The 144,179-nt window shown below is 39.9% G+C and overlaps 1 protein-coding gene and 1 long non-coding RNA gene across 10 annotated transcripts; both read right to left on the bottom strand.

Moving 5' to 3' along the window:
• Positions 1-28,087: 28,087 nt before the first annotated feature.
• Positions 28,088-133,103, bottom strand: KCNC2 (potassium voltage-gated channel subfamily C member 2). Of its 9 annotated transcripts, XM_061454779.1 has the most exons (7): positions 132,672-133,103; positions 131,253-131,976; positions 37,617-38,547; positions 37,158-37,289; positions 35,064-35,231; positions 30,280-31,200; positions 29,160-29,213 (listed from the first exon to the last, which is right to left on the bottom strand). In XM_061454779.1, exons 2-6 carry the CDS (start codon positions 131,886-131,888, stop codon positions 31,064-31,066), a joined length of 2,004 nt encoding a protein of 667 aa, XP_061310763.1. In that variant the 5' UTR covers positions 131,889-131,976; positions 132,672-133,103; the 3' UTR covers positions 29,160-29,213; positions 30,280-31,063. The 9 variants fall into 9 exon arrangements, with proteins under 9 accessions (XP_061310759.1, XP_061310758.1, XP_061310762.1 ...); XM_061454775.1 differs by lacking the exon at positions 37,158-37,289 and having other exon boundaries at positions 28,088-29,213; positions 30,280-30,374; XM_061454770.1 differs by lacking the exon at positions 37,158-37,289.
• Positions 133,104-133,892: 789 nt separating this feature from the next.
• Positions 133,893-138,316, bottom strand: LOC133270014 (uncharacterized). The gene is made up of 3 exons (XR_009743647.1): positions 138,224-138,316; positions 135,090-135,192; positions 133,893-134,487 (listed from the first exon to the last, which is right to left on the bottom strand). It is a non-coding gene; the product is annotated as an uncharacterized LOC133270014 (long non-coding RNA).
• Positions 138,317-144,179: the final 5,863 nt, after the last annotated feature.

Below are 144,179 nucleotides of genomic sequence, written 5' to 3'. Positions count from 1 at the left end.
TGGTTTTGCCATTTTTCCTTTTCAACACTGGAAAGTGGTTTACTCCTTCAAAAAATGCCAGAGAATTAATCTGTGCCATTCTGCAAGGGCGGCCTGCAGTCAATTTCCATTCATTGGTTAATGCAAGTTCTGTCACATACTGGCAAATGCACATTTCCAGCTTGTCATACAAATGAGCCAAGGGTGAAAAGGAAATAGTGGGGAAAATATAGTTCCATAACAGAAAATGATGATGCATGACCTGAAGAGATCAAAAAATATAGACCGAAATTGAAAAATCCTTTCAAAGTACTTGCAATTAACTGAACTTAATTGCTGCATTTGAACAGCAGACATAACCCTCATGTTAATAATTTTTACTTTCAGTCACCATCAGAAAGGGCATTTTAGCTTGTTGTTTTCATCAAATGGATAAATGGTACTGGTTAACCCTTTACATTTTGTTTTATGATATTCATATCAAAATAACAACTGCATTAGTCTATTATTTGCTACCTATTCCTCTGCTTAAACACTGATAAACCCAGAACACTATATGAATTCAAGGTGCTTCAGAATGAGGGAAAAAAAAACATTTGTTCGCAGTTTCACCAGTCCATATGTCATTCAGAAAAAAAATCACATTTAAATAAACTGGGTTAGCCCTGTACTTGAAAACTGAAGTCTGGTTTTCTACACCATTCCCAAGACCTACCTGTCAAGATGCCCTGCCCCAATGAGTCTTTTCTCTAATGGTAGTACTGCCAGCACAGTGTTTTGAGTTAAAGGAGTAAGAAAGGATTTTATAGGATATTTATAAGAAAGAGTCTTTGATTATGAACATAGGAAAAGCTTTAAATTAAATACCATGGATCAACACTTAATGAATATGTATACTACATTTAAAAACAGATTCAGTGATAGCTTTTGGAGCCCCTCCTCTATAGACTACTGCTGTGGTTGTTACTCATCTTGTTTCTGACAGATGAGGCCTATCAGAAACCTCTTGTGTTGTTAGAAATCATTTTGATGATGGCAATGAAGATAAATAACTTAGTGGAGGTCACTCTGGTTGGCTGTTATGGTTCCAAATGAGAGGAAAAAAAAGGTGGAAGCTGAACCTTTGAGCAATGACACTTGCGATTTGAAAAAATACAGAACATGAGACAAAGTGCTGAAATCACTGTTAGAGAAAGAAGAAATTATCTAGAAATGTTCTTCCACAATCTCAAGTTTGTAGATCTCTTTGAAATAAAGAGAAATTTTACCAAAACATTTCAGAAGCATCTTCAATAAAAGACCAGGCTTCTAGCAGTTAAATATTTGCAGATCACCTTGGAGATTAATGAACTTCAGGAAAAATGCATACATCCTGCTGAGTTTTCCTGTTTGGCATATACAAGATGTGAGAAAATGCTGCATTTCAGGAATCTATACTTAAAATTCTATCTTGCAAAGAAATACATAGCTCACAATATAAAAAACTCTGACATGTCATGAATTACTATTTATTAACGAATGGATGGGATCTGATCAATGGATTATGAACATCTGGCTGAGTTAACCAGAGGGCTTAGACTTACCTTCACACAGCAATAGACAACGATTTAAGATGTTATCACTCCTCTCTGCCGCATGCTTTATTCCAGCAGAACAGTAGGCAGTAGAAAAGATATATGATAATTCCTTTAGCAAAGTCAAACACCTCAGAGGACAGCTTAGGCCACCAGACTTTGGACTGAAATAATTGGCAAGTGTTTGCATGGCCACAGACTGCACTGCAGGCACACTAAGTGCCATTAGATGGACAGAAACAAGCAGCTTCAGGGTGCAAGTGTCAGAAGGCACCTCTTTCCTTTGCTGTGTTGATGCTGTCATAAGCCCAAAGAGAATCATGAAAGCATGCACAGAAATAAAAGCAGGATACCTGAATTTGCATGAGGCTTGCTTATCCTCTTGTTGACCTGCTCATCACTAGTTTAAGGGTACAGAAAACAACATTCAAAAGACAGCGCATTTTTGAGAATAGTGTGGTTATATATACTTCTCCAGCTAATGGGATTCCTATTCAGTGTTATATACTGTATCATCACATCTACATGGTGGTAAATAAGTCTGTAGCTCTGAATAATGGTAAAGGAAGCAGTGGAAATTCTAGCATCTGAACCTATGCTGAGCATTTCACTGCTTCAAGCTGCACTTCAGTGTTGGACAACAAAACTGCTCCTGCCACCACAAAAGCATCTTTCTCTTCATGTTTCAAACAATCATTGACAGTAAGATTTGGAAAAAATTATTAGAATACATTTAATACCTCATTAGGTATCTATATTTCATTTCCAGTCAGCTTGATAAGACTGATGTCCCAGTGCAGCAGGACAAGAGATATTTTGCTCCAGTAAGATCTCTGCAGGAGCTGAAAATAAGACACCAAAAAGTGTGAAGAGCTCATCAATACAGATAGATTGACACCCATGATAGGATTAAACAGTCACATACAGTGGGCATGAGAAACTCTTTGCCAATATCTGCACGTCTTTACTGCCATAAACAGTCAGTGGCTGACTGTTTTGAACTGTTTCCCATGAATGTAATTGACTGTAATGATGGCTGATAAGGTTGGACATGTAACTGTCACTATCTAAAAGTCAAGCATGTGGTCTAAGGTATGCATTTCTGCTCTCTAAATTCAACAAAGTGACATCTGAAATGAGGTCATCCCATTTACCTTAGACTATCTTAGGGATGCCATAAATTGCTCACAGGAGCTGCATATCTCTCTCCACTCCTTCTAAGGAAAGTCCTGGTAAGTGTGCTAGACATTATATTTTCCCCTTTATTCTTCTAGTATTATTTAAGTGATAATTATAGATGTTTTACTTGCTCATTTTTGACTGTTCAAGCTTGGCAATTTTCTTTGGGGTTATCTGGTTTTGAAAGGAACATATTTATGAAGGCCTTTATTTTGGAAATTTACAGTTAAATTCTGGTGAAATTGAATATAATTGTGTCCTTCAATAATGGGAAACAAATTCTCTAACAGATAGCAATGAATTGTAACCTAAGAGGCTGCTGAAAATACAAGGACTGAAAAATGGCTGTAATTAGTTGAACTTCATTGCTGTGTGAACACTATTATTACCTATGTACTACTATTATTTTGATTTTAGAATAAGGCTAAATAATAAGATGAGGCAACAGGTGAAAGGAATGCTTGGCTATAACTATCAGCTCAACAGTGAGATGAAAAGTAATACAAAAATTAGGGGTATAAAGTTCAAAACAAGAATCACAAACTCTCTCATATTCTGTCATACAGAAGAACAGTTATGCAACACTCATGTTTCAAGAACCGTAACTCAGCCATGAGAAACCTGCCCAAGTCTGACAGAGGTTTAAAATCATAGAATCATAGAATTATTAGGGTTGGAAAGGACCTTAAGATCATCTAGTTCCAACCCCCCTAACATTGGCAGGAACACCTCACTCTAAAACATGTCACTCAAGGCTCTGTCCAACCTGGCCTTGAACACTGCCAGGGATGGAGCATTCACAACCTCCCTGGGTAACCCATTCCAGTGCCTCACCACCCTAACAGGAAAGAATTTCCTCCTTATATCCAATCTAAACTTCCCCTGTTTAAGTTTCAGTCCATTATCCCTTGTCCTATCACTACAGTCCCTAATGAAGAGTCCCTCCCCAGCATCCCTATAGGCCCCCTTCAGATACTGGAAGGCTGCTATGAGGTCTCCGCTCAGCCTTCTCTTCCCCAGGCTGAACAGCCCCAACTTCTTCAGCCTGTCTTCATACGGGAGGTGCTCCAGTCCCCTGATCATCCTCGTGGCCCTCCTCTGGACTTGTTCCAACAGTTCCATGTCCTTTTTATGTTGAGGACACCAGAACTGCACACAATACTCCAGGTGAGGTCTCACAAGAGCAGAGTAGAGGGGCAGGATCACCCCTTTTGTCCTGCTGGTCACGCTCCTTTTGATGCAGCCCAGGATACGGTTGGCTTTCTGGGCGGCAAGCACACACTGAAGCCGGCTCATGTTCATTTTCTCATAGACCAACACCCCCAAGTCCTTCTCCGCAGGGCTGCTCTGAATCTCTTCTCTGCCCAACCTGTAGCTGTGCCTGGGATTGTTCCGACCCAGGTGTAGGACCTTGCACTTGGCATGGTTAAACTTCATGAGCTTGGCATCAGCCCACCTCACAAGCATGTCGAGGTCCCTCTGGATGGCATTCCTTCCCTCCAGCGTATCAACCGAACCACACAGCTTGGTGTCATCGGCAAATTTGCTGAGGGCGCACTCAATCCCACTGTCCGTGTCAGCGACGAAGATGTTGAACAAGACCGGTCCCAACACCGATCCCTGAGGGACACCACTCGTTACTGGTCTCCAGCTGGACATTGAGCCATTGACCACAACTCTTTGTGCGTGGCCATCCAGCCAGTTCTTTATCCACCGAGTGGTCCATCCATCAAATTGATGTCTCTCCAATTTAGAGACAAGGATGTCATGTGGGACAGTGTCGAACGCTTTACACAAGTCCAGGTAGATGACATCAACTGCTCTACCCCTGTCCCTCAGTTCTGTAGCCCCATCATAGAAGGCCACCAAATTGTCAGGCAGGATTTCCCCTTAGTGAAGCCATGCTGGCTGTCACCAAGCACCTTGTTGTTTTTCATGTGCCTTAGCATGCCTTCCAGGAGAATCTGCTCCAAGATTTTGCCAGGCACAGAGGTGAGACTGACTAGTCTGTAATTCCCCGGGTCATCCATTTTCCCCTTCTTGAAAATGGGGGTTATATTTCCCTTTTTCCAGTCATCGGGAACTTCACCTGACTGCCACAATTTCTCAAATATGATGGCCAGCGGCTTCGCAACTTCATTCACCAACTCCTTCAGGACCAACGGATGGATTTCATCAGGACCCATGGGCTTGTGCACCTGCAGATTTTTAAGATGGTCTCAAACCAGATCCTCTCCTACAGTGGGCACAAGGTCTTCATTCTCATGGTCCCTGCATCTGCCTTCCAAGACTTGGGTGGTTTGGTCAGAGCCTTTGCCAGTGAAGAGTGAGGCAAAGAAGTCTTTAAGAACCCCAGCCTTCTCCAAATCCTGTGTAGCCAGTTCTCCCGAGAGCTTCCTGAGGGGGCCTACATTCTCCCTAGTCTGTTTTTTATTTGCTATGTACCTGTAGAATCCCTTCCTGTTATCTTTAATACCTCTAGCTAAGTTTAATTCTAACTGGGCCTTAGCTTTCCTAACCTGGTCCCTAGCTTCCCGGACAACATCCCTCTATTCTTCCCAGGCCACCTGTCCTTGCTTCCACTTATTATAAGCCTCTTTTTTCAATTGAATTTTCTTCAGCAGTTCCTTATCCATCCAGGCAGATCTCCTGCCCCCCCTGCTGCACTTCCTTCTAGTTGGGATGCAACTCTCCTGAGCTTGTAGCAGGTGATCCTTGAATATCAACCAAGAGTCTTGGGCCCCCCTGCCCTCTAGGGCTGTATCCCATGGAACCTTACTAAGCAGGTCCCTGAAGAGACCAAAGTCTGCTCTTTTGAAGTCCAGGGCAGTGAGCTTGCTGCACGCTCTTCTCACTGTCCTGAGAACCTCAAATTCAACCATCTCATGATCGCTGCAACCAAGGCTGCCCTGGAGCATCACATTTCCAACGAGCCCTTCCCTGTTGGTGAGCACGAGGTCAAGCACAGCACCTCTCCTTGTCGGCTCCGCTATTACGTGCAGAAGAAAGTTGTCTTCTACACAATAGAGGGACCTCCTGGATTGCTTGTGCCGGGCCGCACCGTCCTTCCAACAGATGTCAGGGTGGTTGAAGTCACTTATGAGAACAAGGGCCTGCGAGTGTGAGGCTTTTCCTATCTGTCTATGGAGTGCTTCATCTGCAAAAATGCAGCAGCATCATTCACAGCATGATTTGAAATTTGGTAAACCGCAGCAGCAACCTGTCATATTCCTTCTTGTGACAGATATTTTTGCTGGGAATTCATAAGCATGGTGAATGCTTGAAGAGTAACGAAGGGGAAGATTTACTTTGTACCCACACCAATGTAGACTCAGTACATTCTCAAAACCAGTGTACTTTCCCTGGTTTTCAAGTATAAATTATACAAGAAACACCCCCAACTCCTTTCTATGGTCTGAGACTTCTCCAACAGCACTTTCTATGTGTGCCAAGAAACCAGTAGTTTCTGCCAGCTACAAAATATAACTTGCTGAGTTTTTTAGAAGTTAAAAGTAATTCATTTTACAAAGTCTAGTTTTGTCTTTTTTGGTTTATAGTTATGATTCCATACTGAAAAATACACCTTTGAAAAGCTCAGCTAATTTGTTTTCAGCCAGATACCATAATTCTTCTTTTGAAACCTGCTGACTTGTTGGGAGTTTCCAATGAAATAAATAATGTGTGATACTCCTTCATAACATAAAATTTTAACTTGGACTGTTTATCATTACAGTCTGTCTTCTGCCTAATGGCACCCAGATGAGTGAGGGCTCCCCATCTAGACACGAAAAAAATGAGTTTTTCCCGTGACTTTACTTTGTTAAGTGGTCCCAATAGTCTTGCTGTGAAATTAGGAACTATAGATCTAGTAAGAAGCTCAATTTTATGCCCAAATTCTTCCACTTGTAAAAAAATTCTAATAACATCAGTTTATGGTTTCCTAAATCAAATGGCTACAGAAGTTATGCTATTATCTAAGGTGTCCCTATGCTGACAACTGGAAGATAGTGAAGCTGAGGACTCCTGGCAGTGCTCTCACAATGTAGCAGCTCACCAATGTTTTGCAGGTTTTTTGTAATTTTGCATTTGACCCAGCAATAACTATATGGTATTAGCTCATTTCAACCCCTCCCTCCCCCCCTTCCCCCAGAATTTTACATAAGTTTTTCTCATGACACCTTAAAGCAATTTACAAAGGAGACCAGAATCAATACCTCTATTTTTACATATATAGCAAATCAAGGCATAAGTTAGCTGGGCTTTGCAACTGAGCAGCCTAGGGTTGACCCAGCATTCCAAAGCATTCAAATCTGGTTAGCCAAACGCAAAAAACAGAGTTAGCAATGTTACAAATTACCTCCCCTTGGCTAGAAGGCTACACCTCTCACCTGAGACACCATATCTGCCTACAGCCCATTGTCATGCCTGATAAAACAGCTTAACTAGCTGGTACTGAGGATGGCTGGGGCTGGGAGAGTCATAACTTCCAGCTGAGGAGGCAGAAGCTTGATTAAAAGAAGTAACTCCATGACTTGGGGCATCTTGGTCTTCCTATGCCCCAGATGTCCGTGGTTTCAGCATGCACCCAGAGTACTGTCTGCCCCACACGCTCTGCCCTGGCATGGATAACACAGTGCACCTCCAGCTCCCTGGCTTTTAAGGGTTTTGTTGGGGTATTTTTTTGTATTAATACTGCAAGTCTGATGCATATTTTAGGTTACGGGCAGCCTCCTGTGTAAAGACAAATCCCTTCCCTTTCCTAGCCAGGTTTTTCTGGAAATATCCAGAAAAATATAGGCATATACATGCAGGTGTCTACATGTAAGTTGGGTGCCTTAGCTCCCAATATAACCGGTAAGAAAAGTCAGTGGAGCCCAGGCTGCCAACTACCTTTTCACAAGGATTTCTCTCTTTCAACTTAGCTTCCTGGTGCCATCTGAGATGCCCTTGGCTATCTTCCTTGCCTCCAGCAGACATTGCAGGCAACCTGAGGTCCTGTGACATATCTGACAGCCCCATGGAAAATAACATCTAAATTATGCCCTTTGTTTCCTTTGGAGAGAACTGAATCGTTCTCTAGGCTCCACTAACTGCTGACTCCCTCAATCAACTAGCACGGGAGTTCTTGCAGCCCGGTTATATGGAAATGTCACGTGAAGCCCAGCTTTATTCTGCCTTGTCTGACTCTCACTGCTGTTATCTTTACTGAGCTGCTTACTTGGACTTTGTTTAATTTATTCTGCTGCTCTGCCGCTTAATGGTCAACTATGGCTGCTTTATTTTGAAAGAAATTTCAAGCCCCTTAGAAATATTTCTTCCAAAGATTAGTAGGACTTTTAGAACCTATTAGAGGCTGTGCCAGTAGCTTGCTAAGACTTCACTTACAAAGTCCCTACGGTTTCTTCTCAGATAAAGGCTCTCTCTCCTGGTCTCTTGGTTCAAGAGGTCGACATCTTCTGCTGAGCTATAAACATCTGCTTTCCAAGCCTAATGCTTTTAACTCCCACCTTTCTTTTTCAAATGAAATGATAAAAATCTTCATAGTGTCTGTAGGAAGTTGGTTTTTTTTCTGTTTCATATTCAGAAAGTTAATGTGGCTCCCTTCCATCCCCTGCTTCTGGGTCTGAATGCTGTTGCCTACACCATTGCCTAGGTCTTTCTTAGAAACACTGAAGGAAATGCAGCACGGGACCCATATCACCACTTTTGCTCATCCTGACATGCAGGCTTAGCACCATGGCAGAGTACTGAACACAGGAGTTGGAACTGTTTAAGGGACTGTCTGGGTGATGGTGGAGTTCCCATTTCCCTTGAGTTTTGCTCCTCTCTGCTCTAAATTTAGGAAAGTAGAAAGGCACTGAACTCTGGGCAAGCATCCCAGTCATTTCTGAGAGTCCAAATTCACTAACATGGTCCAGGCAGGAGGCATGAAGGAAATGTACTGCCAGCATGAAGGCAGAAGGGATACTCAAGGCTAAACACAATTCCTTGGCTGGGGGAACCCAGGTACTCTTTCATCAGAAACGTCTGTGTGTGGAAAGAAAACAGCCAGAGTTTGGTTTCAGCACTAAAATGCCCCGCAAAGGTTCTCTTGTCTCTCTGTAGAGAGAAAGAACCTCTACTATACCTTCCATGGGGAAAACATACACCTTTACCTCTGGAAGAGGCAACACTGCTGCCCAGAGCCCCTAAGGCCACTTAAATTGCTCCTGAGCTGAAGTACAGGTTCTGGGAAGAAGCAAAGAGATTTTGTACTCAGGAGATTTTAAAGTTAGCTAAGAAGCTAGCAGCCCTTGCCCTCCAGCATAAGCAACTCTCCCTTTCCCTCTTAAGTACCAGATGTCCCCTGCTACAAATCCTGCTATTTCCAGGGGACAGAACATATCACATTAAAATTGCCTCTGTCATTCTGTAACAGGAAAGGAGTTGTATAGAGAGTTTTGGACAGAGGGAGATCTGAAGGGTCAGAAGGGATCAGGGCACATGCTGTTGTGACTACAACTCTGGTTTACCTCTCCCTGCCTTCTCATGGAGGAGGAAAGGATTTTCATAGAATCATGGAACCATAGAACGGTTAGAGCTGGAAAGGACCTTAAGATCATTAAGTTCCAACCCCCCTAACATGGGCAGGGATGCTTCACACTAAACCATGTCCCTCAAAGCTCCGTCCAACCTAACCTTGAACACCGCCAAGGATGGAGCATTCACAACCTCTCTGGGCAACCCATTCCAGTGCCTCACCACCCTAACAAGAAAGAATTTCCTCCTTATATCCAATCTAAACTTCCCCTGTTTAAGTTTCAGTCCATTATCCCTTGTTCTATCACTACAGTCCCTGATGAAGAGTCTCTCCTCAGCATCCTTATAAGCCCCCTTCAGATACTGGAAGGCTGCTATGAGGTCTCCACGCAGCCTTCTCTTCTCCAGGCTGAACAGCCCCAAATTTCTCAGCCTATCTTCATATGTGAGGTGCTCCAGTCCTCTGTTCATCCTCGTGGCCCTCCTCTGGACTTGTTCCAACAGTTCCATGTCCTTTTTATGTTGATGACACCAGCACTGCACACAATACTCCAGGTGAGGTCTCACAAGAGCAGAGTAGAGGGGCAGGGTCACCTCCTTCGACCTGCTGGTCACGCTCCTTTTGATGCAGCCCAGGATATGGTTGGCTTTCTGGGCTGAGTGCACACTGAAGCTGGCCCATTTATTTTCTCACTGACCAACACCCCCAAGTCCTTCTCCGCAGGGCTGCTCTGAATCTCTGCCCAACCTGTAGCTGTGCCTGGGATTGCTCCAACCCAGGTGCAGGACCTTGCACTTCACATTGTTGAACTTCATGAGGCTGACACTGGTCCACCTCTCAAGTGTGTCAGAAATCCCTCTGGTTACAACTTGCACTCTCATTCTTAAGCTCATAAATGAGTATTCAGAAAGCTTCCACTATTTCATGTATTTTTTATAGGATTAGTATGTTAGGTTTCTGGGAACAATGTCACTTCAGTTTAAGTCTTTCATTTCAGCATCAATAGATTTTCCTTTAAAGCTTTCGGACATATGCCCTGTGATTTTTGGACCTGTAGCCCGCAGCATATTTTTTATTCTTACCTCACCCAACATATGGGTAAGATCTGATTCTGCGGCTGAAGTTGGGAATGCAGAGTTTAACAGGAGGTTGAGTTTCCTGTGATATACCCTGTGTTATCCCTGTCATTGTTCATAATTATTGCTCAACACAATTTATGAGAGAAATGACAGTAATATACATTTTCTCTTAAACTATTATCATTCAGCTATGGCACTAAAATTCAGCTGCCCTCAAGAAATATCTCAATAGGAGCCTCCATATATAATACATGTGTTCTATTTATTATTAAAGCGCTTCAATCTGAATCGCAAATTCAACATGATGTCTGAATTTTTTCATATTCATTCTATTCTGTGTCAGCTTTTATAACATGTTCATCACCACAGCATCTGAGCAAAAGAACCATAGTGCATTAAGTAACAGACTTAAAGATCAGTCATACACTGTTTAGCTTCTCAGCTTTGCCCTAGGGGTGGACGTCTGGACCATGTGGAACATTCAGTTTTGGTAGGGATTTTAATTAGTTTGGTCTGATGCAGGTTTTCTTTTAACATATTTGCATTTGAGCCAGCCTAAGCAATGATTCTTACCATCATGTTAGTGATCATCTTCAGTTCCTGCACAACTAGGTTCATGGTCTCAGCTCAGTTATGAAGAAAGGCCCACAAGAGACAAGCCTTACCTCTGTGATAGAGAAAGCACCAGTGGTCACTTGGCAGTTATCATAAGCTTTGGCCTTGATGCCAGCATGTCAAGGTGTTTTGTAGATATGCTAAGCCTGGGTTCAAAATAAAGATTAAAGCCTAGCAATAAGCTATAAATCCTATGACCCAACCTCATCTGAATGCTGAGCTGCAGCCATGGTACCATGGTGCCTGGCTGTAGTGCAGAACTGATGGAGCAGCAAGTCAACCACGTGCTGCTCACATGTTAGCATTTAGCCTAAAGTTACCCAACGGCCATGAGATACCGGGGCAAACCCATCGGTGAGGGATTCTGCAGTGACGACACAGTGTCTCAAATCTAAACACTCTACAGACAACCCGAGGAGAGATGCAGGGTGTCATCAACATCTTGCCTGCATCCCTTATTCAGACAACAGAGCAGCATCTCATGGTGTTATGTTTTAAGCCCAGCCAGCAACAAGAACCACACAGCCACTCGCTCACTTCCCCCTTTTCCTCCCCCAGGTCCTGAAGGGATGGGGAGGAGAATAGAAAGAATATAACTCCTGTGGGTTGAGATAAGAGCAGTCCAGTAACTAAGGTATAACACAAACCACTACTGCTACCATTAATAACACTAATGATAAGGAAAATATCTCGGCTCACCACTCATTGACCGAGCAGTGATCTCCCCCTTCCAGGTAACTGTCCCCCAGTTTTTATAGTGGGCATGATGTGCTGTGGTATGGAATACCTCTTTGGCTAGTTTGGGTCAGGTGTCCTGTCTCTGCTTCCTCCTGGCTTCCCCTCCTCCCTGGCAGAGCATGAGACTCACAAAGTCCTTGGTCAGAATAAACATTACCGAGCAACAACTAAAAACATCGGTGTTATCAATGCTGTTCCCAGGCTGAAAGTCAAAAACACAGCACTGCACCAGCTACTAAGGAGAAAAATGACTGCTACTGCTGAACCCAGGACACATGGGAACACTACAACTGCTAGACTGCACCAGTTCCCAAATGTCTTTCATCTGAGGAGCTAGCATCATGTGGTTTTGGCTGCGAAGTTAAGCTTTCTCACCAGGAAAAACTGTTGCTAAAGCTCCTTTGGTCCCTTCCCAGCACTACCCATTTGCTTCCATGGAGAGGAGTTTTTGTAACACCATTACCACCTGGTGAGGGTAACAACTGCACCACTGGGCATGCAAAGCCAGTGGGAATGTTAAGCTCAGTTCCACATGCTGATCAATGGGATTTCAACAAGCCTCTTTGGGAAGCTGAGAAACAGAGGGAAATGAAACCAGAAGCAACTCAAGTGCCACACACTGTCATTTCCCTTTGCAGAAATCTAAGGAGATACAGGGAAGTGTAGATTTTAGAAGTGGTTAGCTCTTTCCAGGGGCACAGGGTATATTGCCGTTGATGTAAATATTCCATTTATGAATGTCATCCTGTTATCCAGTTCCTGTATATTGTTCAAAAGGCACCCCTCAGTATACTTCCTCAGGCACGCAGTGAAATACTAAAAATCCCACAAGTCATGATTTGCTACAAAAGCACAGACTGCTATACACCAGCTGGAAGAAGTCCATAAGTACATCAAAGCATTCCTTTTGAAGTTCTTTGAGAACATGAATGGCAAGCTAGTAATGCAATGATACTGCTGAACAACTTCGCAGCCAACCATGGCAAATGTGAGATTGCTTCACTTAAAGGGAACAATCTAGCCAAATTATCTTTCAAACCTCTGAAAAGAAAAAAAAACCTTTCATGTGAGTAAGCATTTCAGAAGAATACGACTGAGTCAAATAATCATCATTCTGACATTCATAAAACTCACTTTAAGAAATACCTCAGCGCATATTAGAATATTAATGCAGCTATAAGAACTGGGGCACAGGCTGAGCCTAACATCTCCCAGAAAATAAGACGCAAACCTGGGAAGATAATTCAAGTACTCTGACATGCAGTCTTCCTGCGCATCCGGCCACATCTCCCCTTCTAAGGATCTTTGTTGCCATCTACACAGTATACCCCTGGGTGTCGCAGAGCATCCTGCAAGCCTCAGAAACCAAAGACAGGAGAGAACAGTAGTTTGTATCTTAACAGCCTGATCCTGCAAACAAGGTGCATGTATCACTTTCTGCATAGGTGAGCCCACCAACGGGCAGGCAGGTTGTATCTGCCTGCAGGACAGACACCTCCCATGACCAAGTCCTGGTCTGTACTAACTATGCCAAGATCTCAGCTGAGGCAAGTCATCACAAACAGATAGGAAGTCAAACTGAGAAGAGAGAAAAGGAGAAAATAATATCAGGAAGATGATAATATATTTACCACAGTGGACTGATATACATTAAAGCAGGTCTTGGTCAACAGATACTTGACAAATGATGGAAAAGAAAATAAATTTTAAGGGACTGTATTCCACAAACAGGGTTTAATTCATAAGTGTGCTCTGTACAAGGTAGAGAAAGCACAGCAGCAGCTCTTAGCTGCCACAGAAATTAAGTTTATAAGAAAAGAAATGGATCAGTGATCACAGCAGCAAGCCTGAGAGCCTGTGAGTTTCCCTTATGCCTGTCTGCGCATTACACGCTTTCCATGCCTGTGAATCCCCTGTGCCAGCCAGCCAGTCAGTCCCCAAAATAGGCCAGACTGCTGATCACTTCTTTTCTCCAAGCTGAATTTCTGCTCATGAAAGCCACCTGTCACTCAGGTATTCCTATTAAACCTGTAGTTCAGGGTGATCTGAGTGTTCTAAAAAATTCACCAATGCTCCATTTGTGTGAAATGGCTCTACGATATTCTAAGGAATTATATTGTAGTTTATAAATATTTGATTAATGTGGTTGCTAAAATATTACCTGTTCAGCTTTTCTCTATGCTACTATATCAAAGGCTAAATATCGAAGTATATGGAGGTTGCAAGGCCCTGCTTTAGGGAGTGAAATGTGGGGAGGAGGAAGCTCTGGGAAAGCTGCAGGGAAGGGGGCTCAAGGATGTGAGTGACCTACTTCCACCTGCACAGAGACATCTTCTTGTCCTCAAGATCTTACAACTGTGCCTCCATCCCCAAGTCTGAGCACATGAAGCCATCATTGCATAACTGGGGAAGGGCTGCAACCTCCTGGCTGCTGATCCACCCAAGACAGGGAAAACAGCTGGCATGCCCAAGGCAACTGTGCAGGCAGCTGTGAGGATTTCTTGCTGGTGCTGGAGAATTAGACCCCTTTGGGGTTAGCACCACTAAGCAGTGTCTTGGAGGCTCTGGGTGTTGGATGTAAGCACTGATGGTGGAGAAAGAAAGTCAGGTGAGTACCCGAGTCCTTCCATACACTGAGCTAAAGATGAGACCAGAAAAAGGTGTATAATATAACATCCCAGAGCAGTACATTATATAATCCCTAGATAAAGGTATGAGATTTCTCAAGGAAAAATCTCAGACAAAACAGAACATACAATTACGTTAATGAATAACCCAAAGATGTGCAGTCTCCAGAGTCAGAGCCATTAAATATTTAATGTTATTTCCACGTTAATTTATGCGTGGCTTTTTTTTTTCCCTGCTGCCTAATTATTAGTGAGAAGAAACGAGAGTCGCCCTTGAAAGAGAGATTTGGTTTGAAGCTGCCAGAATTTTCCTGAACTGATTAAAGTTTCCAGCAGATTTTGTGAATGATCAGAAGGAGCTAAGTCACCTTATTGAAGTTCCATCTCCTGAACAGGCTAATCAAACCACGCCGACTGATTTTATTAGGTGGTGTGAGTGCCAGATAGACCCTTTAACTCCATGTATTTTGCAGATGTACTCTAAGATCTCCATAGAGAACTGGTCAACTTTCACAACACTGTGGATAAAACTGGAGATCAGCATCCTCCTGAGTACTTAAACATACAGATAATAAATGCCTTTGCTGATCAAATTAAAAATGCTGAGACACTTTCTAGGAGATCAGTATTACCAGGAAATGACCAAAGCATTGTTGCTTCCACAGGGTAGGACCAATTCCTGCATCCTCAGATGGGTATGAGTGGAAAGCCTGAGAGGGGTCAGTGGTCACAGATACCCATACTTCAAGTGCACCAAACAAGGACCAATACAAGACTGTACTGAGCCAGAGCTCAGACAAAAGGTGAGTGCAGCCAAGGACGAGTCCTGGAAGAAGGAAATAAAAGCAACTAGCATCCCCGTTAAATGCTACCTTGGGGTTGTTCTCATTCCCTTGCATCAGTGAAAGGCAGAAATCACAGTAGTGGAGTTTGGTTTGGTTTTCTTTTTAAGAAACTGAATGGTGCATCATTCCTACATGCTTACAGAAAAATGTATTTGTAAGGTCGTGTGTGGGTCATTCAGGGGTCGAAAAATTTCAGAGGGGAACCAGAGACATTTTAGGTTGACCTCAGATCAACTGTGGCATTATGAAAAGTCTAAAGGTTTGTCACATGTGCCAAAATACAAGACAAGTGAAATAGCCCATGTTCATGGTACAGAAAAGGGAAAAACTTGCTGCCTGGAGCAAAGTAAGGATTGGTTTCTTTAATCTGGCGAGAAAAAAAATACTTCTTTTTCAGATGTGTTTTTGAAAGCTAGCAGAATCTCCTTTCTAGATCTGAATGTATACTGCCAAATATTTTACATGAGTCACCGCTTAGTTTTTAATTAGATTCATACCCGTAAGAATTTTTTGGATTTGCTTTAAACAAGCATTTCTGCCAGTGACTCTTACTGGCACCTCAGTTTAATTTAAGTGAAATCCATCCTTTGTGCAGACTGTGATATGAATTGAATGCACAATTTCAATCATCACAATGAGAGCAAGCAAGTTTTAAGATAGCGAATATTTACTGCCCTGGCCTTTGAAGCAAAATGCAAAGTTGTGGATGGACATGACTGTAGAAAAATTAACTTTTAATTCACACATAGTAATGTTTCTTCCAGAAATGCTAGTCCCCTGAATGATGTGTTATGATCAATCACAGATAATCACAGACAGATGAGGCACGGATCACTCACAGACCCCATGAACTCCACACTCACAGTAAGCCACATTCAAGTCTGTTTTCTTGTGTTAGATAGTATTCACAAATGCCATCAATATGAACATTTTTATGAGCTGGAGCAACCTTACAAGAAGAGAAGGATAAGAATTTGGTCCCAAATGTATTCCTAAGATTTCATCCATAAACTTTAAATACATTAAAAGATTTAATTATTATTTAACTAATTAATTAAATTTATCATATTTCCATTCCAGGAAATAATTTCTCACACCTGTTTATATCTTCAAAAGCAGTAAGAAAGACTAAACTCTCAAACTGAAATTTTAGTCCTGAATTATTCCTTTCAGAGTTTTTCATTTTCAGAGGTGGACAAGTAATCCAGATTCCTTTCATAGTTACATTTCTAGGACATTAATCTTTTCAGGGGCAGACTTCAGATGAGTGGCTTACAGTAAAACTTTGAGACTCAGCATGTTATTTTTCTCTTGCATCTTTCTTGGGTATTTTTTCCTGCACTGCACAAAGATATTTTCATATTTCAAAGATGGCACACTGTATATTAGCCAACGGCTTGTGGTGTCTGCACATGACAGCATTCACTAATGCTTTTTCTTGCAATTCTATTTTTCTTAATCTTTAGCTCCAATCTTCTATCATAAGTAACAGATATTTACCTCATCTTGCATTAGTGCTCTTCATATCTTTGCAGTTTCAAAAGAAAATTTCACTGGGCCACTCTGGTTGGAAAATGGAAAAGTAGCTGCCATTTTGACGCCATTTTGAGGAAAAGGACAAAAATTAGTTGGAGGCCAACTTGCAGACTCATAAAGTTCAACAAGGCCAAGTTCGACAAGGTCCTGCACCTGTGCTAGGGCAATCCCAAGCACAAACACAGGCTGAACGCAGAATGGATTGAGAGCAGCCCAGAGAAGAAGGACTTGGGGTGCTGGTTGACAAGAAGCTCAACATGACTCAGTAATGTGCACTTGCAGACCAGAAAGCCAACTGTGTCCTAGGCTGCATCAAAAGGAGTGTGACCAGCAGGTCGATGGAGGGGATTCTCTCCCTCTTCTCTGCTCTCACAAGACCACACCTGCAGTACTACATTCAGCTCTGAGGTCCTCAACAGAAGAGGGACATGCATCTGTTGGAACAAAATTTAGATCAGATATTAGGAAAAAGTTCTTCACTATGGGGAGGCACTGGCACTGGCACTGGCACAGGTTGCCCAGAGAAGCTGTGGCTGCCCCATCCCTGGCAGTGGTCAAGGCCAGGCTGGACAGGGCTTGGAACAATCTGATCTAGTGTGAAGCGTCCCTGACCATGGCAGGGGGTTTGGAACCAGATGTCTTGAAGGTCCTTTCCAACCCAAACCATTGCATTATGGTGATTCATAATGTCCTGACTAGGGAGCAGCCCTGCATAAAGCTGATTTGGATTCTTTGTTCTGCTCTGCCAAGCACACCCCTCATCTTTCATCCCTCTTTGTCACTGTGTGGTGGGCAAACAGCTTGTGTTTTTGTAGTACTCATTCCACTTTCATTAGTTAATTTCTTTAGTTTGAAACTATGCTCCTAGTCCTACACGGCAGGAAGAAATGTGTTCCTGAAAAAAAGATTGGACATGATGTGAATAGAAGAACATATGAAACATTCAGTATTTATGTCAATTAGGAGCAGTGTTTATACTAGTTAGGGTTGTTTGAATATTTTAATGACTACTGGGGCCTTTTTATGCAAAAAAAACACTTCTGTGTGTCACACATTTACAGCGGAAGATCTCATTTCTCTATAGCAGTTACTTGCTGAGATTCAGCCTGTGCAGAGAGTGAGCACGACAAGCAGGAGCATGTTAACCTCTATGTGGTTAAAATGGAACCAATGTATGGGGCACTGTGCTGTTCCTCTTCAGGGCAGTGCGTATGTCCCAACACATGAATCAAGGCTACCATGTCAAAAAGAGCTTGCCCAGAAGCTAAAGCAGATTCTGCACATGTTTAGTGATACTAATGACAGCTGGACACGGTCTTAATGGAAAAGTCTAATACATATGGCATCTGAAAATAACTTTGTCAAAATGGAAGTACAATTAAGACTTTTTATGCAATGTACTACTTTCAGCTTGTCATCATAGCTTGTTTAAAATAATTCATGTTAATACCAGCTTCTAATGGCTTTCACTAAGTGTTTGATGCATGAGGGAGGAAAGCAAAAAGGTTAAGAACCCTTAACTCTGGACACCACCCACACAACATGATTGCTGCCATAGCTTTCTTCATTATTGCCTGGTAATACATTATGTTATCATTTCTTTACATGCTAGCAGTTAAAAATTAGTGTTAGGAAAAATCTGTATCTCTCCAGTGTATCGAAGTCTCTGTACTAAACAAGAGAAAGACATATATTTTGATAGTATCAAATATTAAAAGAAAGCAAAACAGAATTCTTTTCATATTTAGATGGGAAAAAAATAATTCAGTCTGATGATTCCAAAAATACATTATCAGTCATTTGGGGTGATTATTGAAAAGATTTACTTTTGTTATTATGGTAGCTTGATTGTTTATAAACAGTAGAGAGGAATGTTTGTAATGAAAGACTCAGGAGACAAAAACCAAGGAAGTGCACTAATGGGCATCCATTAGATGACATTAATTTTGATTCCTTAAGGTTTTATTTCTGGGATTTTGGACAGCCATTATATTAAACAGTGTTCCAAAGCTACACAGTACTGCTTTGCAACTATGGCTTTCCTTCATCCTTGCTCCTATTTCTCAAAAAAAAAGAAAAAGAAAAAAAAAGAAGCTGGTAAATTCTAAATTCATTTGCAATGCAGGTCCACAGAAGAGGTCTTCCAAAGGCAGACTGTGTTTGTCCGAACTAAAGCTGCTTGTGGGTTGTGAAGTGCCCATACTCCCCAGTGTACTCTGTGGGGATGGTGCCCAAAAGCGAGTGCGTTCAGAGAGCATGTCCTGAACTGCAAATGCCTTTCCCCAGAGGGAGGGAATGTCTCCTGGCATAGCTCTGTTGGCATGGGGCACCGAGTAGTCTAATTCAGCAGTACCAGCTGCCGGGCAGCGTTGTGGCTTCCCTGTGCTTTCTGGGCAGCTGTGTAGGATGCAATTGAAACCCCTGCTACAACATGCTCGCCCGGAGAGCTCTAAAACTTCAGTGCTAATCTCTGAAATGTGCAGTCCATTTGCATACGTATTGCCCACTGCACTCACAATCACTAGCATTACTTGCTGCATTGTCTGATGAGAAGGATAAAAATCCCTTTCTGAGAGACACAGTTTCATTTCATTTCACTGCATGCTAGTGCAGTATGACAGATGATCTCCTGAGCCCTGGCAGTGTGTCAGTGCTCACAGCCCTGTTGCAGCCTTTTCGTCTGTAGCTTGGTGTCTGGCATCACCCAAGAGATGATCAATCACCCTCCTGAGTGACCTGTGACCAAAGAGACCAGCTTCTTCACAGCAGTTGTGTTTGATGTGCATACAAGGAAGGGCTTTTTCCAACTACAAGGCTGAGAGTACCCTTTACCTGAGTCCCAGCTTCCCCCTGCAGAGTACCTTATACACAAAGTACCTTCTGAAAGTGGATGAGTAATATTATTCCCATTATTGTCTTTTAAAGAAGGAAACCGAGGCCCAGTCACTCAGCACTTAAGCTAAGACATAGCAACAATTTACTGATGAAGGTTGGACTAACAGATGATTCCCATATCTGGAGCAGATCCATTCAATCTGCCAGATCCAGAAGCATTTAGGAACCTACACTCCATTGGTTTCAGTGAATCCCAGAGTACCAAATTTTAAGCTCTTGGTTTTTATCCATTGGTCTCTTCTCTTTCTTTTTCCTTGGCTAAGGAACAGAATAACCTGCTATTTTCACCCAAGTGAGCTTGTGCAGACCAGCAATGGGGCAGAAGCTTATAGGATCAGAGCACCCATGTTCAAAACCCCAGCACATCACCTTTCTCTGGGGAGCCAGGTTATCTGACACAGAAGAAAAGTTAAATCAAAAACTGGTAGGAGGTAGAGCTCCTGGGATCTTTCCTTGCACCTTTGACAGTAAGTCTGTTGTCCATAAAACCCATTACCAGAGACCCACGGTGCTATTGAAAAGACAGAATTTCTCCCTTGTTTATTTTTTGTTTGAACCGTTTGAAGGAGGAAGGTGGTCAATTATGTTATTTTAGCATTGTAACCCATTTGAAGTTATGTAAAATTAATTCAGAAACACTGGTGGCCTTGTGATCCTGATGAGGCTAAAGACCACATGCAGCTGTGAAACTGTGAGCCAGCACTTGCATTCAGCATCAGCTGCTGTGCTTTTGATGTCTCCTTGCGACTGCCTCAAGTTGGTCTTGAAAAAGAAAACAGAGTTTAAAAAAAAAAAGAAAGGGAAAAAAAAGGAATTTCCTATGCAGAAGCTAAATTGGATATTTAAGCCTGACTAATCAGAGGCAAAAACATCCAAGCAAACAAACAAGCCTTGTTATCACCTTAAACACAACAAACAGCAGGTTCTGGGAGAATATGTAAAAGTGGAAAAAAGCATGGTTTGAGATAAAGACAGTTTAACAAGTAAAATTAAAAAAAAAGAACAATAAGAAAGAAACCCAAAATCAAGAAAAACAAGTGGTGAAAAAAAAATTCTCACCACCAGCCAACTGGTGCCCAGCCAGTCCCCAAGCAACAGCAGCCCTGCTGAGCTCCCCCTGCCTCCTGCAAGCTTTTTGCTGCCAAATATGGTGGCATATCATGTCATATGGTGGTCTGGGACATTCCTTTTGCCCATTGGGGTCAGCTGTCCCAGCCGTGTCCCCTGCCAGGTTCTAGTGCACCCCCAGCCTGCTTGCTGGTAGCGTTGTGTAAGAGGAAGAAAAGACAAGCACCATTCAGCAATAGCAAAAACATGGGTGCATTATCAACACTGTTTTGTTCTCAGATCTAAAAAGTATCCCATCCAAGCTGCTATGAAGAAAATTAACTCTGTCACAGCCAAAACCAGTACAATCCCTTGTGCAAAATGTGTAATAACAACTGCATCTCTAGGTGTCTAAAATACATACTTAGCCCACAGAGACATTTAACAAACTTTGCCTTACGCCTCACTACCTTGTTTTGGGCTGGTTGCCATGACGAATGTACTTTGGTGTCACCTTCACAGTAACTGCACCACATACAGCATCAGGGAAGGAAGAAAGAACCTCATTAGGACCAGAGATGCACAGTGATTTCTCATTTTCCAGCTACTGGGGATGCACATGAGACAAGATAGGGTCAGAAAGAGCAGACCTCGTGGCTGCAGTGATGCCCAGGAGAGAAGGATCTGGCCACTGCGACTGATTTGGGATATCCTGTCTCTAGCCATCATAGCATGCTCCACATCCAACAGATCTCTTGGATATTCATGCAGGGAGGCCAGTGCATGGACACAGGGGCCAGCCTCACAGGAGAAAACATGTTCCTCGTTAAATCCTGAGGACAAGAGGATACAGATACATGCTACAGCAGCATCGAGGCTCTCACACAACACTGCTTCATGGGCAGACAACACTCCAGCAGACTCACCAAAACCTCTGTCAGGAACTGTACGGTGTACTGTGCAATGGTGTTACACTTACCCAACGTACAGCTGCTGGGTCCCAAACAAGACAGCTGGCTGCAGGGGTGAAACCAGATCCAGGACCCCAAAGTGTGTTGGCAACATGGTTGGCAATGCAGGTGTAACACCAGAGCAGTGCTCATGGGGGCCCATCCCTGTCCACACTGCTCAGTAGGCTGGGATGGGCTTTTTTACAAAGGCAGGGAATTAAATCATAGTGCCAGCCATAGACAAATGCTGGCACTTCTCAGCTCTGCATGGTGAAACCTTTATGGGGAGTCAGACAGCTGCACACCCTTCCTTTAGCTTAGACATGGTAACAACAGCCCCACTGAGGCAAAACCAGCTCTACAAATCACATCAAGGACCTGCTGTGAACTACAGACCATTAATCTGGAGCATCTCTCTTGCTAACAGTATGTCTGCCTGCCCTCTCAGTTGTTACAAAACACCTCGCCTGAAAGCAAATAACGGAGTCTGTCTAGTATTTTTAAATAGACACACACACCAGTTATTGCCTGAAAATGCAAACACAGGTAAGGGAAACAGGCTTCCCAGTAATAAGGGTAGTAGAAGTCTCGAAATTATACCCTATTTGAAGGGTACTGAGGACTATGAACAAAATTTACTGATGAACAGCATTTATATAGGACTAGAATATATATTTTTTTCTTGAAGTAAATTCTTATAGTTACCTTCAAGAGATGTTTATTTTCTGACATGAATTTAGCCAATGCAGCTGTTTTCATTGTATTTATCTTCAGGTTTGAAGGAAATTTGGCATTACAGTAAGCCTTAGAAAAGCACAGAAAGAATCATGTCAGTATTTGTGATTCTTTTTGATAAATTATGATATATTCAGCACTCCAGTCATGCTGCTCAGTACTGTCATATTGATTGGTAAATCAATAGTTCAGTGAATACGTGGTTGGAAAATCTGATTTCTGAATTTAGTGTCTAAGCAATCATCTCTAGCTGTATTTTGGCATGACCCTCTTCACTGTTTGAGTGGTTCCAAAATTTAATGCTCCTTTCTGTGGTGGTCATATAGAAGGAACTGCACAGAATTGCAAATTCATTCCAAGCTGGGCTGGACCCAACTGCATAAGGCAACATCTCCAACAAGTTTTAGTCAGCTTCAGAAGGAGATTCAGCCCTGTGCTCTTCTACCCTTGTGATTAAGGTACAATTTCACTTACCTTTTTTTCCCCTTCCCAGCAGCTCTCATGCAGGCTACAGCTGCACTGTCATGAGGAACTGGACAAAGGAGTCACGTGGGTAAGTCCTGAATACAGGATGGGCAGAGTTGAGGCCAGGAAAGTTGCAGAAGGCAGAGAGCAGTGAAAATACATGCAAAGAAAACAAAGGAATAATCTACATAGTGGGTTCAGGAGACTTCAGAATGTGAAAAAAAAGCAAACAGGTAACATGAACTGTGCTTAAAGCTTCTCAGACAGCCAAACACTCTTCCAAGAAGTGTGGCTGAGGTGCACCTGGAGCTCACATGATAGGATGGCTCAGTCAGTGTACCTCTTGCAACTAAAAAAAGAGAGAAGCAAGCTTCTGACTCAGTGTGGGGACACGTCAGGCTCACGTACACCTAAGCATGAGCCATCTCCTGGGCAGAATCTGATTGCACACTTCCTTCTTCTTCTGAGAACACAAGCGCTGAAAAAGAAACTCTTTGTGGAGCAGCAGAGGGGAAATGTTCATGAAGAAGCCTTGGACCTCAAAGCACTAGGAGAGGCAGGCACTGGAGCAGGGATACGTTGCCTCTGTGCTGAGTCCCGGCTCTGTGCCACGATGGAGGCACATCAGGCTAGTTTTTAAGACAATAGGCACTTTCAGAGATCAGTTTGACCCACACTGAAAGAGGTATCTAAGATATTGATAAAATCACTCTCTGGACATGGTTGATCCATCTTCTTTAGCTCTGGAGAAACACAAGCAGCTTACTTGAGGTAGGCACCAGGCATGCATGTGACAGAGGTCTTGGTGCACGCCCTGCTGGTGAGTTGGGTAGGAAGTGACAATTGCCTTCTCATCCCTGCAAGCAGAAGGAGGCTGGACCTTCCAGCTGCAGCATGAAGCCCTGGGGACTCACAAAGGCTGTTCTACATCCTCCACAGCTGGTGGAGGATGGAGAAAAAGGGCACAGATAAAAGCTGCAGCTGCATATCTTTATGGGTATTTGTACACAAACCAGAATTTGTGACCACTGCAATAAATGCATTATTATTATCATTATATTATTACTACTAGTATTATTATTATTTCAGCTGAAATACATTTGAAAACTAAGACCTTGGTGTTAAATGTCCTGGAAATGTTCATGACATAAACCAAATTTCCATGACATAAACCAAATTTCCATGACATAAACCAGTTGTTGCTTCCCAAGACTTGGGGACCTCAGAAAATCTTGTCCTTGCTTAAGTAAGCTAAGGACAGGTTTGCCATTCATTTCAGTGCGACCATTTCATACCAGGAACTTGTTCAGATAATGTCCTGTCCTGAGATATCTCTTCAATAATTACACCTGCACTTATTAAGTTTGTGCATAAATTCTTCTCTGAACTCTGTCCTAGAGCTGTTAGACTCTATAATTACTCCATTATTTATATATTTAAAGCAAATTAATCGAGTTAAACAGCAGTAAGTAAATAAATTTTGTTGCTGTGATTTACAACCAAAACTAAGGAGTTTCACAGCTGGAAAAGTTACAGTCAATGTCAAGATACTGACATAGGGAAATCTGCGTATTTTTATTTCTGGTCACAGTTATATACAGTAGATTCCATAAGAGCTGGAGAAAACCATGTCCTTCAGTAGCCTCCTTTCCAGTGTTTTAGTTCAGTAGAAACCTCATTTTTCATTCTGGCAAAATGCAGAAAGTATTTCTAGACAATAGCGTTGTTTTAAGACTTTCAGAGAGCCAAACAGTGCATTGTACCAACACTCACAGGCATGAAGAAAATAAGATATATAACCTTGGTGCTTTATTTAGTCACAAAGCAAGGACATCCATGTAAGGAACTGCAAATCTTCTATATTTAGCATCAGCCTAACAGGATAATGTGGCTATGGTTTCCTATTCTCAGATAGATGGAGTTTTGCATTGTTTCACTGCAAAGGCCAAGCTCCTTAAATAAGTTGAATCTTGCTGCTTTTGCAAATAAGCTGTCTTAAGGTCATGGGAAAAAACTTCCACTTTTTTCTTTTGGTAGTTCATTATTTTATGCAGGTCTAATACTGTTCTGAGGAAGCCAACACAAATCAGGCTGCTTTCCCTGTTTTAAAGAATGGGTGCTTGTACCATTCTGCAAGACAAAGATGGATTGCAGCCATCTATTACAGCCTCAGTATTTTCCAAGCAATATCCGTTTCATATTACAACTCGTGTTTACAGGAGGCACAACCATTCTATAGAGAAAACATTTAACTTAAAATAGTTCTCTCTGACTTGCCCTAGCAACTAATCTCCAGATCCCACCTGAGGAGAAAACTGAGAGCTTCATGTGATATTAAAATGCAGCAACACTCTAACCAGATGCAGAGTATAAAATGAACATATCCTGAAGTTTTGGTATAGCCTAGCTGTGACCCTGGTCTTAAACTGATCGCCAGTCTTCCACCTGCAAATAATATGGGAGATATTACACTGAATGCATTACATTTTGATGCCAAATTTTCAAAAAGAGTCCACCTCCAATTTCATCTTTTTAAATACACTTGAATATTGCCATCTGTGAATGTGAAGCTGTGAAAGTCTGAATCTGAAATCTTCAGCTGCTCACCAACATACTCGTGAGAAAAAAATGCAATGCTGAGTTTTGGGGATGAGGTTGCAGAAGGTGGTGAAAGCCAGAAGGCAATGAGAAGCCACATGTAGACCAGGCTCAGGGTATTTCCACAGACGGCACCGCAGAGCAGTGCTACATCTGGCTGGAGCTCACCCCTGCATTCCTGCAGAGCCAGCATGTGACAGATCTCCATCTCTGGGGCTGGGAATCAGACACTTCTGCAATTTCAACATATCCCAGAGATATTCGGTTAAGCAGGAGGGAAGTGCTGATAATGGCACACCAGCTAGGTAACTAACACCGAACACTAACATCTCATCATTTGCTCATGAGTCAATTCTACTTTAAAACCACCATTAAATAACCCATCTCTTTAAAAATTAAATAAATAACAAGTATTTCCAAGGGGAAAATAATGTATTGTAAAAATATTAATATTACTGATAACTTTATCCTCATAGAAACATTTGGGGGTTTGTAATTTCTTCTTACTCAGTATTCAAAGGCTCTATTATGGAATCGTTCAAGCCACTGCTTGTAATACAGCATATTAATATATTCATTTTCTCTTTCTAGTAGCAGTTTTCCATCCCAATTTCCTTTATCTGACTTCTGCATGATTTATTCTGATGATAAAATGCCTTCCTCTTTCATATAGTTAATTCATTCATGACTTTTAAAATTCATATAATCACATTAAATATGCTGTCAAGTCAGATTGGTCCCTTCCCCCTCTAGTTGTCAGTAACCCATTTGAACAGAGGCTTCCTTAAATTTCCTTCCCTTTCAACAGTGTTAATTTAATCCAGACCTTTGGTAAGGGTACTTTTAGGAACAATAATCTTTTCACACATGAAAAAGTTCCTTGACACACAGTATTATGCTAATTATCATTAGCTGCATGCTTCTTAGCAATTCTGGTGCCAGTTTACAGTACATACCTATAACAGTGGTGGTACAGTGCCTCAAAATTTTCTGGAACAGCAAAGTTTTCTCAGTGCTGAATGAGGCTCCAGAAGGACAATAACTGTGCTCAAAGCCCAAAGGTTCTATAATCTGCTCTCTCCACAATACATCACAGCTTTTGGTCTCTGCACCAACCCTGCTGTTGCACTTAGTTTACCCTTCGGAAAGATGCTCATCTTTGACACTTTGACTTTATAACCTTAATGGGTGTACAAGCAACAGTCTTTTTGGTAAATTGTCTTAATGGATGCACTGCTTCTAAATCCACTGCTTATTTAGCTAGTTTTGACTTCTAACCTTCAAGTCTTATACAAGGATTATATAAGGTTTTGGACTCTTAAAGCAGCCCAGAAATGTCTACAACCACACTTTGGTGAGTATTTGGTTCTGAAAATACCTACACTCACACAGCACCTTCCTGCTTGACCCAGAACTCTTCCTCCAGACGTAGTTTTGCTTCTGCAGGACCGAAGTCCCGTGGGGGCTCAGACAGATCTCTGCATTGTGCATTGTGAGGATGTCCTTTACCTACTTATTTTTATGGCCAAAAGGGGAAACAAATGTAAATGTGCTGCCCAACCTTCAAATAGTGAAGTCTAGGTTCAAAGCCTTCCTCAGTCTGAGAAAGTTAAATCTTGGTGGCCTACCCGCCATGAAAATGCATTTTCACTCCAACTTGGGCCGAGGATGGGGAAGAACAGGAGAGGGCTAGTCTTTGACAGCTGGTAGTTAAACCACCTCTTCCTCTTAGAACAGTCAAGTTTGGGTTGTAGCTCCAAGACACACGAATAATTAACAGGCTCACCATCAGCTTGTCCTCCAGATGTGTTTTAAAAGAGAGCATTTACACATGGGCTTGGTTCTCTAGGGGAAAAATAAGTAGCTGAAATGAGGATATTCTGGACTCATGGTTAACACTCTGTGTTAGTGGAGGTCTACCCAGGCTCTAGCTCCTTACCATCCTGAGGCAGTAGAAAATGTCAGACACCATCTGGCTGCCCATGTTTTCTACAGTCTTGCCCAACAAAAAGTACCACCTTGTCTGCCTCCCATCTGGGGCTCCTCACCATCCCCATGTAGCACTGAGGAAAGCCAGACAACTCTCACCTGTGTGACTGGAGTTGGCCGTGTGCCTTCTCACTATACGTCTTCTTCATGTAGGTACTGCTCACAGGTCACAGTATAGACAACTTCTAACCTTTGGGCAAAATCAGCACATTGAGCTTTTGTGGCATGTTACTATAATACATTTTCAAAACTTGAACACCTCTTGACCCAGTTTTCTGGAATCTTTCTTACATTCCAACACCTCTTCCAAAACACTGTGGTAACAGCCTCTCAGATCATGTGTACAGCTGTACTTCCTTCCTTACCCCTCTCAGATACTCTGGTCAGTTATTAAGGGTTTTCACTAATTGCCCCAAATACAGTATTGGATTAGAAGTTGTAGGCAGCCATTTCTCACCTCCTTTTTAGGTTGACTTCACACCAGGATGCAGTAAAACTTTAATGAGTATGATAACAGCTAGCCAAATTACAACTTCCACACAAGGTGTGGGGTCATTAACAGGAAGGATGATTTTAAATTGTTTTAGTAGCCAGCTCATGCTAGTTTTTTTATTAGCTCCTTATGCGCCCCAGGTAACTGGCTTGAGAATTGGGATGGCCAGTGGCATGCAGGGGACCGATACAGCTAAAGAAAGAGCATGAGCCACTTCAGGAGATATGTTCCAAGTTCCTCCCCAGGTCTTTTGCCTTTTATTCTCCAATTCAGGTATTACATTTCCACTGGTTTCCACCAGGATTGTGCATGCACCTTGACATGTTCACAGAAGTTCCACGATACAGAGTTTCACAACTGGGACAGGTCCCTACAATCGGGACACCAGGGTGACAAAAACAGATTCTGGAGAATTTCGCACTGAATAGGGTGGAGAGAACATAATTACCACATCGTAGCACTACAATGCCTCATCATAAACATAGAATAGACTAGATCCATTTATCACAAAAATCACAGAAAATAACTGATCAAAGAATATCTCTTGTATGTAAAATATACATTTGTAAGATATCATTTTAATACACCTTTTATACTTATTGATGCTGGGTTTGCAACACTGAAGTTGAAAGGAAAAAAATAAAAAAAACCAAAATAGACTTGCTGCCAGACTTTTATTTCTCATAATACTTATAGTTTGAGGTAACAATGAAAGACTGTGTGCTGTGAACAAAGTCAGTGATGTTTGTCTGCAGTCACATTTCTGCTATCAAAGTGAAAAGTAAACTTAAGACTTGGCATGTACACTAGAAGTCATATAAATATAGGTCATGGCAAACTGAGGACTTATGCAAACCTATTCTGCTCATATTTGTGACCACTGCAAAATATACCATTATTATGACAGAAGTCAAGACAGATGTACTTTACATCACTATCATTATTAAGTGTGTGTCTTTGTATGATCCACAGCACAGCTTACTGCAGGAACCAGGAAGTGGGAACAGGGGTGTGGGTCTTTGCATGGAGCCTTAGCAATGATGACTTGAATTCAGCTTTCCTTGATATAGATAAAAACTGATATTCCATGCACACACGTTTTATTTACAGCTGACTCATCAACAGTGACTAGTCACCCCTTCCTCTGGCAGCAGTAATTACAAGCAGTCTTTAATCTTCTTCAACAAGCTCTACTTCTCATGTAAGTCTCAGTGATCTCCTCAAGGCGCGAGCTGTTTATCAGGGCCCATTCAGCAGCAGCAGTCTCTTTCCAGTACAGTCCTTGGTATGGCTAAATTCCATTGTCCCTTTTTCAGCAGTCAAAAATCCATGATAAATTCTGTACAACACTGTAGTTAATATAACAGCAGCACCAGATATTATATTAATTCTTTTGCTAAAAGCTGTTTGCAATTATCTCTCTATTGACAGTATTTTACCAAAACTATATCAATGTACATCTCTAAATATCAGAAATGTATATTCTGATAAATACATTATTGTACAATAATTCTGACATGCAGGTCATGCTATTGGGCTAGGCTATATACAGAACGTTATATGCTCAACAATAAGTTGTATTTCTTTCTCTGGCAAAGAATAAAACATGACAATCAGGTACTACTCAACAATCTCAAGGATCTCTCAAGATTGTGGTTGTTATGGTCTTTCCCATATAGTTCTAAAACTCTATAGTTTAGGGTATTTTTTCCTCATCAGCCCAGAACATCAAATCTGCCATTGCATTGGTCCTGTTGCATAAACAGAGGTTAATATTGAATGAAAAAGCCACTATAGGAGATACAGTTTCAAAACTGTAACGAATGCTGGTTGCTAGAAGGAAGATTGATGTAATAGGCAAACGGTCAGTACTGTAAAGCCACTACTAAATCCCACTGGAAAAATCTTCAGAGTGCTCACGTGAGTTAGTCTAGACAATACTAACTTGCACTTGAAAAATATATATATTTATTTGTGTCTATACACATAAGTATAGTCCATGGGGAAAAAAAAAATTAAAAAAAAAAACAAAAAGAGAAAAGGAGAAAAATGTCCTTAGTTAACCTTAAAAGATGGGGGCATTTTAACAGTATCTCTGTGCTTTATGGAGACAGATGGAAAATACAGTAGACAGGTTGTAAAACAGACAGACAAACAACATATAGGACAAAGCACCTCAAAAAAGACTGACTGAAGAAATTTTTGAAGCTCATGAGCCAGAGGTATAAGTCTGGTCAAAAATCTGACTCGAGAACTACTCCCCTCTTACAGTAGTACAAAAGAACCCCCAATAGTCTTCTCAATTTTACTTGGCACTCAGCCTCTGAAAAGGTTGAAGAACCCTGGAGCAGAGAAATTACTACAGTACCAAGCAGCACTTGCTAGCTTAAAATTGCAAGTCTGGATGGCGTTTACCTTTCTTGCATGTTTTGTGCCTTCCCCAAGCCATTAAGAAAGAGATCTGGCTTCTGCTTGCGTGTAACCAGTAATGACAACCTCTTTGCAGTTATCTGTGTGCAAACAACCGGAGACATTCAGAACTCTGATACAGCAATCCAGTACCGAAGTAAGTTAATCACAAAATAAAGCCATTTATAAACAGGTAGATTGTTAAAAAATAAAGGAAAAGGTTAAACAAAGAAAAACAATCCCACATGCAGACCAGTTTATCAGTGCTTTCATTTCAGCAGGATGGTACAATGTGAGAACATACATCCAGAGCCCTCTGTGGTCTCCACAGTCAGCAACACTGCTTGTCAGGTGATGGAGACAGGATGGTCCATGCAAATGAGCAGACCCTTCACAGCACACATCTTCAGAATGGATTAGAGTCACAAGAAATGGAAGTTCAATGGAGTGACTGATAATTAGTTGGAAGCACATTATTTTAAGTAATTATCCCTGAAAATATGCTTATTTATTGAATATACTGGCCAACAGCATCCACTAACTGTCCTTTTATTGCCACAGTAAAGCAGGACCATGTAGTAGATAAAAGAAGAATCACTACCTTGGGTAATCTTTAAAAGCCAAGATAAAAATCTTCAGCTACCCAAGTGGCATTTCTTACTACTGACAATTATTATCATACAGAAGCTATACCATATTTGTGGAGCCTATGGTTAACGCTACATTTATTTCCACTATGTGGTAAACAATATCTGAATTAATACTATGTAGCCGATTGATGCCATCTGCTTTACAAGATGGAAGGGATGGGAGACCGAGAGCGCCTTAGAGGACAAGGTGAGCTGTAGGGTGATGTTACTGGAGACAGTCGCAGAGCATTGCCTGTCAAGCCAGCTATGCTGTTTAAGCTTCGAGATTTTTCATAGCCTTGTATGAGAAAATGCACAGACATCAGTCGAATTCAGCCAAAAAAAATAGACAAAGACAAACAATACAATGTAATGTAGTCCAAGGAGCTATCTGTGACTCAGGGAATCTGCCTGCAAAAGAACTCAATGCTGAGATGCATTACTACCAAAAGATAATAATAAATGAAATTGTTTACAAATTGATGCAGCTATTCTTTCCTAGAAAATTAAACAGACTGCTACACAAGAGCTCTGACCTGCTCTCCCACACCCCATCTTGCACTCAGTGCTGCTCTGTTGGCTTCAGCAGGGTTGCATAGAATGCAGGGTAAAGGATCCCAGCAGCGTTATTGGATGAGCTATCTATCTGGCTAAGCATAATCAAAGCCCCATTAAGACAGACTACAAAAATGGTTAGAATTATATAATCTTTGATGAACTCAATTCCTTATAAAGTATATTTTTTCTTTAAAAATAAAGAAAACAAACCCCAGACAAATTGTATACAGTATGTGTAAATCACTTCTGCAGAGGATTGAATGATAATATGCAAAAGCAACTCCATCCTCCAAAATATTAACCCTAAGACTTTGTGTCTAATACTAATGCATAATAAGATAGCATATTAAAGTATAATAAGATAGCAGAGTCTGACATATTTGTAAATGACTCCTGATAGGCAAATTTAAACCACCACATTTGTGCTCCTTCTCCAACTGACTCAAATGAAATAAATATATTAGTCCACATAGGTAAGTAGTAAATAATTACGCATCAAATGAGGCAACCACATAATGCTTCACAATTTGGAGAGAACATTGCACTTGCAGAGATTTCTGTTCAAATACACCGTGAGTTCTAGCTATCTACTTTTTGCTGCATATAGGTTGTTTTTACCTCATAAAGGCTATTCTGTAAAATGACAGAAAAGCACTGCTATTCACTGCATCACTATCTTCATACTCAAGGATCTTCAACAGCACCTGAATCAATCCACTTATGAAGAAAAGGCTCAGTCCTGGAGGACGATGCCAGCATGGAAATACAACGAAGATGGAGCTGGACAGGACCTCACTACTCAAGTACATGGATACTGCTTCACTGCAAGCATAAGTCCCATTGATTTCAATGGCACTACCTATTTGCTTGAAGAGAAGTACGCATCTAAGTATTTGTCAGTTTAAGACATTCAGGAATAAAATGCTTTCAATGAAATACTAAGACTTTTCCCACATCTAAAATGCCAATGATGATACAGCTAAGCATCATACTGGACATTACCAGGCAGAGAGTTGTTAGCAGCTCCAAAACAAAAATCATATTTTATGTTCTCCTCTAATGGCAATTAACATATCTCTTATACAGTGAGAATTGCATACTGTAAAACTATACTTTAAGCAAATGTATAACCGCATGTCTGGTAAAGTGTTCTGCAGTGCTCTCTCCAAATTGCAAGGGCAGGCTAGACTGTGATGCTTCACAGCCTTCTGATACATTCCAAAAACAGCCTCCAGCTTCTGAGTTTCTATCAGCATTTACACAGATTAGAATTATGTCTGAAAGGAGAATCGAGGGGAAGCACAATGCTAGTGTATACAACAAAATAGTCAGGTAGACTTTCATTACACAGAAAGTAGGAAAGTATGCTTTAAAAATATTTTTCCTGCAACTTTTCTAACAATAAAAGCAAAGAACTGATACAGGAAGGTGGTAAAGATGACCAGGAACTCCTAAAAAATAAAACCCAGATACACAAGATGAATAGAGGCATGATTCCAAATGGTACTTTCCAGGTATTTTGGTGGGCTTTGAATCAGCTCCAAATCAGTGTCATCTTAGAGATGGATATAAGGTGAAAATGCAAAAAAGCTTAAAATAAATGATAACTGAACACAACCAAGAAGCAAAAAAGGAATCAAATGAAGGGTAGACTTGATGTGTGAATTAAATTCAAGTATTCAAAATCATTAGGATGTTGCTTGAAGATGGTTTCTTCTCACGAGCTAGCCTTTTTACTCTCTATAAAATAAACTTGAAAGCCAGTGGTTAAAATATTTCAGCCTAGACTAAGGTTATCATCGGAGCCACCAGAGACAGTCAAAAAGCATATTTCTCATTGAGAAACTGTCAGTTCTGAACTCAAGCCCTATGTTTCCAGTAAAAGCTATGAAACAATTTTCTCTTGAATCTAAAATTTGAAATTAAAATGTTCAGGTGATCCCAGTATAAAATATGTTTTATTGTTATATAATAAATGATTATTATTTATATGATTGTTACATGTTACATGGTTTTATTGTTATATATTATGTTCCATTTCTTTAGCAGCTGGTTGGTAACTTATTATTTCTGTCTGTTGTTGTAACTTACTATTTCTGATCTGTTATTTCTGATCAGAAACAGTAGATCTGTTTATGATCTACTGTCAAGTGAACAGCACTCAAAACATTTATACTAATATTCCTAAAAGAAGTCAAGAACCTTATCTTGCAAGATGCCATGGCAATCTGCACACTTCAGGAGTTCCTGACCTCCTCAAAGACTGGACTCTTACTATTAGAGATATTTTAAATAATCCTAGTTGTTTAGACTACAATGTAAGACCTACACACAGCGTAAAGCATCCTAAACCTGTGCAAAAACATGTTTACCACAAAGTCCCATTTAATCTAAGCATTAAATATGGGAATATGTAAACCACAGGAGCATAGAGGCAATCATACTCTTTAGAAATACCATACGCATTAAACTCTGGCTGCATACTGATTCACAGGTTTAACCTACTGAGCTCATGCTTTTGAAATATGAAAAGAGCATTTGCAGAATAATACAAGAGAAGTCCACTAGGGTCTATGGCTGGGTAGGACAGCTATGTTTGCTGAACATAAAGCATGGTTAAAAAAAAGAGGAGGGAACAGGATGGGGAGACAGCAGAAAAATCTCAGCGGTAAATATTTGTCCAGGGCCACATGGCTACTCTAGATGAACCCTGAGGTGAATGACTGCACATAAGCACTCAGGAATGTGAAACTTGTCAGAATGATATAATTTGCCAAGAGACCAAAGCAATTTTTACCTAAGGAAACTGCAACACTTTTACTGGCACTGCTGATTTTGAGGTTACGCTCTGAGGTTATTAGGTTTGTAGCCACACCATCAGTCACATGGGTGATGCATATAAGGACAGAAGGTTTTGCAAACTCTGCCTGGGGAACCCAATCCTACTGAACAGTGAGTAATGAGAATTGAAGAGGCTGAATAACCAGAAAGGCATTTTTAGCACCTTGCAAGATCAAGCATTGTTTACTGTAGTTGAATTCTGGCAGGGGTCGACAGTTACCTCTTAGCATCAGTGGCGTATTACAAAGATGAAACATTTTGTGGCACTATAAACTCAAAACTTGTCTTTGAACAAATCTAAACAGCATCTTATTATATGCTTGGTTGTGTTCAGAACAAAAACATTGCCTACTTCTGACATTTCAACCTTTCAAGTGTAATTTATTCAGCTGTATTTTTAATGAGTTATTAAGTGCAGACCCAAATTAATAAATAATTAATTTTTCTTTTATCATGACACATGGCATTGAGTGATGAGTGGCTGAATGAACAAGGTCTGAATTGCAGGCTTTTCCATTAAAGATAACAGACAAATGAAGACAAGTGAAATGAGGGTCCAACATCAAGCACATTTTATGAAGACTAAAGGAGATGAGTGTTTCTAAAAGGAAAGCAGGAAAAAATGACTAGGAATAAAGAAAAAAGATACACTGTGAGCACAATCTTTCCTTTTAGAGCATTGTGCACATCATTTTACTCTGATTGCTTTTCACAAGCACATTGCTGAGTAACCTTTTATGATCTAATGAAAGAAGTTCATACCTTTCCTGATCCCTCCATCAGTAGCACACGTGTAATCACCTGTTGTCAGTAGGAAACATGTTCCCCCTCTTCTGTTTTTGTCTCTTGTACTAGAGCGTCTGATGGGAGGGAGCCTTTCACCAGGTGAGAGTGGTTGCTCACTTCCTGCACTGTCTTCACCTGATAACACTGGTTAAAGCACCATGCCCATTTACAGACAATAATGAATGAGGAAATGAGACATCACAAAGAGCTTATGCTGAATGCTGGATATTCCCATCACTCAAAAAATAGTTATAAGGTAAATCATTAGAAGAAAACAAGATTGCAATTCACCATTAATCAGTACAAAATGGCAAAGAGTATATTTTCTATTCAAGAGCAATGATCTTTTGACTTCCCTGTTCTTTTAAAGCTCATATAAAGTTATATTAAACTAACATGAAATAAGAAATAATCAGATCAAGGCTCAGTTGGTTGCCTATTATGTACTGCAACTTTTCAGGATACAGTCAGACTTGGATATTTCAAACAAGTATTTACTATACTGGCTATCATTTTTTGCTAAACAAGAGGTCATGTTAGTAATTTCTCCTTAGATGTTGCTTATTGTAGTTTAAAAGACAACCGCTCCCCAGGAGGGTTAAATTTTCAACATTTAGCACTAAAACCTGTTGAATAACACAGTTAGTTTTCATTTCTATACTTCTCAGACTTGCACTGCTTGTCACCATAAGCACCCAACATTAAATGCTGTCTTTGGTCTCTAGTTTATTTTGTCAAACAGTAAACTCTTACCTCTCCTGATTTGGCACTCCCAAAGGACTGTCTTTAAAAATGATCTACTATTTCAGATTCAGGCCTCACTTCAATGAAAAATTCTCTGCTCAGAACAGCACGTAACAGATAATGGCAAGTTACTGACTTTAGCTTTAGCTTTGCATTTAAACCTGAGCAAGTGTTTTTCTGAACTGGTAATGCAAACTTCAAAAGCCTTGAAGTTTTGCACAGAATTCCTAGTGATGCTAATAGCTTTACCAGAAATAAAGCTACAGTGCATGATGTGAATGGTGGCACTACGGAAGAGAAAGTCAGCACTTTAAAATGGCTCCTTTTTGCATATCTGCTTCCTCACTAACTTCAAGGATTATAACACCTTGTAAATAAAGCTGCAGACACACAAAAGTGTCTCTTTGCTCTAATCACACTGAGCCTTCTCCATGCCAGAATACCTTTAGTGAGACCTGAAGGCATGAAAAAGCTGTTATTATTAACACTTTGAAGATATCTGAAAGTGTGTATCACTCAAAGCACTGTAAAACTAACTATATTCCACCCACAGTGTGAGTCCTTTCAGGAGTTTCCATCCTCTTAAATATATTTAGGATGCTCAAAAAGCTGTGTTAACTTTGTCTGCATACACTCACTTGGAGACTGAAACCCAGCTTCTTTGAACATAAATGCTATTCAGTAACAGAGCAACAGACCAAAGATAGATATTGTTCAAAGACTGATTTTCCAGACTCTATACTTTTTAAAAATTAAATTTCAATTACTGAATGACACCAGACAGGGGTTTTGCTCTATTATTCTTTAGTAGCTTTCCAACATTAGTCTACTGACTGGTATGTGAGCTTTGTAATCAGACTGTTCTTGGTTTAAGAATAAATACATTCAAAACCAAACAAAAAATCCTTGCCGCTAAAAAATTTGTTTCAAATACACTGAGAGATAAAATTGACTCCAATTTGAAGAGATATAGAATATAGGGGAAGAAGCTATCATTTGATATGCATTTTTATAATTATGTGATTAGCACAAAATACTCCTTATCCATCATTTGGAACTCTAACAAATAAGATACTATAAATCATAAACATCAACACTAATAATGATGATGATGTTGCTAGGGGATGTCATTTTCATTTTTCTTGACAAACTTTACATCAGCTGTACTATTATCATTCAATTAATAGTAAATATCATGCAATGTCTCATCTAATACAGATGAAGGAGATTTATCTAGCCAGGGAAGCGGAATGCCAAATGGAAAGAAAGCTAGAAATATAATTTCTTCTTATTTCCTTTGAGTGCTGGGCTTTTGATGTAAAGCACCTGCTCCTTTTAAATGACTGCTTCTTTGTAGGATCTTGCTTAACAGGCCACGATGTGGCACGGGCAAAGCTGACACAAGAGACAGACACTGAGGCAAAACACCATGGAGTCCAACAGGGTGGGACACGGTGGCTGCTCAGATAGTCACAGTCATGCAGAAAAAACAAGAAACATCCATACAACGCAACAAACAACGGGCAAAAAAAAAGGTTGATATCATCAGCAGGAAAGCATTCTCAACAGAGCAAGCAAAACTGTATAGACCAGCTACATAGAGGTTTGGGAACATCACTATACCTATTTTATCCTCTATGAGACTGACACACGCAAACACTGGAGGGGAGAAGGGTGGGAGCTACGTCTTCTCCTGGCAGAAAGACTAGCTGCTTTCTGACCCCTACCAAACGTACTGGTCTATAAAGTGTTTTCAGAGGACATGCATTTCCAGTGGGGTCCTACCTGATGATCTGTTGTGCTCCATCAGCTGGTTGTCCTTGCCCAGGCAGATGTCACCCTGTGTGCTATTGCAGGCCATGTTCAAGTCTGTCTTGCAGAAGGTGGGCGAGCTGGCTTGAGGAGCAGGAGGGATGTGCTTCTTCCGCTTCCTTGGCAGTTTCTGCTTTGCCATGGCCAGGGAGTAGTACATCCCAAAATTGTTAACTATCACAGGCACCGGCATGGCTATGGTGAGCACCCCCGCCAGAGCACACAGGGCTCCCACCAGCATGCCTGACCAAGTCCGTGGATACATATCCCCATATCCCAGTGTGGTCATGGTGACCACAGCCCACCAGAAGCCAATAGGGATATTCTTGAACTGTGTGTGCTCACTCGCTGATGGGTCATTAGGCTGGGCTCCCACCCGCTCTGCGTAGTAGATCATGGTGGCAAATATCAAAACACCAAGCGCCAGGAATATTATCAGCAGCAAAAATTCATTGGTGCTGGCTCGCAGTGTGTGCCCCAGCACCCTGAGGCCCACAAAGTGCCGGGTGAGCTTGAAGATTCGAAGGATCCTCACGAACCTTACCACCCTGAGGAAACCAAGCACGTCCTTAGCAGCTTTGGAGGAGAGCCCGCTCAGACCTACTTCTAGGTAGAAGGGCAGGATGGCCACAAAGTCAATGATATTCAGGAGGTTTTTGATGAATTCAAGTTTGTTTGGGGAAAAAATAACACGTACTAAAAATTCAAATGTAAACCATACCACACAGACTCCTTCCACATACGTCAGGGCAGGATCTGTCTCGATTTCATACTGTAGCACAGTTTCTGTTCCATTGGTGACCAGCTCAGTTTTGTTTATAATAGTATTGAAAGCCTCATGTGTTTCCAGGCAAAAGGTTGTGATTGAAACTAAGATGAAGAATAAAGAGGCAAAGGCGATGAACTGAAACGAAAAGAGGGAAGAGACATAAGAACCACACAGCTCTTCTCATTAATACTAACAGTGTCAGCGATTATTATAAATCAGTGCATCTTTTACTTATTCATCCCCAAGTGATTCAATTCATATGAATAAAACTTTGCATCTAGGCCAGTGGAGTGCAGCAGACAGTTCTCACATCTAATCTTGGAGAACAAAAAGTCTTGGTGATTCATAAAGTGGAAACAAATTCTTTAATCTGTACTAATTACATTCAGTTGTCAAGGTGCCTTAAAACTAGCCCCCATAGACACCAACCACAGCAAGATTTAAGGCTGTCCAGCGCTTACATAGTGGAAAATGGGGTTGTACCTAATGGCCTTGAGATTATGGTTCAGAAATTCACACCTGGCCTGAAGGGTATCTCAGAGGGTCCTAGGGACTGATCCAAACACCATGCTGCCTTTGGATTTTCAATGAATCACAAGTGCAGGAAGTTTACTGACAGAAAATGACTTCTGTGTTACAGGCCGAGTTGGTTGCACAGCCTGTTATGTTCACAGTCATCCACTGTTTGTACTCTTAGGCAGGACTATGAGTAAACCTAGAAGAACCTCTCTTATTGCAGTGCCAGAGCTTTGCCAGGATGTTAGGATCCACAATCCTGCTATCAAAGTTACAAAGCCAGGACAATCTGAACAAACTGGGAAATACAAATTCAGTTCTATAGGGGCCCATGAATAGATAAAACACAGTTAAATAACCTGGAGACAGTCCTCACACAGGATTGTTAAGGACTTAAAATCATTTACAGTCTGATCTTCAACTCAGTCATTACAGTCATGCATTGAAGAAAAGAGAATGTCCAGGACAGGATCTCATAAAAATTAACACTGAGACAAACAGCTAGGGGTAATAAACATTCATACACCCAGTAAAACTTATCAAATTAAAAAGTGCTTTGAGGGCAGTTGATCCTTTGCTACAATGGTCAACTTCTTTTAAGTGACAATACATTATCACTGTATTAGCACTACCATAGCAATGGTGTGGTACATGAATAGATGATGTGTTTAAATCCCTCCCTGAGCAAGGATTTATAACATGTTACCAATGTGTTTATCATTCTGGATTTTCAGCTTAATAGACATCTTATAGCCAGTATTGTCATGGAAAAAACTCTGAAGACTTGCAAATTTTAGAAGGTGTTAGGGGTCCAAAGAGAAAAAAAAAAAAGATGACTAAATAGGTTTTTAAAAATATCTATTGTCTATGTACTTCCTCATATGTTGAATTTCATATAATGAAATTTTACCGTTGCATAAAGAAAAACCCACATTTCTTTCAAAACAGCAGCAAATTACTAACTGTTTTGGCTTTGGATTCTTGCAGTTTTAAATTTTTACTTGCTAGTAAAACAAAAACATAAGCTAGGAATAGCAGAGGTTGAGGCAGGCTCTTCATCCTTCTTAATATTGTTTATTATAGTCAATAAACTTAATGTGGTTTATGCTTCCCTTAATAATACTTAAATATCACTCAGGGTATCGCTCTCTTAATCCATTAATTCCCAGCTTTAAACTAAATACCTTAAAGAAGCCAAGCTAGTAGAAAAAAGTATATTCCCTACTACCACTCTACTGGAAAGAGAAGCTTATAGTATGGGTTCTGGTGTTACTGGCAAGAGAAAACATGGCAGCAGGATGCTGGCATGTTACCACACCAAAATCTTAGATCTCAATAAAATATTTTAGTTACAAGGCAGACAGAACAGCACCCATAAGCAAGAATGCCTCTATTAATGTTACTCTAATCCAGTCTGCAACACTGAGGCAAAACCTATTTGGTGTACATTGGGTATCAGTCACTGAATTCAGCTCTCAGATTTAGTGTTATCTGCCACAGGAGTTCATTTGGGCTGGTGCAATACTGAATGGTTGCATTTTTCTAACACAGACTATTAGTTCAACAACAAAATGTTGTCTCTACAACAGCAGAGAGAATTGCTTTTATTCCAAGAAACAAATTTAAATTTGCAATGCAGGCCTGGCAAATTTATTACATTTGGACTCATATATCTATCAAACCCCCATATATCTACCTATATCAGAGATTTGCAGTTTGTTTATGGCTTCCTTTCCACAATCAATGAAACAAAGTATTACACCAGGCCCCTCCATTACAAATGCTCTAAATCTGTTATCTTTCAGAAAGGACTGACTCAGGGACTGAACTGAACACTTATCATCCAGTCTGAACTTCTCCTGACAAGCCTAGCAAACAATCTGACATTGTCTGGCTGATTTTTACCAAACAGGCTTTTCTGCCTTTGCACTAACTACAAAACTGATGCACATTCACAGCTCATTTGCTCCTGGCACCTGACACCAACACTCATGAAAAACCCTCAGTCTTGTGTGAAACAACTAGAGTCAGCAAATACAACCAGATTTATATAACCCAAGTGAATTAATCTCAGCAAATCTCTGCAAAACCTCTCCACAACACAGAGAGAATTTACCAGACTCTAAGCAACCGGTGGGCTAAGAATGACCCTTGGGAGACTCCTTGAGCATCCTCCAGCATCTTTCTATGCAGTGAAGGAGGGAAAAAATAAATAAGTTTGGGGAGGTTAAAAATCACTAAAGCTAAATAGTTTGCAACCTGGGTGGGAACTTTTAAAAGATAAAATATTGGGCAACCTCTTTAACAGTAACACTTTGGCGATTTCAAACTGTGAATATTTTTAGCCTGAAAAGCACAGAGAATTACAGTAAACCTTGCCAAACTAAAATTTACCAACAACTCAGATATATCAAGGGCTAACTGTGCATTCAACTATGCACTGAATCTAATAGTATGTAAATAATTAGCACCTGCTTCCGGGCTGTATTTCAGAAAGAGAGTCCATTCTGGTTCAGATCCTTTCTAAAAAAAATGCCAAAGACCAAGGGATTAACTACAGATAGAACTGCCTGACAAGCTGTTTATCACTGTTTTGCTCAACATTGATGCTGTGAAAGGCCACAGTGCACTTGGCAAAGCAGATCAAAATTTTTACCTACATTCGACAGCGCTTTATTATCCCTAAAGAAAAAAGACATTCAATCATTTCCAAAATCTGCTGAGTATCCCACTTTGTTATCCTAAAGGCAATCATCTTTCAGAGGTTAGAACAAAGGCAAGAAAAAACTGTTAATCTGGGGATAGATTTCTTGATAGTTCTGCAATTTCCATTCATAGCAATGTAAAACAATGAGATGAATACATTTGACCATGCACAGAATAGCACATGCTTCACTGGCTTTCAGCAAAGAGATGCACACGGAAAAAAATTATCTTTTGCTGCATTTTGCTTTAAGCTGTAAACTCCTTGGATCAGAACATTCTGGACAGAATTCGCACAGGACCTAACACGATGAAACCTCATACACAAGACCTACAATGTTATCACAGTAGTCAGAGGGTTCAGAGAACATGCAGGAAGAAAATGCAGTGGTCAATGCAAGAAGGAATATTTTATCAAAGGAAATTGCTTAGAGACTTACGTTAACAAAGATACTTCCTTAGTATTATATTACATAATACCAGGCAATGTGTTGAAAAGACTCTACCATATTTTTTGTTAAGACTTGTAATGACAGAAATTAAATGAAGTCATGTGCTAGCCTCACTTTATGCTTTCCTTCTGCTTCATCCTAATTCCACCTTCTCTGAGGGTAATGAGCCTTTAAAAACACATCCATTTTTGTTCATGTGGGCAAGCACCACATTTTAGATGAAGTCAATTCAGATTCAAACTCACAGATTGTCAGTTGGATGTGACCAACCAACTTCTGTTCCTCAGTCTTGTTAATGTCCACAATATGTGGGGTACCACACACAACTTTCTGGGGATTTTGGTTTGGTTTTATGAAGCACCCTAATCTAAAAGGACTTAGCCTGACCATCATTTTGGAAAAGTCACGGCAAGGAGACCATTTGCTGTTTGAAGCAGCATTTCACTGTGAGAAGTTCTGGAAACTTAGGTTTTAACTTCCTACAACACAAATTCAGCCTTGGTATACAGCCAAACAGTTTCATTGACACCCTTTTTTAAACTAAAGATTGTGGCCCAAGCACATGTCTTGAAACTATCTGGAAAAAAAGTTGAAGAAAAATTTCCGAATAATATCCAAATAATCACAGTCCTTCTCTCATTTCTTAAAAGTTTGGTTTTTTTTTTAAATACCTGTTTCATGTTTTTTCCAATGGATGAGAAAAATTATCTTTCTTCATTTAGGTTCTTCTTTTTTTTCCCCCTGAGGGACAACACTTTTCTAAATGAGAAAATGGTTGTACAGACACTCCAGGGCCACCAAATCAGCCTTTTTCAAAATTGAAATTAATACAAATGACATTAATAAAAAGTTGTGCCTGGTTTTGCCAGAAGTGGGCAGTTAAAAGTTTCAGAAATGTTCAGTATGTAATACACAGCATGCAGAACATTTCTCTTTAAGTAGTTAAAACTCTCAGTAGGTTACTGATTCTCTTTTTTCACATTTTGACAGCAGCATACACCCAGTTTTGTCCATGTGTATTGGCATCACATTTCAGATAACACTGGTACAGATTCCAGCTGCCAGCTTCTCTAGTTGATGGGATCATCAGCCGAGCTCTGTTGCTGAGTCTTACTAATGTTCACAACCAGTGGATTAATCATCTACAACTTGATTTTTAATGAAGCACATAAATCTAAAGTGAGCATCAAATGTCTCCATATAATTTGTTGGAAGTAAAAAACTTTATGATTACTATTTGAACTCAGTGTCCCACTGGGAACAGAGCTGCTCAGAGTTGAAGGTAATTTCAAAACTGAGAACCAATTCTTGGATTGCAAATTGAGCAGTCTGTGGATTATAACAATTTCTGTGCATCCAGTGTCCTGCTTTAACTTGCACATACCTCCTGAAGTGCCTTGAAGAAATTAAGGTCACTTAAGAATCGTGGCTGCAAATGACCTGACAACAGTCTTGTAGGTCATGTCTGTGTTTCACAGTAGGAAAAGGCACCTGGTCAGAGTACGCTGTGGCTCACGTCTAATCCGCATCCAAGTTTCCTTTCCAATGCAAACCCAAATAAAACAGCAGCAGAGCTAGAAACTGGTCCTCACACTCAGGTGTGTTATTCATAAAATCAGACTACTATTACTCCATATTCAAGCTATGCTTTGTATGTCCATCCTGCACCCTTAAAAGAGGTTATAGCTACATATTCTTTAGTATTCAAAGATGAACAGGTTATAGTCAATGAAGCAGTTAATGCACAGGTAATTATTGGTAGTCAGTCACCCTTATTTCTTGTTTCATAGTTAACTTTTGAATAAAGTTTCTCACAATATTTAAGTATTTTCCCAGAAAGACTCTGTATACCATCTGGATACAATTGGTTCTGAGGTTGCATCTCAGCACCTCCTCCTTAAACTCTCCACACTGTGTAAAGTATATTTTTTAATGTGAGTATTCAATAGCAGCTTTTATGGTTGTGTCAGTTCATTTGTGTTTCATTCCAGGACTTAGAAGGCTTGCCCTTGATATGCTTGACTATAGAAAAAGAAAAGTACTGAATATTTAATAAGCCCTTGGAAATACAACATTTAATATTCTCTAATGCAGGTACAGAATTGCCTTTGAAGAAAACAGGTGACAATGCTGCTTTAAATAAGTATCTTCACAGGCACATTACTAGATTTGATAAATGCATCTTGCTGGAATTTAAAACAATTTAAAAAAAAAACAATAATCCTCCCCATCATACTTAGTAGACTAAAAAGACTGTCACAGAAAAGAAACTGCATTTTATTTCTTAAACAAACCAGCTTTGATGGGCTTCCTCACGACTGAAACCAAAATCCTGCTTTTGTTGCTAAAGATAAGAGTTTATGGAACGCCTTAGCTTTTCCTGACCAAAACAAGAATGGGGGAGTTTCCATAGCTGAGTTCTTTGCTTTCCCACCAGACCATTCATGCTAATGGCAACACTCAAAATGGAGTAACTTTTCTGCTGGATAACAAAATAAAAGGAAGGCAGCTTTTTTTTAAAAACATCATGCTAATTTTGTAAAATAAAGAAAAAAAAGATGTCTATACTGTGGAGATTTAAAAATTATTTCCAGTGATGTCTGTTCATATCTGTCAGTTTAAGCCTCTTTGTTTCATAGCTCAGAGTATGATATAAACCATTTGAAAAAATTAACTGATTCAGTTTCTTCCTTCTACTAACCCTCTGACCACAAGAAAGAAGCTAATCTATGCATCAAGCTCATCTAATTGCATTGACTACAAAAATTTAGTCAGATATATTCATTATAAAACTGTATTTTGCAAATTTTTCTCCATATGTACCCTAAGAATACACTGTTTCTTAGTATAGACAGCTATAAGTGGCTATACTGAAATTAAATATTCCTATCATGAACTTTATGATCTGATATTGACATTTTAATATTTTTTCTCTCGAGGCTCAGGAAAGAAAAGGCTTTGTCCCCATAAATCTTTCATGTATTTGCCCCTTAATATTCTCCACAAGCCTTTTTTGGTCTTCCAGGAATTCAAACCCCAGTTACTTTGTGAAATCCTCCTAGTTCTGTAAGTGTAAGACACAGTCAAACAGGGAACAAAGCCAACGTCACATACTGTTTCCAATCAGTCACGACTAACTTGTGATGCAAATTTTTTAATCTAGTTTTATAGCTGCTTAGTCATATAAAATCAAAGTCTTAAAAAGAGAAATCCCATAAAAATTCCAATAAATTTGAAGGATTTGGGTGTTCAATGAAAATACGACTCATCTATGGATGTTACTTAAGCAGAAAAAGAAACTGCATTTGTAAAGTAAATGGCATGCTTCACTCTAATGAGTAGCAACTGACATTGGAATGAAATCACAGAATTATATACCACTTCCAGCTTTAAAAAGAGTTGTCTCTGGGTTTAGATTTGACAGATTGTTCTCATTCCTGATTTTAACACGATAGATTTTTTTCCCCTCTCCTTATCTTTCATCTGGATAACAGGAAACTGCTAAAATCATAATGTGATTTTAGAATGAGCTCTTGTCATGACCTTAACTGCATAATTTAATTTTCTGTGGGATGAAATTTAAATATTAATGCTCATTTTACCCAAACCCAACATCTCACCAAAGAGATCATTAGTCTCTTCACAACAATATTTCTCTCAAAGTTGCTGTTCTTCCTTAGCTATAAGCTCTCCTTGGAAAATTAACATTTTACACACACATACACAACAAAAAAAGGAAAAGCTGCATATGTTTTTATGGTGTGATGCATTTTCAGATCATTGCATCTGGGTATACTGAGTAAGATACCAAATACCATGAGCATCTACTAACCAAACTACTGGCATTTAAAATATAAACTCAAGGCAAATATATTCTCAGTTTGCTTCATCAGTCATAAATCATAATCTCTCACATTATCACTCTCCAGAGATTAAGGAATGGATACAGACACAGCATTTTAAATAAATCTTCAAGGGAAAACCAAAAACATGATACATGAAGTATCAGGCACTAAATCCCATTTAATGTCTCTCAGAATTTATAACTCATCCTCCTTCTGGGGGCTAAGGTGGAATGTCAGCATTAAACTGGCTTTTAAATGTCTGCATAAAGATTCAACAGCCCAACTTTAGCATCCTAATTGGGAAACTCTGGCTATTACGATATCTCAACCAACATCAAGCCACAGTTGGTAGAGTTCTTGCCAATATTTTCTTTTTCGTCCTGTCAAAGGTAAGTCTACTTTTTTCAAATCCCCAGCACAGTTCTTCCTCATTTGTACTCTCTCCTGCTAAGATCATCTGGCTTTCAATTTAACACTTAACATTCTGCTACTATAATTCTACACATAGTCATATTTGAATGAAAAAATCCATATATCAATATACTTTTATTTAAGAACAGCTTATAAGTAAAAACTATTCATAGATTTATAGTGCAGGAGTATTTACAGATCAGACTGGCTACCATCTGCATGCAGTAGTGGGAACACAAATGTACTCACGCTTGCTCATTCTTTTCTCATTTATTACAATATTACAAAGCAGTTGTCTTTCATTATGAGCTGGAGCACAAACGATAAGGCTACAAATGCCTCTTTTCATACCCAGAAATTCAGGTCCACAATTAAGACACTCTAACTCAGCTGTCAGGTAAATCAGCAGTCTGACACCAGTTTGACCCAGATACATACCTGCATCTGACTCAACAAATCTTACATCATTTTAAAGCAGTTCATAAAGAAAACCAGTTACAAATTATGCTGTATTTTAATTGCATTTGTGATGTATATTTCCCAAAGGATTCAAAACTGATTTACCAACTTCCCCTGATATAGACATGTTCTGCTGCTCAGCATGGAAAACTTTTCCTCTGCTGAGCAGCTGGAAAGAAGTTTCAGTGGGAAGGGGTGTGCATACTTCATGCAGTAGGAGTCCACAGGACAGGCCTGACCTGCTGTCCAGGACATTCTCTTGTACACCACCCCTGGCTGCCTCACACCCAAGAGAATTACTAATTTCCTAAATGACCAGTGCTGTTTCCCATCAGCAAATCAAAACTATCTCACTTTGTTGTCCCATTGAGCAGCCAAGTCAAACATGTCATGGGGACACAGAACATATATAACATTCTGGTTTACCCTCCTGAAGACTCAGCAGAACTGCTTGAAAAGCAATTATGCTGCCTCCAGAAGCTTCTATTTCCCATCCACTTGAATTCATCAAGCTTGTTTCCCTTGCGATCTTTCCGAGCTGTAACTATTGCAGCAGTGTTTTAGGTTTTACAGCCAGCTGTGCTGATTTTTTTTTAACTAGACTTGGCATTTATATTCTAACAATCCTTTTTTTTTTTTTTTTAAGGCATCAGCAAAGCTGTCTTCGACCTTGCCTTATTGAAAAGGTCGGCATGGTTACGTGACCTGATAAGCAAAGCACTGCCACTCATTCATTAAACATTGCTATCAATCAGACAGGCAAAACACTTCTAGCAGCTGCAAAAATGCAATGGATGTTCTTCCTGGAGTGAACGCAAAGGTGAGAAAAAGAGAACTTCTCAGTCCATATTCTGGGTCTGGCATCAGACATTCAGAGGATTCTTATTACTAAAGCAGCATCTTCTGAAATAAACTAAAATTCTCCAAAAGGGCTGGAGATGGCAGATTTTGAAGGTCCCAAATTTACATGCTGAGTTGAATTAGCCACTCAGTATGCCTTGTTTCCCTTCCCTAGACTAGCTGCTGTTCACATGATTTCAGCAGAGATTAGGCTCTGGGACCTGGCAATTTAAAGTACTGTATAGGCAGCATCTTTCTTTCTGTACTTGATTTATCATGATAAGGTTTCATTTGGCTCAATGGGTCAAAATTGGAAAGAAAATATTCAGTATAATACTATTTATTATTAATAGACTTTCACACCCATGCAGAAAAATGGAGAAAAGAGAGAAATTCTTAAGAAGACAAATTCATGAAAATTCTATTATAATGTAGTTTGCCTAGTACATAAATCTCATGTCCATTAAAATTACAGAAACATTTTCAGCCCTATCATCTCTGTCTCACTTAAGCACTCAGGCTCATTTATGTCTACTTTTTCTCTCACTCAAAACAAGCCTGATGGCCTAATTCAAAATTATGCTTCAGTGAATTTAGAAAACTTTAAGATTTTGAAGCTCAACAGCCATTAAGATTTGTAATAGGGCTCATCTTCGCTATCACCAGAGAAGCTTCATAACCAAACCATATAACATTTGTCATCCCAAATCTAATCAAAACATACTAGAATTATTTACAAGTTTTCCAGACTTGTGCCTTTCCTGTACAACATAATAAGACTTCTATTGAAACTGCTGGAATACAAATTGCTGAACTACTCCTAAAAAATTGAAGGGATGAAGTCATTTCCAAGACACTCAAAAGTGTATGTTGGGCCTTTAAACAGCTTATTACCAGGCCTCATTTGACTTAAAGCTCTTTCTTACTTATACTTAAACTAATTAAGGAGTATTGGTTGAATTTTTCATACTTACACCACAGATGATGGTGGTGGTGTAGGTGTTTACTACCTGTAGCCTAATGAATAGGCTACCGAGACTATGACATTACCTAATTCTTAGCTGGTTGGTGTGCTAGCCTTAATAATGAACTTCCAAGGCAGCAGGTTTTGTGGAGTAATCTAAGTTGAATAAAAGCAAATTATGAATCCAGAAACTGCATCCTATGGCTTCTAATGAGAATTGTCACAGTTGCAATCCAGTAGATAAAACTCCTCTGCCATTTGCAATAGCAAAGTCTCAAGCTCCCTGGTTCTGACATGAAAAACATCTAGGGAGTACAATTCATTTCCCCATGTGTCCATAGTTTGGTCTTCTCTGCATTTTAGACTCTACAGTGCCACTGCACTGTTATTGTCTCTTCCCTGTCCCTCACTCCCTCTTTCAAAGCAGCTCTACTCTCAGGTTTACCAGTGGATCACAGACTTTCCTTCTCTCTTCTCAGCAACTCCTTGCCTTATTTCTATATCCATGTCCTGTATTTCAAATCACTCCTTATTTTCATATGCAGCTTGCTCTGAGAACTGATGCACCTCCCCTCCGAGTCTTCCTCCAGCCTCAGCCTGCACTTCACATGCTACCCTGGCTCTGTCGCAGGCTGTTTGCTCAGCCAACCCTCTTCTCCTCCTGGTCTCAATCTCTGTATCTTTCTACCTCTATTCATGTTTCTGGAGGATCTTCAAGCCCTTCTTCTCTGACATAAATCACAACCACCTTCTTGTTTCCCATCTCCCAAAGCAACTTCATCTTCCTTCTGCTCCAGCACTGATACCACATCATGGGCTCCTGGCTCAGCCACTCTCATATACCTTTTCTGCTTCCATTCACAACCTCATCAGGATTTTTATGCCAGTGTACTCTCCCTGTGTCATTTATGTGACTTTCATATTTGAATTTGAAGAGCACGTGTTTCCGTAAACTCATCTGCTTTTTCCAAATGATCTGATGAAAGATATTATTTCTTCCTCCAAACCTGGCCTTACTTTCAGGCTGAAGACTTCCTCCCACACGAGCTAGATTCCAGGAAAGTAGAAGGGAACACAGAATAAATGCTGAACTTAATTAAACAAATCTACTATCTAATAAAATTAAAACAGTTCCTCTTCAGAGGAAGATTTATGCCTTTCTATAGTTAAATCACTGGATGGTCTATAAAATAAAAGCAGTATCTCAGCTTTAAATTTCTCCTAGGCCAGACAAGAGTGTGTCCTTGGAATCCCTCCATGATCTCACAGGAGCCTCTTTAAAGTCTTCTAAGATTTAAAAAAATCATAATGTTTGAGATATCTAAACTGATGAACTGCGTACCCAAACACTGATACAGCTGAAAGAGTGATGCACCTGGAGAAGAGCTCGAGGTCAGAAGGGTGTTTTTACGAGAGGGGGAAGGGTAAGGCTGTTAAAGCTCCTGTGTGTGATGTATGTGAATATGTTCCAAGCTCACAACACAATCACATAGATCAAAGCTAAATTTAGAGACAGTGAATTATTCATTGAAACAGTAGTCAGCTAGGCTTAGCTGGAGTCTCGGGAACTGAGCACATCACCCCAGACAACACTGTTTCAGATCTATCTTTTGGCTCCATGGTGCAAAAGAATTGCATTGCTCTACCAGTTGCCCAGAATCTCATGGAAGGTTTTCCTAAAGATAGGTAAAAAAACTATACGTAGCTTACTTCCAGTTTTTAATTCATTGAAACTCCATTTACCCCTGTCTCCAAGGATGAAGAAATGACGGTTCAGCTGAACTGAGAAAGGCAATGTAAGAAAGAGAAAAGCCACCAGTACGAGTTATTAGGCTACTCAGACAACTGTGACATTCAGATTTCATTCCTGTCCTGTTCAAAGCAGACACTTGAACTGAGATGAAAGATAGTTCAAGTCCCTCCTCTAGATTCTGGGAGATGCATATTTAAGTATATGAAAAAGATTACACAAGTTTCTAAGAGGGATTATATGACACTGGGCCTGAGATAACATAGAATTGGACTCAGAGACCCAAAAGGCTCCTCCAGCCCTCTGTCCCCATGAATATTTCCAAATCCAATTTATACAGTTATTTAATACATAGATTATGTTCTAAGCTATTGCCATTGCAAGCATTAGCATTGAAGACACATACAGCACCATTTCAAACGTATTTCTATCACTTTAATACCATCTTCATTGCCAGCATTATATACCTTCAACATTCTCTTAGAGATTTATCACCAGTTTGCCCTAGGGACTGACACTAATCCTTATACTTGGGGCTGGACTAATTAGCACAATGACAAATACCAGCGCTGTTGTGTACAGACCACCATCCTGCTGAAGATTTCATTATCCAAGAGCTTTTTATTGATGAGAGGGAACTTGCTAGCAGCAGAGGGGAAACATATGGGACTTGCCTTGTGAAAACTGAGGAATGAATTTCTGTGTCAAACCTGTCAATCGACCACAGCATATATTTCTTCAGAACCAGGTGATGAGATGGACAAAAGAATTCATCCCAATGTGTCAGGCTTCAGAAGCAGCCTTCCCAACCTGTCAGGGAAAGCTACTGTCTGTCTGCTGCACTTTTGCTTTTTATAACAACTCTTGTCTCTTTTAGAGGTATAACACTTATTCAGAAAATAAGTATCTCTATCTTTTTTCTTGTAAGCCTTAACCCTGGTTTTTTTTTCATTTACATTAATGGCTTACTTATGAAAAATCAGTAGTAGAATATACACAGTGGACCCATTCCAGGATCTTTTTGATTAAATTTCTCACACAAAGGTGCGTGGGAAGAAATACAAACTTAGTATAAACATTTAGATGTCCTAGAAGGCTAAAATTCACCTGCAGTAAAGCATCAAGGAATACCATTACTTATCATTTCTGCATTGGAGTCAATATGCCATTGAACTGGCTGGGGCAGTTCTTCATCCATACAAGTAGGATTTTGGGCCATCTGAAGGAAAATAACTATGTCTTGGTTATCATTTGGATGGTATCTTTACAACAATCCTCACAGCAATGAGAAGCGATCCAGATAGTATGCAGTGAAAACTCTACACTAAGGGAACACAATTCTATAGAGAGATTCTGTGGCAAAGACCAGAGTCAGGAAATCAGTAAAGCAGGTCTTTGACACGACTTGAGATCTTGCTGCTAATTACACCCAGAGTGGCACTCTAGGAGAATGAATTGCCACCGCTGACACTACCAGGCTGTCTATGCTCACTGGAGACTGTTTCTGCAAAGAAGTGGCATGCAATGCCGCATGGAGGCACATTCTGCAGTTCCCATTTCCAGTTTAAAGTCTACATGGGGTATTTACTGCTGGCACACTCCTTTCAAAACCAGTTACAGCTATTCACGTAATTCTCTTAAATAAGGAGCAGGTTACTTGTACATGGAATTACAAGTGTTGTCACTGTTGAAATATACATATGACGTACCAACAGAGGTCAGTTGCTGGTGGTTTTTATGAAGTAAACCAAAAATTAGCAGGATGCTAGTGGCAACTGTGTTCTTTACAGCCTCCTAATTCCTAACAAAACCACTGTTACACAAAAATGATTCTTAAGTGAACACTCTCTGTCCCTTAAGATGTTCAGAATTACAGTAACTGCAATAAAACATCACCCTTTATTCAAATAGGGGTTGTGTGCTCTGTTTGTTTGGTTTTTTTTTGGGGGGGGGCTGTTGACTGAAGCTATGAGGAGAGATGGTGCTCACTAAAACAGTCTAATAGTCTACAGTTATCACTTGCAGTGTGCGGGATTACTTGCCAAGCAACAGCAGAGATGCATAAAGAGAATGTATGCGACAAATCTGGAAGAGTGGGGGAAACATAAGCAAACTTAAGTGAAACAGAGGGCTCTTTCTGGTTTGCAGGACATGGAAGAGAGAGGTCTTCTTTCTGCTCTATTTTAGCAATAAAGTACTGCTTCTTCCTTTAGTAAAGGATATGCAACAATGCAAATATTATGGCGGCATTTCCCCTGCCCTCAAAAAAAAAAAAAAAATCATTCATGAGTAAGATTTACCATGTATGTTATATTCATAATTAAGTTTGTAATATATTCCATATCCAGGTCAAATATAAATCACTTCTACATCATGATGTTTGGCCTGCAGTTTTATAGCAGGCAGCTTTGGTGCATGTCTCTCAGTGCACTTACGAGTTTGGCTCCTAGGAAGAGATACAACTGATAGGTGTCAGATGAGAGTGATGCAGGACCTGCATGTGACAAAGGTTTCAGATAAGACTTGCAGGAGGCACCAAGGTTGAGAGCAGCATGCCCACTCAACAAATGAAAGATTATTGCTACAAACGGGATTTTTAGCATTGCAAGACATTTGCCTTGTCATAAATAAAGTCATCTTATTTTACAACAACAGCAGTGACTACTGTCTGCAAATACAGTCCCCCTCTACTGTAGAAGAAAACAATGAAATGTTACTTGATAAATTAAAATTAATAACAATCTTACCTGTATGGAATATTTTTCATTCACCCAGCTCAAGTACTCCAGAATGATCCGTGATACCATATGTACTGTGTGGGCTGAGATTTTTGATCCCAGGGGTTTCTAGGGCTTCCTGATCCTGAGATCAATTCCATCTCACAACAGCAAAGGCAGGCAGATACCAGGCCACAGCACTACTCCTGATGTTCCACTGCCAAATCGCAGGCATTACCAACTCCAGCAAATTTGCACGTTACTGGGAGCATTTTGAAAGATAGCATAGTGCATGGCAGTGAGGGTCTTACACTGACAATTTCTTGTGTGGAGAAGAAGCTCCTGTCTCAGGCCATATGACAGATGCCTTTCAAACCTACACACTTGCATATGAGTAACACTTTTCTAATAATATCTTCCTTTATACTGAATGTGGATGTGGATATGTTGCCCTATTTATCCAAGATAGTCTTAATACATCAATATGGCACTTATGTCTCTTAAAACTTTCCAGAGCAATGGATTTTCCAACAACACCGAAAACTGTCAAACATCTTCCTCCCATAAGCCTCAATACATTTTTGGGTGGGAGGACATAAAGAGGTGTTATGCAACCTCTGGAAATAATCCAGTTTAAAAAAAAACATAATGTCTGGTGAACTCTCTTAGCTCTAGCACATCATTTGTATGCTGCTACTTTAACTTCTAAAATTATGCAATCCAGGAGTTTTGAAAAGCTGCATTTATTCACAGAAAAACTGTTCATGAAATCTTCATTGGGAATTCCAGTCTCTCCAAGACAGACGTTAATTTCTGCTCCTTCCTGCCTCCCTCCCACAAAAGAGGTTTCCCAACAAAACAGCCAGTAGGTGGGATTAGGACGCTCACAGCAGAAGTGAAAGACCATGTTAAAGTCTCTGCTGAGTTAATGCATGCCCCAGACTACAGCCCTGGACTGTGGAGTCCCCCTTTTCTTGCCTTCCAAAGGACTATGAAACAGACTTCAACATCCCCCAAAATTTCACGAAACAAAGCTTTTGTTTTCTATTTAGCTATAATCATGATTTTACCCTGTTTCTCAGTAGGTAAGATTTACTAATTGTAGCACCCCAACATTCTCTCTCCCTCTTTCTATTGCATCTATTCCATCTCTTCTTTCGATATCAAGCCCCATATGAAGTGACAGACAGGCAGACAATGCATCAGGCTTTTCAAACCCTGCTGGGAAACGCACTTGAAAGAAAAGTATCAAAACCGTCCAGAACCACACACAAAATATAATGGCATGCAATTAATTAACCTGTCAAGAGAGAAGCAGACATTATTGTTCTGATGAGCTTTTTCGATTGTGGGTTGCTTCCTCTTGCCAGGTGCAGCTGCAGTGATAGCAGGGGGGAAGCTCGCAAAAATACTATACTGCCAACACAGAACAAAAACTGGCCTTCAGACAAACACCCTGGCCATGCACTCACTGAATACAGGATCTTCTCTCCACAAGAAATCAAGCACAGAGTAATACAAAGCAAGGATGCGGTTTTATTTTCCATTTTGCACAGCTGGCACCAATCATATTTCTATTAATAAAAAGAAAAAAAAAAGGAAAAAAAGAGTGACTGGAACTCAAGCAGAACCAAATATATGGAGTTGTTCAGGCTCAATCCTGTGAAATACTGAGCACCTCCTGCAGTGGGAACACTGGGCAGAGGGAGAGATAAGCAGAACCAGGAGTGGTCTGGTGAGCGCTATTTGTCTGGGCTCCCTGTAAGAAACATACGCCTGTGGGATCTGACAAAGCTCCTTAGCATTATGGAAAACAAAAACTGTAGAGATCTCAGTTCTTACACACTTCTCAGCGAACACTCTTGGGCTTTTATGGCTATTTCTGTATGGGATTTATAGCAAACTTTATGTTAGTGCTTCCAGAGCTCACGCCTTCCTGTCATAGCTTTCTGGAATTCTTTTCACTTGATTAATGCTTCATCTACTGTTTCTTTGATTATATAATGTCCTGGAGCAGCTCTTACCCACAGTTATTAAAGCAAAATATTAACAAAAAGCTTTCTTCTTTTGGCCCTATCTTTAAAATTTTTCTGGGATTCAGAAACTTCTCTGTATTACATGGGGTTATACCACTACCAGGATTAAGGGGGCTTGTTAAACAGTTGCCATCACACGTGTCCTTATTTTGGGACCTTTCTTGTTTGTAAGTTCATTATAGTTTATTCATGAGGTAAATGAATTTGAAACAGATAGGATAATCTGCCAGGTACAGACAATTGCAGTGCCAGGATGGTAGGTTTGCTGAGAGAAAAAAAAAAAAAAAAATTATTATTCTTTTTTTTTTTTCTTCTTCAGATTTCAGCCATGAAATTTCAGCTGATTCTCAACAGAGGAATAGATAATAGCCTAGGAACTCTAAAATCTAGGTTCAGAAATTATGGATAGCAAGAAGGTGGGAAGGAAGAAATACTGGTTCTCTTAGAAGGCTACCAACATGACAGGTTTCAAGAGTAATTTTGTGAAAAACAGGGTTGTGGACATTCATGCTCCCAACTGAAGTATGTTTCAGGCCAGCTGAAATGGAGTTCTGCTCACTGAGTATAGGTGTAAATTTAAAAGATAAAGTAAGTTTTATTCTCCACATCACTTGGAGAGATTTCATTCAGCATTTCAACTACTAGCATGCTTTCAAGTGATATGAAGTAATGAACAACAGTGTGAAAAATCCAAGTTTTCGGCTTCGTATTCATTGAGAGTTAATATCAAATGTATGAAAAATTATGCTGGATATAACCAGAAAAAATACTCAAATGTCAATTATTAAGTCCTTTTTTATCTACCATTGGATAATGATCCAAATATCCTTATGCTAGAAACAGAGGAGGAAGAAAGCTGGGAGGGTTTTTGTGCACTCGTATACCCATGCCTATCCCAGAAGGGCTGACTGCTGGCATAATACATTAATAATTGTCACAAATCCATGCCCACATCCAATAACCAGAGGACAAAAATAGAAGGTCACTACCTGTACTGCTTGAGTTAAAGTATTTTTCTTATTTTATTTTACTAATCTGATAATAGACATATGTGAAAACATGACTATATTTGTGTCCTGGGTTCAGCAGTAGCAGTCATTTTTCTCCTTCTTGGTAGCTGGCGCAGTGCTGTGTTTTGACTTTCGGCCTGGGAATAGAACTGATAACACCAATGTTTTAGTCTGACCAAGGACTTTGTGAGCCTCATGCTCTGCCAGGGAGGAGGGGAAGCCGGGAGGAAGCAGAGACAGGACACCTGACCCAAGCTAGCCAAAGAGGTATTCCATACCACAGCATGTCATGCCCAGGTTGTAACTGGGAGTTACCTGGAAGGGCGAGGGACTGCAGGGTTGGACAAGGTATCGGTCGGTGCTCGGTTGGGGGGGGGGGGGAAGGGGGGGGCAAGTTATCAGTCGGCTGGTGGTGAGGTGTTGTATTCCCTTCCTTTGTTATTTCCTTTATCATTGTTATTATTGGTGGTAGCAGTAGTGATCTGTGTTATACCTTAGTTACTAAACTGCTCTTATCTCAACCCGTGGGAGTTGCATTCTTTTTGATTCTCCTCTCCATCCCTCCGGGACTAGGGGGAGGGAAAGAAAGGAGGGGGGTGAGTGAACGAGCTGCATGGCTGAGTTTAAACCACTACAGTTTGTTCTCTGAAGTTCTCTGTTATTGACATATGCAAACTGCAAGAGGCTAAAAAGGCCACAGTGTGACATTGCCATAACTTGTTCGGCACAAGGTTCTTGCACTTGTCAAAGGAAGATAACCCTAACAATTCTGTGATCCTGTGAGATAGGGTAGGTGGAAAACTCCCTTTATAAAAGCAAAATGAGACAAAATTCTGTGTAAATAAAGCCAGATATTAAAACATTTAGGGGTTTTGGTTTTGGCTGCAGAAATGATAATGCATAAATTTGGCTCATGCAAGATATGGTCATATAAGATTTACGCATATCAACAGATGCACACAGATTTCAGAAGCAGCCCATTTGAAAATTTAAGAGCATAAAAGATATTACAGAAGCAATAAGGCAAGCCACATGCAAGAGTAGAAGAACATTTATCAGTCAAGTGTGCATTTACAAGCCACAGTAAGGAGGCAGTAGGCCATTAGATAAAGACTTACTGCTACACATGCACCCATTTGTGTGATAGAGCAGAAACAGCCCGCACAAGCAAATGCATCTTTCCCTCATTTCATTCAGATCCAGGCTGCCTGCAACACTGGCTGGTATCAGTGACACTCTTCCAAAAATATATGCTGATTCAGGCTTCTACTCCTTTAGTAGCTGACCACCACCATAGAAGACTTGATTATGAATGCAGCTGCGCTGGTGTAATAACAGTGTGACTTAGTATGACGCAATGGAGTTTCATGCTGTTAGAATTTAGACCAGAAATAAATCTAATGGCATAGAACAGGGGAAATGAGTAGGCCAAAAAAAGTAACCCCGCCTGGCAATGTCAGACTATCTAAGATGGTGACTGTGCAATTCTTTTGAAGTCAGAGTGATGACACAGGGGTTTCGATGGGGCACGTGCTTAAGAATCTTGCTGACCCACAAATAAACATATCAACACATCAGTTTTGGTAATGTGATGCTGACTCTGTCCCCACTCTGTGTGTGTCTGTGCAATTCTTTTGAAGTCAGAGTGATGACACAGGGGTTTTGATGGGGCATGTGCTTAAGAATCTTGCTGACCCACAAATAAACATATCAACACATAAGTTTTGGTAACGTGATGCTGACTCTGTCCCCACTCTGTGTGTGTAAGCTCACTCAATGGGCACAGATTGCTGCTGTATTGTTCTGAAGCTACTAGGTATAGTAAATTTATAGAAAAGCAGTAAAATCAACTCTGAAATCCATTGTTACATGATCCAAGATACAGCTTGTGACAGGGAGCTTAAGATCTTCCTTTTATTCAAAGTAAATCTGGAAAGGTTCATGTAATTCAGAAGCACCTAACAAGTATATTCAGTGCAGACTTATAAGCTATGCAGACATGCAGTGAGATTCTATGAATCATTAATTAATATTCTCTTACACCCTTACCTCAGAAGTAAGATTAAAATGAACTTGAAAATGGTGACAGGGCATGTGATAAAGCTCCATTTCTCCCCAGTCCCTACTAAATTTCTCCGCAAAGCTATTAGCATGACAAAACTGTTTAATAAACTAAATCTGGATGATATATATGTATCAGGTAATCGAAAGCTAGTCACATACCAAACCAGCCAAAATGAAAGTATTCAGTTGTCACTGTAAACCAGGCACATGTGGACAGGCTGGTGTAACAGGGAAGGTTGGTAAAATAAAACTTAACCAGCTCTCCCCAAGGCACTTCTAAGACTATGGCACTGCCCTTTTTAAGTTTACCATCAGCTGGATGACTTATAGGAGACAATAACAACAGTTGTTGCTATTTCTGATCTTTCATAAAAGGGACTCTTAATTTCTAAAAGCAATACTAATAATTAGTATAGTACAAATAATGCAGCTGAGTACAAGAAAAAAAATAAACATAGCCTCATTCAACCTCTGGTCATATTCTTATCTTAGATGCAACCCAAGTCGACGAAATGCCAGCAGAAATGTTTTGAATTACTGGCGTATATCTGATTAGAAGCTTCATTTTGATCTTCAGCATGAATTTACACTAAACCTCAGGCAAGATTTGAAAGCTGCTTATCGTATGTGTGCTAACTAGCTCACGGAGGAGACAGGAGAAATTCTCAGGGTAAGAGGGACAGGACGGCTCACATACTTAATACAGAAAAATAAAACAGGTGTTTTAAATTTGGTGCCTGTTTAACTTTTTTCTTTTTTCCTAGGTCATAAACTTGCTTCCACCGTGCAGTACTGAAGGAGCGCTTCTTCAGAACTTCCGGTTTCTCCAATACATATGAATTGGACAATTGGTCTACGGCACCATGAAGCACAGGAATAAAATTTCTGAAGCTCTTTCAGGCCTGGCATGTAAGTGTTCTTGTGTGTGTTTGTACATCCTGTGCAGTTCTTTCATTGTTTACATTTTCAGCCCACACTGTTAAGGAGAAAACTCGGAGAAGATGTAACAACCCATTCCATGTTTTGACTACTGTAACAGATTTATCCCCAATCACTGAAAAAGGAAATAAATCCTGCGCTTCAAAAGTTTATATATTTTCTCAACTTGGTATACTGAGAAAGAAGTAAAGAAGGAGGAAGCACCCATAACGACTTTCAAAAGCAACATTAGATATTGGAATGAAACATTAAAATGGGATTCAAGTCTACCTGAGAAAACATATCTACAAGTGGGAGCTGCAATGCAGCTTTAAATGAGCTATTCTTAGCACAGCAGTGTAGAAATGCACCACAAGTAAGCATAATTAATTTTCTCACAGCTGACCTTCAATCAGGTGGTTATTTACGTTGTTTCCTCTGTGTGAAGCATCCTGATTTCTCAAGCAGACAGCCTATTTGGGATAAAATGGGGCATGGGCAGAACATTTACTCTGATCATCAGTACCTACTTGACTTAGTAGACATTCATACACGTTTTGGCAGTCACCCGTGCCACAGTCAAAAGTAAGTTTTCTGCAAACATCTACAACTTCCCACAGAAAGACTAGTATGGGAAGTGTAGTTTAAACTCAGACCACTAATGGCACATACATCAGATCAGAGGCTTGTATTACTGCATAGACATGTCCACACGTGGCGAGTTAATACTGAAAATTTGTGAGGAAGGAGCTTATCACAATTACCATAGTGGAAAATATTAAATGAAACAAGTGTTTCCTTCTGCCAGTGCAATAGCTTTGGGAATTGTTCTCGTACACTTAGCAACAAAGGACAGAAAGAAAGAGCTGCTGTTTAGAAGACAGAATCCCTTCTTGGCAAATATACAGAGCTGAAAAAAGTGCCATTGCTACTGCCTCCTCTGCAACTTCCACAGCATGCTAGTTCCTCTATTAAGGATACATTAAGAGTACATCTAAAGAGAGATCATATTTTCATACTAGGAACAATTAAAAAATACATCATCTTATCTTAACCTGACCACGCCATAGGCAATTTGTTTGCTTTCCTAACGAAAAGGTAAACAAACATGACAAATATTTAATCTTGCCAATATGTGGTTGGTTTCTCATAGCAACAACAGCCGTGCCACTGTCAACAACAGGACACTTACTTGAGTTACTGTGAGCCTGGGCTAATTCCACTGAATGTAACAGTCCTACATCTGTCCTCCACTGTAGCTGTTTCCCTGGTGCCAGCTGGAAAGGCTTGCTTATGGTGGGTCTGTAAGCCAACAGTCAACAAACAGCAATCCCTCCCACCTCCCCTGGCTCATCTCCCTTGATGCTTCTTCCACAGGGATGCAGGAACAAGTGGTGATTGATAAACACAGATATGTGACCTCCAGAAACAGCTCTGCAACAGGGGGGGAACAGAAATCCAAGCTGGCTCAGCAAATTCAGAAGTTAGTCCAGACTCAAAGTGGTGTGTCAGGCACAGCATCCCAGCCAGCATCATCTCACTTGTGATATTAAATCTTTTATCTTGTAGACTATACTGCATTCTCCCTTCTGGCAATCAGTCATGCAAAGTCCCTGATTTCATTCTGCAGATGCTCATGCAATCTATCAGTGAACCAACTTTCTGCGCATGACCTTCTCCCTAATATCTAGTTGGCTTTGGTCAAACTCCCAATTAAAGATTCTTCCTTCATCAGTAAACTGCTTATATACCACCTTTTCAGCATAATCCCATATCAGTCAAGATGCCAGCAGTCACTAAAAGCAGGTTTCAGGCTCCATACTAGGTAGCTATTTGTTTCTCAAGCTGCCTCTAAATTTCACAGCTCAACTAATAACGCATGAAAGCAGCTAAATGTGAGGAAAATTATAACAAACTGAACTACAATAGCTTTTTATTGCAGCTTATGTTGCCAGTGTCTGGAATTCTGGAAATATTACCAATCAAATCATTATTATGGCAAATAACTGCACATAACACAGTGAATTATTTCCTCTTAATATTTGACTGCAAAAGAAATTGTCTACGTAAATTATCTGGAGCATTCCAGAAGACAAGGGTTTAATCACAAATCAATCAGCATATATACATTTTGGATTTAATAATAAGGAACTGTCAGCACAGGTAGGAAATTTCCTAAATTAGATTTTATAATAGTTACCAGCCTGTTAGAAGAAAATGAAATATGATCCTAAAAATCCCTGTAACCAATTGACTACATGTGTCAACTTGCCTTGAAAGATTAACTTAATTATGTAGAAAGGGAAAAACAGAGCTGGTAGGATTGGCAGGATTTAAAACTCTTTGATGTATGTTTCTTAAATGCTGAGATAGGGCAATTGAAACTATATATAATAGTATGAAAATGTGCTTTGAAATGCTCTGAAAAATATACAGTGCTACATAGCTGCTATTACAATTACTGTGCCTAAAATGTGCATGCACACATCATCTTTGAGAAGTGTTATGAAATCCTTGACTAGGCTGGAAGTTATCTCAAAGGGGTCTTATTAAAGGATGTTTTCTTACATCTTGTAAGTTACTGTTATTGTAGGACTAACAAAACTCAAGGTTAGTGGGAAATAAGCTTGTGCTGAAAATCAAGCATTCATTTTTCTGAATTCGCACTTACGCATTTTCTACTTCTTCTTGGCTAATAACATTCACTTTTGGGTTCCCAGGTTCATAAGGCCAAATTCAGAGGTTTTAGACAGCACATATGACTTACAGTTCCCAAAGCCACCAAAACTATGAGCTGAAGGAGCCTCCTCATGTGCCACCAGAGCTTGGAGGTGCCCAAAATTACCAACTGACTCCTTATTGTATCTTTACAGTTTTCTGGACACCAAGAGACGCACATACCATCTTTACCCAGAACAGCCCCATTTGGGAAATTTTAAGGGCTCTGTTCTGTTTAAGCTGACTGAGAACCAAGAAAATAGACATTCTACCATATTTATAGTGTGTCCTCATAGGATTCCTACCTTCTAGCCCATTTTTGTAGTCAACAGGAAGAGTCAAGCAATTTGAAGCTACCACTCATCTGACCCATAAATATGTCTCCTTTAGAACTGAATCACAGGACAGGAAAGTGGGCATTTGCTTCTGCTGATTATGAAAGGAGACCCGCATGGCTGAACATCTGGGTGGGCACCATCATTTCAGCACATGCCTCACATTATCGTATCTAATGCACTCAGGATACTAGTATCATTGAAATAACTTGTAAACACTTAATACACAGAGTAGCTTTCTTAAAACAGCATATTTGATAGTGACAGCAGTCCTGGTTAGATCTGTTAGGCTTCAGTTACCCTGATTTTGAGGAGAGGGGAAGCACAGATGTAAAATTCACATCACGTGAGGAAAAGCTGAAACACTGAATATGAGGTTTTACCTTGGAGAGAAAATTCAGAAGTTTTGAATGTTTACAGCATTCTAAACTTTTACTCAAAAAAAAAAAAAAGACTTAAATTGAGGAGATTATTTTCACCCCTCAAATATTTCATTATGACTAGACTGCACCACATCCTTTAGATGCCCTTGAATGTCCATCAAAACCTTTTTACTTTCAAATCAGAATATTTGTCTCAGACCCTGAAGCACAACAGAATACTTTCTGCTTGTTGCATCTCAGGCCATTTGTAGCTGTAAAATTATGTCAAAAGAAAGAATTCTGCTAAATCAGACATTAAAGAGAATTGTCTTAAAAGGGCAGGTCTTAATTTTTTTTTCCCAATGCATTGTCAAAGCCAGATCAGAAGACTTTTTTATCAAAAGACTAACAATGCAGTTTTATCAGGTCATGAAACAAATGTGCCATCTTAATTTGACCTTCAGATACATTCTATTTGGTTGAATGACTGGCTGCTCACTCGTTTCTGTTTAAACCACACATATACAACCTGGGGTAGAAAAACCATCAGTGAATAGAAAGAATAAAAATGAACTTCTATACTGCAGCGACAAAGAATTGTAATGAACAAAACCTCTTATTGTAAATACAAATTAAGAAATCTTTTCCTCCAGAGAAATAGTACAAAGAAAAGCTTAAGACAAAAACATCTCTGATATAATCTGATTTAAAGAGTTTTTATAACCCCAGGGACCAGTGACATTTCCTGTTACACCAGCACAATTTTATTTAATGGAGGCAATCTTGAATTTGCTTGCTAGTGTTCAAGCCAGACATTGTGTTTCCAAGAATATGAGTTTTGAAGTCTCCCCAGAGACTCACCAACAAGACTGGCTTCCCAGGGAACAACCCCTTCATTGGAAACTCAGAAGGTACCCTAATGTGCACACTCACATATGAAGCCTTTCAGAAAACCTCAGGGCTGAGTGAGATCTTCAGAGGAACAGCAGACTGCTAAGAGCAAGAGTGACTGCAACATAACCTTTCTTGTTGGGCCACATGGTATTTTTACAAGCATTAGCAAATCATCACAGCACAACTCTTCATATTTGCATTTTAAAAGATTAAGAAGATGACACTCCGTGTGGGCAAATGAGTTTACCCACAGGAGGTAAGAGTGATGGTTTTCCCCCTTTCCCACGCTGTGGCTCCACAGCTAGATGTAGTATCCTCGCATATTTGAGAAGAACATTTACTAACACTGCCATCACGATTTCTCATTTACCCAAACCCAGTTTAATCTGCTTACTTCCCACATCAAGTACTGACTACTAAACTACTAACAAAGGGTAATCCTCCCCTGTGTTCACCACGTATGGTGCTACTGAATTCAAAGATAAGGAACTACACACCATAAAATTACTTTTATGAAGGAAAAAAAAAGCTAAACCCACTCTCTTTTCAAAGAGCTTCTTCATGTTTTCCTCTATCATAGCAATGCTTTGAAAATATACAGTGCTATCTAGCTGCTATTACAATTGCTGTATATAATATCAAGCTATTTGTGTCGTCACAGTAAAACTCATTTAGTGAAAAACATAAATCACAATATTTTAGTCCTATGAAAACCACATTATTAAATGTTTTTATGAACTAATTTCACAAAATGCATACACATACTGTGATTCACAGAAGCCAAATAAGGCAGCACATTAATATTCTCCTTCATAATATTTTATAAATAAGTCAATAATAATATTCATAATCAACCTCTTATTTCCTAAATGTGCTACCACTGCTACATTTTCCTAATCTAGATATACTGTACTGTGACGTATCTTGCATCACTTGTTTCAGTTAAGTAGGACTCCATATGGGTCTAACAATGGCAAAAATAGATGAATGGAAAAGTGTTATCTCTTTAAAACACCCACAACAGATGGACAATTATTGTGTCACTTGGTGAATTCTTTGTATGTAAGAAATAGCAGAATGGGATAAACTAACATTGAGTGGATTTACAACCATGGGGTGTAGGCATTATGTGAAATATTTTCCCTATGGAGTGAAAAAAAAACTTTTTCAAATTGCTGACCTTCAGAATTGCTGGTAACCACATCTATTTATACCTCTAGCTTTACAGCATATGAAAGAGAACTTTGACTTGTTGCCTGGCACATGCATCTTTAGACTCCAAATTCTCTTTTTTGTTCTGGAACAAATGAAAGAAAATAACAATAATGTAAGTTCAAAAGAAGCAAACATTGCATTGTAGATAGATCTTTAAATCTTCAAAGCTAAGAAATTATCAGGGATTACAAACTAGAGGAATTTAAAAATGAAATTCAAGTTAAAATTGTTTATTTGTGCCAGCTTTAAAAGCATTAGTTAACTTCATTCTCTAATATTTAAATATGTTTTTCACATAATTAAAAAGGATCTGTTCTACTTTCTCTTTTTACATCCTCAGTCTCCACATACAGACTGCATCTTTCTATGGAGTTACCAATGCAAGAAAAAGCAAAGCAAAGCCAAACAGAAATACAATAAATACCAATTGCCTTGAAAGAGGAAAATCAATGCAAAATTCAGTACCTGATTAATTCCTTTCCCTGTTGTTTCAGAAGTTAAGGGTACACCATGGAAGAAGGCACTCTATTTTCTTTAATTCAGTCAGTGAGCCTCCCAAGGAGAAATTCAGTTGCTTTACTCCCCTTGTCCTTCATTCCTGAACGTTATGTATTAAGGTTAAAAAACAGCCTTGACAGCAAGTGTACATGTGGGTTAAACTGCTCTGGCTTTTATTTCTTGCTTTTCACAGGGCAAATGGAGATTAATTATCCATATCTTTAATGATGCTAAATTGTGCTTAGAAATACTACCTGAAAAATCAGGCAGAAGATAGTAGCAAGAATGCTTCTGTTCAGTTTTTTTTTGATTTTGCAATGTAAAAATGCTTCTTGTAGAGAACTAGAAGTGACTTCATTTTGGGGGCATATTTTTGTAGTGCAGTGGTGCAACACTGCTTGGTTTGACTTCTAAATATGCTTTTAGATATTAAAAAGTTCTTAAGTTCGGTGGCAGGAATTTTCATTTTAATTTAAAGTAAAAATTCCCATACATTTATTATAATTTCATGAAATTTATTTCTCTTTCTAGAGAGACTATGTATATGAAACAATAGTTTAGGAAACAATTGTCTTTGCCTCCCTTGTACAGATTGTCCCCATCTGCTTACACGTATTTAATAGCAACCAATAGACATTAGAAGGCCGGGTACCTTCCTTTCTGCAGAACAGAAAATATGCAAAACATGTTCTTGCCCTTTGAGACGCTGCACACCAAAAAGGCTTTTTGAGGATGCTAAATGAACTAGGAAGATAAGAAACGTTCAGGTCAAATTTGCCATGAAGAGTTACATTTGCTACACCCTTTGTTATCTTAGCCTCACTTTCCTCACAGTTTGTGGGGTTGAGGGTGGAATTTCTGACTGACTACCAACCAGCAAGGAGCCAATGGAAAGAAAGGAATCCATTAAGCCTCTTATAATTGTAAAACCCTTGTATCATCTGCCATCATTCAATAAGAGGGCTGAGGAGTCTCTGTACTTCACAGATACAAGATGAACAAGAGAAAGCCCTCTCTGAACCTTCTCAGTTCTTTTCACTTCTACAAGTCAAAATGGCAGACCTACTTGTTTTCAGACAGGCTAATTCTCCTTACCTTCAGGACTCTCCTTCTTAAAATACAGGGGCAGGAAGGGAAAAGCTTTTCCTCACATTCAGCAAATCCCTGGTTTTTTTTACACAGTCCTCTCGTGAAATGTTCTCCTTGCAGGTCTTCTCAATGAAACAGGGACGGTTGGTAGATTGGGGAACCACAAAGAGTAAAATAAGTTCAAATAAGCCAGGATGAAGGAAAAATGCAGCAAAAGTGGCACTGTCATGGAGCAGGAGCATGTAACTAGCAGCACAAGATGTCCATGAATAACTGTCATTTGGGCACTTCATGGGATGAGTAGTCTGCAGGCATGGGCACTGAAAAGCATGTCCCATGAAATGAGTACATGCTTCAGCCCATAAAAACACCTACATGAATGCCCATGACATGCTGGCCCTCAGAGTACATTCCTACAGTTGAGTGAGATGATTCATCAGTAAGGTTTATACTCCACAGTGAGTGCTTCAGAGCACAGACATGACATGGGCACGGTACCTTGGCATTAACCGAAAGCCCTTACGTAAGAGACCACAGGGGTAGGGAGGATACCATTCTGTGAACATTCACGTCAGTAAAGGAACTGAAGACGTTAGATGGCTAACATAAATGAAAGAAAAAATTAAAAAGGAGACAGGGAAACATTTCTGCCATTGACTATGAAGGTTACACACAAGAGAGCATTTAGAGAGCTTCAAATGACAACAGATGGTGTTTACACGATTTCAAACCTACTTGACTCTTTTATGGATACATCACATACATATTGCTCCATTTGCCATATAAACAAAGAATAAAGGAAGAAGTTTAAATACTTGCTTTGTGGGTTTTTTTGTTATTGAAATGGTTGCTTTTCATAATTTCATACTTCAGTTGACTCACTATGATACCCATGAAATAATAAAAACATGAAGTAATGAGTTATACAAAACATACATTTTTGCAATGGTCCCTTAAGACACATGCCTGGAGCTAGACATGAACTAAAATCACCTTTCTGTTTAGAAGGCTTTGGCAGAATTATATTTAAAGCTGAGTAATTGTTTGTTAGTGCATTGACACACAAAACCACAAGGGTTAAAATGGTATGTCTCTGTTCTTTCCCCATACACTGTCTGCAGAAAATTCTGTAACATGTATTTGAAGTCACAAGTATATATGACACCCTATACTAAATAATTTCAAATTACCATGTGTATATAGACATATGTACATGCATATTTCACATTTCCAAGAAAACTTGTTATATATGTTCTAGTATAATAATATGTTCTAGTATAATAATAAAAAAGTGTTTCCTTTTGTATATGAAACAATTTTCTTTCTTTGCCTCCACTGTATTAGGATAGATCCCACAGGTAAAAAGAAGAGAAAGCAAAGACAGAAGAAAAAAATGCTGCTGGCTGATTTGAAGTTACCAAAGAATATCAAGCAGGATGGATCCATAATTTCACCCACTAGGGAGTTCCTATGTACCCTCTGCAACACATACAGTCAAACGCAGTCTTCCTTCCTAGCAACCATCATCATAACATATTGAAAGGTCTGATAACTGAAATTGATTATGGGGAAGAAAAGAGACAGGAAACTGCAGAGTTTTCTTCACCTCCTTCTGACATGTGGGAAGAGCTGAATCTGTGGGCTCTATGCTGTGCTTCCAGCAGGGAAGGGCGTATTCACCATACCCTCACCTTGGACAGCAGCTCAAAGCCACGGTTTATTTTTAAACACTTTAATAATAGAAGGCTGAAATAACCTTCTGAGGACTGAATGGGTCGGATTCAGCGTGCACATCTGACAGCATGATAACTAACACGGCCTGCACAGCTAGTAACAGTCAGAGATACTTTGAAGTAAACTTTATTGAAGTACACCAGCCAAGCGCGAGGTGCCTTTTGAACGCAACCCCTCAGGCTGCAGCTTCTCACTCCTGCTCTGCCCAAAGCACCGGCTCAGTGAGCAGGCTCTGAAGCAGCTGAAGCCAAAGCACCATGACTATTAACTGTGGATAGAAAAAGCCATTACAAGTGTCAGGGGAAGAGGAAAATCTCTGAAGTCTCAGGCTAAAGAAGAAAGAAAGAACAGCTTTAACTCACATTATTTCCTCTCATAAAGCACAGAGAACAGGCACCACTGAATGTAAAATGAGTAACTGCAAGAAACAAGATCCAGTTTACACTCATGCCATTGATAAAAACTTGGTTTGCCCAAAATACATGTACCTACATATTCTGTGAGCATAGGAAGTCTTGCTAAAACAAAATCCATATTTAAATCTGCAAGGAAGGCCAATTCAGACTTAGGGCTCCTCTGAACATGTCATTATATAAGCCACTTTAACACCAGTCAACTTCCAGCCAGTTTCCCCTTTAGAGAAAGGAGCGCTATTAAGGAATCACTCTCTCCACTTACTACATACAGTTCCTCAGAAGACTATCCTCTGCATTTGGCTGTGGTTTCATGAGGAGCACTGTCATCCTGACTTAAATTTTCCCAGCTCCCGTGCTCTTAAGTCATCTATTTCCAAGTCCAACACATAGCACAGCTACACAAAGCTTTGTGGCAAAGCAGCAAAGGAACAATGTGGGAAGGGAGATGATGGGTTGGTGACAAAGCACGACTTAATACAGTCCAGCATCACATATATGACTTTGTCTGATAAAACCTTGCTGTGTCTAGCTAATTAAACGGCTTTATTTAGGTAATGAAATCTCTCTTCTCCCACCCCACACCTTAGTGATTTGCAGTTGCAAATAACACAGCAACCTGAGGGCAAACAGAAGTTGCTGCATTGGGAACCTGCCCCTCTCTCACTGCAGTTAATCCCCCAATGGCTTTTCACAGCAATGCACATCCTGAAACACTAAGTGGACAACAGAAAACTGAACAGCTATATTCCAGTAATACTCACTAGAACAATCATATCTACCACAGAATGGTTAGTACTCCTTTTGCAAAATATCAAGCATGTTATATTCCCTATAGTGACAGGGATGCTAAACACTGCCTTTGCCCTTATAACAAGCACCTACAGTCAGTGAGAAATAATAATTGTCAAAGGAATATGATAGAAGAGGGCTCATGAGCAAACAAACATAACCAGACTCTCCTTTTCTCCATGACAAACCAGATATGATTGTGATCAGGAGTCACAGAGGTCTTAGTACTGATTTAATACAGTGAAAGCATCATCTTGCCAGGCTCTAAGCAGAAGAGATCAAAGCCACAAACAAAATCTCTCTGAAAACTGCACAGGACATCACATGACTACTTACAAAAGACAATTATCTTTCCCAGTGCTTCATGCAACACATCCTTCCTTAGGTCTAGATGTGGGGAGATAATGAATACTCACACAGCTCCTTTGGGATTCAGTGCTAGCTGCCAACACTCATCACATTCAAACTGAAGGCCTTCAAATTGGAAATGGACAGCTAAAGCTGCAGCTTTATCATTTTACTTCGCACCACTTCCAGCATCTAAGGATCACCTTTAGAAGTTGTTGATTCCCCTTAGCTGTATAACTGGAGATGGGACAGAAGAAAGAAAGATTCTGTTTTTCCTTGCTAATTAAACACAGTAAGGGCTTAATTTGCATCAAAACAACTTTTCATTGACGAATAAAGAGGGAATATTTAAACACAAAACCAATCCAACTCAAACAGCTTATTCCAGCAATGGAAAGTGACAGCATATGCACACATATAATCACATGGGAAATAATAATAGTACGTCCCAGTGCATTGCATAGCATAAGAAAGCCAACTGCCCAAGGGATATGTCAAGAATGATTTATTTGTGTACAGGGCTCTCTTTCCATGTGTCACTGCCTGATTTCTGCAATGGGTTCACTGAAACCTTACCTTATCTCTTGTCATTTGAAAAGAACTTAAATAGTCCTTTAAAAGAAATACAGGATCTTTCTCAGAGTTTGAAAAATTAGAGGAAGCTGTTTAAAAATACTTTTTCTTCTAACTTAGATTCACAGACACATAAGCAGATAAAATGTTTCCATTCTACTGAAAATATCACTATTTTGATTTGAAAAACACATCAGTAACTCAGAAACTGTTCAATGGCTTTCCTTGTGTCTTCCTGTAGATGTTATCTCATATAACCTTCTGCCTCAACATTGTCCAACTATTGCAATGTGATTGTTTTGTTTCTGTATATCCATTATATTGTTTCAAACCAGTCAGATGTATAGGTAATGTCTGCATAGATGGTAGTCACAAAGTTACTATCTTCTTCTCCTCGTAAGGCTACTTCTTGTTATCTTCTCTTACCACTTTGCTTCTCATATCCTCCACTACAACTTCCCCGGACAGTTTAAAGGAATCAATATCTACCGGATAAGGAACTGAAAAGCAGACAATACAAATGACTAGAGGTATCACCTGTCTTTCCCTGTAAGAATTGCCTCCGGAAGAGGGTGACTAGTCAGAACCTTGCCACAGATTTAGCACTATCTGCAGTATGAGCTTTATCCAATACACAGGAGCAAGCTGAGTATGAAACAGAGCTGCCTTATCCCATGGTCTGATAGGTGAGTGGATATTGTTCTTCCAAATCTTCAGTAGTATTAACACTTAAGAAACCAGAATTCCTCCAAAGGTAAAGAGAGTACTCCTGAAAAGGATCCTAACTGTTCCCATTACTGCTGGACTTTCAACAGTTAGTCCATCCTCCCTTTTATCTTCCTGTGTTTTATCCACCACCAAAGCTGTTAATGAAACAGTCCTGTTTTTCATGCTATTTCAAGGCAGACATTTTTACAACATACAAGTTCTTACAAGATTTCCAGGTGACTTTTGGAGATCAGTGAGCTTTAACTTCGGCATGATAAGGCTTTGGGAAAATTAACAAAAACACTTTGAGACAAGACTACTTATTGTATAAAAGTGATGAGATGGTACACCATTATAAGACCAAGCAATGACAGGACAAAGGGAAATGGCTTTAAACAGAGAGAGTAGATTTAGATTAGACATTAGGAAGAAGTTCTTTGCTGGGAGAGTGGTGAGACACCAGAACAGGCTGCCCAGAGGAGCTGTGGCCTCCCCATTCCTCGCAGTGTTTAAGGCCAGGTTGGATGGGGCTTTGAGCAACCTGGTCTAGTGGAAGGTGCCTGTGTCCATGGCAGGGAGGTTGGAACTGGATGATCTTTAAGGTCCCCTCTAACTCAACCCATTCTGTAATTCTATGACTATGGTGAAACAGAACATTTTGCAAGAAGATGAGGTCAATCTTAACACATTCAAAGTGGGTTGTTATGAAACACATCTAACAGTAGCAGTGAATGGCATAGATGAGAAATGCATTATACAGCTTTGTTTTCACTGGTTTTCTTGTTACTGTCAAGGGAAATGAGGATAGAAATTACACACAAACCCATAAAATGACATAACATTGACTACATTTTGACCCAGCCAAATAATCTAGATGAATAGAAACATTCAATGCTCGATACAATACAGCTTTTTTAAACAGGATGCGTTTGGTATTCCTGTGGATGATCTGCTTTCATTGTGCCAGAAATACAAGAAAGTATTGCTATTTTTTCACTGACGGCACAGAAATTGTCATCAAAGGAGTCCTTTGTCAACAGACAACAGCAAATTTTGTGACAGAAGCTGTACTTTTAAGCATGTGTCTGAGTCAAAGGGAAGAAGCAATAGTGCTCCTCTATGAAATGGGACAGGTAAACATTTGAGAAGCTGCAGTCCAAGTGCCATATAATCAGTGCCGCAGCACATAGCATAGATTAGCCACATGGGACCTCGAGACTTTCCTGATCCCCAGCACAGAATTTAAAGGCTTGTCCAATAAGGGAGAAGGTGAGATGTACCAGAAAGTCTAAAGGCAGAAGAAACCCAGCAAAGCCAGAGGAAGACACTGTCATGGCATTATTCAGGGAGGTAGTGCAAAGACAGAGCTCCTTGAATGTGAAAAATACTGAAAGGTAGAGATGGGAATTCCTACATAAGCACCCACATCCAAAGTACTTCTAACATTACTTTAACAGTATATTTGACACAATACGATTAAGTAATGACAGATTTATTCAGCAGTAATAATTACTGCCATTCTCTACAACCTGCAGGAAAGAAATCACTGAGAAACCCTCAGGTTTACTGAGGAACTGGAGTTATGCAGGGTAGAGGATTTCATATCTTATATGTTTTCAGTTTGCCTACAGAAAAAAATATTGCATTCATTTATCATCAGCCAATTTGCATAAAGGAGAACAAAAGCATAAACGATCATCAAGCATTTTTATTTTCAAAATGTTGTGGCCAGAAGCCTCTCTTGCAAATTTCATAACCTGAGTTATTTTCCACCCATATTAGATGAGCAAGACTGGGATGATTATGCATTATACAAATTACATTAGACAAACCTCTAGAACAAACTATATGTTCTGAGCTAATGCCTTTTAATCAGAGGCCTGCATCAGCAACTAGGAAAAGTCACCCAGCTGGAGATAATGACTGAGGTATGTGTCAGGAGACTCAGCCTCCAAGAGTCACCTTGCATGGTGGACCGCAGAGTCTGAGCTAAAGAGAGTGGAAAAACCTCTCCTGAGCCCCTTAAGAACTGGTAAGGCCAGCAACAATTCATTTCTGCATGGTTCCTGATGCTATGCAACCCCAGAGCAATCAGTCTGGTGATAGTTTTGCCTCCCCTTTCCATATCCTCAACCTGAAAAGGTTATCTGGAAGCCTGAAAGTAACAGAGATGTATGCAGCTCTGTGAAATGTGCATATGCCACAGAGATTTTGCCACTATAAATGTGTCACAGTCAGGAAGCAATCAGGCACAGGTATGCTTTATTCATAACATGAAATATATCACCTCACCATGCAAATGTGAATCTATGCTGAAAAGAGAGGTAGTTTGTGCAACATTATGTATGCTTAAGTCATTTCCCCTTTTTCTTGAGCTCTTTTTTGCAAGCTTGGGAGAGATACCTGCTCATTTTTTTGGCTGCAGCTAAGAATACAATAAAGTCTTGTAAACACTCATAAATGCTGCAGTTATCAGTTCCTCTAAATACTGTTATGAATTCCCACCAACTCAGTATGGAAGACTTCAGAACCTATAATTCAACTATCTAAACATCAAGTTCTTTCTCTCCATAACTAACAGGACTCATTCAAATGCAAAGAAATGTAAACCTAGATCATTACCTAACTGATTTCTAGGCTTAAATTCATTGGTGTTAGGTTTTTAATATATACTGTCCTTGCATTTAAAAGAGCTTTTTATTTTCCTGATAAATATGAAATATATCACATAAAGAAGAAAAATAAGCCTGTACAAAAGTGACATTTCTTCAGAAACAAGCAAATGTATAAAGCTCACAGCTTTACAACCCCTTCTATTATACAGTAAGATGGAGATTAACATGTCGTGTTAGTGATGTACATGTGGAAGTAAAAGAGGAAATGGCCAATTTCTAAGAAAGCGCTGCTAACATTTTTCATATTCAGAAGAAATGAAGTAGAACTCTCCATAAAGTATTTAATGCACATCCTAAATATATAAAATTAAAAGATTCCTATCTTCTGCTATTAACTCAATTATGGTAGTCCCAAAACCTTTAATTGCAGTGACAGCAGACTTTCGCAAACACTGAAGCAACAAGTCCCTGCCCTGGAGAGTTTCTAACATAATTTGAATCCATGAAATCAGTAATGGCTTAATTGCTCCAAAATTTTGGGTGAAGAATATCACTATCTATTTGATGAAAGCAAGGAAGAAATTTCTGAATAGGCTTAGTGAAAATGCTTTTTAATTAATTCATTCTAACAACGTAGCTTTGTGTATAGCTATTTCTAGTTGCATCAACTTGGATACCCAACAAGCCTTAATTAGCTGCAATTTTGACAGAGCATGATCTTCAGGGACATTGGAGTCATTTTACATTACAGAAATTAATCTGCTAAGGCCCGTAGCTGTATACTTAAAAGGTACATATTTATTATTCATGCAGAAGGAAGTAGACTGCATGGATTATGTGAAAATAAAACAGTTACACAGTAGTTAATTCTTTTTCTCTCCCTAAATAGATATATACATTAAAATTATATATGTAAGTATACATTATATTGCACGTTCTAGATACAAATATATGCATTAAATAGAAATTATACACACATACATGCAACCATTCAGTTACAGATAGGGACAACATTCCTTGCACTTTCAATCAGCAAACACACATAAAACTGAGAATTTGGGTTCTCTGTGCTTGTTCTGAAAAAAAATCCTAGAACTTGTCATTGTTTAAGACCAGCTGGTAACAGCACCACACAGCCATTTGCTAACACCCTCCTCTCACACACCCCCAGGCAGGATGGGGAGGAGAATCAAAAGAATGTAAACCCTATGGGTTGAGATAAGAACAGTTTAATAACTAAAGTACAATTTAATACTCATACTAATAATTGATTGATTGATGGCTTGGCTTCTCGAACGAAGATTTGGGAAGGGCTTTATCCACTCTTACTACAAGCGTGATGATGACTAAAAGGGCAATGTGGGATAGGCAAATCCGGTTGGAAAAAAGGCTGCTTGGTCATACAGGATGTTTCTGAACAAGACTCTCATCTCCTGGGTCAATCTTGAGCGAGCAATGTCCTCAACCACCTGCATGCAGGATTGGGTCTGCGGCTTCCAGTGCACCTTATCACCTGCCATTGCTACAGGGCTTTGCAAGTGTGGGTAAACCCTTCAGGCCTGTGCAGTGGACTTTTTAGGAGACGCACAATGTGTGCGGAACTGTCCCCACCCTTTATACCTGAGGTTTATCTGCCAGGACCTAGCTAGCTAGGATGGTGACAGCAAAGTCCTCAAGGTCGTAGGCCTGGCTAGAGTGTCCTTCTCTTAGATGGAAGGCCTTACAAGGCTAGACGAGCTCCATCTGCCAGGTTTGAAGTTAGAGTTTTCCCTCTCCTAAGATGGTTGCTCGAAGGCTAGTGGCTTGCTCGTTCAGGATGCTTCCGAACAAGACTGTCACCTCCTGGGTCAATCTCGAGTGACCAATGACTTGAACCGCCTGCATGTAGGGTTGGGTCTGCGGCTTCTGATTTAGAGGCACTCAATCATAAGCCCACAGATAGTAGCCTCGCACCAGTGGCTCCTCAGCCAAGCTCACGCACCAGGGGTCTGAACCTGCGGTTCCTCTCTACCGAGAAGGATTACTAATAATAATGATAAGGGAAATAACAAGGGGACAAAATATAAAAGAGCAGAGGAAAAAAAAAAACAACCAACAAAACAATAAAGACAAGTGATGCACAATGCAATTGCTCACCACCCAGCTGATGTGCTGATACCAGACAAATACCCAGCCCGACCCGAGCAGTGATCTGGGCTTTTTGAGTAACTCCCCACAGTTTCTATACTAGGCATGACATGCTGTCATGCTAGTATATAAACATTGGCTAGTTTGGGTCAGGTGTCCTGTCTCTGCTTCCTCTTGGCTTCCTGTGCCCCTCCTCACTGGCAGAGCATGAGACTCAGAAAGTCTTTGATCGGAGTAAATATTACTTAGCAACTACTAAAAACATTGGTGTGTTATCAGCACTGTTCTCAGACTAAAATCAAAACACAGCACTGCACCAGCTACTAGGAAGAAGAAGAAAAATAACTGTTACAGCTGAAACCAGGACGCTTGTTTACACACACACTGATACCATGGACACCCACCTTCTTCCCAGCTACATAAAAGTCAGCTTTCTCTACAGACAGGACAAGCCAAAAAGACTTGCATCAAAAGGAGTGTGACCAGCAGGTTGAAGGAGGTGATCCTGCCCCTCTGCTCTTCTGAGACCTCACCTGGAGTATTGTGTGCAGTTCTGGTGTCCTCAACATAAAAAGGACATGGAACTGTTGGAACAAGTCCAGAGAAGGCCCACGAGTGTGACCAGGGAACTGAAGCACCTCCTGTATGAAGATAGGCTGAGAAAGTTGGGGCTGTTCAGCCTGGAGAAGAGAAGGTTGTGTGGATACCTCATAGCAGCCTTCCAGTATCTGAAGGGGGCCTATAGGGATGCTGGGGAGGGACTCTTCATTAGGGACTGTAGCGATAGGACAAGGGGTAACGAGTTCAAACTTAGACAGGGGAAGTTTAGATTAAATATAAGGAAGAAGTCTTTGACTGTAAGGGTGGTGAGGCACTGGAATGGGTTGCCCAGGGAAGCTGTGAATGCTCCATCCCTGGCAGTGTTCAAGGCCAGGTTGGATGAAGCCTTGGGTGGCATGGTTTAGTGTGAGGTGTCCCTGCCCATTTCAGGGGGGTTGGAACTTGATGATCTTAAGGTCCTTTCCAGCCCTAACTATTCTACGATTCTAAGTCAAGACTTCACGTATTTCTCTAGCACAGGATTTAACTAACAGGTCCTGCTAACCAGCTCCTTCCTTAGACCTTACCAATGGTCCTGGAACATGTAAACTGTTTGACACACTAAGTTGTACAGGGAAAAACCAGGAGAAATAGGAAGCTTTGCTGGAGATGTCCCTTACGTGTGTGAAAGGTACATAAAGACAAATGTAAAAAGAAGCAAACATGAAGGAAGAAACTGAAGCGCCTCCAGGGGAAAAACTCATAGATAAATTCATACCCACAGAAACACTGGAAAGGACAAAGCACGATCTAGGTCCAGGGCAGTTTAATTTCATCAGCTGCAGAGGTTCTCTGTCTCCTCAAAGGAAAACGCAATAAAGAAACCATCAACCACGAGGCCACGTACCTACCATAAGGAACTGAGGATTATATGTACGATAAGGAACCTGACGCATGAGCATTTCCTTTCTTTTTCTAGTAGATGGACCTTCTGGGGCTTGCTGTGTTCCAGAGAGGACCAGACAAACACAACAAGAAGGGTAATTCCACAACTCTCCTCTCACCAAGTAATAAAGACAGGAACTATTTTGCCTTTTAATTTGCCCTCGGGACTTACTCTATACAGTCATGACATCTGAGTGATAGGCACTTTGGGTACTGGTACTAACATTAGCTTCCTTATTTTCATGGACTGCGTTGCTAAGAGACACTTTTACTCAAAGGTTACAACTTCTTTTCTTTCATTTTGGGGGAATTTTCTGGGAATTCTCACTTGCCATTGGAACCATGCCACAAACTTCAGTGCTGACCCTGAACTTCTCCAAAGCCCATAGGGTAACCAGCTTTCTTCTGGAAGCTTCTCTGCTTCATGTGACTTTAAAGAAAAAAAAAAAAATCAGTAGACATTTTAATAAAGCACTAGTTTTAAGAATTAATTTACTGAAACTTTTCACTTTATTCATTTAGCATGACCAATGCAGACAGGAACATATGAGGGCATTGTGAATTACGATTCAGAGTGAAATCCTCAAAATCAATAGGTAAGCATGGAGTGGTTTCCACTTCCATTTATTAGTCTGCAAATAAACGATTGAAGATCAGTTAATCTTTTCTTATGCAATACTGTAGAGGGGAAGTACACATAGGAACTCAGAGACTCAATTTAGCATTGGATACACTGCATGGCTCTTTCAAAAAGAAACGGAAAATTCTTGTTGGTAGCAAATGGAAGTGCTCATGGTCCTGTCTTTTTCCACAGCACATGTTTTAGACTGGGATGAGGGGAGGAAATTATCTGCTAATTCCTGACAGATTTTGCTTAGGGAATAGAAACATTGTCACTAAACTTAACTAATACTACTCAGATGGTGTGTATTTTCTTAGTGATTTTTCTCCCTGCCCAAAGCATAGTTGGACCCATGGAAACCTTATGTTTCTAATGACTCCTATCAGGAACATCAACACAGCCAAGGCAGATGTTTTCATGAGCTGTGAGTGAAATCATCATTGAACTATTTTCCTAAATTGATTTTATACATTTCTGTTGCATCAATTCCTGCATCTTTTCAGGCTTTCTGACTGGTACTTGGTTTTGCATTAGCACTCCACTCTGAAATGCTGATTATTTTTCAAAAGGCCTGAGACTAGAGAAGCCTGCAGAGAGAAGGACATAGATGCTAATGAATCCTTAATTAAATATTTCCTAGAAATTCATTTTTAAGTGTTTTCTTAGGAAAAAAATTAATTTGAAATGCAAATTCTAAAGCCTGCATTCATACTTTTTTAACAGGTCTTCTCAATTCAGTATCAATGTTTAGATATTTAGGTGCAATAAATCTGTGTTGCGGAAATACACACAGTCTATGGGTTTATCTGAGGGTGAACTAAACATTTGGCATGGCAGTCAGCCTCAGAAAGATTAAAATGGTTATTCACACATAACATTTACAGCTCAGTAAAATAAAATCTACAGGAGAGAGTGAAAGTCACAGCTTTCATGTATAGCCTAAGCCCAAGCCCAAGCCTTGAAGCAGAATCCCTCCTAAAAGTAGCACTATCCTGCCAACCCTTGTTTTCTTACTAGAAAGATTTTATAGCTAGCAGAAATCCCCAACCATTGTGTGTTTGTGCTTTAAGCACAGATTTTCATAGGCAACATCACACTTTGAGTCTAACTTTAGCTAAAGGTTACCTTCCTTGTCTTCTAGTCAATCTTAGGTTTGTTACCACAAGGGTTGCAGGCAGCACTGTCTCCTCCAGCACTTACTGTCCTTACCAAGTGCAGGCAATTAGTATTTGCTTAAGGAACTTCACAAGAGCATTCAGTTGTCTCACTTCTCAGCAGACTGCAGTTCAGCTAAATATCAGACCTCAGAAAAGTTTCATAAAAGTAAATCCTAATTAATACCTTTTTTTTCAGAAAAAAAAAAAACATAATCAAGATGTTTTATAGGCTTAATAGTGTATTAAAGACAATTCTTCTCCACCTGATTAAAAGGCTCCTGCATATTAAAGCTTTTGCTGAATTTGGATGCGAGATTTTTTTTCTGAGCTCATGGGTCCAGAAATTTGTGTTGACTTGTCCTGAAACTGTGCTGTGGTCAAGACCCAGATATGCAAGAGTTCCCCCTCCTCCCTCCTCCAGAAGGTTTCCCTTAGAAGAAAAGCCAGGCACACAAAGCTGTGAGTCCAGGGAGGATGTGGCTGATGCAGGATCTCTTCAGGCAGAAATTGTTCAGCCTCAACATAGCCTGAGGCACCCACCCAACTCACCAGGATGAATTATTTAAATCTTGCCCACAGCTGTAATTTTCATACTCCCAGCCTGCAAAATCCCCTTTTTCCTCTGCAGCAGTAATTTCAGATTCTCCACAATCCTACTGTTTATATATTCCAAGGTAACTTCTTGTTCTCATCAAGGAAAACTAAAAATAAACCTGCTGAAAGACTCCTGATACAAAAAAAAGGCGCTAAAAAGGATTTTGGTAGGTTTGCGCTGCACCTAGAACTGCGGTTACCTTAGGAGCACTCATGATGTAAATTGTTTGTAATGTTGTACATTGCTCACATTTTTACGTGAACAGTGCAGTTACAAGAGGAGAAGAGACAGCAAATAAATTGTGTTAAAGATGAAGGGAAGTGCCTGAAGAGAGGGTTAGCAGAAGAGGGGGTTAGTAAAGGAGGGAATGACTAGCAGTTAACTGAGGATCTAGCAGATAACTAGTATGGAGAAAATCCAGCTGAGAAGCATCTGGAAAAAGCCCATTTGTGCAGGTAGAGTTCATTTTTAAAGATCAAGGTCTACACCTCAGATGGAAAACAAGTCAAGTTCTTCCAGCAGAGGAGTCATGCACATACCTTCTAGCCTGGGTAGGTCTGCAGGTATGCTGGGGGACAGGATGGATTTGGGTCAAATATCCTGAAATACCACAACTGAGCTCAAATCAGGGTAAAAGTAAGAAAGCAGATACACTAGGATTATATTTTTCACAGTATAAATCCAGGTAGGGTTAAAATATCCCCTTTGCTCTTTGAATATAGATCTGGTTGAGCATAATGCAGGAAAAAAAATCAAGAAGTTGGAACAAACAATACAGGAAAAAATTCAAGAAGTTGGGACAAACACTAATAGTTTTGCCAAACATTATTCTTAACCAGTGATGCCTTCAGGAAAGCAATATGCTGGATGAGGAAGCAAGAGTAGAATTACTCTTCTATAGTCTAGGGAGAGAGAAGGGTATCTCAGGAGAGTGATCTATCTTATTCTATGGTAAGTGTTTTCACTGATCACAGTGAGAGTGCAGACACTAGTCAAACGCAGACAAACAGTGTTCAGACGAATTAAGATATGCAGAAAGAATGGTATACCCATTGACCATTTCCATCACCTGTTATTCTAAATCTGTACTACCCTGTCACTCACATATTGCTGTCTGGGATCAGCATTTCAACAGCCTAAGGACAGAGTAACATGTCTCAGTGACCTGCATGCAGAATGTTAGATAATTTATACCACTCTAGGAAGCAATTCTGCATGGTCCCAAGCCAAAAGCCATGTAAAATAAGAAATTAGGAATTAAAAAATCTGCATGAGAAATTTCAGCTTTTCATAATTACATTTCTAACCCTTGCAAATGTGCACCATCATTATCATAACACACTACCACTACCATGAAGAAATTTAAAAGAGGTTGATGCATGTGATATTCCAATGAACATTCCTGCCTCTGCACAATAAACAAGTGTAGAGCTTCAACAATACCTCCTGGAAGTTGCAATGTGATTAGAACATGAACTATCAGAAGGTCTTAAGGACAAAGCTTATTTTCTGGGAATATATTATCATGTTCTGGGAATCATGATTAAAATGAGTAAGGTTATTTCATCGACCTGATTATATGTTGTTTTCCACTCAAGTACAGACTCTAATTTCAGGTTCAGCCTATGGGTTAAGCACAACTAAACCAGGTTCTGTATGAGACTCCACTGGCACCCTACTCAACGTGAGCAGAGGATATTCTCAGGCAAGTTCTTTCTGAAAGGTCTCATGGCTTTCAGAGGTACCATAAAAAATGCAGAATGCATTTCAATTTATTTCCTAAGATGAATCTTCTCCTTGGAGAATCCAAGAGACCTGGTAACTCCCACTAGAAGCCAGGCTGCTGGAACTTTCAAAAGCTGGACAAATCCTGTTTCACCATGAAGTTAACAAAAACACAGTAAAATCACTGGTTCTCCAGCACCGGCAATTACCCCGTTTATTGAGCTAGGGTTATAGTGTTATTCAATCCATTAAGAACAAAAAGGGGGAAAGATAATTGAAAGTCCAGTTTTATTTCAAGCTCAGTGTGAATCTGTTATTATAGTTCTGGATGAGTAGGCAAAAGATGTTTTACAACCCTAACATAAATCACTAAGAATAATCCCATTCCTATTCGTAAAAATTTTTTGCATTCTATTTCCAAGAGCTGCCTCTTAAGTTTTGCATTTAAACAGTAAGAGAAAAAGAAAGGAAAAAAAAAAAAACAAAACAAAAAACTTTATAAGGAGGCTGAAAATCTTCCCCTGATGGATTTCTTCCAAATTTCTCCAGGTAAGCAGTCAAAAATGCAGCTGTAGTCAACTGGCCTATGAGTTTAGATTATCATTCAGCTAATTTTCCATGTATATTCACACTATGTGGTGCACACGGTGTTTCAAATCTTTCTGTCTGGATAGTCTTCTACAGTTTTATGCAGCACAATATAAAATCTACGTGATTTTACCTACCATCATTTTTAAGGACAGGGTCTCTACAAAGCATTTTAATTTACATGACTTTCCCCTTAAATCTTTGTTTTCAAAAGCAATTTGGTATAACCATATATTACTAGCTAATAGAAACTGTTCTAGTCAGACAAAACCCTTTATGCACAAATAATACTTGTTTTTCTTTCAAAAAAGACAGCTTTTCAAGTTCCCAGTTGGAAAAGCCAACTTAGAGCTCACTTGTTTTGATTTTTTCTCTAAATCAAATATCCATAATTTTCAAGTCACTACTAAACAGGACAGAAATAAACATTTTAAAGCTAGGGTTTAGTTAAATAAAATTATTCCAGTACAAATTTGTAAGACATTTCCCTCTTTTTCACTGTTAGCTTTAAAGACCTAAGAAGAAAGCAAATTATCTACTCCAACTTTTCTTTACATAAATGAAACAAACATCCACAGTTCTAAGAGATGAATGAACAGAGACAATGAAATATTGCTCATTTATTAAGCCTGAACACTACAGAAACCACCATCTTTAGCCTGTTACTTACACTGTGAATTTTTGTTCGATTCTGCCTTAGTTGCATTGAGCAACTTAGCTCTGATAAAACAGCTTTTTGCATCCATTAAACAATTGCTTTATCTGGCCATTACACTGAATTAGCTTCCCTTCCTGTTATCCTTAACGTCCCTAGCCAAGTTTAATTCTAACTGGGCCTTAGCTTTCCTAACCTGGTCCCTAGCTTCCTGGACAGCATTCCTCTATTCTTCCCAGGCCGTCTGTCCTTGCTTCTACCTTTTATAAGACTCTTTTTTCATTTGAATTTTCCTCAGGAGCTCCTTATCCATCCAGGCAGATCTCCTGGCCCTCCTGCTGCACTTCCTTCTGGTTGGGATGCAACACTGCTGAGCTTGTAGTAGGTGATCCTTGAATACCAACCAACAGTCTTGGGCTCCCCTGCCCTCTAGGGCTGTATCCCATAGAACCTTACTAAGCAGGTCCCTGAAGAGGCCAAAGTCTGCTCTCTTGAAGTCCAGGGCACTGAGCTTGCTGCACCCTCTTCTCACTGCCCTGAGGATCTCAAATTTGACCATCTCATGATCACTGCAACCAAGGCTGCACTGGAGCATCACATTTCCAATGAGCCCTTCCCTGTTGGTGAGCACGAGGTCAAGCATGGCACCTCCCCTGTTGGCTCCTCTATTGCTTGCAGAAGGAAGTTCTCTTCCACACAATAGAGGGACCTCCTGGATTGCTTGTGCCCAGCTGCACCATCCCTCCAACAGATATCAGGGTGATTGAAGGCCCCCATGAGGACAAGGGCCTGTGAGTGTGAGGCTGTTCCTATCTGTCTATAAAGCGCTTCATTCACAGGGAAATCTTGATCAGGAGGTCTATGATTCTATGATTCTGTAATAAAGTTAGGGATAAGATTTTCACATATGCGGTATTTGTCTAACTCAATAAAAGCTCATTTAATTAGAAGGTTAATCATGATACTGTCAGGTATTTTTCTTAGATGAAGGAACTGATTTGGCTTCAGATATTTCTCACTGTGTTTGTTTCCTTGGAGGTTACTCATGGCAAAGACAGTCTCTTCCTACTGGCTGATTTTCGACCAGGAAAATATACACAGCTTTTTATTTTCTTTTCACTAAGGCAATAAAACTTCAGAGACACTTTAGTAAGTAACATGCATCTCATTAATTCATTATTCCATTACTTTTAGCTGTTTGTTTCATTTGAGCAGACTGTCTCTTAAATATTTCACCATAGGACAATAAATGTTCTAATACAGAGTAAATAAAACCTAGCAGAATGCTCAGTCTTAATGGGATGGGTATTTTAAAACATGAAGTTGTTTTTTAATAGAAAAATCGTTTTATTGAAGACAGTTCTGTTTGAAGAATAGTTACTTTCCACCTCGCAGAATAATGTGAAATCAAATCAATTAAACCAAATGTGAAATTTCAAACCCAAACACTTTGTTACATCTATCTCAACCAAACTACCTCCAAAGAACTTCAGTTCTTTCTTCCCCCAAACAAGAGGGCCTCTGGAGAACTCCAAAAGCATTTCCTAAATCAGATAGGTAGAATGGCCAGGAATGGACAGACTATGCATCATAAACCTGTGCAAGTTAGTTGAAATCAAGGGTTTCCCAGTAAGCTTTTTGAGGCCAATTAATCAGGTTTTCCAGAATTTGCTTTATTTGGAAACGTATGCTCATTTCTTTTTCTTTAGATAATGTCTGGGAATTATTGTCGTTGCATATGCCTTGTAAAAATGCAAAATTATTTCAGAGCTGGAATAAACTATCAATGGCCTCTGTTGTATGACTTGAAAATTAGATTCATTTCTAGCTCTTCCACCATTTTTTTACAAGTTATCACTCTGATACACAAGACACTCAAGAGTATGCTTTCCGGTTTAGGTAAAAAAATTAATTAGTATGGTAATCAAGTTATTTTAAATAAGTTAAATTATCATATTGAAATACATTGCAGTTGTTTCCACCTGACGCATCCATAGCACTCTAAACATTTTGCAGCCTTGAATTAGCTTAGCTTTCCTGTACATCTTTATCATGCTGTTTTACAGACATGGAAACAAAGACATGTAAAATGGTTAAATGATTTCCTATAGCTTCTGCCAGAGCTGGAAATAAAGACCATGCCTGACCCTTAATTCTTTGCTTTAATTATGAACCATTTCCGTTTTCCTCTAAAATAGTTTTTCATAAATTCCAGCATTTTCAAAATGTTCTGCCTTATCTCTTATTCACTGTTACATTCCGGTTCACCACTAGCTTCAGCATTTCTCTGTTTTGGGAGACAGGAAAAAAACAACACAGTTACTTGATGAAAAAAAAAAAAAGAAAAGGACCTGAAAGTGCTGTAGTCTCATCAAAACGTGACAATTCAGTGATAAGGGCATTGGAAGTAAATTATCTCAGTCTGCAGGGGAAAAGAATAGTTCATGAACATAAATTCAAGTATTTTAATATAGCTTGTATTCAAAGAGTTGACATTACTGAATGTCTTTACTAACTGGTTAGCCAGCAATAGCTAGTGCTGGAGGTAATTACTACGTGGCAAATATATCAAATTTTACCTGCCACTTAAGCCTAAAATCTGTTCGGTCACTATGCATTTTTTTTGACTATTTCACCTTATCATAAAACCCTTTACAATATTGATAATTAATTTATTGCTCTTCAGTATACATCAAGCGCTGTGCAAGACACGTAAATGCCCAAAAGCACCTATTTGAAGCCATCACATTGAAACTACCTGACTCTATATGGATAAAGGCAGTGCAGTACGTTCCCTTTTTCTGAGGTCACATTTAATAATGTATTAATTTTTAAATTTTATTTTCCTAGAGAAAAGAGACCTCAGTCTTCAAATCCAGCACACGTCTACCTGTGGTTTGACAGCGCTGAAACAAAAGTGAAACAAAGGTTGGTCTGTGTATTAAATGAGGCTGTGTGTTTTCACTAAACCCACAGAAAACTGACACTATTATTTAATAACAACAATAATAAAAAGGCTTAATTGAAGCTTTGCTAAAGCCTTAGATAAGATAAAGGGCATATTACATCAGCCATTGCAGGACATTGCTGCTGTAACCACAATGTGTATCTCAGCCTCCATAACACAAAGAAAAAGCTGATTCTCATGAACCTAAACCTATAATAATCCTGGTTATTGCGTCTTCACCTCACCTCATACACTCCAGAGAGGGCTTAAACTATGCCAGCTTTAAACCCATATGTGATTCCATCCCTGCTTAACTCTGTGTTTGTAAGAAAAATGTGTTTCTTCTCTGTCTGGAAATAAAATCTTTTTAATAGATTACATTTAAATATTGGCAGACAGGGTACTGTTTACATGTAATTTTTTTTTCAGCTACAGCAGCATGTAAAAATGCTACCCATAGATCAATACACTGGTAAATTACGTACATTTCAGAACAGAAGCTTGCTTTGATAGACTAGAGAAATCTTTAATAGACAAGGTCATGGTCAAAAAAAAAAGGCATGGATTGTAAAGGCAAAGCAGCAGCAATAAACCAAAAAGCTTTCATTTCTATTTGGCTAAAAAGCTCAATACCAATAAATGTTATTTAAGAACTTCAGTTATACTTACATCATCACATCTCTTAACTGCTAAAGGAAACACCCTGGAGAAACTAAACTGATTGAGTAATTATATGCACTGTAATGAACAAGCAGAAGAGCGGAGGTGAATTTGGGTGGGCTGCTTGAACTTTTCAATGCCCTGACTTTTAAAGTGCGTAAGCCTCACGACTTTCTTCTACAATCACACTCAGCAGTAAGTCTGAGCATCCTACAAGGCTTTGTGCATCCCTTTGAAGCATTGCAGACCTTTATGCATGGTGCTATTAATAGTTATCTCCAAATGATCTTAGAAATATCAGTGCATCCCCAACATTTAAAAGTGAAGTTATCTGCTGCTATGCATAGACTTTTTTACAAAAAACCTGTTGAGCTACTACTAAGTCTGTTTTACAGATCAAGATGATGACAAGAGCTCACCTTTTATCTGAGCTTGTTAAGAACTGCCAGTCAGGTGTGTGGTCAGCCTTCCACCTCTGCACCCATACTGGGGAAGGTCTCCTTGAAAAGCATCTTTGAAAGCATTCTTGAAAGAAGGGATTAAGGCTGAAGCAGAGAGTAGATTTGTTAGGAAAGTGTTCCTCACTTTATATGTTTAGCTATGAAGTATCTAGTGGTAGTTTTGCCATTTTAGCTTTGCTAACAAAACAAAAAAAAAAATAAATAAAAGTTTGCCACAGGGAAAAAAAAAAGTTATTTCCCTATTTTACCTGGACTACTTTACAATCTACCAGGAATTTGCACAGTCAGAAGCTCATAGTCAAACTCTTTATGGATTCAGGAGACAACAGAAAGCCACACTTCTCACCTGAAAGGGTTTTAGCTCAGCCTACATGGCTCGTATCAAACATTTTGAAACTCAGTAAAAGATAGCACTTACTGGCTTAGACAGCTTTTACAAGCCACTTTGAAGAGGGTTTCATACCTTTAGTTATATGCTTTCCGTAGTTGGGAACCCTGACTCTACACCAACAAAGGACACTGAAAATAGCATTAGTTACTCTTCCTGTCTAAAAATAACCACCTGTTATTACTACTACAAAATTCACACCTCCTAAAGAAAAGCTAGATTCTTCAAAGAGTTATATTTGTATCTTTGCAACTGTTGTGTCTTTTCTGTGTGTATGCAGGAAATTTGTTATATTTCATGCACATAACTTGCTGAGTCTCATTTAAGCATAAACTTTTAAAATACAATTCCTCTTTGCTAGGGAAAGAGAGCTGCTTGATAAACATCCCCTTCTGTGCACTGTAAATTAGTTTGGCGCACACACTGGTATGGAGTGATTTTGACAAAATTATAAGTCACTGAAAAAAGGGATTTGTAATGAAAAATAACAAGTGATATAACTGCAGGTTACTGATTCTCACTGTGTTCAGGGAAACTGAACTGATTCTCTGTGTTCAGGTAAACTATCATCTTTGCTGGTAAATGAAAAGAAGGCATTAAAAAAGACTGCAGTAAGAACAGACTGATAAAAATTGAGTCATTGTTGACCATAGAAAAGGGAAGAACTAATTATGGAACATGTCCGGATCAATTTTCAAATCTTCTACTCTGTATTTCAGCTTTTTTTTTTCTTTTTTCTAATTGAAAAATATATATTGCTGGGTTTAAGAGAAGCATGGAGAAGCTGTGAGAATCAGAACTGACTTACTAGAATGGAATCACAAAGGAAAGTAAGATGACAGCCACTCTCCTTTTCAAGTATTCCCATGCTGGCAAACTGAACAAAAATGTCTGATCTCATGACTTTTCCAGCTCAGTAGTACATATCATGGCTGAGATGTGAGGAAATGAGAGTGCAAATGCTCATATTAAGTATTTTGGGGTGGGTTTTTTCTTTCTTTTCTTTTTTTCCTCCCTCCAAATTTCCAAATCTGGAAGATCTCCAGATTATAGAATCACAGATGTGAAGCAAGAAATTGAAAACTAGTCAGTTGTATCTGTTTTTTTTTTTCTTTCTATTTGTTCTCCTTCCACTTTTACTCCTGCAAAAATAAATCATTAATCATTACAGAACATCATATATTAATGTCAAAATCCAAACTCCAATTTTCTGGCTCTTGGGAGGAAAAGACAGAATGCCACCATATACAAACATCCATTCAAACAGCATACATGGAGTTTGATGCAAAATAGCAGTTTAAAGTCAGTTTCCAAGTAACTTTGCGCAATAGTTCACAGAAGTCAGAATACATGGAGCAGAAACAGTCTATTTTCTGTCTCAGATTTAAGTACAAATTCTCTTCACAAACCGTCCATTAAAGATTTTAAATATGATGAATTATCTCAACGCTATTTTCAATATGCCATGCACAGCTGAAGAGAAGGGATTTGAATAAAATGTCTGTCTCAGCTTTAATTGCAGTGTCATTTCCTCAAAGCTGTAATAAGGTTCATTTCCGCAAAGCAGTTTTCCATTTTCCCCTTGCTTATTTTATCTCAGCAGTAAATGCACAATTAAAAATTTCTTAGAATCAGACCAAATGTGCCATGTTACAGAAAGATCTGACAAACCCTATGCATCAGTTCACAGGTGAAAATTAAGAGGGAAAAGAAGAAAACAACACAAAAGAAGAAGCTGCTCCACTGTAAGTATTGGAACAGAATAAACAATATTGGTTCATTTGAAATACTGGAAAAGTATTGGAAATATAATTTTTACTAACTGTAAATGTGACAATCACTCGGAATGAAGGTACTTGCATATTTGGCATATGTGGACAGCTGACTGCATTAGCAGACCACAAATTGTTTGCACATCTATTTCCACTGTTTCTTCCATCTTTTCATCCTAAATCACTTGTGAACAGAAAGTGAAAAAGGCTTTGAACAGGCTAGAAAAACTCTGAACACTTTATGAAGATCTTACAAAGTCTGAATCATTATGCACATGTTTTGGCTGAAGGTTCTCCACAAAAAAGGAGTGTTTTATAATGTGTGCCAAGCAGGAAGAACCACTAGAAGTTTGGCTCTTTTGTAGTTTGGCTCTTTTGTCATGGCAAGGTAAGAGGATGACACCCCTTGAAACAAAATGAATTTGAGACTGAGCATGAACTTAAGCCCCAAGCTAGCACAGCTAATGAGACTGAAAAGCATAGGCATTACAGTATAGCCATAACAGCCATAGACTACTTAAAAATGCATCACCCCCAATATGATGGTGTAAATCAGCTAGTGTCAGTCAAGGCACCAACAGACAAAAAAACAAGTGGCTTTTATGCCTGAAGCCAATTTCTTGAGTTTGGAAATGAGTAAAAGGGGTTTGCAGAAAGCATAGCGAAAGAAAATACAGCTATAGCTGACTTCTAGCCTTCTGCCTGCTACTGAAGCAAAAGTTGGAAAAAAGTAGATTTTCTAGGTGGGTTAAAAGAACCAGAAGAAAGGCTTGGCAGCAAAGCAAATAATGCAGGAGTGAACAGGAAAGATGCCTTGTTATAAACAGAGAGAAGGTTAAGGAGAAGTCCAGACTTCAGGAACTATCTGTAGCTGTTTGCGGCTGCGTGGAACAGAACTGACTAGAGCGTACAGGCTGGAAGTGCTGTGTGCTGATACTGAGAACTCCCTGAATGCATCAGTTATGTTCCAGAGGGCCAACTCTACAGACCCTGCACTACTGAACTTGTACTTCAAAACTCTTTAATGCAAAACCTGCAATCCTAGGAATAAACTGCAATGAAAATCATTTTTAATTCTCATATGTTGAGTATTTAATGAATTTAGTTTAAAAACACATTAAAAAAAAAGGTTTCCTGCACTCCATCATCATGAGCTGTTTAAGTAAATGTTACTCTACTTCATAAAATTGAAAAGAGTTAATTTTTTTCTAAAGTACACAGCAGTACAATAAGTAAGAAACATCAGAAAGCTGCATGAAACCTTACTGCCTAATTTATTACTCCAGGGAAAAAACTTTCACCCAACAAATATTTTTAAATGGCTGGTTATTTTCTACTTATATTTGAGTTTTGACAAAATGCACTAATCACGTTTTAAATGGTCTGTGATCAAGGGAAGGATGTATTATATTGCATCATTGTCAATGAGGAGAGGTAAACCTCTAGAGTACACAAAATTTAGCCCTTGCTTGTCTCCTGTGCTGTTCATACACTGCGCTGCAGCACCACTGAGGCAGTATCATTGTTCTGTGATGACTCTGATTTACAGGGTGTGTGGAAATCTATTGGTTTTTAAACAGAAGTTTCACGAATTCTTTTGTTATTAAGACTCACAATCTATCGATAATTCTAACTGAAAATTTTGAACATTACAGCAACATAAAGCCTGTGAACAAAACAAATCCCTTTTGCTGTAGGAGCTGTGTCAGTTGGAAATAACTACAGTATTAGCATATACTGGCCAATGTGGAATATTACCCTGCTGGGTTTAGACTAGCGCTAACTTGGCTGTAACATAAAAATAAGGAAATAAGCTTGCAAAAAAAAAAGCACCTGAACGGCAAAGAAGTTAAAATCATAAAATCATTTAGGTTGGAAAATACCTTTAATCTCAAGTCCAAACATTAACCTAGCACTGCCAAGTCTACCACTAAAACATGTCCCTCAGTGCCACACCTACACACACTTACATCTTTTAAATACTTCCAGCGATGGTGACTCAACCACTTCCCTGGGCAGCCTGTTCCAGTGCTTGGCAACACTTTTGGTGAAGAAAGCTTTCCCAGTATCCAATCCCACCCTCCCCTCAACTATGGCGCAACTCTGAGAAGATTTCCTCTTGTCCTATTGCTTGTTCCTTGGGAAGAGACTGGCAGCCATGTCACTACAACCTCCTTTCAGACAGCTGTAGAGAGTGATAAGGTCCCCCCTGAGCCTCCTTTTCTCCAGACTAAACACCCCCAGTTCCCTCAGCTGTTCCTCATCACACTTGTGCTCCAGACCCTTCACCAGCTTCGCTGCCCTTCTCTAGACCCGCTCCAGCACCTCAATGTCTTTCCTGCAGTCAGAGGCCCAAAACTGAACACAGTATTTGAGGCACAGCCTCACCGATGCTGAGTACAGGAGAACAATCACTTCCCTAGTCCTGCTGGACATGCTATTTCTAATACAGGCCAGGATACTGTTGGCCTTCTTGGCCACCTGGGCACAATGTTCAGCTGACTGTTGACCAACACTCCCAGGTCCTTTTCCAATGAGCAGCTTTCCAGCCACTCCTCCCCAAGCCTGTGGCATTGCATGGGTCTGTTGTGGCCCAAGTGCAGTACCCAGCACTGAGCCCTGTAGAACCTCATACAACTGGACTCAGCCCATTGATCAAGCTTGTCCAGATCCCTCTGCAAGTGGGGGGATTTGGTGTCACCTAATTGGTGTCACCTGCAAAACTTACTGAGGGTACACTCGATCCCCTCATCCAGATCATTGATAAAGATATTAAACTGATCAGAACCGGCCTTGATACTGAGCCCTGAGGAACACCATTTGTGACTAGCTGTCAATTGTATTTAAGTCAATCACCACCACTCTTTGGGTCAAGCCATGCAGCCAGTTTTTACTAGAATTTTCTCAAACGTAATCTCTTACTAACTGAACAAAAATACAGTATCTTCAGAGAAATGTTTCTAAACTATGCTATACTGCAAAGCAGAGAACGGTTCTCTTGTCCTGATTCAGATTAATCGCTATTTTTTTCCTTCTATTTTGGCCACAGAAGTCTTTCATTACTCATTTCCAACTCTGTCGGTTGCAGAATTTTAGAGCTGCATTGCTGGAAAAGAACAACCAGGTAGTTCAACTTTCCTTCCAAATATAGCACTGCTGCTCACAGTGAACATCCTATAAAAGCCACCATGGTCAGTGGCAATGTTTGAAGCAATTTACATCATTAGCTTAGTCCCTCGCTGCTGAATATTTATTTGGGAGCATGGTTCCAGAAACAAGGCACGCACATCAACCAGGAACACAGATTGTTTTTGAAAGCCAGTCACTGCAACAAATATAGAAGAAAGAAGTTGAGTCTATAACCAGGCAATGTTTCCAGCCCCACTGCAACTCAGTCCAGCCTAATGGTTGAAATTCAGCAGAGGTCTTCTGCTTTTTATTCGGATGGTGCCCATTTCTGACAGATGGCAGTTTACATAATGGTGACAAATGTGAGTAAGCAGCTGTCATCAGTACTCATCATTTATGCATCATGCAGTATCGGCAGTCAAACACTCCCCTTTCAAAGGGAAAAAAATTAAATTATTCAAACCACCAAAATCAACCCCTAAAATCACTGTCCCTGGCAAGAAAGAAAAAACAGCATGAGGAAACAGTAATCACTACAAAGTAGTGAGTGGAGAGTTAAAGAAGAGATATCCTTGACCATCCTGGAAGCCACCAGAGTGGCTCAGTATTATCACTCTGCCCAAGGTACTTGCTACTTGTCCTCTCCTACAGCTTACCAGTTCCATAGGAAGAAGAAAAAAAAATAATGCATAAGTGTTCTTATTTCATTACAGAGCAAAGGTTTTCATCTTAACTCTAAATACCTTCCTAAAGCATACTGAAATATCTGAATGACAAATGGATAAGTAATTCTTCCTTGTGGCTAGTACCCTTTAGTCATAATAACCTCCATTCTGGTGATAACACACAGGTAGCTGCAACATTGCCTTTGATGTCTGCAGGAAAAGGAAAAGGGACCTGCCTTTGACCTTAGCAGAGGAGGAAACTGTCACTCAGGTTTCCATTTAACAGGCGTATTTCAACATTTCTTACAGCTCTACAATTCCCCTGAGGTCAGTACACTGACACTCGTGTACATAAAGGCATATTTTAGGCTCATCTTTTTAGTATTTTGACCCTCTCACACCAAGAAGAGGAGCTATAAAATTATTTAACTGATAAGCATAAATCTGCTAATAGGTACTATTCCTATTTCTCTTTACATATTGTGTTTTTTTAGTAAGTCACTTACATGGCGGCAAACTCTTCATGCTTACGATAAAACTCAAAGTAATTTAAAAGATTATTTCTCCCACCTTAATTACTGCCTTTTTCTACACTACTACTAGATATCCTGTAATACACTTTCTTGCACTTTTGGGCTAGTATTATGAAACAGGATTAGAGCGGTATCTTTCAAAACCAAAATGGAAGTTGATTTTTTAAAGAATCTTCTATCAAAGATTGCCTAGCTATAAAAAAAGTAAGATGATGAGCCCATCTCTGGTCTTTGAATAATGTGAATAAAGTTAGGCAATGGCTAAATAATACACCTGTCATCTGCTGATTCCTATCTTTTACAGTTCATTCCCTTTAAAACAAAAGGGAGTCACTGGAGCTTTAGATTCTGTCTCTCATAAAATAAAAAATGGAATTTCAACAAACAGCCATTTCAAACCAAATCAGGTTTTGATTAAATGCTATCTGCAAAATTTAAAATGGTTCCAATACACTTCATGTATTTCCCTCATTTTCAGCTTTCATCATCCATTAGCATGCAATATGAAACTCTAATTATCCCTGTATTTCTCTGCAAATAGTTGTTTCTATTATCAAATTCCATGAAAAAGTGCACTCTTTTAGCTAAGAAAAAAAAAGCGTTTTGACCTAAATTGATAGCCATTCTTTTTTTGTTGTTCAAAACCTGATCTGATTCCAGATGGCAGATTTTCCAGCTGAAAACCACAATGGAGAACAGGTGTACTTGAAAGCACAGTTAGTGAATTGAAGCAATTGTAGTCCATCTACACAGCTACACACTGTGTAGTATCCAGCCCACCCACATAGCCATTAGCTCATTTGCCCATTAAAATGCAGGAACTTAATAAACTATAATTTTGCATAATTCATAAGCAAATAAATTCCATCTGTTTTACCTTCAGAGTCAGTGTTGATTAGGGGGCATGAATATAATGAAGTAATACTCAGTGGTATTCTACTGATACTAACATATGCTGAGAGAAAAGCCTACAGGCTTCAAAGATTTGCGATAGCTTCAAGCTTACACGCAAAAAGAAAAGTGATAGGGATTTCAAAAACTGAAGGAGGGCTCGGGGAATTCCAGCACATCTGCAGTGCTGCGCCACAACTTTTCATTCTCACGACCACCCTTGCAAGGAGGGTATGCGCACAAAACCAAAAACAAGAAAATGAAGAGTGCAAATGCGAATATGCGGTAACTTCGCATCTTTGTAAGTGCAATGCTCATCTTAATTGATAGATCTGCAGAGCAGAAGTTCCTTCAAGAGATCTAAACCCAGACCCATTTGTACAGTCTTCTTTTTTGGCCATGTGCATTGGAAGAAGGGCAGCAGGCTCAATGTGCTTCCTTCTCACCATACATTTCAACAATGTATTATCTCAACAGCCTGTGACAAAATCTTCTCTTCTTTCCTCCAGCTGCTGTATGTGTAAACATACACATTTTATTACACACGATTCACAAACTATCCTGAAATTTTCTTAAGGATACAGTAAATAGTGTTTCTAATCCTCAAATGAGGAACAACTGATGGATATTGTACATTTTCTGTGTTTTGGCTTATCCCTTTTTCTGATTTATAAGGATAACACACTTGGAATACTATTGTACATTCCAGGATTTACAGAAATAAAACATAGACTTATAACAGATCTTCATCTGGTGTGAAATATCTCTTCCACTGGTTTTTGCCCCCTTCCACCAGAATTGCTCAGGTGCTCTTGGCTGTCCTACTGCATCGTATACTACTCCAAGAGACTATTTTGGAATCTGATTACCAGTTACTAGCATTTCAGTTTTTTAAGAATGACAGTTATTCAGTTTCTGGCCCTTTACAATCTCCTTGCCACTTCAGAACTACAGCTGCAGAATGGTTGCCTGGTTTCAGCATATATACTAAATAAATGTTGGCAGCTGCTGAAGGCTTTCCTTTCTGCTGCCTCCAACTACAATGCATACGTATTATTTCTTCTGTTCTAGATACCATGCATGTAATATGACATCTGGGGAACTTGTACTGGCATGTTCAGTTAACTTTCCTGACATCTTGCCACAGAAAAGAGAACTCTCTGATTAACATAGCAAAATGAGAGCTAGATGTAAGCTAAGCAGATTTCTGATGGAAGGGGAAGGAATGGAAAGAGAGAGGAAAAGGGGAAAGGGAAGAAGAGGGAAGGAGAAGAAAGGAAAAAACAATTTTTTTTTAACTGTATTGTAATAATTTGAACAGCTGCCTGTCAAAAAGCAGCAAAAGAAATTCCAGCATGATGACAAAATAATTGCCCAGACAAAAATGATCATGCATTCCAACACAGCTGTAGACTTGAATGAAAATCTGCACATCAGCAATTTTTACCAGCCTAAGGCTTGCTTCCTCCAGATCAAACAATGTGATCCATCACAACAGTGCGCTCTGTACCACAGGTAGAAAGAATCTGCATAATTAAATTCACAGTGACTGTCTTCAACCTGTACAATCTCTTTCTGTTTCTCATATAAGGGCTTACATAGCCAAAGTCTTGCGTATATCTTCCGTCTATGCCTTTATCTAAGAAAAGGTATTATTTCTACCTGTAAATCACACTTCTCCTCAACTGCTACTCTAGCAGAACTACAACACCCTGACTACCAGAACTAGGACAAACACGTCATATAGGATGGCTGTTTTGTCTTCAGCTAGTTGCTCCGTCAAAAAGCCCATTTGCCAATATTTCAGGTTTCTGCTTCTATCCTCAGTTCAGAAGGTTATAGAATATTACAGCTTCCAGCAGCAGAAACAGTCCAAACTGTATTTTCATTCTGACATTCAGCATTACAATTTCAGAGCCCACTTTCTTTCCTCCCTACATAAACTGCTCCAAGACTAAAGAAACAGTCATGATCTGCTGCTTAGCTCAGTTCTTCACAAAGGGAAATTCCAGCTGATGAGGTCTGCCCTCAGCAAAGAGTACTACTAAGTTGATGGGAATAATTTTAGAAGGTTTGTGGGAGATGAAAGGCTGATTCACCCATATGAAAACAAAATCCAAAAAAAGGAATAGGCAAAATAAAAAATGTAGGTCTTGTATGTTTGCTACACAGTTACTTTTCATCTCACAAAATAAAATATTCATGAACTTTCCAACAGTAGCTGCCTGCTGCTCATGAAAAACTGTTAAATATGTAGTAGGATGATATGCTGTGTGAGCTTTATACATTTAGACATTCAATTTTTTATATGATGCTTTTAGGATTTTCATGTATTTCAGTTTCCTGCACCTCAGTTCCTTGCCAATGCCTCTCACAAAAGGCATTATATCACATGGAAAACAAGCAAAGAAAGTTGGAGAATTCTCTCTTTTTCCAATTCAGGCAGAAACACTGCTAAATTAAAAAAAAAAAAAAAAAAGAAGGACAGAATTCATGTTAGACAGCAGAGCAAAATGCAACTAAAGAAAGCATCTCTTCAAAAGAGAACAGACACTGAAAAGCAAAAAATAAAGACCATGGGAGGAATTTCAAGGTGAGAGGAAAAGTCTGGCAACACTGGCTTGCAAAACTTACAGAATGAAATACCTTCATCTTACTGCTGATGAGACTTTCAATTGTATATGGAATACAGCAGAAAACCGTCCTCCTCACTTTAGTATCTATAGCTATCCACACACAAAAGCCCACAGTCAATTCTTTCAGTAAAAGGGTTATCCTATCAAGGTCCAGACTCATCTCTGCCCCAAGGAAGGGCCAGTCTTAAGACCATTCCCAAGACATTTGCATGTACAAGACAAGCAAAATCAGGTCAGATCACAGTGCACTTCTTTTTCAGCCCAAGAGCTACTCTGATGCTGCCTCCTATACCTCTGATAATGCGAAAGATGTCAGGTTCCAGGAGTTTTACACTTCGAAGTTAGACTGTATGATAAGTAATAGACAATATTCCAAACATTCTGAAGGTGGTATCTTTATTTCCAAACACAGCCTGGACCAGTGCTCCATGCAGAAGAGTTTGAAGCAGTTTTTCATGTCTTATGAAAGAGAAAACCTGTTTCTATGATAGACACTCCCAGAGCTCACAGACAATTGATAAATACCATTTGGGTAAACAATTCCTTTGCTGATGTACATGAAAGAGCAATCTCTAATCAACTCTTCGTAAGAGCTGCAGCCTATGTAGTGGCAACAGAACTTCAAAATTTCTTATTAAACATAGAAATCTGTTAAAATGTTTGAACAAAAGACCTTTTGAGTGAGAATGTGCAATATTTGTGCACTACCTCAGCACAAAGTAAATCTGCAAATGTTTAAAAAGAGATAAATATTAAATCAATTTCATTTATAGAGATTTACCTTTTAGTCCTGAGATCTCTCAATAGAACATTTTATTGAGAGATACATTTAATGTGTGACCGGAATGTAGCTAATGAAACAACTTCTGAAGCAAATGCATGTTGGGTTTATATATATATTTGTTTTCTTTAAATGTAAGACTTAAGGTAAAGGCTTCATCTTTCAAAGTTATTACTGCCTGCTAAATACACTGATATAAAAAGGTAAAATACAAAAGGAAAGATGCAAATATTCCACACTGATCAAAAAAGTACCATTTGTATAATCTTTGTAGACATTGCCTACATGTGAAATTTGCTTTTTTAATAACTGAAAAGAATGAGATCTTTTTCTATTCAGTAATTTTCCAAAAACCATTTGCATAAAGCAATATTCTGTATTACATACTCCACTCACAAGGAAGTACATTAAAAATGTTAATTAGGTCATAAAAATCCAACCCTCAGAAGCATAAAATGCCAGGCTCGCTTGCTCAGCCCCTATTCACAAAAACAGAACATGTTACCAGCATCATCAAGCCTAATCTCTCATAGGCCAAGTAAGCAAGTATGACTATTGCAGGCATTCTCCCCTCAGCACATATACACATGCATATACAGTCCTGACCAGGCACAAGGCAGTATATCTTGAAACGTAAGAGAAGCTTTCTATTTGCTTCTGGTACCCTTAGGAGCCATTTGCCATAATCCCAAATCCTGGCAAAGAGGCATAATCAATCAGCAGGCAGTTTAAAGGACAAGGTTTTCAGGATCAGCAGTCAGACTGTTTATAATCCAATGCAATGCTCCATGATACCTAACCGTACATTCTGCAGCTGCTGAAGAGAGGGGATTTTTACTTCCCAAAAGAACTGTAATTATCCTCCACAGGCAAAGCCTGCATATTCCTTGCAGGACAACAACTGCAGACCTATGTCCTATTGCCTTAACTCTTAGTCCAAGTGCATGTGCTCTCCTCAAGGAATAATCACCTGAAGGCACATTATGTCCCACTAGGGCAGCAAAAAATTCTTTATACAAAGGCTTATGCCCCTACGCAAATCTGCAGGCTTAAACTGAGCAGATAAATTCCATAATACTGGAAACTAATCTTCTACCTAATTCTCCTTTTTCCTCTTTAAGTAATAATCAAGCCATGATTTCTACTTACCTGAAACAGAACTACATTAATTTAATTCAAATGCAATTGGAGGCATTTCATGAATAAATATTTTTCTTTCAGCAGAGGACATGGACTGGCCAAATCAGCAAACCTGGTGCTTAAAAGTCTTCATGACAGAACTGTTTATTTTCCACAGAACTGGACTCAAATTTGACATTTAGTACAGCTGAAACTAAGGCTGCTGCTCTTAACCTAAGTACTCAGAGGAAAAAGCCCTCACCGCAGCCTTTTATCCTTTCACCTACTGCAAAGCCTTCCAGAAGAGAGATGATGCTGGGAAGGCTGGGGCCATTGGCTGGGGTGAGGTAACACCGCAATCTGTTACCCTCAAGAGCTTTCTGTTAATTAAAATCAAATCTTGTTGTTAACATACCTTGTCAATCATATTTCAGAGCAGAAAGAATGTGTTCAGTGTAGTTACATCTCGAAAACCGTGACTTATACTGGCAGCGCAGACACATCCTGAAGTGTTTGAAGCCACAAGTAGCACTGTGATAGCTAGATGAACTTTCAAGCACTGTTTTGGTAGCTTGGGAACAATAGTGGAGAGTAATGGTAGAGTTAACAATGCCACACAAAAGAAGCTGTCTAGACAATATATGGTTTTCTGAAGGTCACAGAGGACACCAAACCCAAGACATAAAGAGACATGAGCTTTGGCAACAGCCACTTGCAGTCTCCAAGTCCAGCCTGCTTCAAATGATCACAGTTTTCTACACAAAGGAGAAATGTCGTAGCACTGAATAAACTATAAACACAAACACTTATTAACCCAAGCGGGACTTCTATTGCTACTGTGCTGTACTCATAGTTCACAGAGATTTATTGAAACATTTTCCACTGCAAAACTGAAGATGCCACATGCATTGCTCACAGAGTAGGAAATTATGAACCCATGAAGGCTACATAAGTTTTAAGAGAGAAAAATGGTCTCACCCTTTGGCATGGCAGGCAAGGTTAACAAGACTCTTCCCCATGGGTGTGTGAAGTAAATATCTGGACTTTTTCTATTCTGTGTTGTATTTCTTTTTTGCTGAAAAGTAAAATACCCCACTCTCCCACTGGCTGAAAACTAAAACCAGCTGCTTGTCTTGTACATTTTTAACAGTAAATTCACCTGTAAACAACAATCCGATCATTTAGATCCTCAGTAACAAGGTCACATCCTGTGCTATCCATTTTGTCTGCAAACAGATGTGACACTGGAGAAGTAAATGGTTTTATAAATGCATATTAATTTTATTCACTAAGCTTAAGACTTTTTCTAACAGACAGCAGAAGACAATTGCGCAGCAAGAAAGTGCTGTTTCCTCTGAAATGTAATTTTACCTTTCTTCCAGTATAGCCAGTTTGTTTCTTTCTTTTTAATCAAATGAGCAATAATTTATTTTAAATACCAAAAACTCATCAAAATGCAACACTAATAAACCACACGAAATGGAATACTAAGAATACTGTTTCCCCATACGGTCTTAGAAAAATCTAGGGGATCCATACCTTAACACTTTAAGCCTCTCCATACGAATAATTGGACGTAAGTATGTCATGATAATTCAAGCGTCAACCATTCTATGATTCTACTGGAATTTCTTGGGTCCACCGATGACCTACTATTTTTTTATCTTTGTATGTGTCAGCACCACAGCAATTCTTCTAGCCTAAATAATGAATCCGATAAACTAGCCTTTTGACTTGACTCTTACTTAGAAGCAACTTCATGCTCTTGACTAGACCAGAATTATAAATAGGGCTCTGTTACATGAGGGAAAATAAATGTGGCTCAGACTCCTAAATATAAGTTAGGAGGACAAAAATAATGGTATGGGAAAAGACTTACTGTATCATCAAATTATATAAGAAACTCTCAAGATAAGAAAAAGCATGAAATGAAAATCCCAATCAGGTCTAGGAAATACTTTCGTCAGTTGCGATAGTGACATTTTGACATTTAACAGAAACTTGATACTAAACCTAGAATTGTTCACAGTCCTATAAACAAGACTACATTTTGGTTTCCATCCCACATCAAAGTAATTTATAAAGCTTCCCAGATATGCCCAGCACAATCTCATGCCAAATTCTTTAAGTAAATGCCTCATGCACTTTATTTTGGTGTAATGTAAAATAATAATTTCCCTTTCCCTCACAAAATTAAAATATTCTCCCAAGCCAATTTTCCACTGAATAGTCAAAAGAAGAAAATAATTTTCAATGTCTGATCCTCAAGCAGAAATCTAAGGATGTGAGTATTTATTAAAAGTAAAGCAATGGAATTCCTGCACACAAAACTGAGTCGTGATATTGGGAAAAAAAAATATCTTGAAATAAAACAAGAAGTAATAATAGCTTTCTGATGCATCCAATAAAGAAAAAAGTGAACTTCTATTGTGGTATAAACGAGAGTTGCTCTACTGAACTACACCAGTACTCATTAAACACGGTTTACAGCACATTACAAGATGGGTGATATATTTCACTACTGACATCTGTCAAGTAGGAATCACAAAGCAGTTTAATTAGTTGAAACATTATTGGCATGCAATACAATTTGGCACGCAATACAATTTGGCACATAGTTTTTCTCCTTTGAAAACCGCAGCTCTGAACCATGGAGAACTTCATCAACAAGAAGCCAGAGTACCATTTAATTCTTCTTTTGCAATAAAGGAAGTCTCATGTGACAGCAATTTTATTAATTGCATGTAGGATAAAGACAATCAGTAGATAGTTCTCTTAACTCCCAAACGGGATGCAACTGGATCCACATTCTCACTCCTCAAATGTTTCCTTTTCAAACCTTTCAGTGTTTCAAAAAGCAAATTTGTTCACAGTATACACATCTGATCCAGGGTTAAAAAATACAACTACCACAAGTCATAAAGTCATGCTGCATTCAGAACACAAGCAAGTAAAAAGACGTGAATCATAATGTGACCCCTCCTGCAATCTCACTGGGGATGGTCTTCTTTTGGCATGATTCACAGGCCTAAGTCTAATTTTAAAAGGCTATCAGGAAGAACAAACCATTCACCTCTCCATCACCGGGAGGCATTCAGTACTCCTCTGTTTGCGCCTAATCACACTACTTGACTGTTAATGGAAATTTAACAAGCTCTAGGCTTGAAGACAGCAATTACCATCACAAATCCACAAAAAGGGTTTCTTCTACTCTCACCCATTCCAATACTCCCATTGGCTTCAACCCATCAGATGTTCTTAATTTACCTCAACCTCTGTGTCATTCCATCTGATCAGTGACACATTTAAAAAGTCAGAGTTTTAATTTTCAGCTGTGTCCTGAGACACTTGGCACCCCATGCTTAACATTTCCACATGGAAAAAGGCTGTGTGTCATTGAACAAATACATAATTTCACAGCAACTTGTGTTTCTACATCTCTCTGTTCCAGTGGCACTTCATCTGCTACTTAAGAAAAAAAAAAAAATCACTTGGAAAACCTTAAATGCCTGATCTGTTATGGTGGAGATTTAATTAGACCTAAAACTAATTTGGAAGTGCCAGCAATATCTTTTCTGAAGAGCATTTAGGTATACTCCATTTAATAATAACATGACATGAAGTAAGTAATGAAATTATGACTGTAGGAGTAAAAATTGTTTTAAAAGAAAGACTATTATTCATACTGAATACCACATGATTAAGTGATTGGCACCACATTAATAATTATAGTAGTTATCACTCTCCATTGAAGAGAAAATATATTCACGTTACTAGCTCTATTATAGAAAAAAAAAAAAAAAGACAGATTTAACAAACGTTATTGCTGAGCTGCTGCAGTCATTTGCCAAATTTTATTCCTATTACTAGTAGAAAATTTGTTTTGAAGTCACTGAAAATCTGGGTAGGAAAACTGCTATTCATACAAACATATTTTATTGATAGAAAGCCAAACACATATAAACACAGAGTGAATTAAAAAAATATGCATTTTTGCAATTCTCTTTGGGGTTTTTTCACCTTATTCTATCTGCCCCAAATATAAAAGATGTTAAAAAACAATTAAAAGCTTATTCTAGTTTCCATTGTTTTATGACAAGTTGAGTTTCTAAGTAGGAATTTGGACATTAAAAATGGAAAAATGATGTTTCAAGTTCTGTTTTCTATCACAAATAGTTAGATAAGCTAGAAGTGCCTTTACCTTGGCAGACTTCTTCAGATAACCATTTCCCATGATGACCACCTGTTTTCCCTCTGATTGGCTGATCTCTCTGGTCATTCTCCCACTTGCCCATTACACTGGTATTCTTTAAATAGTTGCAGTGCCAGTAGGCCACAATCAAAACAATGGCTATGTTGGATACATGCTGAAATTACATATAGAGCATAACACCACCTCTACTATCAAAACCAAATATATATATATTTATATAAATACATATATATTGTCTAAAAGCTATTGGTTGCACACATAGCAATTATTCATAACATTAACATAGCAGTTATTCACTAATCAAAACCAGAGTCTTCCAAAAAGAAAGTTAGTTCATCATCATCATAGTAGAAATGCAATGAAGCAGATTCAGTCTATCACATCTAACAAATCTGTCTGAACTACTTGATATTCCTGGGATGGACAGAAGGGAGAGCACAGGTGCTCCATTTTGCCCCTTCAACCACACATGCACATTTTCTAACTAACCTTTGTGTCTCTTTCCTCACCGCAGGTGCTTCCTCCATCGAAGAAATGTGCCTTAACATAGAACAGAAGTATAGGGCTCATTTTGCCCTATGGATATCCATTATGGATATTCTGGAGAGCCAGCTCAAAAGGTCCTTGTGTGGGTCACTCCTTACATCCCTCACTACTGTACACTCAAACCGATTCAGTGGCCAGATTTATTTATTTGTAAGGCAGAGGAATCAGCAACGAAAAGAGGACAAAAGCCATGTTTCAAAGCCCTAGGCAGAAGACCACAAGCTGAAAGATCACATTGAAGCCAAGGTATCCATTTCTGCATAGCTGCCAGAATAATCCCATCACTGCTAAAACTCTGGGCTGATTTGAGAAATCAGCATCTCCAGTCATATTTGGTATTTTCAAATCCAGGCTTGGTATTTTCAGGAAGGGTTTGCCCCCTTTTTGATTCATATGCTGTTTTGATCATTCAAAGAGCTTTTTAACCTCATATATTTAAGATACATGCTTTCATTACTTTAGCATTTATTTCTCCTTTTAGTAGCATCACTGAAAGGAACTTGTTCCGTGACATTGTGAGTGCCAGAGAAACACTGCTGTATCTCTCAGATGAAAAACTGCCAGCAGCATCAGGAACTTAGCACCCATGGTAAAACATCTGCTGTAGACAGTTAACCTTGACGGTCCTGTGCGCAAAAATATTAATAACAAAACTAGTCTACACTGTGGGCATATGTGCCTGCTTACATTCCTGTACAAAAGGCCTTCACCTCAAACTCTGTCCATCTTCATTATCATGTCAAAAAGATTGCTCAACTGAGTTAACTCTTATTTCAACTCTTAGTACAATGACAGGGAAACAGCACTAAGCATAGTGTACAGGAGGACTACAAAAAAAATATCAATGCCAGAACAAAATTTTGATCATAGAATCATAAAATGGCTTAGGTTGGACCTTGACGATCATCCAGTTCTAACCCCGTGACATGGGCAGGGACACCTTCCACTAGACCACGTTGCTCAAAGCCTCATCCAGCCCAGCCTTGAACACTAACAGGGATGGGGCAGCCCCAGCTTCTCTAGGCAACCTGAGCCAGTGCCTCACCACCCACACTGTAAAGAATTTTTTCCTAGTGTCTAATCTAAATCTGCTTAAAGCCATTCTCCGAGAGCCTTCTCTTTTCCAGGCTGAACCAGCCCAACGTTCTCAACCTGTCTTCATATGGGAGGTGCTCCAGCCTCTGATCATCTTCGTGGCCCTCCTCTGGACTCGTTCCAACAATTTCGTATCCCTCTTGTTTTGGGGTCCCCAAAGCTGAATGCAGTACTCTACATGGGGTCTCAAGGAGGGAAAAAAACCCTCCCTTGACCTGCTGGTCACACTTTGATGCTGCCCAGCATACAGCTGGCTTTCTGGGCTGCAAGCGCATGCCGCTGAATCACGCTGAGCTTCTCATCAACCAACACTCCCAAGTCAGGGGTGCAGATAATTAAGGAGGGGTTTTTTGGTGGCTATTTCTTCACACAACTCACCTGTTTTTTCATAATTATGCAAAAGAGCCCCTCGGACACCTATAGGGAACGTGCACAGCAACAGTATGCTCTTGTACAAGGCTGACAGCAAGTTGTACAAAGTCTTTCTCCTCAAAAACTTATTTTCCTGCACCAGGAAGTATTCTTGCAAAGAACAGTTCTGGTCTAAATTTCTGACTAGTTTATAACCTTTTCATCTTGGTGAGCAATTGTCATTTAATTGAAATAGGATTTCTCCTGCTTTGAGTTTTCAAAATGAAAGTCATCTAAACCTTGTAAATGAGATTGGGACCGTTTACCTTCATCAACAGAGCCAAGTCAAAACTGAGCATTGTGCCAAAGACTTCATTTTCCATGCAGAGAGAGAGCATGTAGGACATAGCTCCCAATTCTTCTATGAATGGGAAAGTCCCTCTCTACACATAAGTAGGTCTACAATATTCTCTAGAAGAAAAGACTCATGCAGGTCTTCTCACCTGCCAAGTGGGACTCAACAGCAGAACCTCACATTACTGATACTAGGTAACTCATCCCCATGGGACAGCTGACATTCACAGGGCCAGGGACAAGCCTACACACTTGTACAACAGCTCAGCTGTTACAATACCCAGACAACATTTACACAAGCAGCTTACTCGCAGTGTAAAGAAGACGCTTCACAGCGGAAATTACAGTATACAAGAAGAAATTCTGAGTAGGCATTCCAAATAACAGAGCAAAAGCAACTGATTTCCTCTGCAGAGACACCATTTGAAGTGCTTTTGGTTTTCTTCCAGAGGTGCGTCTAAGGATGATACTTCTTTCTCCCTTTAACAGAAAAGTCCTTCCCTCGTTGGCATGCAGTCATACTCCATTAATTCAGAAGAGCTGCTGTTATGGAAAGTCAACCTTTGTATTTCTCATGTTGAAACTTCGATCATTCTTCTCTACTTGCTTTTTTGTTTCAATAAAATTTGAAAGTAATCTAAATTGATAATATTTATTTATACCTTGTCTACAAAGAAATTCTGTACCATTTCAGCTGGTAATTGGGCTATTTCTGTTGTAATTCACTTATTAATTCAGCAGAACAAAGCTCACCTTAATAAGTTATGCACATTAATAACAGCCTATTACCCATGTCGCCTTCTTATGAATCAATTAAGTTTAATGTCCAAACTTTAAAATGAGCAGAAGAGACATATTTCTGCATAATGAACTCTGTTAAAAAGCCAACAAATGCTCATAAAGACTCACTACCTCTATCTACACAGGCTTTTAATGGAAGATATTCATGTTTAAATAAGAAATCTCATCTTCCACATTTTTCTGAAATTTGCCTCTATTTGAACCTAAGATTTAATGAACTCATCAAGACCACAGAGCATACCAGGGTTTGGTTTCTTCTTTTGCCTCCTTGCACATCTCTTGCTGAAATGCTGAGCCATGACTTCCATTCCTTCTTTCACAGCACAACTGCTATTCTGAAATTAATGAACCTCCTTCACACAACTATTATCAGAGCTCACATGGCTTGGATGTACCAGCACATGTTTCAGGCAGCCCGAGTGCACGACACCATCTTCTCCAACCTGAGCAGTCTGCCGGTTTTGCTTTGGGTGTTTCATCCTTTAATGCTGCTATTGTAAGACTCCTCCGGAGAGCTCTAAATACCACCTGTTTTCTTATTGCTTCCCCAGAAAACCTTAAATGTCTAACCAGGGATAGGCACTTCAACAAAAATAATGGACTTCTCTGTTTGTGGAAAACACTGAAATACTAAATGTTAATATGTATCAGCCCATAATGGACACCTTCCTATTTTTTTCAGGCAATACTTTTTGTCAACAGGGAAATATTTAAACATATTTTACCCTTTTTTTCTAGTTTTTAATGAGTTTCCTACTGAAAATAAAGTTTTTAACTAACAGCTGATAAAAAAAAATATCAGCACCTTAAAAATATTGCCCCTTCTCATTATTTCTCCTTCCCTATATCTAAGTTATACAACAACAACAACAAAATTTATTAATAGTTTCTTTCTCCTCTAAGCTGCAATCTGCACAAGTTTATTACTGGACAAGTAATAAATACTACCCAGCATTTCATCAGCTCTTCATGCATTTGAATGGACTCCTACATATGAAACACACTACAGGAAAATATTACAGCCCTGGCTCAGAAAAGCATGTAAGTGGATTAAACAGGCACTTACCTACATAAGCACAAATACAAAAAGGTACAGCATCAGAAGGGGTGACAAATTCAGAAGAAAAAACAGTTAAATGAGTATAAAATATGTGAAAGATAAAATCTGGTTGAGTTCAAGGTTTTGAAGGGTATTACAGAACTTCTTTATTATTTTCAAGTTTTTCAAAGCCTATTTTCTAATTTTGTTTCAAGTAAAACTCTTGCTACTATTTTCAATGAGAAAAAGATAGGTCACTCAATAAAGATGAAATATTTTTGACACAAGCACACACTATAAATGTTTCTATTTTCCCTGTGCTTATTTAGGTACCACACCGGCTTATTTGTAAATTAGCATGTCTTTTACATGGAGTGTAGCTACAAAGGTACAAATCTCTTCCGTAGAAGATGCTTATAAATCTTGATTTGTGTGACAGAAATCAAGATTTGCTGTAGCCAAAAGAATAGGATCTGGCACCTCCTTAACCACTTTTCAGAGTTTACTTGTAAAAATTACCCTAAAGCTTGCTTCATGACTAGAAAGTGTGGAGCGAAGTCACGACTGCAAATAAGAGACTGTAGAGAAAAAAAATGTTCCAGGTTCCCAGCCCATTCTTCCTGGTGGATTACAGCTCTCTATCATCGCTATTGTTATACAGCGCTTTAAAGACAAACACAAAATTGCTTCAGTCTACATTGCCTGACTACACAATTATCTTAGCTCCCAAGACTTCTCTCATAGGGAACTACTTTTGTCAGTTGGTGTTTTTAGCAGCTACACACAGTAACAACATGGAGTAAGAATGCCTGCAAAAAAAATTTATCAGGACAGCACAGAACCTTAAACTATAATCTGAGGCCACTCTCTTGTCCTGTAAGTACACATTCATGATCCACTGCCAAATATGTATTTCCCAGATTTCTGTGACCAGAAATATATTTTCTCCCACATACATTTCTAGCACTTCTAAAAGCTCTTACAAAGTAGTATTACAATTAAGAACAAAACAGAAAACAAGCATGGGTGGGAATAAAGCATGGATCATCTCTCCAAGGTAATTACTTCTTAATCTATAACTCTCCAGCCATGGAAGTGCAATTCAATCTTTAAGTCCTAAAGACAACTCAACAACATTTGGAAAGATGCAAGGAGATGGGAGCAAAATAAGGCTTGATGTTTTAATCTTATCACTTCAGCTGTCTCATCATAATCTGTTCTGGCCAATCTAAAGCACTGAATTGAACTCAATTAAATTTATACAAAATCTTTCCACCTCTCATATAGCCCTATTACATTTTGGTATCTTTGGTATGGACACTGGAAAAGCTTACACTTTTATTTGTAGTAGATTATTTCAAGTCCTCTATGTATTTCTGAATTACCCTGTTCCTTAACACAATCAACATTAGGTCCTTTATTCTTTGCCATGCACCATCATTTCTAAACTTCGACTACTTTGGTGATCTGTACTCTCTCTATTAGTCAACATCTTTCCAACTCTGTTCCATAATAAAAACAAATTCATGCTTACAAGAACAGAGATTATTAGGAAAAAGCTACACCCACATACCTCGAAGACTTGATCAAAGTAAATCACTACCTTTCACTCAGGGACTATAGCGACAGGACAAGGGGTAACGGGTTCAAACTTAGACAGGGGAAGTTTAAATATAAGGAAGAAGTTCTTTACTGTAAGGGTGGTGAGGCACTGGAATGGGTTGCCCAGGGAAGCTGTGAATGCTCCATCCCTGGCGGTGGTCAAGGCCAGGTTGGACAGAGCCTTGGGTGACATGGTTTAGTGTGAGGTGTCCCTGCCCATGGCAGGTGGGTTGGAATTTGATGATCTTAAGGTCCTTTCTAACCCTAACTATTCTATGATTCTCTGATTCCATCCTTCCCCAAACATGTTGTTATCAGTCATCCATTCAGAGTAGTTTAGGGATGCTTGAGAATTTGACTATGACTGCCAATGTAAAGATAATACTCAACAGGAATTCATGCAACAAATAGAAGAGGCATCCCTTTCAGGTATCACTGAAAAGGAGTCATTTGGAAATATTCATACAGCTGCTCAAGTGCAGCTGAACATACAAGTTCTGTGCCTAAGAATGTATTTTACAGAACAGCAAAACCTTAGGAACCACAACTCAGAAGTCATACAAGGTCTGTAGATTGTCTTCATAATGTTAGAATTTCACAATTTAAATTAATTAAAATTATCTTTTATGATATCAGTCTATCTGAATATTTAGTTTTCATTTTTACAGGTTTATTAACTTATAATCATAGAATCATAGAATAGTTAGGGTTGTGAAGGACCTTAAGATCATCAAGTTCCAACCCCCCTTACCATGGGCAGGGACACCTCACTCTAAAACATGTCACTCAAGGCTCTGTCCAAACTGGCCTTGAATATCAGAGGGATGGAGCATTCACAGCTTCCCTGGGCAACCCATTCCAGTGCCTCACCACCCTAACAGTCGAGAACTTCTTCCTTATATCCAATCTAAACTTCCCCTGTTGAAGTTTTAACCTGTTACCCCTTGTCCTATCACTACAGTCACTAATGAAGAGTCCCTCCCCAGCATCCCTATAGGCCCCCTTCAGATACTGGAAGGCTGCTATGAGGTCTCCACGCAGCCTTCTCTTCTCCAGGCTGAACAGCCCCAACTTCCTCAGCCTGTCTTCATACGGGAGGTGCTCCAGTCCCCTGATCATCCTCGTGGCCTCCTCTGGACTTGTTCCAACAGTTCCATGTCCTTTTTATGTTGAGAACACCAGAACTGCACACAATACTCCAGGTGAGGTCACACAAGAGCAGAGTAGAGGGGCAGGATCACCTCCTTTGACCTGCTGGTCACGCTCCTTTTGATGCAGCCCAGGATACGGTTGGCTTTCTGGGCTGCGAGCACACACTGAAGCCGGCTCATGTTCATTTTCTCATTGACCAACACCCTCAAGTCCTTCTCTGCAGGGCTGCTCTGAATCTCTTCTCTGCCCAACCTGTAGCTGTGCCTGGGATTGCTCCGACCCAGGTGTAGGACCTTGCACTTGGCATGGTTAAACTTCATGAGGTTGGCATCAGCCCACCTCACTTCATCACCCAATAAAGCAGCAAAATTTCTAGTTCTCACAACTTTTCTTATTTCCTGGAAACTATAATACAAGTAGGAAACAAAATACATTGAAGTGAGACCATGCAGCCACACACTGCATGACCAGGCTAGAGTTCCATTGGCAAGATGTGTTGCTTTGAAATTTAAAGCAAGGTTTTTTCATATTATGACATTTCCAATGACATTTAGTCAAACAATCAATCTCTTTCTAGTTCACTATAAGACAGTTTCTTCTAAAATGGGTGAAGCTATTAACTACAGTTGAGCAAATGGAATTGACTTTCAGCTCATGTAAAAAACAAAATAGCAATGGGCAGCTATTCTTCAGAAGCAGTTTCTCCACATTCCTTTGTGTATTCTGGCAACATGTGGAGGGCAGTTCCTGGCCTTCAACAGAAAGTCTGTATTTGTTCTCTAGCCTCTTTGCCATTTCTGAACACTACATTGCAATAAACTGTCCATTCAGGCCACTGCATACATTAGTCATCCTGATCAAAAAGTCAGCTTGGATGAATGCAAATCACAGTGATGCCCACAGCAGTGTTGAGAAGGTAGTTTTGTGTGCAATGAAGAAGCCAAGGTGGTCTTTACAGCATCACCATGTTACCCTTCATTTAATCTCTGAATGTTTTTCTCAAACACACCCTATTAAAATAACATCCCTCTCAATGACATTCAAAGTTACAAGAATATTTTCACTTCCCACAGAGGGAGAATAAATATAATGCAAAGAAAGAGAAGCCCTCTAAGCACAAAAGAAAAACACAGCAGTCCCAAATGAAAGCAATTCAGAGCCCACACTGGCATCCTTGCTTTTGATTACACCAGATTGCCTGATCTATAGATACTGAATTCATCACAAAGTTTTCAAAGAAATAAGGACATGACAAATAACTACCTACCAGCATCTCTATATCATGCGAAGGTGTTTGGTCAACAAACTGAAGGTAGCAACAGCCCTCACTGACTAGGTGATCAGTATCACCCAGCACTACAATCACTACAATCTTGCACCTTAAATATACACATAAGGATGATGCTACTGCTAAACGCTGAATTTTAGTATTGCCTAATTCAGGTTGCTAACTATACAGTTTTAATAGATGCCTTTTCATGTAATTTCTGCATTTAAAGACTTTATCATGTATGAAAGTATTCCTCATACAAGAAAGCATGGGTCTATTATATACAACAGCAAAAAGATCTTGAGAAGGTTTGAGGTTCTGTTCCCCAGGCAGACAGACTGAGTAAATTACATAGAAGCTGCAATTGTACCTACCTCACCCAACACAGAGGGCTGCATTCGTTTCCTCTAAATGAATAGGGGTGTATAGCAATAGAAAGGAGATGTTTAATGAAGAGGACAGCAGGCAAAATTCAGTCCCAATACTTAGTTCTCTTAACAAAATTAAAAGAGCAAAACTAGAATTTACAATTATGAAATTTTTCCAGCTTCAAAAATAAAAAACTAAGCAGAGCTACTATGATATTGGACAGGCACATAATGCTTTCTATTTGAACATCACCAGGTGTGTGCATACTGCAGTCCAGTCAGAGGCTTCCTGCTGAGCTCCTGCTTTACCTTCCCTTTGCACAGAGACTATTTACATACCTTTTAAAACGAAAATGCGCTGGCCCTCATTTTTATTGTAATTGCTGTCTATTGTTTCACACAGAAAAACAGCTTTTAAGGTTGCTGACAGTCTGGAGTGTCTCTTATTCTATCACCAAAAAAGGCCTGAAAGATAAAAATAAGGCTGCACCTGCACAAACCTCCACAGGTCCATCCAGGCAGCTGTCCATGCCGACTTCAGCAGTGCTCTCACTGTCTCACATGGCTGAGGACAAACAGACTTCACCCACTGATCCTTCTACATGCAGCCCACTGCAAAGAACACAAGCCCACTCTCTACTACAAGAGTTTCTCTGCTGATGTATTTTTACATTCTGTTCTAATGGATTTGATAATAATCATAATAATCAGGAAAAAATTCTTCACTGCAAGGGGTGGTGAAGCACTGGCACAGGTTGCCCAGAGAAGCTGTGGCTGCCCCATCCCTGAAGTGTTCAAGGCCAAGTTGGATGAGGCTTTGAGGAACCTGGTCTAGTGGAAAGTGTCCCTGACAATGTCAGGGGGGTGTGAACTAGATGATCTTTGAGGTCCCTTCCAACACAAACCATTCTGTGATTCTCAACATATCCCCACCTCACGTCAATCCTCTCATGTGTCACGGCCATCCCAGTCTCTGCTCCCCTGCTTGGAAGAGTACAAGCTGGGGTGAGCTGGGGAAATAGAAATCACTAATGTTGAAGTCTGCCTCACCAGGGTTCATGCAGTCACAGCATCACAGCATGTCCCAAGAGCATACAATAGCTCTGTTGTGCGTTTGAGGGGCATGGCAAAAGAAGAGAAAATTCAGCACACGTGTAAAGAATGAAGAAAACATCACTTGGTGGTTACATGATATTATAAATTGCAGTAAGCTATGCTGGCAGCTGTCACAGTTCTCCTCCATTAATATTAATAAGACATGCTAGAATGGAATTAAGATGATTTTACTGACTTCCTAAAAAATACATTCAAGCTCTCTAAAACTACGCTTGACTTTGATGAGGTCACAAACCTGACAGCAAATTGCACTGGAACTAATTACTCTCGCTACCACAGCAACAGCTAGGGAAGCCCCTAACCGATGCCAGGGCTCCTGCCACACAAGCCAAAATGTGCAAAAGTCAAATATGTGTACACATATGGAAATGACAGTCTGTGCTTATATGGAATTTACATCTGAAAGAGACCAAGGCAAGGAGTAGGAGCAGTAAAGTACTAAACATAGGCAGTGAGTGGCTCAGAAGCAAGTAGCTGAGTAGGTGAGTCTTGGTTCAATCTGATTTCACTCAAAATATTTTAATTCAAAGAAAAGCCTTGCATTCTGAAAGCAAGCATACATCAGATATATCAAGCATTCAGAAGCAAAACTGATAGCTCTAGGCATACAACAGGGGTTTCCTAGAGTATCTCAGGGGAGTCTGAACACCTTAATACCACAAGTGGACCGTACAGGAATCACACAGAAATTGCACCTATTTAGCTAAACTGGTTTTGCAAATTGACCTATTTACATAAGAGCTTGCCTCTGGTGCATTCCATGGAAATATGGGAAAATTGGTTTGGAAGCCAAACTAAGCTAAATGAGTACTGGGCACTCTTAACTTGATACAAGCTTCCTATGCTGATTTAGGTAAATAATCTTTAGCAAACAATTTAGTTAAATTGGTGTTAACTCTGCGTTTAGCCCACAAATATGAGTCACTCTTTTCAAACTGCTTATTTCTCAGTAGTCCAGCTTATGTGAAAACAAATGAAGCACAATGAATTAGAGAGCACAAATGCCTCTTTCAGTCACACATACAGAACATTTATATTTAAAATACTCAAAAGGGCACTTGTTCTGTCCAAACATATGCATCTCAGCTATTTTAAGTCAACTAGTCCTATAAGTATTAAGAAGATGGGGAACTTAGATTCCTAATTTCAGGTGCTCTGAATTGCACCTCCTGGCTAGCTTTCTGAAAAATTATATATCACAACACTGGAGAACTTTTCAAACAGAAACTGTATAGAGGATTCTGTAATAGGAATATAATGGCTCTGCAGATAGGATAAAAAAGCAGAGGCAGTTCTCCCCGCAGTTTTAAGTTTGCAAGTCTAATTGTGTTCGAAAAAACAATAATATTGTTCTTTGTATTTATCACTGCTGAACTACCCACTAAAAGAGACAAAAGAAAAGGGGGCATGGGCTCTGGCCACATAGTCTATGTTGCAGGATCAACTATCTAAGCTCATGAGATGTACCGCTAGCTCTACAGACATAAAGAACCAAACTTATGGAATGGAGCCTTGCTGATGAAGCTTCCTACAGAGGAGCAGTGGGCTACTTAAATTCAAAAAGTCAAGTGGTAAGAAAAAATAAATAGGAAAAAAATACAGAATTAAAAGAGGTGAACTAGGAAAACAAAAAATAAATAGCCAAAATAAGTCATTCCAAAAAATTTAAAAATTATGAAATAAAAATGATCATGATTCACATACTTGATTTAAAAAGAAAAATCTTAGTGCAGAACTAGAACTGTCTCTGACTGTGCATATATAGGCATAGTTTTCCTTTCTATACTATTATCTATAAAGCATTCCAAAGTGAACCTCTAATGAAAGGTGTCATAAAATCATCATTCACACATGCCAATTTTCATATATTTGGTTGTTCTGTTTCTTCCTGTTTGTACCAAAATAATTTAAATTTTCATAAAGTGGTCTGATTATGAACACAGACAAAGCACTTGATCAAGACTGACACTTTAATTTCCATCATTTATAATTCAGGAAAAGGGGAACCACAAATCTCCAAGCTTCATTTTCAATTTTTACTGTTCTTCCTCTCCCTTTCTGAGTCTTCATCTTAATTGAATGGATCCATAATAAGTCCCATAAACACAGTAATAAAAATGTGTCCTAGAGATAGCATTCTATGTTATATCAAGTCACTTGTTCTTCTGCACATTTTTGTCTCTTATTCTTCATATCAAACACCAGCTAATAGCACTAACAGTGCTATCTTTGAAGACAGAAAACTGATGGCACAGGCAACAGCGAGAAAGTATCCTAAGAATTCAAGGAACTTTTACTAGCTCTTGGAGGCTAGTAAAAATAGGTGAGCTGTAGTCCATTGTGGGGTATTGCTCTGTAAAAGTTACATTTAGGTGATAGCAGCTACCACTGGGTTTTATTCTTTAGCGGAGAACCACGAATACAGCATCAAGGATAGCTGATGTCTTGCTCTGCAGAAAGATAACTATAAATGATGCGCTAGAGCTTCTAAAAGGCGATGTCAATTTTTTCCTGCATTTCCCAGTACAGATTCTCCTCTTTTAATGGATGAACAAATGAATGAATTAGAAATTTAATAAAGATGCTTCCTAAGCCCAGGTAATGTCAAGAAGAAACTGTTCAGCTCCTCAGCCTCCCTGCACCTTTTTTTTTTTTTTTTTGCCTAAATTTTCTCCTTGCTGTTGTCTGGAACACAGGAATACAAAGGCCTTTGGTGTCCCAAGCTTGAGCTAATACGAATTCCTGTCTTTATCTGAAGCTTTGTAGTAGAGTCCTTTTTTATAGTTTTCTTTTGGTAAATTTATATTATGGCAATAAAAACGCTTTTGTGATATGCAGTGTTTATGATTTAGAATGTATTTTTATGCTGACAGCAATGAAGAGGTGGTTCATTCACTCGTTCACTTAATATACCTCCCTAATTCTGATACTGGTTAAAGAACCTCTGCTTGTAAGTATTCTAGAACTGGAAATCCTGTGTTTGCCTATAGAAGTCTTACATTATTTTCAAGGGGAATTTCAGAGTGAACTGTTTATGCTATGGATAAATATTATTTAAAAAAGTTGAATTATTGGCCTTTAATACCAGTGTTCTTCCAACAACAGCCCAAAACAAAAGGTACTGAGATGTAGAAAAAGCCTTGATTTGAGTATGTTAGTTCAGAATGCATAGGATAAACCTCTTAGGATAATGTGAGGTTGTTTTGTAAAAACTAATGAGGTAGAAATAAAAGAAAAAATACAGCTTGGCTGTATGTTACAGTGTTATTCCTGAATTTTAAATATTAAGTATTTATCTTATTAGCCTTCTTTCTTTAACATGACCTATTTTTTGCTTTCTTATGAAATGAAAGAAAAAAAACCCAGTGTTCAGTTTTCTTGAAAAATCACTGTATTATAATATTTATAATATTGGCACATATAGGTACATACTTAACTCAAAGTGCTTTGTGTAACACAGTTACACCTCAATGCCATATATGTTACCTATTTCCAGGCATTTAACTTCAAATTTTCCTATCTAAAAAGCTAAAAATACTGCAGAACAAGTACCACACTTGATAGAGAGGCTATGCATGAGTACAGTCTCAAGACTGTGAGCTACTGACTCTAGAAAAAATGAAAAGCAAATGCATATAGAGGACCATATACTGAAGTTCACAGAGGTTGCCATTTGGATACAGCTGCAGAGAGATTCATGGTAAATTGATTTTATACATTGCTTTTCAAAGCTAAAGAAACAAATGTATACTTATGCCTAAGATGACTATGTAGCTCTGTACACACTGAGGCTTCACCCTGCCCTCCTCCTTTTTCTTGTCCTCACCGATACTTTAGTCTAACCAGCTGAAGAATTCCCAAGGACTGTGATAAATGCAAATATTTCACCTTATAAAACTGGTAACATGTATTTTTTCTTCCCTAGGCAGAAGAATAAAATCAACCCAGAAGCAAGTATAACCAACACAATTTACATTTTAGAGCAAGGCCAGTGCTTAATTTCCTGAGCCTTATACTCCTGGTTCAGAACCAGCTTTGCCAAATTCATAACCATGCACAACATCAGCATGGCGCTTGCACAGAAGAGAAAGCATATGTGGCAGACTTATAAATCTATAATTCAATACATTTTCTCTTGCTAAATATGGCTTATTGCTTGGAAATATGAATCAATGCTTAAATAAAATTGTGTATATTGTTTCAAGATCAGATATTACTCTGTAAGGAATCACACTGAAATCCAGCCCTGTCTTGCGTCGCTATTAACAGCAAACAAGAAAAGAATTTTTCAAACATCAAAAGCTTCTCAGAAGAAATCCCCAAAATGCAGCCTTCTCTGATCAAGACTACTGGCAATGATCACTTCAGGTAGAAAAGGAAACTGAGCTCACTTGTTTAGCCTGCATCTTATGCCAAAGCAATTAACCGAATGAAGAAATTGCTCGCCTGTTCGTGATCACAGCAGACTTAATACTTTTCAACTGCTGTCTTCCAGAGTTAATTCAGCCAATATCATCACATGCTTTGAGCACATCCTCAAATCTTGGCCAGATATCACTAGATATCCCCAGCAGAGAAACACAGCAGTTAAGATATCAAAGAATTTCCTGTAATAATTCGGTATAGCTTCTCTGATATGTAAAAGTAATATAATGTTGAATGGGGAAGGGAGGTTTGGGGAGGGGGAGAAGGAAAAAAAACAGTCAAACTAAGATCATTGTTGCCTCCAGGGATCTGCAAAGGCAGATCTTCAAAGCACTTCAGTGATTTTGACGGCAATACTCTTGCTCTCCATGGCTTTCACCACACAGAACAATTCAGATTTCTGATTAAGTTAGCAAAATGTTTGACGTTGTTCTGCAACAAACTGTAAAACACCTTATTCATGAAAATGCACTCACCTATATAGAGGAAGAATTCAGTCATTTCTACAGGGAAAGGAACTCTCTTCTTGTACATGAGAAGCAGGACGCAAAGATGGGTGGTTTTTCAGAATTAAGGAACAGGTATTATCTATTCCTTTGGAAAAATCTCTCACCAAAATTTACAGTAACTCAGTTACAGCACTGCTGTGTGTTTGGCCAATACTAATTACCTATGTAGCTGAGCACAACTAATTAGCACATTAAAACGCAGCAGAGAATAGCAGCTAGCTTTCACTAACCAAATGCAAATGGTCCTGAAATACACATTTAAGTGCTACTTGAAGTATTGTTCACACTGGGCATTTCTTTGGGATCTTGCCCTTTTTTCCCTTTAATTAAAATGTATCCCCTAGAAGTACAGCCAGCAAGCTCAACCAGTCCCCCACATCTGGTGGCTAAGGCTCACCATCAATCAACACTTCAAAAGCAGCTACAGAACTCAACCAAGAATCCATGTGAGATCACTGAAAATATTAAGTCTTTCTAATATACTGCAGACCAAATTGGTACGAGAGCCAACTGTAAAGACAGACCAATATTTCTCATTTTAAGACTCTCTGCTCTGTTGTGGCAGAATTTAACTTCACAGGCGCAAAGCCAAATGTCTTTGCAAACATTCAGCAACCTATGAGAAAGATGGAGAATTACACTGTTCACAGGCATATTAAATTCTGGAAACTTTTTATTTCAGAAATGCTAACAGTAGGTTTTGGAGGAAAAACTTTGGAAAACTACATCTGTGCCTAACCCCACCTTAATTACACCTCCTTGCAAAGCAATTTCCACTAACATGGCTGAAGAGTCTTTTCCTGTGTAGACCCTGCCTCAGTCACTTCACAAAATAGACAACGTTTTCTTACTGAATTCAAAGTTTTCTTCTTTCCATACTGTTCAGGTGTGGGATTTATGCCTCCTTCTCTGACTACACTCTTCCAACTCTGCTCTGCAAACAAAATTATCAATATATTGTGAGGACTTCCTCTCATACTCATTACTGTATATATGCAAATTACTACAGAGTCCCAGCTTACTCCCACAATAGAGCCACTGAATTAAAAGTAAAAAAGGAAAAGAAGAAAAAAATAAAAAAGGGAATAAAGGAGGAAAATAAATAAATAGAAAGGACCATAAAATTATTACATATACTTAGATCTTCAGGCACAGAAACCACCAAACAATAGCCAATCTCCTTTAAAAAGTACCAAAGCTCTCCTTTGCACCATGTTTGACAGTCACCAAATAAAATATATTTCCCCTTTTTTTATTTTGGTGCATTATTTAAGCACTGTGTATTTTTTTAAGTTACATTTTAATTTTCTAAGGGAAAAGAATATCCATCCCTTCCCAGATTGCAGACAGGGTGAACCACAGTGGTGTGGTGAACTACAGATGATGCTACAGCCTAACAACAACATAAACCTGGATCTCCAGAATTCCCAGCTAGCACTGAGCCCTCTTCACCTTCCATGTCTCTCCTAGCCTGACCAAATGAGCTCATCATAACATAATCCCTACACCATTCACAGCTTTCACTGTACTATGATTTTTTTCCATCTTCTACTTAAATATGGATTTCATCGTTTTATGCTTCTCTTTACTCTGTATTCCTCCCAAAAACAGACATATGAACTTGGCTTGAACTGATCCTCTCTTCCTTTTACAAAAATGACTAAAAATACATATATAAACAAATAATAAATCAGGTTGCAACGCTTCAAAGATCGACACAACCAGATGAAAATGATATCCTCTTACAGACAGCTGAAGAAGGGAAAGCTGCATCCCTGGGAGACGATTTTCTTAAAATGTCTTATAAAATAATACGAAGAATATATAGGTTTTTACAATATACAGTCAGTAGGGTTCTAGAACAATTTTAGGTAATTTACCAGCAGAATCTGACCATTTTATAAGTTTTTCAGTCATTCTGTGTAATGCTATAAAAGCAAAATAGTTATAAATTTGTATTTTTTAAATGTAATATAAAAATCAATATAATTAGTTGTATCAGGATGCTTGAAATAAAGCCGTAGAAAGAACAGTACCCTTGTTCACATTTTATATGTGCTTTCAATAAAATGGACACCACAGAATATTGGTTTGCTTTGGAGTAATTAAGTATTTTATAAATGCCAATGCATGCCATAATACAGAGCTCTCAAGTGTGAAAGCATTTCCTTACAGCAGCCAAACCCCCTCCCAGTCATAACAGTCCTTCAACTTCTGCTTGTTCTTTTATGCTGTTCCTGAGCTCCAATTACTTCAGCAGTTATGCTTTCTGATGTAAGAACTGCAAGTGCAAGTGCTTTCTTGGGAAAAGATGTCCCAAGGTGTCAGGACTTTCAAGTGAAAAGCAACTTTACCTTGTTTAGTTTCAGTAAGCTGGGCTTGCTTCCTGTTTGTTTTTTAAAGGAAAGACTTCCTGATCCCCCACCTAAGAGCTCTGAACCAGCTGGCCATTTGTAACAAGGTTAGACCAAAGGATAGAGATTTTTGAAAACAATTAAATCTCTACAGGTCTATGAAAATAAGCGGCCTATTTAGACAGGGAGAAATCTAAAACCTTCATTGAGGAAAAAAAAATGTAGTGTGTTCAGAACCTTCTGACAGCAACAAATCTGCACTCAAATGAGACTTTATAATATGTCAAGTGCAGGAAAAAGTTTAATTGGCCATGATAGTCACCCATCAGATATACATTCACAAAAAGCAAGATTTGTTTAGTTACATAACAGCTTTGGGTTTTTCCCATCTCTAGTGAAATAAAACTTATAAAGAATGGAGCACTACTTCTGTCATCAAACATAATTAACAAAATCATAGAATGGTTTAAATTGCAAGGGAACTTAGATAATCCAATTCCAATCCCCCGGCCATGGCAGGGATACCTTCCACTACATCAGGTTGCTCAAAGGCCCATTCAACCTGGCCTTGAAAACTGTCAGGGATATGGCAGCCACAGCTTCTCGGGGCAACGTGTGCCAGTCCCTCACCACCCTCACAGTGAAGTTCTTCCTAAAATCTAATCTAAATCTACCCTCTTTCAGTTTAAAGCTATTGCACCTTGTCCAGTCTCTACATGCCCTCGTAAAAAGTCCCTCTCCAGATTACAAAATACTGTAAACCAACATAGTAACACATATATATATCCAGTAAAAGATTATAGCCTAATAAAGCAAGATATTCAGTCCACAAAACTCTACTTGAACTTACAGCTGGAAGCTGAATTAGACAAGAAAACGTAAGCACACTGAATTAAGACATTAGATCTGGGGCGCACCTTCTTCATTAAAACCTTGAAGGACAAATGGGAAATAAAAAACCAACAAAAATCTTCTTGACTTATCATAATTGCAGGATAATCCATGAATTTGTTCAGAAATGTGTGTGTGTGCACATACATACATATATATATACACACACAAAAAACATTTTTTTCATCCATAATTATACATATGGACAAAAACTCCACCTGAAGTTTGGGAACACTAGGACCACAAATGTTCTCCTCCCTTGTTTCAGACTCCCATTTCTTCCCTGTTTCTGCAGTGCCCACAGTTGTTACGCTGTACTTGTCTGAACAGTAGAACTGCAATGAAAAATTTAGGTCATGCATCTTCCTTTAGCCTTCACTACTACAAGACTCTCCCACCCAGAGACAAGGCTGAGGTTTCTGGAGGCAGCATTTTACTGACAATATGATTAGGAAATTACCTTGTTATTTTAAAATTGCATTGCCAGTAAACAAACAAAATAAGATTTGAAAAGTTTGTTCATTATAATTACTAATACGCACCTCTTGATCTGTATTTTCAAGGAGTACACAAACAGCAGCAGCACAAGACAGGAGTTTGATAATTTTCCTCACACTATTTTAGAAAATTAGCTATTTGTATTTGAACAAAAGCAGGCATTATTTCAAACAGGATTGCCTTCATCTCATGAACATGTCAGGATTGCAGTGCAAGGTAGGTTGCTCTAATGAAATACAAGCTCCATGTGACCAAATCTGCACTTCCCCAGAGACTAATGGGTACATTTCTGCTACCAAATACTGAATTTAAATGTCTTTAAATTGTTGAGAATACAATATCTCTGAAATTTTTATAGGGTTTCATGTCAGTAAGTGATGCATGCCATGATGCCTTCAAAGAGCTGCTAACACGGCTACTTACAGTAGTATTAACAGTAGAGAAGTATCTATAGTTGGCATTGTACTTCAAAGAAGCATAGAATGGTTTATTTTATTCACTTCAAGTCATTGATTCAGAAGCTCTGGAATAGCCAGCCACTGGCTCAGTAAGAGTGCAAGATTCTGACTGCAATGTGGCGGGGCTAATTAGATAAAATAGGTATCTAATGAGGAAACAGATAACAACCAACTCTGAGAGCCTCCAGAGATAGTTCTGAGACACACTTGTGCCTGTCACCGCTCCCGGACTGAGGTGGAGACTGACTGCAAGATGGTACCTACCTACAGCAGCCATTTACAAAATGTGTGTGATAAACCCAGATATTAGGGGAGTCACTTTGAAAAGATCAAAATGCTTTTCTCACTTTAAGGACGTGGCAATTGCAACACGAAGTAGATAAACCTGCAGTTCAACGAAAACCAAGGTCTTATATCCTTAAGGCAATGAACGTCACTCAAAAAAAACCCAAACAAAACAAACCTTACATGCAATACAAAACGCCTCTGCCAGTTTTAAGGTTTGGCTGGCTACATTGTGATAATCCAAAATAATAAAAATACATTCTTTGCTTCAGTCCATAATGGCTCATTTTTCACCAAGATGTGATTTTCCTTTTTATCAAATAATTTCTCCTCTTTCATTCCCCCAGCTCATTTGTTCTGCTATTGAGGCTGCTGTTGAGGCACCAACTTAAAACATGCAATGTCCAACTAAGGAGGCCCTGTAGCTGCAATGCATCAAATTCCATTGAGCATTCACAGGTCACTGCAACATCAGCTTTGCGTGTGTGTTTCAGAGACAAATGACAAACACAACCGTTTCTTCCTCCAAGCCGCACAGGTATATCACCTAGGCAATTAGGAAAACAATTCTGGCCTGCTGTCAGAGGCTTTAATCCTCAAATACAAAACTATATTCAGATAGCTTCGAATATAGGCAGTAATAAAATTTACTGGTCAAGGAATGAAGATGCCTAGTGTGTTTAAATCAATTTGTTTAGTGTAAATTATCACAAGATGACGAACAGATAGTGAGTTATACAGTAGAGCTGATGTTCAATACTGCACTAAAATCCAACCCCGCTTGATTTCTACCAAAAAAAACAACTGTTGATGTCATTTATTATACGCAATTTACTATATATACTGTATTTTTTAAACCGTGAAAATATGAAACATCATAATTAAATGAAGGACTTCATTTTCCATTGTTAGGAAAAAAAAGGTTGGAACACCAGAATACATTTATTTAGAATAGATTATTGCAGTTGGAAGGGACCTACAACAATCATCTAGTCCAACTGCCTGACCACCTAGGCTGCACAACAGTTAAAGCATGCTATTAAGGACATTGTCCAAATGCCTCTTGAACACTGACAGGCTTAGGGCATCAGCCACCTCTCCTGGAAGCCTGTTCCAGTGTTTCATTACCTGTTCTGGTAAAGAAATGAAGACTTGGGATGATATAAAAAAAAAATTATAAAATAAAAATCTAAGTTAGCTTTTTTAGCACCTAACAATCATTCTCACGTAAAAATTAAGATACTCCTGAAACCACTCATTATAAATAATTGCCATTCATATAGGTAAAGGACTACCAAGTGCCAGTGTAGAATATAAAACAGCTCGCTCAAAAAGTACAAAGAATTTTTGAATACCTATGTAAAATCAAGGATTAACGAGGACTTCTCCTTTGGTATTGTCTAAGAACAAAGCAAGTTTATGCCCATTCATATACTTTAAAAACATCCTTTACCTTGTTCTATAATAAGTTTTACTACTACTTCAAAGAAAAAAAAAATCTGTAAAATTCCATTATTGCACAGGCTTTAATATAAAATACAAATTAACATATATTTGACTACCCTTAATCTTACAGTAGACAGTATATAAAAGCCTAATATATTTTGCGAACATTTCTGATCTGAGAAATGAAGTAGGCTGAATGAAATATGATTAGAAGACATTATTCTTCCCTCTACTGAAGGAAGAGCACCCACCAGCAGGATGCCACTGGGCATGGTTAAACACGTTCACCCCATGCTGCTGCAGGCACCAACACAGACCCCTTGCAGGATAGCCAGGAACTCAGCCTGTGCTGCTCATCATTGCACACATCCTCAACCTGCACACATCATTTTGCAGCACTGCTCTGCAGTCCTCTTTTTCACTCTACTGAACTTTATCTTCTCTGATGCAATTGACTGAAAAAGAATTTTCTCAGCTGTTAACTGAGTTTCAGAATTTGATTTCTGAAATCCCACCTACTACCTATCAGATCCCTAATATTAGAATAGCCTTGTGCTTTCATGCAAGCAAGCATTTCAGTGTGGTGGAAGCCACTCCTAAGGAAGAATTATTTCTCTCAGGATAAGGATTAAACAGTTAAAAAGAAGATTACTGCTACACAGCCACTACCCCACAAATTATCAAAACCAAACCCACAAACTTCAAAGGATACTTACCCTTTTTCAGACACAGTAAAAAAAAAAATGTCATTTTGTATGCTAGATAAAAAAGAAAACACTTAAGAAACTATACTTATTTCAGAAATAAGACTAGATGATACTGTGCTGTATATTTAATGTATATTAATGAACTTTACCACAATATTCAGCACTGAGGTAAGAGGCCATTCTCTGTTTACAGCATTTTGCATGAGCATATCAAAGACCTAATATGTAAGGTTCACCTAGAAACACTAAGAAACGACAGCTGTCTGTAGTAAGAAAGGACTATCAGATCACCGTAGTAGTTAACCTACTGGTAAAAAAGACCAAAACCACAGCAATATCTCAGAATTTTCCACTTTAAGGCAGAGGGTTGAAAAAACAACACTTGGTTAAAATATGTAATTGTATAATACGGTTTTTAAGCTTCAAGTCACCACTTCAGTCAAAAATTCTGTAAAGCAAATCACAAATCACAAGAAATTGTATTTCATGTGATTAGATGGCATCCTATTTTTAACACTACTGATTAACAGATGGAAGTGGAGTTTTTCCTTCAAAAGTGCTTTAGTCATCATAAAGTACCAACAAAGATGTTAATTAAACACATCTGTAGAACTAAAAAGAATAATAAAATGTGACTTCATGTTAATTTTCTACAGCTACTTCTACAGCATTCCTAACAACACTACCATTTAGTTAAACCATATACATGCTTTATGCCAGGATAGGGAAGAAAATGTACAAGGTCATCACAACTTGAATTCTTTTTATCATGTTAGTAAGTATCACCAGTGCTAAGATTATATTAGTATATCCACACACATTTCCACAGCTGTATATTGTGTTCACCACTTTATTTCAGTGTGAAATATCCTCAAGTTTCAGCCCTTGCACCAAGAGAAAGGCTCTTTGGAAATAACAAAATATGTATGTAGGAGTGAACATAGTTCCCCTATTTGCTCTCCACCTAAAATTCTTGCACAGCCTTGTTTAGCATTGCTTTAAAATCAAATTTTTATTTCCTACGCAATTAGTAATTCATACTGTGAAGGATGTGTGCTTGTTAAAGATGAGCATGTGTGAAGGAACTGTATCATTGTAAGAAACATAGTAATCAGAATGATAACTGATAGTTTGATATTCCAAATATTATCATATCTAGATTTTATTCTCCTAACTACTTTAGTCACAGTAAATAAATAAATGAAAATGCAGAACTCCTTACAAGTTTCTGCAATGAATCAATAAGCTTATATAAATCACATTGCCAGAAGTGAGATCTTAAGAGTTTAGTAAAGAAAATTAAAAAGGAACACACTATCCCCATTGGTGCTAAATATAACAGCATAAACCCTTTCTTTCCAGTTGTGGCTGAAGGAAACCGTTTCCCCAAGATGAGCCAAGAGTCTGAAGCACAGGATGAGCAGGAGTCGTCTCTGAAGAAGTGAAGAGCACTGGAACAGCCCTTGGAAATGAGAAGACCTTGCCTTTGCCATCTTAAAACAACTGGACAGCACTTCTGAAGAGATTATTAAAATATTAAAAACTTTCATAGGGATGCCCTTTCTCTGATCCTTTTACCCCAATTGCAAGGTAACTTCATACGGAAAGAAAGGTCACTTTCTGCCACTGAGGAAGAAAAGAACAAGTGAGTTTCACACCAACTTCCCTTAAATTATCTTAAAGTTACTACAACAAAAGAAACTAATAAAGGATTTGGGATTAGTCTGTGTTCTGAACTTCTTTGATTATGATTCAACACAAACTCATCAAAACAAGCAACAATGCTGGGTCCTTCACAGGGTATTGATTGATACATTTACCTTGAACTAAGTCCCAAGAACTTTAACAATATAGAGACCTCAATATATCAGTTTTCTTACATCACTTTTTCTGTATCCTGGCTGCATCATGTGACAATGGCATGATAATGATGCCTCATCTGACGGTAGCACTGAAACCTGTACAATATTCACCAGAAGTTGAGAGCTATTCCTCCCCCTACCATCGTAATCAGTTTGACAAGTTCCCACCCCAGAGTAAACCATTTAAGAATTTTACCACTGTAAACAAACATGACAGACATCACATTGTGCATTAACTACATACAGGAAGGGCATGTGGTCTGCCAGATTCCTCAACGGAAAAATACTTCTCACGCTATTATTATCCTGGGCTGTGTGTGTTAATCTGATTTCCATTCCCAGTGATACCAAAGAAAATTCAGCCAAAGTCCATGTAACCAGATCATTTTAGAGCTGGTGGAAGATGAGGCCGGCCATATGCACGTGCACATATGTAACAGCATCTCTTTCTGAAATGATAGTACAGATCATCTCTGTGGCATTTATGTCAGAACCATGACAAAATGCTTTTCCCAGATGACTAAGTGACAGCGAGAAGGCTGTTTTCCATGGGAAGAGGAAGCCAAGAGCTGGCTAGTTTCCATGGAAACACTAGCAGCATCAGGCAGAACAGCTGTAGAGGAAAAGGCAGAAGTTCGGAAGGCAGAGATCTTGCTGATTTTACCTCACCAATATGCCAGTACCATCAGAGAGCATTTACATTTAAGGTAGATCAAGCTAGTTTATGCTCAGTATGTCATGTCAAGATACTATTTCCAATTCAGACTCCTAAAAGCCAGCAAGCCGAAGTACACTAATAAAAATTACAGTGCAAATTAGTCAGCCCATGTACACATGAAGCTACAGATTTTATGAATATCTGTAACAGTGATGCATTACGATTTTTGTCATTAGGAATAAATCTTGCTATTTAGTCAAAAATGACAGCTCCCATAAGCTAAATGTTTCAAGCAAAATGACTGGTTTTCACCAGTTAAATGTAATGGACTCTTTTCCCTCTTAAACATAAAGTCAGCATTTTGATTCCCAACATGGCAAACGGAATACCCTCTTGGCAGCTTTTTTACCAACCTTTACTATTTTCTTCATATGATTTTCAGACAGAAGATGTCTGCATAACTCAATTATTACGTGGTAAAATCTAAAGTATACTTCCTTTCCTTATTGAATAAAAGACAGAGAGTAAAGATTTCCACTTATAAATTAAAGGGCCTTTCTAATGCTAATGGCAAACAAACTTTGCTATTCACTACTAATCTACAAACATGTATTCTGAGATGAACATATCTTCACCACTCTATTCACGATATTTCAGACCAACCCAGCAGCACTGCTTCCACCAAAAATAAAAACTGTTGCACCACAAAAAGCCAAAGCCCTAAAAATATAACCCACTGTGGTCGTTCACCATTGTACATGACAGGTAACTAGGTACCTAGAGAAAACATAAGCTAACCATGAAATAAAGGCGTATCTTTGGTAAAAATGCTCTCCAATATAATTTCTGTAGCTTTAGCCTTTCAAGGGGATCTATAAAATCATTATTTTCTCCCTCTCTCTCATGACACTTGTTTCAGATTATTCTTCTTACAACCAACCCCACCAAATGTTCAAAGCTGATGTAGATGTTATAGGAAACTGGAAGGAGTCTCTGACAATATAACTTTGCATAAAACAGTGTATGGGAACTTTGTATCTCTGTCCATCTAAATACAACACACCGCTCAGGTCCAGCTGCTCCTGAAGTAGCATAAGATCAGAGTTTTAATGAACACTTGCAAGGTGTATCTTGATGCCTGGACTGCAAGACTTTTGTGGGTTTATTTGCATTTCATCCAATATATTCTCATAGCAAACTTTACAAATAGTTGCCTATTAGTTTTTATCCTTCCCTTATAAACAAAGTAATTAGATCTTCCCTATAGAAAAAGACTGTGCTGCAGCAGGGTTGTGTAACTTGCCTCTAGCTGCTGAAAGCAGCAACGGTGTCGCAGGCAGCACCACTCCAGTGTCCTGGGCCACATTGACTCCTACACTGCTAAGCTATCTGACTTCACAGGTGCTGTCCCCTTATGCATGGGCAGATTTCAAGCCTTCTCAGGAAGTGAAGGATATATAGCTACAAACTTTGTGAATCACAGGCCCATTTTTGAGTTGCTGCACTAAGTACATGAGTAATCCATAATCCTTAGGAAAAAAAATCAATGACAAATACTAATTACTTCTTTGAACAGCATCATGTTTCAACTGTTATTCAAAAGTAAAAGCCTTAGAAGCTTAATTAATTTGAGATACGATATCCGAGACTAGCACTGACATTCTAGGTCCTGCTGGGCATCTGCACACACTCTGTTAAACTCAGTGCTAAATTATGTCTCTTGTACTTTCATACAAACTATTTAGATGTATTTTTGCAATTACTAAAGCATAAGTACTTTGCTCTTATAAGCCATCATGTATCTTTTACAGGTATTAACTAGCAAAATTCACAATACATGTTTGATTCCGATAAGAACCAGGTAAATGTCTGTTCTGGAGATGTTTAAGCCAACACACAGAAAGATTTGTTTGCCCCGTCCTTCTCCTCCTATGACAGTATCTCATGCCAGTAGCTTTCCACAGCTACCTAATAGCATTCTGTCACATAGCGGTTTGTGAATGATTGCTCTATTAAGCCTGGAGTGAGAGGAGTACCGCTGTACTCCTTAATTTCATTTCACAGGCTATGAAATCCAAAAATGATAAAATGAAAACAGAAATAATATTCAGATGTAACTCCTGAACTTGAGGAACAAAGGAAAGTGTTGCAGGTTTCAAAGCAATTGTATGCCTGTGAATTACATTTTATATTTACAAACCCCACATTTAGCAGATGTCACCATCTAAATATCAAACTGCATACACTTAAAAACTGAATCATTATTTTTCTTAGAATTTTAAATAAAGTAAACAAACTACTTCCACTATTTATATAACATCACTGGATGGTCTTGCTAGAATAATCTTGTGCATGCACTATCCCTGAACACGTTACCATGGCAACTTATATTTGAATTTCTATAAATTTCTATTTTTAGAGATCACAGTTTAGGATAAAGAAAAATCACAAATATTAAGTACCATTTCATTAACAGAAAATATCCCAATTTTATCATCACCGTACTTCCCAGAAAAGACATTACTGAAGTTAAATCGGGCAGTAATGCTAAAAAATTAATAACCACAGTTATTAAGAAAGTTTACCAATACGCAGCCTCACGGCAACCTAAGTGGAGTATGAGTCAGTAGCTAACACTACGAGGCAAAGACTGATGCTCACAGAGTTCTGTCTGGATTTCAGTACAGCCAGGATTTCACTCAGATGTTTTTAGAGTTAGTCATCATTTCAGCTGACACAAAACAAAAGTGTATTTGCCAGAATACTCAGAAAATAACATCTCTGTTTCAAGTGTGGGAAACGTTGAACTGGCAGTAACGTCTCAGTTTCAAGTAATGTTACTATCACCTTACAGTGCTCAAGAGTGATTACTAAGTGCATGCTAGTCCTTAAACACAAATTTACTTTAATGCTTTAAGACTTGTCAGCAATTCTCAAAGCTGTCTCCCTACCTGAAACATCAAGTACAAGGTAGCAGGCCTTGAAGAAAATGAGAACACTGATTTAGACACTGTTGTTACTGCTCTGACACTGCCTTACTCTGGCTGCCTGGGGTTGAAATCAGAATAGATGTTTAAAACCAGGTTTTAAGTTCTAAAAAGGTGAATGCCTTACCTTCTAAGGGATTAATATTACTGTTGTGCTGCAATTTTCTATTATAGTGTTAATTACGGCATTCATTTTGCAAACTCAAACTAACTTTACCTGAGCCACTGACAGTCCAGGATGGTCTAACACAGATGGAGAATTTGGAAAGCAAAGCAGTTCTGTCAAAGAGTGGACTGAAGTGGACTGAAAACCCAAGTGACATCTACAACTCCAGGGTGCAACTGCAGTCAGCACGCCTGCCTTCCTCTTTCTCCTAGTAACTCCCACTTAACATAATCCTCAGTTCTCCAAAGTTAAGTGGAAAGAGTTCCTATCATAAAAGCTGCACATCTGACACTGTCACAAAACAGGAGGTGAAAGACAACCTGCAGGGCAATCACCGCACACAAGTACTGTTTTGTCAGGTAACTGACAGCCACATTTTCCTTAGGATTCAGGCAGTGAAGATGCAAGCAATGTGGGTATGTCATTGATGAGCAAAGTTAGAGACTCATGGTAGTCTTTTTCCTTTATCAAAAATATATTTCAAGTATCAGCTGGAGACATCTGTCAAGGGAAAACACACTGGGGGCAACCTTCAAAAACATAACACTGGCATTCAGCAAGTGACAGTGGTAACTACAAGGACTTTTACTTTCTGTTTAACTTCACTAAGCGCATAGGAGGTACTAACTTTCACATAAACTGCAGCAGGGTGTAGGGCACAACCCAGGAAGTCACTTAAAACCACACGCATACAGCTACATCTGCGAGACTGCCAGTGAAATCAGCAGCACTGACCAGGAGACAACATCCACCACAACTGCACTTTCTGCAGGATGAGGCTCACCTCTGAACGCTTCATGGGAATCCTGACAAATATGCTACAAAACACTTCTTACCACTTTATAATCAACATTTTCAGTAACAAGTTCTTTTCCTTGTATTGCAGGAAGGACTTGCTGGTGATGGCTTCTCTAGTTGTTAAATCTGAGGCACCACTGTTTCTCTCAAAGGAATTACAACTGTTTGCTCCAAAGCCTGGGCTTAGAAAGCAAACTCCCATCGCCACTGACAACAGCAACTAAGAAACAGAACTAAAATCCAAATCATCAAATGAGAAAGTAGTCAGCACCAAGATCTAAAATCCCTATCTGTATACTGGAAACTTGGTACACTCATTCACTGCTGTGTACCCATGTCCTCAGTCACAGAGGCAGGCAGGGTCACCCTGAGAAATCAATGGAGGAAGAGCCAGGGTGACCCCCTGTCACACTTACTTTGTTGAACTCCGATCACCTCCCAGCGCAGACAGAGCGAAGCTGGGCAAGGGCTGAGGTTGCTCTTGCTCTCCCGCATCACTGTAACCACTTCACCCCAAACCTGAGACCTCTGACAGCTGGGAGAGGGATGACGGCCTCCCCTGTCCCCAAATGCGCCTCCATGCAGGTGCTCAGCAAGGACAAGGGCACCTTGTGTGCTCATACCCACACACGAACAGGTCCCCCAGCGCACACACCTCCAGACCCCCACTCAAGCCAAGGGGGCAAGTACAGCTCCACCACAAGCTCCCTGGGGCATAGCTCCAGGGGGGACACTGGCCCAGCAGGATCACCCCCTCCCTGTCTGAAATTGCCTGCAGATGCAGAGGGGACAAGTACCACTCCCCCCTGGGGGCTGACACCATCCCCGTGCAGCAGCCCACCAAAGCATCACCTCTGCCCCATGGGGGCATACCTCCCCACGACGCACCTACATGGCTGCCTCCTATATGGGGCCCCCGGCACCCCTCGGCCTCCCCAGCCACCCCGACAGGAGCGCCGTCCAGCAGCGCTTACCCTGGCAGCCCGTGAGGAGTAGGGGTCCTCGAAGAGTGCCCAGACGCGGGGCTGCAGCCGCCGCCAGCGCCCTCCCTTCCCCTCTCCGGCGGCCCCCACGTCCTCGATGCCCAGCCTCTTGGCGGCCAGGTCGTCGTCGTCGCCGTCCGCGGGCGGCTCTCCCGTTAGGAGGTCAGGCGCCTCGAAGATGTCGAGAGCCTCCTCGGCGTCTCGGTGCTGGCGGTAGGTCATCCAGCAGCAGGGCTCCACGTCGGTCTCGTCGATGCCCCAGAAGGCCAGCTCCTCCTCGAAAAGCGGCCCACAGACGTCGGCGGGGCAGTGCAGCTTGCCGGTGCGGTAGTAGTTGAGCACATAGGCGAAGACCCCCGGGTGCCGGTCAAAGAAGAACTCGCTGGCGCCGCCGCCGCCCCGGGGGCTGCAGCCGGTGCCGGGCTCCGGGCAGCCTCCGGCCGGCGCCGGCGGGTTGGGGTTGGAGGGCGGCGGTGGCTCTTCGCCGCCCGGGGACTCGCTCTGGGACTCGCAGGCGAGCAGGGCCAGGCGGGTCCCCGGCAGGGTCTTCAGGGTGCTGCGGTAGGTCTCGTGCCGCGTGCCCCCCACGTTGAGGATCACCCTCTCGTTGTCCTCGAGCTTCCCCATCGCTCCGGGTCGGACATGACTGGGGAGGGCGCGGGAGGCGGCGGCGGGGATGGGGTCGCCGGCAGGTCCGCGGCGGACGAGCTGCTGCCTTAAACGCAAACAGAAGAAATCGAGGAGAAGCCCCCCCCCTCCCCCCCCCCCAAGCATCACCAGGAGGAGGTGGGGGGGTGGGGAAAGCTATTCCCCGCCGTCACCGCCTACCCCAGCCCGCTCCATTCCCCTGATCCCCCGCCACTCCGCACCTCCGGGAGAGCCCGGCCCGCCGCCGGGCAGCTCAGCACGCTCCTCCCGCGGAGGGCTCTCTGCCGCCTGCCTGCCCCGGGCAAGGCTCCGGGACTCTGCCCTCGCCTCCCCTGAAAGCGGCTGCCGGAATGGCAATGCCGCTTCTCCCCACCCCCTCCTCCCTCGCGGGGCTGCGAGAACCGAGCTGATGGAATAGAAAGTGTGCGGTTAATTATTTAAGGGGCATCTATCTTTTATTATCATAACAGCCTAACCAGGGAAAAAAAAAAAAAAAGACGGATTAGAGGCTCGCCTTCCCTCCCACCCCCCATTTTTGGAGAGAGGGATTGCTTTTCGGGAGGAAATACCAAAACACACACCCCCCTCCCCAGTAAGCCCGGCAGCCGGCACACCCTTGGAAAGGCTGCCTGTACGGAGCTCGGCTCCCACTTTCTCAGACAAATCACGAAGACGAGAGTGGATGGCGGGGAAGAGCCGGCGGAGCAAGCGCCGCGCCGCCGGGGGCTTCTCCACGCTTCCCCCCGCCAGCCCCACAGTTACCTTGGCCGGAGCAGAAAACGCGGATCCCCTTCTCGGTCGGGCTCCGGTGGTGGCTGGCGGCGGACGGCGCTTCCCGGCCGCTCTCCCTGCCTCCCCGCCAGGCGAGAGCTACTTGTTGTTGGGCTTTGTTAGGTTTGTTTGGGTTTTTTCCTCGTTCAGGTGGCTGCTTCACCTTCCTCCATGCTCAACTCCGAAAGGCGTAACAGCGGCTCCCGCCGCCCGCTCGGAGATGCCGCTCGCTTCGTTTTAGGAGAGGGACGCAGCCTTTCCCCATCGGGGCTACGAGCGAGCACCGCCGGCCGAAAGCAGAGCCATGGGCGGCGGGCAGAGGGCACCTCGAGGACCGGTGCTGTCGTAACCTCAGTGCTCCTTTGGGAAGAGAAGCCCAAACGTGCAAAGGCACCTTATTTGGGGCTGAAGCTCCTCCCCGGGGCGGGGGCAGCCCTCCCTCCATATCCCTCCAGCCCCCTGATTCCAGTCCCGAGGGGTGGAGGGAGGCGACAGCAAAAATAAGAGCCGCATCTCTCCGGGAAAAGGAGCACCACCTCTGCTGTGCTACGTGGAGGTTCGGTTCACTTCAGGAAAACCCTCGCGAAGGGTTCTGGGCTTAGAGTAGCAGGTAAAAAAACAGCGCCCAGCTACAGGTGACTGCGGAGAGGAGCTGCTCAGCCTCTCGGAGAAGGTCTTTCTCACGGCTGGTCGGTGCGTGCAGTACCTGCGGCGGCCAAGAGCATCCCGGCTCCCAGGAGGAGCCCCCGGAGCAAACCGGGGATCGGGAGAGCTCAAGGAGGAGGGATCCAACTTTTGTGTCGGGTGGGAAAAACAGTACAGCACAGTGGGTGCGCTTCGTGCTCGGTGCACTTCGTAGCTTGGTGGTGGAGAGCAACGGGGGAGATGGAAGTTGGAGAGTCCCCAGTAAGAGTCCCCAAGAAGGGAGCCCAATGCCTGTGCCAAAGCCTCTGCCTCCAAGCCAACTGACTTACTTTCTACAGCCTATCTTACTGATGCCTGGTTTCAGCTGGGTTGGTCCAAGGGAAAGAAGCTTCCAACTCCAGCAAGAAGATACGCAAAAATGAGGTCTCTCTTGCCTCTTCTTAAAAAGCAAACTCTTCCTCCACACCAAGGGTATTCCCTGGCATGAATGTGTGGAGTAACAATACCTGAAATGTCCCCCTTCCATGTCAGAACCTTCAACTGAGTACCTGCTGAGGCACTGGAGGGCAAAGCTCTGCTGGAAGCAACACTCAGAGGACACCGCTCAGACCAGCTTGCTTTAACCCAGATCTGTCTGTATGTGGCATCCATGATGTAAACAAAAACTCCCAAAGCAGCAGCAACTGTAAGAAATGGGTTTCAAAAGCTTTCTCCAGATATGTGTTTTGAAGTTCCTGGAAAAAAAAATAAATAAATAAATGAAGAATGCAAAATACTTCCTGCCAATGCAGATATAATCAGTGAAAACTCCCGGGAGCCAAAATTAATATTCAATTACACAGTTGTAAATCCAGTGGAAGGGACTCATCCGTGCTAAACCAAAGCAATGCTGCTCATGCCATACTTGCTTTTATTTGCGGAGGGGCTTTTACTGAAAAGGGGACATAGGGAAGAAGGGGGTAAGACAAAAATGAGTGTTTGTTGTCTTCTCTCTGACCTGTGAGAGGTTTCTGGAGAAACGCAACATTTAAAAGCTCTGCAGCATTCGTCCCTTGTGGGAAACCATGGGGTGGCAGTAGCTGCCAAAACTCTAGACAAACTGCATCATCACAGAATAGCAGGACTTCCTTCTGAACTGTCACTGTCTGCTCAAGTCCCACACCTGCGCTCGTTAGAAAACAAGCACCCCCCTTCACAAAAAAGAGTTACCACAAACAGACATACAAAACCACCAAACCAAAACGATAACAAAACCAACCACAAAACGCTAGAGAACCCATCACCCCCAAAAAATACTCCACAAGCCACCCAACAACCTAAGAAACCCAAGACTAACAAGGATGACATCTCATAAACAAAAACCTTACAGTCACCCCCCACATAATGCTGATGCCATGAAAAAAGCATGTATTATGAGTAATATTTACACTTTAGACCTCTTAAACACACAGGGGTTTTTAACTGCATGGGAAAGAAATAATGTTCCCAATTGGTAAGAAAAGCAATGGTCTCTACCAGAATATAATAACCCTTCAGTCACGTCAAACTGTCCATATTCTACAGTATGTCTGTTACTAAATATAATGCTATTAATTTCTGTGTGTCACTCTTCCTTGTATTTTCAGCATGTGGCAGACTTCTCAATAAAGGTTGAAATTACATTAGACATTAACTTTCCAGACTGACATTTTCTTGAATGACAATATTCTATATAGGCAACTGTAGTAACATTTATGAATTAATTCCTCCCCCCAAGAGACTGACCTGAATTTTTGCACTGCTCAGTACTTCCAATAAAAGTGGAAGTATGAAACATATGTAAGAGGGAGAAATGTGCCTCCTGAGTGAGTCTTACCGTGAAATGCATCTGCAACTGGAAAACAAACAAACAGATCTGTTTCCACATACTCTCAAACATACTCATGTAAAAGGTAAGTAAAAACATTTCTGTTGCTCAGGATTTGGAACTTTCTTACAGGAACTGGGTGACACTGAGCAATGCACAATCAGTTTTCCCTGCTGAAAAGGAAAAGTCCTATGTTACTGTTTTAGCCGACAAAGCAATAAAATTAGATGTGAAGACCGCTATCAGAAACCCAAGCCAAATGAACGTTTTTCTAGCAGCCATCATTCTTCCTCCAAGCTTGAGTACTGCAACGCAAAGCCATTGGGTTACCAGCTGCCTAACAATAAAAGAGCAAATGGAAGAAAGGACTTGTGGAAAAGAAAAGTCTGAGCGCAAATGCAGCATGCCTCAGTTACAGTCATGCTCTGAATCACCTTCTGGAGGAGCTCTGTCCCTGTTGACTAGGGGTTTCCTTACCCAGCTACCAACTGCCTTCCTGGAGAGGATGTGAAAGGCAGAAGCCACCTTCTGCCTCTCACTGTTGTAGTGCAGCTTTTCTAGTGCAACTGTAGTGAAGCTTTTTTAGCGCACCTCACCATGTCATAGTTTTCATACAATATTTTAATTGGAAAACAGACAAAAAAACCCAAACAATTTTATAATTTAAAATTATAATAGAAGACAATGCAACAGCTAAAGCCATCAATTTATATCAATTTAGTTGATGATTAAGTAAATGAACTATATATTTTAAATACCCACTGGCATTAACATTTTATTAATCTTCTACTTATTTCTTTGATATATTTTTCTGTTCTCCCATATTATTTATAACCATCTCCACTATTTACAATTACATGTAGCAATTCATTACAGATCTTGCAGAACATGACAGCCACATTATACTGAAGTGTACTGATGATAAGTCAGAATCCTACTCTGAAACTGAAAAAAAAAAAGGAATTAATAGGTTAAGTAAATGCCTGTGAAATGCAATTGTAAGGAGCCATGGTGTAGTTAAATTGGATGAGGCTGGAAATAAAGCCAGCAGAAAGTTGTCCTTATTTCTAAATTCCAAAGCTTGATTGCATCTTTAGGCTGGAGTACCTTATATGAGGCACTGCCTACACACAAGGGTGCTTCACCTGCTTTCCCCCACCCCAGATCTTCAATTCTTTGTGAAATTCCAGGGAACATGGTATTTGTCATTGAAAAATGAAAACTGGCAAAGTTCCTTGTGTGTTATATTTATCAAAGGAAAAAAACAGCCTAGGGAAGCCAAGACTGGGGGCTCCTGAGACATGACACAGTAGAAAAAAAACAAGTGAGTGCTAATTGTATTGTCTAATTAGTAATCCACAGCATAACCCATGCTACATGGTTAAGTCATCGCCTTCCCTGGTGGTGGGCAGGGGATGTTAAAGGGAACAGTGCATACATATATCCGTGATAATAGGCTTCAGGTTTTTCTTTTCAAAAGAAAGGGGTGTTGGGGAGTGTGAAGAGACATTGCCACAGGGCCGGGGCTGGCATGTTTTAACTTGTGTTACCTCCAGCCGCAGCCCCGTGTTGCACACAGATCCTGTTTCAGCTCTGAACCAAACAGTTGCACTTTCCCTCAAAGTCCTAAGTTGAGACCCTGGAGCACACCAATCTCTTGTGTTCTCATCATCTTTTCAGTTCTCTACTCCTCCCACAGGTGCTCAAAAGACTTCAAAGCAACATCGCTCTGCACAAGCTTCTGATACCACAAGCTGCTCCACTTCTTGTATCTTTTTGGGTCCAGACAGTTCCAGCAAAGAATCTGCCAATACACATTTAGGGCTGAGGTTGATCTGGGGCTCCTTCCCCAGGGTGTCCCTCAGACCCTCCATCCCACAGAGAAACTCAAGCCTGTCCTCTTCCATATCCTAGCTCACTCCACAGATGTCTTCCCCATCTCTTTTCTGCTCCTCTTCCAAACTCCTTCCACCTTTCCACGTTTTCCAAAGCTCACCTTAGCATTGGCACGTGGATGTTCAGCAACCTGCTTAGCATTGCCTCTGTGGCAAAACACATTCATAGAATCATAGAATAGTTAGGGTTAGAAAGGACCTTAAGATCATCAAGTTCCAACCCCCCTACCATGGGCAGGGACACCTCACACTAAACCATGTCACCCAAGGCTTTGTCCAACCTGGTCTTGAACACTGCCAGGGATGGAGCATTCACAACCTCCCTGGGCAACCCATTCCAGTGCCTCACCACCCTCACAGTAAAGAACTTCTTTCTTATATCCAATCCAAACTTCCCCTGTTGAAGTTTTAACCCGTTACCCCTTGTCCTGTCACTACAGTCTCTAATGAAGAGTCCCTCTCCAGCATCCCTATAGGCCCCCTTCAGATACTGGAAGGCTGCTATGAGGTCTCCACTCAGCCTTCTCTTCTCCAGGTTGAACAGCCCCAACTTTCTCAGCCTGTCTTCATACGGGAGGTGCTCCAGTCCCCTGATCATCCTCGTGGCCCTTCTCTGGACTTGTTCCAACAGTTCCATGTCCTTTTTATGTTGAGGACACCAGAACTGCACACAATACTCCAGGTGAGGTCTCACAAGAGCAGAGTAAAGGGGCAGGATCGCCCCCTTCGACCTGCTGGTCATGCTTCTTTTGATGCAGCCCAGGATACGGTTGGCTTTCTGGGCTGAGTGCACACTGAAGCCGGCTCATGTTCATTTTCTCATCAACCAACAACCCCAAGTCCTTCTCCGCAGGGCTGCTCTGAATCTCTTCTCTGCCCAACCTGTAGCTGTGCCTGGGATTGCTCCGATTCCTTCAAATGCAGTCATACTGACTAAGCACATTGGGTGCAAATGGCAATGTTTGGGCAGTGGGCCTGCCAGAAGGTGGCTGTGAGCTGTCCAGCGCCAGTCCCATCCATTTCCAGCCAACTGTCCTCCAGAACTCCAGTCAGGCTGTTTTGCCCGCAGTGCTACAAGGACACACATATAATGCAAGTGGAACTGTTCTGACCAATCATCTCCTTCAACCAGCCTCAAACTCCCAGACCCAAAGTACCCACTTTCACAGGAGGCAATCCCTTAGGAATTGTCACCTTCAGCTTTTGATCCACTGTTCCTCTAAATCAGGAGTGGATCCCATAGGCCTTTTCCCTTCCAGAACCTTCTCCTAGACACTGCCTTTTTTATTCATGACCCAGGGGTGCTCTTTGGCTCCCTGCAATTACTAACACCAGAGGTATTAGCAATGCAAGATGGTGGAAAGGATTACTCACCTGTTTCTGTTGTAATTCAAGTAGCTTTGTCAGTGCTGATTCATATCACCTTTTCTCAAGAGGTACAGGATATTACATGCTGTTTATAAAAGAAGGTATTGCCTCAGGCTCTGTCCATACTTACATTTTTTAGTGCCCAATGTTGAAATAGTTGGAATGAATTTTTTATCTATCCTGAATATTTGCTTCAATTCCAGTCAAAGTTCAGTAGAGGGTCTTTCCCATTCATAACTTGCAGCCGGCACATGATGCCACTTCTGAGGGACTGCCACACACCAGCAAGGTAGTGGCTTTGTAAAGAAGACTAAACAGTGAGAACAGTGCTCAGCTCCCCAACAGGTGTTCAAACTTTAGTTCAAGAAGAATGCAGATACTGAGCTGCTTTCAGGTGCTCTACATACTGACAGAGACTGTGAAAAAAAAAAGGTCTTGGAATGACCTAGTCAATCATACTGAGTCCCAAGGGACAGGGAAATGAATGCAGTACCTCTAAACTAGTTACAGTTCTTGGGTACAAGCTCCCATCATTCAAAAAGGGTAAATCTTTCCATTTGTAATCAGAAAGCGCCTAGAGATGGAAAAATAGGGAAATGCCCAAGTCGCGTATCTTCTCTTACAGCATGGTTATCTAAGCCAGCAGAGATGACCTAGTCTCCACTGACCTTGCTTCTCCTTCCTGGCACAGGAACACAAGCCTCATGAAAATTTTGGGAAATGCTATCCCAAACATTTCCTTCTATTCTTTATCTATAACATTTGTTTAGGCTGAAATGTTCAGGTAACATATCAGTAACAAAAACTTGTGTCAGCATAAAGAGGGCTTCATCTTGCTGCAAGTCTTAAACACTCCCATAAAATAAATAATCAACAATCACCTGGAAGATGCAGGACAAATAGCTATCTCCAGTATAGAAAAGCATGCCCTGAAAGAAAGAAATCTGTCTAAACAGAAGTGCCTGATTATCTCTTTTAGCAGTCTCTTCAGAAAAGAAAGAAAAAAAACACAGACAAAAAAAAAACAAAAACCACAAAACACAACAAAAACAAAACTTTCCAGATCTATGATGCAGTTTTCTCTGAAACATCTGTCATTTTAATCTAACTGGCAAAGATTGCATTAAGAAACAGCCAGTTTGCAGGGGCACTGCACAAGTACCACTAAACAACTTCACAAAGAAACTTGAAGCTTTCACTTCTAAGTCTCTGAAGCAATCAAACTGAGTTGGACACAGTTTGATTCTAGGGGCAGGAGAGACCTTTACATTTTTATTTTGGTAAATTGCAGTATCTATCATCTAGCACACCCTCTATACTACCTCAATAGATATTCAAACTGTTATTGAACAGCTAGCCTGTGTTTTGAAAAGAACAGGTCCACCTACTAAAATGTTCTGGAAGCAGTTTTATGTTTCTCTTAATGCTAGCTTTTACTGATCTTCCCCTAAAATCAGTTCAAATACGATACGTAGCCCACATATGGTAGTGATTTATTTAAGAAAGTCAGCAAACCCTCTCTCACATGGCATCAAAATCAATGAAAACACTCTAAAAGGACTGCAAGGGTTTCCAGATGACTGGCATTGTTCCACCTAGTTTCTGCATTCCACCAGAGTTTAACTGGAAACCTACCTCATCTATCATTTTCTTCCTTTCTGTGACTAAAACTCCATTGTTTTAATTACTTTTTTTTGTAAGAGGCCATAATACACATACCCCAAGAAGACAAGAGATTGCTTTAACAGGTTATCTTCTGCAGATATTTGCACTGATGTTCTTCAAGGCATCCCTGAAGCAACAGCCATATAATTGATTACTCTCTCAGTGTATAGAAGAGATTTTGTAACAACAGCTCATTCTCTACTATTGATTCAAAGTTTAATAATTCTGCTTTGCAATAGTTTTGTCTTACCACTGTGAGTAGTTATAGTTTACCTATCCGAAGGAAAACTCCTCAAATGCAAGGGGCAAAAGTCCCCCACAGAGTCTCACTGACAGAGGCAGACAGACCTTAAATCAGATCTTAGCTACACAAGAAGCAAAGAGGTTTCTCCATAGTGTCTGCAGTGTCATATAGTAGACCCAACGTATGCAAGCTTTTTTAATTTTGACTGCCTCCATTCAGCTGCAGTCAAGTTTTTTCTCTCCTAATTTTTTTCATGCTACTTTGCAGACAAGATTGCCCAAATCTGGACTGAGCTGTCTACTGCCATGGAAACAGAAGAGTACTCTCAAGAGATAAACACTGCATCTCCTCTGCTTGTGCTCCAGTCTCACTTGCAAAAGTTAGAGGTGCTGGCACAGATTTCTGCTATAACCTGTAAACTGGACCATTACCCTACCTGACAGGATATAGACAGACGGGAAACGCCAGATCCATCACGGATTGCATCATCAGCACTTCCTCCTCAGAGGCGAGGTGCCAGTGAGCCTTGAAGAGCTGTGCAAGGTCATGCTGAGATACAGAAGTCTTGACAAAAGCAGCCCTAAGTAACTCTCAGTTAGTAGCCCATCTCAGTATAAGGAAAATAATGTGAGGTTGTAAAACTGAAGGTTGGAGTCTCTGCATATTTTCGAACAAGTCAGCTTATATATCTAAAGCACAGAGTAAAACCACAGCGGACTGTTACACTTTGTAGTCAAAGAACATACTGTGTCCACACTAATCTTGTAAACATTTCTGCAGCATTTGGTACCCTTGAGAGCTTTTCCCCATTTGTTTCTGACTGCAGTGCTCTAGTTGCTGCATGCCTGCCTTAAAGGGGGAAAAAAAGGGCTGGTTTGGAGCAATGGTGGGAAGGTAGTGACTGTTGCTGCAGGTGCTAAGGGGCACTCTTGCCGAGCACACCATCCAGGCCGGGGAATGCAGGTACAACACAGCCAACAAGACACCCACCCTGGCCACATGCCTGTCCTGCGCAAGTGGGGTGTAAATAGAGCTGGAGAAGAGAAGTGCCTAGGCTGGAGGAAACAGGGATGTTGGGACACCAACAGTCTTATCTAAGGCTTTGTCTACCTCTTGCAGTAGGAACTTGGAACAGAGAATTGTTAGGTCCTGGACTATCTGATCTGCCAAACTACTGAAACTACAGTAGGGATCGATTTCTAACATCTGTGTCCCACAGGAAGAGTGAATACCCTCCTAACTTTTGCTAGTCCTTTCAGCTATGGTGATACCCCTAAGCCTTTACATATTCAGGAGAAAGACACATGCCTTTAAAGGTCTGGAAGACCCTGCTTTTCTGCAGAGCAAGCAGACAGACTAAAGCCTGTAGCAGTACAGCAGAAGTGCCTAAAGCAGCTGCCTAAAGCTAAGCAGCCCACTCCTGCCAGTGACTAATGGAGACCTTGCCACAGCTCCCCATGGCTGTTTCTTGCAACTGGGCTGCTGCAACACCTTCTTCGTCCCCCTACACCTTGAACGTATGCAGGCTAAATGACCTGAGTTTTATACCCCTCTGCAGAAGGTATTTTCACTTCACGATCACAGTGCACAAGCCGCAGCATGGGTACAAGCTTACTGCCAGTCTCCAGTGGGAGCTTAGGGGTGTCAGTTTTGTAACCTTCACCATTCCACTTAGCAATTTGGCAGCTAGTAGGACTGGGAGAGAGACAGAAGCCAATCTGCCACTGACATAGTGAGGAGTGCTATTTACATACGCAGAACAGCTACTGGCAAGGCATTCACACAAGGAACTCCCATACTGCCACTTTGTTCCACTTGGGTTCTCAGCTGCTCTTTCTCAAGATGGAGGTTAACAACAAGAAGACATGCTCAAAAACAATGACAACAAAGTCTCGCCCATTACATCTTTAGTAAATGTTGACTGTCAAAATGGAAGAAGCATTCCCATATCATGTACTAATTATTTTTTCATAAAGCCAAGAATGCCACATGGGAGAGTCAAATGACAAACTTTTTAAAAGAGAATGGATTCTAAATATCTTCTGTTTGGGAGTTGCCTAAACAAAGAAAATCCTCATAATATTTTAAAGCCCTCCCTACTTCAAGCTCTACCTCTGCTAACCTATGCAGAGATGAAGATTTGCTCTGACTTTTCAATGATCTTTTAATTCAACAAATCATTATCATTGATATTTAATAAGCAAGAGGCAACCCGAGATGGTTGTGGTTACGTTAAATATTAGCTGCTTGCATCATTAACATAATATTCCGTCTCCCATCCTCATCTCTGTCTTACACCTTTTCCAACTCAGACTTTACATTTTCTGAGGCAAGGATTATATCCCAGTGTAACAGCTTGTACAGGGCCCAGCTCAGCCCATGATTTAGTTTTTAGGCACTTCAAAGCTAGAAAGCACATTAATAAAACAGTAACTGACATATGTCCCAGCTCAAAAAGCTTCAGCATCAAAAGGAGAGGTAAATGGAAGACAAAATGCAAAAAGAGATGCTCTGAGAGCAGAGCTGCCATCTTAAGCCTACCTTTAAGTTTTCCCCCACTACTGTGACTGAAAGATTGCTACTCCTCCTCCAGAAAGGGAAGCTCTAGTTTAAAATCTAGCAGTATCGTAAGTAATGTGAATATTACACTGATCTGGCGGGGGGGGGGGGGAAGGGGAGACCATTACTTACCAGGTTCATTTACATTTTTTAATAAATCTTTGGCTTACGCTTTTAATATTCACTTTGAAAATTGCTCAGGAGGTTCCATGCGTCAGCTCACATCCTACAGCCACCCAGCCCTTGCTCTAGGCAACACTTGTACAAGAACACAGATGGGCAAAAAGGCCTGTGGTTGATTATCTCTCCTAAGGGAAGAGTGTTGCTGTGTCCTGTTGTGGGAATAGGACATTCAGCTTCACAATACAGAATTGTCTCAAGGCACTTCCAGTACTGCAAAGATATGACACCAGCCTCCACCTATGTTTTATTAGATCACTAAATTGACATCTACCATGCCAAGTTTGTTTGATGCTCCTGAATGTTTTCCATTAGAATACATATTAGGAACTGGCAATTAAAATGCCAGTTAACAACATAGCAAAGCTCAGAGCTTTGCTATGTTGTTATTCTCAGTTGTTTTCTTAAGTGTTAGAACTATCTTTTTCCACCTTTAAACTGCTCATAGATATGAGTTATGAATGCACAGTCTACATTAATTGCTGCCATCAAATACTCTCTACAGCCCAAGTCAGTCTAACAACTTCTCTAAAAGACGGTCTTTGAAGTAAAAGGGCAACGGAACAGTTTGAAGTCCATTATTATTTGGAACTAATATGACTACTGTTTTTACAGGTCCTTTCATTTTAGAAAGAGAAAAATCCAAGTAAGCCAAAAAGAATACTAACAAGTAATCTTGATGTATTCCTGCCTAATGTCTAAAGCAACCTTGTGGACTGCTCCTTCAGGGTGAAAGGCAGTTCATAATTTTATGTATTATTCATGGTAGTTAATTCACTGGGGAGGAGGGGGAAGGCACTGCAGAAATTAATACAGTAGGAAGTTAACAAGGGGCTAAAGAAAAATCTCACATGGTAACAGCGCTGTTTCACTACTGATACTGAACAAAACCTTTCAGTTCATCAGGTTAGAGACAGCCTAATTTAAGTAAAAGAAGGGAAAACAGAGCAGCAGGAAGTAATAGGAGTCCTGTATCTTGAACATTGTCGAAGGAAAGTAATGTTTGGCTTGGGAATCACCTTAAAGTAACTGTAGAATGCAGGTGGTCTACCTGCACTTCTACACATCAGAAGACACAAGGATTAGTACACATGTAA

The sequence above is a fragment of the Pezoporus flaviventris genome, unplaced genomic scaffold, assembly GCF_033815535.1.
Source record: "Pezoporus flaviventris isolate CSIRO_AGI_PZ_B2104156 unplaced genomic scaffold, CSIRO_AGI_Pfla_v1 ptg000016l, whole genome shotgun sequence".
NCBI lineage: Eukaryota > Metazoa > Chordata > Aves > Psittaciformes > Psittacidae > Pezoporus > Pezoporus flaviventris.
The sequence above is the reverse complement of the archived record's forward strand: the minus strand, read 5'-3'. Positions and strand labels throughout refer to the sequence as shown.

Coding starts and splice junctions, on each gene's coding strand:
- KCNC2 (XM_061454779.1), bottom strand. CDS start 131,888: ATGGGGAAGCTCGAGGACAACGAGAGGGTGATCCTCAACGTGGGGGGC. Junction 37,290..37,616: donor GGAGCACAACAGATCATCAG/GTAGGACCCCAC, acceptor CTATCTGAGCAG/CCACCGTGTCCCACCCTGTT. Junction 31,201..35,063: donor TGATGGAGGGATCAGGAAAG/GTATGAACTTCT, acceptor TTCTCATACAAG/GCTATGAAAAATCTCGAAGC.